The following is a 143095-nucleotide window of genomic DNA, read 5'->3' on the forward strand; positions in this document are numbered from 1 at the left end:
ATATATCTGAAATCTAAGTTACTTGTCACCTCTATTCTAGCATCTACACTTTTCACCCATTTCACTTTCATTGTACGGTAAAGTGCAAGGACATTCTGCTAAACTTATTTTGTGTTCCGCAAACAAAAGAAAGCCATAAACAATAATCTTGTTCTAATAAACAATAAATCGCTGTTCCTTTAAAAAAAAAAATTTGCCGTTCATGCACTAGCTAAGCATTATCTGTGAAATGAAACAAAAAAGAATATACTCTTTCAAGAACTTTTAAGTTTCATTCTTGAATTCAACTGTTTTACTGAGTTTAACCATCAGTCTCACTAAGCCTACTGCCCATTCCTGAGGAAACCCCCCCCCGCTTTTCAACAGTAGTTCTTAAACTCAGCATTTTACCCACCTGTTGAAATTCATTAGTGCCTTAATTGTTCCAATTAAGCTTCTGCCCTCTTGCCTAGGGTGCTGACACATCAAAGGAAGCTATTAAAAAAGACAACAAAAACCATTTCTGAGTTGTGAGCCTGTTGGCCAATGAAACAGTGTGTGTATTATTGCGTGCTGCAGTGTATGTGTATTTCAGGAGGGGAGATCTGGCAGCGTGTGAACATGGACATAATGAATGTGTGTGTGTGTGTGTGTGTGTGTGTGTGTGTGTCTCATAATAGGGGATATTACAGTAATGAGGTACCAGGATGTCTGGACTCTTATTGCTCCCCACCTGTGTCTCACTTCCCCCATGATCGAGGAGTGTGTGCGAATGTGTGGGAGTTGGTGTAATGTCTGTGAGGTTTGTGACCGGACAGCTCAGACTACCGGTCTTCCCTCTGGTGCGTTTAGTGATCGGTGATGTGACAGGCTGAACGTCAGGACCACACACTCACACACACACACACACACACACACACGCATACAGCAAAGCAATCACCACTGATTGGTAACCCGCTAACACACCCCCACACATAATCAGACACACACGCCCTTTGGATTAGGGACTTAAACAGACTCACCAACAACCACCCAAGAGACCCCCATCAGGGCATGCAGGCAGAGAGAGTCGGTGAGTGACTAACTTCACTCTTTCTTTTATTCTTTTCCCAGCTGTGTCTTCAAACGGCCCTTTGATGTGGGAAATTAAAAGAGCGAGTGTGTCAATATCTCCCTCCATCCCTCCATCGCTCCTGCACACTCATCCATTTCCCTTCCTTCCATCTCTTTCTCTCTCCTCCCTTTTTTCTTTACGGCTGACCCAACAAAACCAGAATGTGACCCTGCAACCACATTACCTCCACACACCCTGTGCGTGTGTGTGTGTGTGTGTATGTGTGTGTGTGTGAGAGAGTGTATGAGAAAGTGGGAAAATGAATGCTTGTGTGTGAACAAGGCTTTATGTATGCATAAGTGTGAGTGAGGATGCTGCAACCATCAAAACTGGGGGTGACGTTTCATTAAACACTGTCATTAAATGTAAGCTTCATGAAAAATTGTATACAAATTTTCTATATGAAACCAACATGAATATAAAATGTACATTTTTAATTCTAATGTAGCTTGAAATCTGTTTAAAAAGATTTTAATTTTCTTTATTGTGGACACTCTTATTTGTCATTTATTTGACCTATGACCCATCAGAAGTGCCAAGAAAATGGAGGACTTTGAATGGGATTAGGATGCAGACCGGATTTAAACCCCAGTGCCTGCACTGTGCCATAGCTCCAGTGTTCCCCCACTTTTTGTCAGATAATCATTCCCATACCTTAACATGTCCCCCCTCTCACACATTTCGAGTCGTTCCTACACCCCTGAGCGAGTTTTTCTTCACTTTCGTGAATATGGAAAGGTCAGCTATTAATGCCGCATGTGTATGTAAGGTTGGATTAACCCCTCAGCCATACTTTCTCTCTGTCTGGAAACTCCTCTCTGCTTCTGTTGCAACACTGTGCTATGCTTTATTGCATGTGACTCTGTGTTTCCAGTGCCGTGCACTGGTTTCTGTATATGCTAAATTAACCTTCCCCCTCTCCCTCTCTCTCTAACTTTGCTTGGCTCTCTTTTTCGCTCTTGAAGGGTTAGTGCTAATGTTCTGCAAATTCCCTAACTGTTACTATGCAACACTTACAGGCCTTACTATGCAACACCTTTCTCTTTTATTCCTTCTCTCACTCTTTCCTTTACCCTGGAGAGAAATAAGAGGGAGCGTCAGTGAACGAAAAGGGTGGAAATAACAGACTGCTGTCTCAGGAGCGAAGTTTGAATAGGTGTGTATGTGGTAAATATGCGCAATGCAGCGTCCCCCTATACATTACATTATGCAAATAATGCAGCCTATTTATTTATTCCTAATATAACGGGGCTGAGAGAAAGACAGAACGGGAGAGTTATCAAACTCAGATTGACTGATATAAAATGAAACAATGGGCTTTTTAAACTTTTGCAGTGATAAAGGGAGAGAGGGGAAGAGATCTGCAGATGAAAAGATAAAGAGATGGACGATTTGATTGCCATAGATCGCATAGCGGGATGGTGCAGAGGAAGAGAGATAGCAGGAGAGATAGGCAGACCTAGAGAATATGATATTGCCAGAGAAAAAAACAACAAAAAAACAACAGAAACTTCTTTTTTTTTCTTTCTTTCTTTAAAAAATTCGCAAAAGGAGACAGACAGTGCCGAGGGGCGGGAAGCGCGCTCTGAGGAGAAGGCGAATGTGTGTGTGTGTGTGTGAGAGAGAGTGTTTTTATGAATGAAGTGGTGACTCAGGATGTGTCATACCCCCGTCTTTATAAAGGAAGTTTTAAACAAGCCTAAACATTTCACTTCGCGAAAAATTAGACTTACCCTCGCATCCTTCTCTCTCTCTGTCTCTCCCTCCACACACCTCTCTGACCCTCGCCGTGTCTCTTTCCATCCTCACTCGCGTTTGTTAAAACTAAACAACTATTGGAACTGGACACAGTCAGGTTTTGGTGCTGTTTTCTTGTTCTCGTTAATCCTACACTTCTGTCATTCATTCATTTTCTTCCTCACCTCACGCTCTTCCTCTGTAAACTACTGTCGCGAGCCGTTCGCGCGGATACTGAGAGAGAGAGAGAGACGAACTTTGGAGCACGTGACAACATCTGGAGCTTCATTTATTTATTCATTTTATACGTTTGTTTGTTTGTTTGTTTGTTTGTTTGTTTGTTTGTCTGCGTATTTATTTGCAACATATCTGCTCTTTAAAACAAGGACCTGGACAAATATGAAATGTAAGTGTCAAATTGTTTATACATTCGCTCTGTTCCTTTTTTCCCCTTTTTTTTAATCACCGTCACTAATTTGCTATTTCCACTGTTGCGATTGACACTTGTTGCTTTCACTCATCTAATCGCCTTTTCTTATTAAAACCCCCTCTGTTTAACTAATTTATGCTGCATAAGATAAAACTATGTAACTAGTAGGCTAAGCATCCCTTCTGATTTATTGAACTGACAAGCCTTTAAAGTGATTTATAAATGCGGGACTTTTTAATGGAAACCTGTTCGGGATGTTATTGTTAATGTGTTAAGTTAGTTTGACAGGATAATGGCTTGAGGCGCTCGCGGTTAGTTCATTAGAGAAGCATTTATCATGTCGACAGTAATAATGGATCAAGTGTTACTCGCTCGGGGCGCACAGCAGCTTCAGCGGACCGCTTCTTCTTCTAAGTGTGATGCAACGTGCGATTCTCCCCAAAAGATGAGAGAAGTGTCCTCTGGGCTGAGATTATTGATATGCTTTATGGACGTGTGGAAACACGGTCCTATTATAAGAGTGGCACGGGCACCTGGGACGAACATTGGAGTATTGTTTATAGCTGTGCATCAATGATTTGCTCTCCTCCGCAGTGCTGGGTGACTCCTCCTCTTCGCTGCTCCTCTCGCTGCTGTTGGCTCAACTGCATCTGTTAGCATCTGCCTTCCCTGCCCACCCCAGGAGGATCCAAACTGACTTTGACAAGCTGACCAATCAGACCAGACACCTTCTGAAGCTGACTCAGGACCTACTGGTGAGTTGATCTGCTGTGACACCAGGAGAGGAAGCTCACACTGTACTCAGAGATGCTGATGATGATCAGATCTTGATCTCGAGCCTCTGAACAGCTGGGCTATAATAATGCTCCTTGCAAAAGATTTGTGGACAGGAATTGGCTTATCTCTGGCGCTTTCGCTCACACACAAACATGCGCACACACCCATCAATCGGCTTTTTATTCAGCTGGCTCATATTAGAGCTGAGATAGCAGATTGCGGTAGCTTTGAGTCCATGTGGGAGCAGATAAGGCTCATTACTGTAGCCTCTATCTGACTTAAAAAAAACAGATCCCTGGATTCAGGCCCAGCAGCAGGGCTGACATCCCAGACACCATCAAAGATCGCAATGTAACATTCGTAAACGTTCAACCTAATGAGCCTGAACATACGGGATGGGGAATAAACACGATCTGCATGGCTCAGAACGAGCCTTGTGCTTGTATCCAGCGCTCAGACCATCTGAGAGCGAAATGCTGTGGGCTTTAGTTGGGTTTTTGTGGTTTCTATGTGATGGAGATCTGTACTTTGAGGGTCTTGAACCCACATTGCCCCCCTCACCTCTCCGAGGCCTCCCTTTCCTACCTCGGAAACATAAACATATCCTTGTTCCCATGGTTACTTGGAAGTCCTGTTTACCAGCATGGGTGAAGCACGTGGCACAGAAAGGTGAAAAGTACAGTGCTGCCTTCTATGTAGTTCCACTGTAAATGAAAATGTTAACAGATGTACTGCTTAATGGCGTAGGATGAGGCTTGATTATTTGTTGGAATTCGATTCCAGATCATTGGGGTTTGTATTAAAAGGGGATAGTTCAACAAAAGAAAAGAAAATTCTGCCATCATTTATTCACCCTCAAACAAAAAAAAAACAAAAAAAAGTAGCCTATTAGAAATATATAAAAAAAAATGAATACAACAAAATTACTAAATTTTCTATAAAAATAAAAGCTCATTCGAAATGTTGATTAAAAACTATGATAGTAGCCTATATAAATTAAACTAAAATAAAATTGGAATGTTTAAACATTCTTCAAAATATCTTGTTGCTGTGTGTTAGACTGAAGAAAGAAAGTCATACTGTTTTGGAACGACATGAGAGAGAGTAAATGATGACAGAACTTTTATTTTCATTTCTACCCCTTTAAGATGTAGTATTTCTGCTGTTCTTTTGACCCTGCATGGTCTTTGGTTCCAGTTTTCATTGAGATTATGTATGTGTAACTCAAATGATTACTCATCTCGAACAGGACAGATTTTCCTTTCAGCACAGAGAATCACCTGATCTGAATCCATCACTTGTGGATCCAAAATCCCATGCCACCTCTTCCAGCTCTTTGCTTCAATTAGACACAATAATGGCTGGTTGTGAGTGTGTGTGCGTCTTGTATATAAGGGTGTTTTGCGTCTGCCGCCTTGTATATGTGCACCAGATGTTACAGCAGAGAACTCTATCAAAGACCCCACTCGTGACAAAAGGGCCCGACACACTTTGAAAAACATTTTGTTAGTTTTTCAATGACATGAAGCATTTATTTTGGTTTCTTTTCTTCTTGCATGGAGTTCCACTTTACAGGGGTCAAGGCTAGGAAAGAAAAATAGATTGGGAGTCGACGGAAAGTCCCCACAAGAAAGCTATAAAACTCTGTGTGTGCGTGTATGTACAGAATGTGTTACTGTTACTTGTGTGAGGTGGTGAGAGTGTGTATACATGCAATGTTTGTATGACCGTGTGTGCGTGCCGGTGAGAGTGTGCATGTTGTAAATACTTGTGGTCTGTGTAGGTGTGGGGCTGCTTGTTTAGCTTTCGGTCTCCACAGCAAAGTGTCCTGATAAAAATCACTCCGATTTATCACATTGCCATATTTGCATTCAGGAAGACGGGAGGAGGGAGGGCACAAGAATCAGTCGAGTGAGGTCATGATCCAAACGGAGAGAGTGGGGTGGGAGAAGGGGACATGCGACCGAGGAGATAAAGAGATCAGAGAGCGCTCTGGATGAGAGACGCACAACAAGTGCTCATGTGTGTGATGATAGTCCCACTAAGATGAACAGTGAGCTAAAGGATGGATGTGTCATCATTTGGCTGATACTACGAGCCTAGATAGAGAAAATAGAGGGACGCAGAGCTGAGGGAGCACAAAAACAACAACAAACCAAGGAAAAAACACATCATTCCAAACAGAGAGCTGGCTTGAGCACGCTATTATTTTCGTCACGTTGACCTCTGGTTGGTCTGCGATGTTGTTTTCCTCTTCTGACGGGGCTTGAAAGACACAAAGGGAGCATTACACCTGTCATTTTATCAGCACTCATTAGCGCTCACAAACAGCCCTTCGGATGACTTGTAAACAGTCTCTGCTTCGTTCACGTGGCGGCCACATTAGGAACCGCAGATACTGTAACGCATTGTCTAAACACGGACGAGAACAAGTTAGGGTCACTCGTTGCCCCTTATGATATCTTACAAACACCTGAGTTTGTTTCTGTCTCCCTCTAGTGCCACGTGATGACAGTGCAGCAAGGCACGGACCGGCCCATACGTCATGGCACCTTTTTTTAGTCCTGACCCTGGAGTTTCCCTGCTGCCCAGTGTTGTCTATTCCACTTTAAACTCCTTAGTCATTGCTTATGTTGTTATTCTTCCTCTAGAAAACATCCTGTGGCTTCAGGTCACGAACTTGAATTGTCTTGGTTCAGAAGTTAAAGCTCGGGGAACTCTGGGTGACCGCCGTTCCCTGTAATTCTGAGGTGGTTCTGCTAGTGGATGCCAGTCGTTTCATTTCTGGCACAACTGTTACTCTTTTGTTTTGATTGTTGAGTTCAAACTTAGGTGTGACTAGAGGAAAGTGCCATGACGTTTCCATTCAGAATGTGTGTGCAATATGCAGTTTTTAACTTTTTATTGATGCCCGTTCTGTCTTTTTTCCTTTCTTTTCAGAAAGACCCGGTGTTTGGTACAGAGATTGATCACCACAGGTTCAAGTCTCTTCCAGCGATCAGCAGCAGAGTCAGTGACCTCACCACTCTGGAGGTGTGTATGAGGACAAATAGGCCCTCGTGCTGCCCTTTATTTTCATTATTTACCTCTTTAACAGTACAGAGCAAGGAGGTCCCAATTGGTCAATTCATAATTGCGGGGCCTGGGACTCCCTAATGCATGGGTCGCACCAGTTGCACTGCCCTATGGATGGCGCTTTGTCTGTATGCTTGTACAGTGTAGTTCTTTGGTTAGTTTGCTATGACATTATCATGTTGTTTTGTTCTGAATTCTTTTACTAATGTTCTTTTTGGCTCTTTCTCTTTTTCTCTCTTGCAGTTCAAGCCTACTCTTTCTCAGCTCCATGCGGACTTGAAGTCCTTCGGGCGCCATTTTGAGTGGCTGAACAGAATAACTCGCAAGCAGAACCACAGCTCAGTACCAAAGTTGACGGAAATGATCTCCCAAATTAAGAGCCTCATAAACTCCTTACAATGTCAGGTACGTGCTCAGACGCACATCTCTCAGCAAACGATACAACTGTTACAAGCTTGGCTTATTTCTTGTTTATAAAACCTACAAAATGTAGTAAAAATATAAAGTATAATGCTCAATCAAAGGTTTGTATACTTTTATTCAAAAAGGATGCATTAAACTAATCAAAAGGGACAGTAAAAACATTTATAATGTTACAAAAGATTTTTGTTTTAAAATAAACGCTGTTCTTTTGAACATTCTATTGATCGTAGAATCCTGAAAAAAAGGATTTTTCCATGGTTTCCACAAAAATGTTAAGCAGCACAGCTGTTTTCAACATTGATAATAATGAGAAATGTTTCTTGAGCAGCAAATCAGCATAGAATGATTTCTGAAGGATCGTGTGACACTGAGGACTGAATGCTGAAAATTCAGCTTTGCCATCACAGCAATAATTTATATTTTAAAATATAATAAAACAGAAAACTGTCATTTTAATTTGTAAAAAAAAAAAATCATAATATTGCTGTTTACACTGTATTTTTGATCAAATAAATGCAGCCTTGGTGAGACTATAATTTATAGTAACATGGAAATATCACCAGTGCATTCATGGTTGTGACTTTTTATTATTTTTTACATTTCAGATGAACAAAGCAGAGGCTCCCCGGATCCCCGTTCCCTCTCCCTCACTTCCACCAAATCCTGCCTTTCACTGGGAGGTGGTTCAGTCCTCTCAGGAACTCCTGCTGCAGTTCCGGCTCTTCTGTGACTGGGCCTCACGAGTGTTGCTTACCCTTAAATCTAGATTACCAGCATGAGGAACCTCAACGCTAACATGCAAAAAAACAAACAAAAAAAAAAAAACTCAGCGGTGAACAGTCTCTTTACAATACAGCAAAAAAGGCCAGGACTCGATCATTATTACAGTCCAGGGATGGACTGGCCATAGGGTGCAAGGGGACTTTTCCCAGTGGGCTGGGTTGACTTGTGGGAAAATAATGAAAGGACGGAAGTTGAATATTTCAACTTATTCTCTCCTACCCATTCACAACCTACCCTTGTTCAGTCTCATTCAAACCTCCATTACTGTTCACTACCAAACCAAGTATAAGCATGAGAGCGAATCTGTGCCTAACACAATTCTGCATTTCCAGTCATGCACAATTGAATGAATATTGCATATGGAACCAGGAAGACAATAATTGATTAGGCCTAATTTTATTTCAGAATGTTTTCTATCAGCTGAAATGTAGTGCCATAGAAGTATGACCTCTCAAAAAATGAGGTCCAGTCCCAGTCCCAAAATAGGGGTAAATTGAGTCATAGAAAGGGGCACATTAAATCATCTGACACCATATTGGACAAAAGTTGAATCATGTGAGAAAGATTTAAATATCTCCCAATGCTTTGTGCGATGTTGTAGTGGGCGATTATCTGTGGTGGGTTGTAATGGGCCTTGTATGTCCCAGGCCCATTTATTTTTAGTCCCAGTCCATCCCTGTCGCAGTCTGAAGCCTGATCATTGAAGGAGTCCGATCTGAAAATAACAGTGCACTCCAGTCGACATCCTGTTTCTGGCGCTCCATTTAACCGTAAACCTTCCTTTGCCTTTTCTTTTTTATTCAATTCATTTTTCAGAACTATTCGTTATTTATGTATTTATTTATTTATTGACTAGTTATTTATTTGATGATATTATTTATTTGTTTTCTTGATACACGTCAACATTGTCAACATTCTTTCATTTGCAAGTCAAGAAGTGTACTCTTTCTTATTTTATCTTTCAGCTTCAACTGTACCACACAGATATACACATACACACACACACATGTACGACAACTTTTTATGTCTCTTATTAAACTGATTGTATTTTTATACAATTTAATTTTCTCTTCACTGTTACCTAGGTTACAATTCTCTGCCACTAGATGTAGCAATATTTTGGGAGTGTAACGTATATCAGTGCTGAAGGAGAGAGGACTAGCACTGACCGGAACTTTGCTTGTCTTTCTTTTATGTTGTTGTCTTTATTTTTTGCACAGCATATTGGGGTTTATATTGGGTTCTGTGATTCAGGAACATGTTTTGATAAACCTTATTTAAAGCAACATGAGAAAAAGACAACCTAAGCCTTAAAATACTATGTATTGTGATACTTTGGTACTGTAAAGCTGTACATACATGTTCCCGAATGTAAACTGGTATATACAATGCGTGTTTACGTATAACATTGTTTGTACGTATAAGTCCAGTGCTCTATCAATGTGTTGCAATATTAACATTATTTTTTCCCTTTCCTTCTCTCTTTTTAGGATTTTGATACAGTATTTACTATTTATTGATATTATTATTATGTTATTATTAATATAAAAATGGTCAATTATGTTCAAATTATTTATTTTCGCTATTCAGAAGCAAGACTTCTGTCATGTTTTGTACTTTTTTACTACTCACCGCCAATCATCTCTGTTTAGGTCGGTTTCTGTGTCTACATAGACTCAAAGTTGCTACATGTATGTGCACTAAATATGCAGAAATTGGCTGACTGTGTTCAATTGTGTGCCTTGTGAGAGAGACAATAAAGGAATTTACATGTAGCCTACATTTTTGAAATGTGGTTGTTGTCTATTGCCTAAAAAGGAAGGCTAAAATTATGAATGCTAAAATTAAAAAGGGGAATATACCTTTAAAACATAATAACGAATCATTACTTTTCAGTGGGCAAGCACATTTTCTTACTGTTGCAGGTTTAGCGGTATATTGAACATACTGAGCAAGCGATGACGTATGGGCTGAACTACATTTCCCACAAATCCTTGCGCAGAGCCAAACCTGTGCATAACATGAAATTCCTTTGTTTATAATCAAGAATTGAGACTTATTTAGGATGCGAGATTTGTAGAATAACCTAATGGATTTATTTCCTGTTAATTTTAAACAAAACTGCGGACGCTTTACGCACATCTTAATTAAAAGTTCGTCACAGTATGTTTTTGACCAATGAGACAAACCAACAGGGGACGAGAACTAACCAATAGCCGAAGACTTTACTGAGAGGCGGTCACAGACGGGCGACTGCTGGTTAGTTTGTGCTCTAGATTATTGTTAAGGTTGTGTGGACTAACACTGCGGACTTCGGCCTTATTTCATTACATCAAAAACGACCATTTCATAGAAATGGACCAGGGGAATAACACATGCATTGAATAATGTACCTATTCCGATAAATATTGCGACGCTTGAGGAACGAAGACAAGACTGAAATGGATTCGATAAGGCCGGATCGAGATATCACAAATAATTCAACAAACAGCCAATAAAACGATCCACTATTGATTTGTATAGAAACTAAGGGGTGAGTGCGCTTTGGCCAATTGAATCCTTTTATCTTCATTTTGTGTTTTGTTTTTTTCCCCCTTTTCCATGGGACAAGAAGGCAGGAACACACAGATAGATAGCGGGTGAGGGAGGGGGAGTGAAACAGGAGGAGGAGGATTTTTAAAGGAGAAGGTGGGTCAATTCTCAGATGGTCTGTTTACTGATGATGAGATACATTGATGATCAGAATTACTCCTGGAAAATAATTCTTATTAAAATAACACTGTTGTCTAAAGGCTTTCTAATTTATGGGGCAATCTAATTATTATTATTTTATTTTTTATTACAAATTATATGACTAGCATAATAGTTTCATAAATGTCATAGTTTCATATATTTTTAGAATATCTTCGTATTTGGTTAGTCTTAGTTTTTGCTTTAAGGACACCCCAGAGTTTTGTTGCATGATTTGAGAATGATCCAAAGATCATCTAGCACTCAATGGAAGAACCTTGACCTTCTGTACAAAGCATATGGTCAGTGCCACAGATCATGACCGATTTTAAAACTTTTTTTTACCAGGCTCAAACTGAATTTAAATCCCAGATTTTTTTGTGTATTCTCACATTTGGACTCTATTATATATTTTTATTTACAATATATCAGAGTTTCTCATCTGTTTTTGCTTCAGTCATAAAATGATTGGGTGAAAGTAAAACAAAATATAGAATTTTAAATTTAATGCGTATTAATATTACCACAAACTGTTTTAATGATTTGCTGCGATGTGTTCCGATGACCAATAGGGTTGTCTTAATAGTTTGAGTGTTTCCAAATTTCTCTTGAATTTCATTGACCATGGCAGACCATAATTAAAAGTCCAAAACACATTCTGCATAGCACAAACCATGTTTATCCTCATTTTAAGGGTAGTCTGGGTCATATTTACTTTTACCTTGAATAGTTGTATTCATAGTTTTTGTGGATGAGGAAATGGTATTCAAGCTGATGCTGACATCTGCCTAATTTGATTTGTTTCCACCGAGAGACAAAATACCGTAAACAAATCATATGAGGAACATATTTTAATATGAGGATCTGATATGCCTATTTATTTTGTTATCCATATAATACATCTTAAATCTATTCTATGTATTTAAATGTGTACAGCTCTATCAACAAAGGAGAAGACGACAGAAGACTTTCATCTTCAGAAAAGATTCCCTGGCTGAAATCTGAGAAAACTGGCCCAAACTCCATCAAACACAAGCCATGGCTGCCATAATTAGAGCAAAACTGCAAAACTGAGATCCCTTCACTACAGCCCAACTTTTTCTGATGGCCAACTCTGTTGCTACTCTGGTGGTCCAAACCGAACTCTTACCTTCTCAAACATCCTCCTCCCTCTCTCCCTTTCCTTCCCTCCTCCCCTCCACAGAGGATGGAGAAGAAGATGGAGAGAGGGGAGAAGAAGAGGTCAAAGAGTCAGTAACAGTCGGGCTCACAGGTGACATGGTGACATCATCATCACCCCCCGTTGCAACGGTGGCTCAAAACCCAGAGCATCCATTCCAGTGTTTGGACTGTGGGAAGAGTTTTAAGTGGTCATCCAGACTGGCACATCATCAGAGAAGCCATAACAACGAGAGGCCATATCGCTGTAACCTTTGCCCTAAGGCCTTCAAGGGCTCATCTGCCCTACTATACCACCAGAGGTGAGAGGTCAAATGATTCTAGATATGGGTTGACATGCCAGGTCACAAAACCCGATGTAGGATGTGATTCTGTGCAGACTACTTTATTTTGTTTTATTATTTCTGTTCACATCAATTTTTTCTTCATAAAGTTGGTTTGTATGTTATTTAAGGTCTCATTCTGGAGAGAAGCCCTATAAGTGTGATGACTGTGGTAAAGCATTCAAACGCTCCTCTCTTCTACAGGTGAGCCATTCCAATCTCAAACAGTGTCACCATATATATCTTTATGGTCCAGATAAATCAAACTGTGATACATTTTATCAGGGTTCTGATTATGAATAGAAAGAACAGCTTTTATTTGAAATGGAATTTTCTGTTACAATGTAAAAGTCTTTACTGTCACTTTTGACCAATAAAATGTGTCTTTGCCAAATAAAAAAGTATTAATTTCTCTCCAAAGAAATTATGACTGACCCCAAACTTTTGAACATTTAGTTTTTTATTTTATTTTAAAATGAAAATGATAATTGATTTCATGATTAAGTTTTATGTAGCATTCCTAGCCCTCTGATAGTTGGAGATTATTATGTACACCCTTACTGTAGTTTTAACCATTCATTCTGAGAATTTATGAATGTATTTGGTCTTAAAGGTGACTTTCTTCAAATGTAACAATTGTAGCAACTTGATTTATTTCTTATCCCAATGGTTATATATCCAGATTCACCGCAGTGTGCATACAGGTCTTCGCACTTTCCAGTGCTCCTACTGCCCTTTAACCTTCAAATGGAGCTCGCACTACCAGTATCACCTCCGCCAGCACACTGGTGAATGTCCGTACCCGTGTGACAGCTGCTCCAAAGCCTTCAAGAACTCCAGCAGCCTGCGTCGCCATAAGAATGTACACCTGGGCTTCAAGCCCTACGTCTGTGACGTCTGCACTAAGGCCTTCAGTCAGTCCACTAATCTGCGACAGCACATGCGCATACACACGGGAGAACGTCCTTATATCTGTGGGGATTGTGGACGCAGCTTCACGCATTCATCCAACTTGGCTTTGCATCGCATCTCTCACGAAGAAGGAAAGGCGAAGGGTGCTGGGAAGGCTGGAGGGGCCGGTCCAGAGTCAGCAACTCGAGAGATGGAGGTGGTGCTGACGGAGGATTTGAACACTGTTGGGATGAGCATTTCTGAAATGGTGGGCCTCGTGGGTGGACAGGAGGGAGGAGTCGGACAGGTGTTCCTGTCTCACTGTACGCCCTCGCCTGCTACCTCAGGCACAGCCAATCAGAACATTCTGCCACAGCTGACGCTCACACCCACTTCCTCCGCTGTCACGGGCACAGAGCATATCCACATGAGCAAGACCGACACGGGTGCCAGTGTTTTGCTGTTTAGCTGTGGCAGCTGTAATGAGACATTTTCAACACAGAGTCACCTTGAGGCACATCAGACTCTACACCTAGATAGCCTTGGTCCAGCAGGCGGTGGAGAGGTTGTTACAGAAAATAGCACGGAGGGAGGTGGGGTGTCACTGGTGGGGGCTACCCCATTGTTGGCAGACTTTGAAGAGGTTGTTGAAACCACCGCAGTTGCAGATAGCGGTCAGGGGGCAGAGTTACTTGGTCTGGATGCGGTTAGAAATGAGTCAGGGCAGGCACAGTATGATCTACTTCAGACCTTCACCGCGTCTGTGAATCAGATGTCCACTGAGACCAGTGTCTCAACTACACAAACTACAACAGAATGTGCCTACTGTGGGAAGAGTTTCAAGACCAGCAGTGGACTGACCAGACACATGGCTCAGGTAAGACCAAAGAAATTCTTGTCAAAGAAGAGCTTTTTAAGAAACAACCTCCATTTCTCATTATCTGTTTCTTTTCAAGGCCCATCCTCTCGCTCTGTCTGAGTCGCGTTCTCAGTTCAACTGCTCGGCATGTGACCGCTCCTTTCCTCTGCTCTCCTCTCTGCTCAACCACCAGCACTCCCACACTCCCGAGCAGAGGCTGCTTGCTGAGGCAGAGGCGGAAGTAGAGATTGTCTGTCCCTCTCTCTCACTGCCCCTGCCCCCTTTAAAAAGAGATGGTGAAGATGGAGAGAGAGAGATCCATGTCAGTCTAATTGCTGTCACCGAGGAGGGAGAGAGACGAGCTGTGAAGCCATCTGCCAAAGCATCAGGGAAGGGAAGCAGGAGAGGTGGCGGTAGCAAGACATCTGCCACAAATAACGGTAAGGGTGCTGCAGTGGATGTTAAACCATTTGTTTGGTTTATATTCAAAATCTGGCTTCTCTAACTGTGAGGTTTATTTATTCTCATTTATTATACATTTATGCTATTTGTTCTCAAGCTTTTGATCTATGAAGACCTTACATCTTTGTATTAAAAACACCCATTTGATACATGAGACATCATCTCACACAACGTGATATTTATCTCACGATGGTATTTCTGTTTATATTCCCTATAGAGAGGCCATATCGCTGCTCTGAATGTGGGAAGTCATTTAAAGGTTCATCAGGACTTAGGTACCACATGAGAGATCACACTGGGGAGAGACCGTATCGATGCACAGAGTGTGGCAAGAGCTTCAAAAGGTCCTCACTGCTCTCCATACACCAAAGGGTAAACACAGCTGCTTTTCAACTTGATGTTTTGATTTGTTTCTGCGCAAGAGCAATGTAAAAAAAAAAAAGTTCATACTTTGCATTATTAAATCAATGCTGTGATGTATTTGCTACATTAATTACATTTAAATATTTTTAAATAAATTGCATGGAACTCAAATGTAAATGTTTTGATGTACTGTGCATTTAGAATTAATTTATTATTTATCATAATAAATGTCATAAAAAGGGACTGGATCTGTCAAGTTTCAAAGGCACCGTGAAAGTATCCTAAAAGTTGTCTGTATTTGTGCAGTATAGTACAAGTCTTTTATAGTCACAATTTTGTGTGAGTAATAGAAATAAAATTAAATAAGAAATTAATATCAGAAATAAATGTGAATAGCAAAACAAACATACAAAACCATCCACATCCTTGACATACACACTAGTTCTCCTTGGCGTCAACCAGTTGTATCTTTTGCATTACAATCGTTTGATCTGGTTTTAAAAAAAAAGGTCTGAATGGTTAATTCATGGGCTGATCCGATTCACAAGTTCAACTTACTGACACAATGATTTGGTTGCAGCAGTTAGCAGCTCACTAAAGGAAAGCTTACTATTAACTTCAATTTCGTTTTGTATCTTTTAAGCTATATAACGAGTCATAAAACTTAATTTATTATACACTTATTATGCTTTTATGGTGCTTTTATGTGTTTTTAAGTTTAAAAGTTCCACTTAAATTTAAGTGCATGGCAATTGACCAGTAGATATTCACATAATTTAAATTTTTGGGGGAAGTATTTCTTGAATTTGGTTTATGTTTTCAAAATCAACTAGAAACCAAGATAAATATTAAAACATCTTGAAAATTGTTCCTAACCCATACAGGTCCACACAGGTGTGCGGGCTTTTCAGTGCCCCTACTGTCCACTGACCTTTAAATGGAGCTCACACTACCAGTACCATCTTCGCCAGCACACCGGTGAGAGGCCATATGTATGTCAGGAATGTGGAAAGTCTTTCAAGAACACCAGCTGTCTCCGTCGCCATAGTCAGCTCCATTCTGGCCTACGTCCACATGCTTGCTCTGTGTGCGGTAAGGCTTTCTCTCAGACCTCCAACCTCAAACAGCACGAACGGACACACTCTGGAGAAAGGCCCTTTCAGTGCTCCCAGTGCCACAAGAGCTTCACCCACTCATCTAATCTGCAGCTGCACCTACGCACACACTCCTCGCGCAAGGACTTCAAGTGCCAACACTGCGGAAAAGAGTTTGTCATGCTCTCCTACCTGCAGAGGCACTTGAGAACTCACAGTTCTGGGGGTGCAGTAGCGTATACAAAGGAAGCAGGAAAGGTGGCTAAAGGTATAGGGGCTTCAGAGACAGCAACGCTAAATGTAAACTTGAATGTACCTGGAGGGCTTACCTCATTGTTTCCTAGTGATGGCAATTCCACGTTGATTCTTTCACCCCCAAATCTTGACATACCTCCAAACACATCACAGAATTATTTTATGATCCAGACAACTTCAGGGCTGCAACTAATCCCACTCTCCAATCCCACTCCAACACAGCAAGCCCCTCCTCCACCACCCCCTCCTCCCCCACCACCTCCACAGACACAGAATTTTCTGCTACTTCAGTGCCAGTCTAACAATGGTAACCAGCCTAGTCTGATCCTGGTCCCCACAGCATCTGGTACAAACACTCTTCCCACCTCTTCAGAACCACAGACCCTCCCCTTGCTGCAGACCATTCAGGCAATGCCCCAAGTTTTGGCGGCACCCCAAACTCAAATTCAGCAATTTCAACCAGTTCAGACACAGCAGAGATTTATTTTGACCAATAATAATGCTCCCCTCATCACTGCCCAGCCTCAAAGCACATCGACGATGACTCGTCCCATTTTAGGAAGCCTCGGTCGTAGCAGGAAAGGTGGAAATAGACGTGGACGGAAGCCTAAAGCTGCTACCCCAAAATCCCCTCCTACTGTTCAGACCACACCAGTCAAGCAACCATTTATGTTTTCAGCTGCTACTTCCACATCTACTACAATATCCAGTGCCACTTCTGCTGCTTCTGTAAAGACAGAGTTCCCGCAGCTTAATTCTAACAATCCACTGGCTGTGTCGCCTGTCAGCAATAGCCAAGTACCTGAAAGTCCTTCTGTCCCTGCAGTTAGCATTATGTCGATGACGCAAAACTCTACACTAGCAAACAGTTCCGCTGTGTTGAGCGGTGATACTGAGAGTGTTCCAGTCGAGGAAAAAGCTGTCGAAGAAATTCCAAGGGAGCGCTTTGTTCTGTGCCTAAAGAAAGAAATGGAGAATGGAGATCAGGGGGATGGGATGGAGGTGAAGGTGGAGATGGAGGGAGGGAATGATGCAGGGCAGTCTTATGTCTTACAGATCGAAGGTGAGAGCCAGGGAGAAGAGGGAGGGAATAGTGGGGGAAGAGAGAAGTCATATGTACTCCGGTTTCAGACAGAGGGAGAATGCGAGGGAGATGCAGGAAAAGAGAAGACTGAAATGGTCTCTCTCAACTTACTCCAAGAGTGGGCTGGACAGAGTGAGGGGCATGGAACTGCAAATACTGAGGGAAATGTTGAAGTAGAGAAGTCATTTGTGCTTCATTTCCAAACAGAGTCTCCGGGTGAGGAGAACATTCAACCAGGCTCAGGCTACATCGGATGCCCAGGTGAGGATCTCAGCCTTTCTTGCCACCCGGGTCAAGCTTTGGTGCCTCTGGAAGGGCAGGATGTGGTGTTTGAGCTTGGTGATGAAACAAAAATTGATGGAAGCACAGGTCCAGGGGACAGTGTTCAAATGATTGCACTGATAGAAGGTGATGGCAACGGTTCTGGGGCAAGGGGCAGTTTTAAAAGTGCTGTTGGGGCGAACTCTGGGCAAATGGAGGGAATCTTCCAATTAGAAGGAGGAGAAGGTATTGTTATAATTGAAGTTAGCACCAGCAGTTTGAGAGAGGGTGGAATAGAGGCAGCAGATGTAGGACATAGGTTAGTGGAAGGAACTGAGGAAAAGCAAAATAATGATCCACAAGGGGTACAAGAGGAAGTAATGTCAGAAGAGTCAAAAGTTGCTGAGGCTGAGAGCATATCATCAGAGATGGGACTGATTGGAATTTAGGGCTGAGTATGGAGTAAATCTGATAGTTTAACTTGCTTTAACACAATTCACACCTCATGACACTGTTTCACATGCAAAACTACTAGTGGCACGTGTTACCAGATATACAAATGTTTTCATTTCAAGTAATGGTTCTGTCATTCTAAAGTGTTTCTTTTTGAACTGTGAATAATGGTTTTAAAGATTAGTAAGCTGATGACAGTGTTGTAGCTGTAGGACTGACACAGGACCTATGTTAAATCTTACATAAATCATTTGAGAATTGTTTGTTGCATACATAGACATCCTTAGAACACCACCGTGTCTTCTTCTTAAGCTGTTGTCCCCCCAAAACTGCACTTTGTGGGGATGAAGCACATAGCAGTTGTTCACCTGGCCCCTACGGAGAGCTGTTTCACAAACCACAATCATCAAATTCAGCCCAACCAAAAACAATGGTTTCTAAATGAAGAAAATCCCTGGTGTTCTTCTACATCCAGGGTGCACTGAAAAGAGAATTTATAAACTAATATGAAATATGATATGCTGTCATGTTGACAGGTACTGTACAAAGTGAACTTTTGTAAATATGTCTACTCTGTTTCTTAATATTGGTACTAGATGACAATTACCAATAAAAATAGGTATGAATGTCAGTATTTGTGTTTGCTGTTTTACTAATTTCTCAGAAGTATATTCAGATTACTACATATGTAGGTAAATTTTTGGTTAGATTTAATGAATGCATTTAATTTTCCATTTTGATATGGCTGAAAATTATTCTTTTACAGACAGAGGTGAGCTGCCAACTTTTACTTTTTTTTTCAATAAAAACTTATCAGGCACATGTGTGTAAAACCGTCATCATCATCCAGGTGGATTCTGCACATTGGTGGTGGTTGAGGAGACACCCCTTCCATGTAAAGCGTGCTGAACAAAGCTCAATATAAATGTGACGAATTATTGTTATCATCCTTATTAGTATTATAACGCCACAACTCAAATCCATACAGTGCGCATGCGCTTTTAGCGTCGAAAAGTTCAACCGCTACGTGTATGCATCCACACTACGCAGTTTGCGCAGGCTCGTATTCCCGGATGAGGATTGGTTCAAACTACATTCCATGCGGGAAGACAGACAACACTGAATCCTTAAATCCCTCAAACACTACAAGTAACATCGACTACAGAGGAGGGTATTGCTTTTCTTTTAAAGCAATCCCTGCGTCTCTGAATATTAGGTAAGTAGGTCACGCATGCTCTATATATGATAGCCATAGATTGAGCTATGAAGAAGGCGGCGTTTACCATATAAGGGTTTAATAGTGTCAGCGGGGTTGACGGAGCAAGCTAACGGTAACGTTACAGCATTCTACTTTAAACCTGTTAAATGCTTCATGAACCAGTTGCACAACCTGAAAGACAAACAAGCCATGCCATGAGTTTTTTGTTTTTTATTATTTTTTATTATTTTCGATAAATGTTGAAGATGTAATTACCCATGAGGAAGTCATAAACCACAAGTCTATCACTTTAAATTTGTCTTTATTTGCATTCCTACGAGATGTTCCTGTTTCTTGCAGCTGAGTTTTCTGAAATATAAAATGAAAATCTAGAGTGAATTCAGATTTCCCTATTTTGATGTTTAACATGAGGCATGACTGTTTTATTTATTTATTTTTTGATAATGTCTCTCAGGTAAGATGGTTAGATTGGATCTTGGTGAGGTAGTCCTGCGGAGGATGCAAGAGAAGGACATTGAAGCTGTTAAGGCTCTCATCAAGGTGCGATTCAACATTATATCCCTCATGGGCTGTTATTTTTTTCCTCACCCGTTCTCTGTTCATTCTTTTCATTTGTCCTTTCTCCCAGTTTATATTTTATCTTAGGCCACATGCACTTTACAGTGACAAGAATCTCTTCATTTTAGCAATATGAACTACACAGATATAAATGAATAGGAGATACTCCATTGAGGGGTTATTTATGTGTTATTTCTCTACACCAGTGTGAAGTACATTTAAACAAGCCAACATTGAATACGTTTGTTGGATATTTGCACACTATCAATGCTTTTGAATTCGTTAGTATTAGACGGTTGTGTTTTGGTTGTTGTTAATTAGAGAGCAATACATTTTCATTGTTTTATATATTGTGAAAAATGAAAGCCTCTTTTTGAGATACTATACCTGCTTATTCAGCTTTAATGAAATAATCACTGACTGAAAAACACAATAATAGATTTTGGAAGTGACTGAAACAGTGACTTGTTAACAGTCTTTGTTGTTTACAAGACTTGTTAAAGCAAGAACACAACATGTGTTCATGATATCTTTTTCAATATGGTTAAAAATAATGTTTTGTGTTTTGCTGATGCTATATGATGAAATGGATAAGTGGACAAATGATTCTGCAAAAAAATAGAGATTCTCACATCTTTTCTCCTCTCATTCTATCTGTGTTTGCAGGAAGGATGTGAGGGAATGGAAAACCGCCTGATTCTTCACCTTCTGACCCGTCCGCTTGCTCTCTTCATGCTGGCCACCCTGTCCTCCATCCTCCGCTGTGTGCTGCACTCTTTTATCTTGGCGTTGGTCATTCCCGTCTTCATCCTCATCATCTACCTCAAGCTCACCATCCCGCGATCGGTGGGCATCTTGGGCTCCAGCAGGCCGTATTGGGACTACGTGGGCAGCAGTTACCACGCAGACACCGAGCCAGATCTACCCAACCCTTACTTCAACCGAGCCAAACTGATCACCAACCAGGAGAAAACCAGACGCCGTAAAAAAGCCAAAGAGAAGAAGACAAACGAGAGAGAGCAGGTGGATGAGGATGAGCTGAAGGAGAGGGCAAAGGTTGCTGGAGAGGTGTGGGTTGCGGACTCTGACGCGGAGATAATGGGATGCGTGGCTAGAGACGGTTGGAGTCGGGACGGTGTTTGTAGGATCTGCAGGCTGGTGGTCCAGTCTTGGTACCGCAGAGAGGGACTGGGCAGATTGCTGGTGCAGGGCCTGGAGTCCAAAACAAAGCAGAGTGGCATCCGGCGGGTCTACGCCCACGTGCCATTTCCTTCCAGGGTGGGAGAAGCTTTCTTCAGGAGGCTGGGTTATCGTCTGCAGGGTGAGACTGCAGGGACTGAGGGAGAGGAGGAGGATGAGGATTATGAAGAGCCAGAGAAGGGTTGGCTGGGGTTCCCTTTAACTAAAGTGTTTGTTAAGGATCTATAAATGTCATTGAAACTAAAGACTTTACAGATAAATAAAGGAATATACTGGATTCAATACAAGTTAAGCTCAATCAACCAGTGGTATAATGTTAAATGCGACCACAAAAATAATTTTGACTTTGGAGGATTTAAAGGTAACAATGTGAAGCTAATAATTGTATAAAAGCAATTTAATTCCTCTGTTAAAATGTGTATAATATGAGCTGTGAAGTTGTTTAAATAGGCTAATCATTTTTACAGTCTTTTATGGTTTATGGAGTTATGTTGTCTTGTCGATGAAGTTGAATAGTCATTGGACCTTCAACCTGAAGTTGAAGTTGTATATAACTTTATACAGAAAAGGTTAGTAAGCAATTTTTTCCCACACTAAAATCATGTTAACATGAATGGTGTATATACTATACTATTGAAACAGTGAGTATTTTGCCATTAACCAAGTATTTTACAATTGGCCTACTCCATTATAAGTGCCTCACTGTAACCCAGATCTTTGCTGTCATGGACATGAAGTAGTGACATCTTTTCTTCTGTATTGTGTCGTACATCCAAGTGTTACAGATTATCGAAAAAGACTTGTTAATGTTGGGGACATGTTAGTTGTTAGTGAAAAGGATTTGTTGAATAGATTTTCATTTAATGGCAACTTTAAGGATATTTTGACTTGTCCCTTGTTGTGGTAATCAACATTGTGTGCTGTCAGTTGTCACAATTACTTGTCTTGAACATGGAATATTCCTTTGCAAATTATTAGATTTCAAATGTATAAATGGATTTGTTCATTTTCACATCGTCCCAGCGAATCACTGACACTAGTAACCTAGTGATGGCTGTTATTTTATATTAATCATTTAGATTATTGCTTAAGAGAATTGTAATGTTGAACATTACAGAATCATCACTGGGTTTCAAAGCCAGAGCCATGAAGGTGTCAGTCTGGCTGAAAGGACAATCAGTCATCTTGTTGTTTATAGCATGGATTGCTTTTAAGGGGATTTTTGTAGGCTTTTTTTTTTAAAGCCAACTGGACAAAGATAGTGATTTACATGTGCTTTCCTTATTTATTCTCCTTATTTATTATATTGTATAAGTGAATTTGAGTTTTGTGAAAACTTTTTGTTTGTTTCCCTTGACTGTTGATGAATAATCTTTATGAATAAAATTAAGCTCAGAGTGTAAAACCTTTCAATGTCTACCAGGCATGGTTATCTGTTTTTCTGCTTCACCGATCTTTCTATACCAAAATATCTGTGGTTTAGCTGCATTGAAAATGCTCTAATAAATTTCACCAGACGCAAACCTTGACACATTGTACAAACTCATTGCAAATTGACTAATCTCATATCCAGCCCGATTACTTTAAATTTACTGCAAAACACATTGCAAGTACAGTTAATTCCCGCATGCTACTCTAAATGCGTGTGGGTGGATACAGTTTAGTGATGCTGAGTGTATTTGAAACTAAGAGCTGTTCATGCTGTGTGGTTAGCTTAAAACACCAGCTATACCTTAACCACTCACACTACTACTCCACAGCAAGTAAGGCTGCCATTCACCACCGGATGTTTATACAGTTCACTGTGTGGTTGGCTTGATGCTCACCTGCAACAGAAAGCTGCACTGTCACGTTTAAGGCTTTAGCTGCTAATTTAAACCTGTTTGACTGTTGTTTTAAAACCACATCCCTGTGAAAAAGAAGTACACTTTAAAAAGAATACTTAATAGGGAAATAAAATAGTTTAAAAGAATATTCTTTAGTTTAAACTGAATGCAATGTTAACTGCAATTAAATGAAAATGATTAGTTTAAATTTATATTAAATGCAATTAACTGAACTTTAGAGGGCGTTTCTGACCCACTTAAGTATTTATATAGTTTCCTAATTCTATTCTGTTTGAAATATGTTTAAACTAAAATGTACTGTCGAATGTACTGACAAGCATTTGCAGTAAACTAAAATATGCTTTGATGTAATTTCTATTGAAACTTTTATCTCATGTATTTAAATATGTTTATAAGTATGTAATAATGATGAAGTTGCAATTTAGTACATTTAAAATATATTAATTTTAAATATAATATCGAATAACACTGTGTTCACGTGTTTGTATGTTAGTCAACATCAATTGTATTATTTAAAATACAAAAAATGAAAGCAATTTAAAATGTACTTTAAATTACAACTTTTAATTTGACATGATTAAAGTGCATTTTTAAAAAGTATAGGCTACTTAAGTGTGTTAAGAGACGCTGCATCCAAAATCGAATACTTTTCTACTATATAATATAAGAAAAACAGTATGCCAAAAGAGTAGTCCATATACATTTGTCGTGTCCTAAATGATGACTATATGACTATAAATTATGTACATATGCACTATGCACTCGACTCAACCGTCTAGTAGTGTACGAATTTTATAAGATAATTTTGTCACTCAATTTTCAATTTGAACACACACTATTTATAGTGCATAAGTACACAAATTGGGACGGAACATATATTCGAAAAACAGTAGGCAAAAAAAACCCAGATGACCTACTACTTCTGCCGAGATTTAACCATCCTGTGAGGCCACGAGAGGATTTATGAACTTAAAGCTGGTAGGTCACGTGACAGTAACAACATGGCGGATGTAGTATGTCCGAATTTCATTCATACTACACTAAAACATACTTATTCAGCGGCCGTGAAGTAAATTAAAACTCCAATGTAGTAGGCTACCTATACTCAGACAGTATGCGATTTCAGACGCAGCGATAGTAGTGAAAATGTTATGTACACTTAAGTGGAATGTTATTTAATTAAGATTATATTATCTTTAAGTACAGTTTTTAAAAAATATAACTACACTACAAGTGCACATTCAATACAATTAAGCATATTTACAAGATCGGACTTTTAACTATTAAAATAGATTATTGAACTAACTGAACAATGTAAAGTGATAAAACATGTTGAATATGTAGGCGGTTGAACTCATTTTTCTGGTTTTGAAATTACTTTACTGTACACAGTATTATGCGTGCTTAGCTTTTAATACAGTTTCAGGATGATTTGAATTGCTACCTGAAACCTTTTTCTTTTATCCAACCATCTTCAGTAGACTCACATTGAGAAATGAATCTTCTAGAAGTAGATCCATAACACTATTTTTTCTTCAGACAGAGCCGTGTCTGTCATGCACATGTACAAATCTAATGTAAAAACCTATTTTAGTACCAGCCACTAAGCTTTTATGGGCTGCAATTGTGTTAGTCAACTAATGAGCACAATTACTTCATCTTTCCTATATTGGTAGCTTTTGCAAGTCATAGTGGCTGGTTTGTTGTGGAGGAGCTTTTGTTATAATGTACAGAGCAGCTCAGGCAATTGAACACCTGCTACTATCCCCCTAACTGATGTGTAACTATTATTGTCGCCAGGAAACAGATGTGAGTTCATGACACTGGAAAGTAAGTGTGTTTGGAGTTGTGGTTGAGTTTGTCTGCACGATGGGCTTCACTCTCTCTCTCTCTCTCTGTGTGTGTGTGTGTGTGTGTGTGTGTGTGTGTGTGTAGGTGGGTGGGTTTCGGAAAATATGACTTGGCATTTCCGGCCAAGATTCGATTCATTTGTTGTGCCCCTTGACACAATGTGGTGGTCTTCATTACCCACCATCAGCAAGAGATGGAGCAAAGTGGGCTTTGGGTCACCTGTGAGAACCAAACGTTACAAATTCTATCATCATTTACTTCATGTAGTTCTTTCTTCTGCGGAACACATAAGAAGATTTTAATGCGTTATAGCTGTTTTTGTCCTTACAATGAAAGTCAAATGGGGTCCAAAACAACATCAGATCCATCTGACTTTCAAAGTATTGACAGAAAAGAACTGAGACTATCTTGTTTTGTGCTCCAGAGAACACATGCTTGTAACAACATGAGGATGAGTTAATGATGACAGAACTTTCATTCTTGGGCAAACTGGCCTTTTATAATAATTATTGTCAGTGTATATTATAAGATTTATATTTGTCTTTTCTTGATAATCCACATTAAAGCAAATTATTATCAGGTAAAAAAAAAAAAAAAAACAATCACGAGAATCAACTTTAACGGGAGCAGGACCTTCAGTATATTCTTTTCTCTGTTTTCCCAAGTTCTACACACATAGCGCATTGTGGTAAGACCTCAGAAAGACTTGTGGTCGGAAGGTAAATCATGGGAGCAGACAGATCTCTTCCAGATGTTCGAATTCAGACATACACTTACACACACTTGAGAGGGAGCTCATTGGAGAGCGGTGATTTCCCTGGCCGCAGAGTGCATGAGAGGGTGAAGTAGAGTGACTGGAGACAGACAAACACACGGGATGCCAACTTTAAAGTCACCAGGAAAGATTCAAAGACAGTTGCAGACGGAAACAAATGAATAAGCACGCAGTGGATGTGTTACTCTCCTTCCTTAACCAGGCAGATTCACCGGGTCCTCTCGCTATACCTGTGCGCTGGTGTGCTTGCTTGTGTGAAGGTTAAGTGGCTTTTTGGAAAAAACCAACTGGGAAGGTCTCTCCAGGGGTTGTGGTGATGACCTCCTGTAGTAAAACAAGCTTCCCCTGTGGGAAAAACTAAACAAGTGGAAAGGGTGCGGATGGAGAAAATCTGAGCAAGAGAGAGAAGGTATATGGGAGTGTTTGGGTTGTGTGGGAAAAATGAAGTGGAGGGTTCCCTGACTGGGTGCAAGTCAAGAGATCTGGAATTTTCCAACTGGCTTTGGTTATGCCGTTGGCAGCAATTTCTGACGCACATTCTGGAGCAAAAAGGTCTGAAAACACGTCAGACGTTCAAGAGACTAATATGCGGTTAAGGCCAGGTCAAGTGCTATTGTAGAAACTTGAGGAATAAAGAGTTTAAAAAATAGATAATAAATGCATGCATTCTTCCGCCATGCCAATTCACAATTTAACCTATGCAACGGCTCTTTGCTTTTCTGATTTACACTTTCTTTTGTCTGTGCAACTAAGACTGTAACTCTTTTACATATCTCTTTAAATATCACATACACTGATTATTGAGCCGTGCCACTGTTTAAATTCACCTCACCCACCCAAACAGGTTTGAAAACCATTTTCACCCAATCAGGGACCCTCTTTCTTACAGCTATATGAGTATGTCATACGTTTTCTATACCTCCCTCTTCCTCTACCCATTTTTAAACTCTCACTGATGTGACTAAATGAGTTAGCAAGTTTCGACTTTCGGAATGATCAGCAAGCTGGACAGGTAAGTGAAAACAAAACAAGTGATAGTGAGAGACAAGGGGGGATTTTTTTGTCTATATGCGCTATGCAGATAAAGCTATCTACCCATCTTTATAAGAACTTATTTATAAAGGAATAAATCAATGCATTGGTGCATTCAGTTCATGCACTTTAATGACGTGCAAGAGCATTGACCTGTTTTCAGACTTTCTCCAGTTTCAGAAGGTGTAAATTGAAACTGATAGTTATTAGTGTGAATATCTGTGAGTGATTGTGGGAATTATTAGATGCATGTCTATTTTTACATGCACATGGTTGAGAACCAAGTCTAAACTTAACCGACTGCTAATGACTGCAGGTGTCCCAGTCATGCTGAACTATGTGATCATTCCAAGATGCTGCAGATGGGACTTTCTGAATTATTCAATTTCTATAGGTGCAAAAGTGATAATATTTTATGATTATATTTGATGTGTGATTACATTTTAGATTTGTTACATTTGAAAGTAACTAAGAACTATTTTTAGCACAATATTACAGTTTAGAAGTTATCATTAATAATGCAAGACATTTATTTGAGAATTGGAATTATGTATGCAGATATATTTTCTGAAAATGTATCTTGAATTATATTTATTCTTTTTTTAAAGACAGAGATATTTTTACTGGAAATTAACCCTCTGGTGCTGTTCGGTAATTTTTGACCGAAAAATTATATATATAAAAGTTATTGGAATGGTACAAAACTTGGTAAAGGTTTTGGCATGTGTTGTGTGAACAAAAAAAAAACAAAAAAACAATGGACATGACTCGAAAAGGTGCAATGGTCCTGAAAAAAACATTCACTTGCATTGTTCCCGGCCAAAAATGACCACAGTGGAAATGAATGGGAGGTGAATTGTATCCATTGGAAACGTTTGGTACTGCGCATAAACAAATTCTTACTGAAAGCAAATTTTTTGAGATATCAACCTCAATTTTGTCATGTTTAAAAAGAGACCAAAATTTAAGTCTGCGCTCCAAAGCATTTAAGATTTATGACAGTTTAAGTTGGAAATTTCATTTAATATAACTACTATAAGTATAATTTACTACCATAAAAACATTATTTAATTAAAATATATAGTACAATCATTTAATTGAAATTGACACGCGAACAGAACCAGAGGGTTAAAAAAAAAAAGATTTTTGCAGTGTGTACTCCATTATCTATTTTTAATAACAAATGTGATGCAAATGAATAACAGAGTGTCATGTTTTACTGTAGTGTGCTCATGACCCAGAGGAAATTCATCTTCCATTATAAGAATGTGCGCTGGGCCCGAGGGAGACACGAGACGTACCTTTGTTTTGTAGTAAAGAGACGCACCGGCCCAGACTCCCTCTCCTTTGACTTCGGACACCTGCGCAATCGCACCGGCTGCCATGTAGAAGTGAGGGAAAGATGAACTGATAATGAGAAAAGATATTATCATAAAGGCATTATTATAGAGTTAATAACTTTCCTCTTACTCATTCTTTCTCCATCTGTAACCTTTATCTCCTGTTTCATCTCAAGCTGCTCTTTCTGCGTTACTTGGGTGCATTGTGTCCGGGCCTGTGTGGTTCAAGTGTGGACGGTGCGAGAATATGTTACTCAGTGACCTGGTTCTGCTCCTGGTCGCCCTGCTCTAAATGCGCTCAACAACTCACCCACTTCCTGTCGCAGACGCCCAACCTTCGTCTGAGAATCTTTGTGTCACGCCTTTACTTCTGTGATGAAGAGGACAGCCTGGAGAGGGAAGGACTGCGACACTTGAAGAGGGCGGGAGTGCAGATCTCTGTGATGACGTATAAAGGTAAATGGGGGAGGGAACAAAGGGGGGGGGGGCGTGGTTTATATTTGTGAAGCAATGTTGCAAATTACATGCCACACTCTTGTCCTTTATTAGATTCTGTTCTGTTTTTAGACTATTTCTACTGCTGGCAAACATTTGTTGCTCGGAGGGAGAGGAGATTTAAAGCCTGGGATGACCTTCAGCAAAACTCTGTCCGACTCGGTCGAAAACTCAATCAGATCCTGCAGGTTACAGATTTAATAATCTTAATACGACCTTGGCATTAAATTACAAGATTATAATGAATGCTAACTAAATTCAATCATATCACTCTGACTACCCAGACAGCAACATAGTGTCGGCCCTGATCCGGGCCACATCTGGTACATGTGGATTCCACGCGTTGCTGTCTGGGTAATATGAGATGACACTGATGTGGCCATTTATAGCAATATTTAGTCATTAAAAAAGTGCCCCACTTTACAATTATTCACTTTATTTAATGGTAGCTTTTGTGGTTGTGATCCATATTTATAGTAGGGCTGTCAAACGATTAATCGCGATTAATCGCATCCAAAATAAAAGTTTGTTTTTACATAATACATGTCTGTGTACGGAGTATAATTATTTTCTATATATAAATACACACACATGCATATATATATTTAAGAAAATGTGTTATTTATATATAATATAAATTATATATAATATAAATATATATACACAGTATATACATGCAAATATTTCTTAAATATATACATGCATGTGTGTGTATTTATATATAGAAAATAATTATACACCGTACACACACATGTATTATCTAAAAACAAACTTTTATTTTGGATGCGATTAATCGCGATTAATCGTTTGACAGCCCTAATTTATAGGTAAATATTTGATGAGGTCAGAGGTCATGGCATATTTGTCAGTGCTAAATGACTTGCTTTCTTTTTCACTGTAGCCCTGCGAGACTGAGGATCTGAGGGATGTTTTTACTCTACTCGGGCTATGATCACAAATATGACATTCACAAATCAATGAACACTGAGATATGAACCGACTGGGATGAAGAGAAATGGTGCTGTATTATCTGAGATTTGAATCCTTTGACTTGAATTTGACCTGATCTTGTACTGTATGTATAGCATTAATGTGGTTATTTTGCATGTCAAAATAAAAGCTGTTTTTTGGCATTACTATTTTATCTGTGATAATCCAGTATTATTTTTAGTATTAACTGTCTGTGGTTCATTCACTTCAAAATTCAAATCTGGGGTCAGTAAGATTTTTGCTGTTTGAAATAAATTAAACAATTATTCGGCAAGGAAGCGTTCATTTTATATAGTAAAGATATTTAGCTTATCTTATTTAGATATTTTATCTTTTGCTACAAAAAATTTATATTTTGAATAAATTTAGTTCTTTTGACCTTTTAATTCGTCAAAGAGTCCTGGAAAAACATATCATGATTTCCACAAAAATATTAAGAAGAAACATTGATAAGAATTGATAACTGATAAGTGGCCACGCGTTTTGGCCGTTCATTTACACAAAAATGGCATTTTGGGGGCCTGAAAATACAAGCTATTGAAAACGGGTTTCAAAGTGCAAGGTTTTGAAAATGATGCCTTTACCATCACCATGTAACCAACAAAAAGGTGAATTTGTGAAAACGGTGACGTCATACATGCGTATTACATGTTCTCGAAGTGTTTCTTTACAATGTTAGTACAGCCTTTTAAGTCATTTTCTCAGATCCGTGTGAACCGGGATCATTTTGCCAGCATTGTTGTCTTTTTTTAATATATTGTTGTCATGTAAACATACCCTAAGACACGGGAAAGCAGGATACAAGAGCTCAGAGTTGCAGTGTAACACTGAATATACAAGACTTTGCCATGAAAGAGTGAAAACATATGCAGAGATTAACCAGAAAATGAGTTAGTTCAGAAGAGGCCTTAGTTCAATTAGGACATTTATAGCTTTTATAAATGTGCCTTAGAAAAAAACATTACTGATGTACATCTTGAGACAAAACAATGGAACCAATGTATTTTAAGATATGTCAGTGCAAGTTGCTTTCAGTTAAAACAGCTCAAACATGCATTTTAGTCTGGGACTATATCTTAAGCCTTGTCTGTGAAACCAGGGTAAAAGTTTGCTGAATGTTTCATTGTCCCACCAACATTAAAATGAAATGTGCAAGTATATAACTATGAACATCAGTAATGATAATTTGAATGGCTTTGTAATGTAAGTATCATAACAATGTAGTTTTGTAACGGTTAAACTCAGTTTTGGTTTCATTTTCACTGTGATCTGTTTCTGTTTTGCCTGCCTAGTTTTCTTTTGTCCTCATTTATTCATTGTATGATTAATTAGATCACATATGTTTGCATTCAGTTTCTTATCTTGTGTATTTAAGCCTTTCAGTTATTTGTGATAATTTTCTGGTGTTGTTTGTGTTTAGAGCACAGTTACGCTGCTACTCTGTTTGGAATACTGCCTTTGTTTTAATTTGTTAAAGCAATTTTTTTATTTGCATGCTAACCTTCTTTGTGGGCCAAAACGTGATGCCTGTGTAAATTCATGAATATGGTAGTATTTATTTTTATACCATTTTTGTAACTTGGGTCACTGCTCCACCAATAGATACATGTATACACATATCTATGGCTCCACACACCAAGAGATCCTTGGCCAGGGGGCTGAAGATTGAAGACCCATCCTAACATCCTAATTTGACCAAATTGGGTAAACTCAGTAATAGTGAAATTCTTATATACAGCAGTTGTTTACACAGTGTATACATCATGTGTATTGTTGAGGCTGGTATGTAGGCTACTGTGTGGGCGACTAGTGCAACATTTTTATGCAGTTCTGCCCACACTTTCTCAAGTTTATCAACATTTCTTGATTCTGGACAGTGAGTGGACATATGTTGCTTTCTTGAAACATCCCTGCTTAAAAATCCAGCATAAACCAGCAGAAATTCACAATAGTCTAAAACACACACACACACACTTGCGCGCGCATGCACGCACGCACACACACACACACACAATGTGCACTGTAAAAAAAGTTGCCGCCTTAAATTAAGTAAAATCAACTTGTTTAAGTAATTTTAACTTAAATTACATTAAACTGACTTAACACATTTTTAGTTGAATCTTGTATAACTTATAAAAGTTGAAAATTGCTTAACTTATTTTGATGAGTTGAAGCAATGTAAAAATCATGTTGTCATAACTTATTGATCATATAATTTTTTTACAGCATAGACTGAATGAAGATCATACAGAATAAGAATTTTGGATCTTCGGGAAATAATTTATTCAATTTAATATGTTAACACTCTCAGTATTATACCAAGGTTTGAAAATAAGCAGCATTGTCAATTGCATCAGAAATACTGGAAATGTCTTAGCCGAATTATTGTGTTGTACAAAAGAGGTCTTTGAGTCAAAAAGAAAACACACTCTGGTTACAATATGCCTGATGGGAATTCTAGTAAATTTGAGAAGATGAAGGTAACCAAACATATCTCTCCTCAATATACATATATATATATATATATATATATACACTGTATGTATTGTATGTATTTTTTTATTATTATTATTATATTTTAATTTTTTTAGAAAACTAGTTTATATTTCAGGGACCTACAATAAATGTTCCCTCTGTATCCCTGTTTTCCTTGTGTCCAGTAGAGGGATCTGTTTCCCATCTATGTAGTTGTGGAAACCATGTGCTCTGAGTCTGGATCTAATGGCAGGTGAAAGAGTTCTTCAACCAGAATGAAAGACTGTCGTTTTGTCTTATGAATATAATGTACGAAACTACTCAACACTGCTGGTGTAGAAAGGTACAAATCGCATTTAACGGCATTTCCGTTGATTATGATTTCAAAACTGGGAAGAAGAGGAAGAACAAAGTAACAAAGATTTCCGTCTTCCATCTGTTTACATATCAGTAAACATATTGTTGACATATTGTCTAAAAAATGTGTTATTCATGACCACAGTGAGATCAGTAAACCATTTCAGGCACCAGGCACAGGCCATAAATCAAATCATTACATCATTTCTATTTATCTCCACTTATCAAAACAAAGAATTACTCAGAGAATACACTTGTATCACAGATGTTTTGTTTCCCGGACAGGTCTTGAGTTAATTCACAGCAAGTTGCGTTCTGCAGTCTTTTTATCATGTCTGTCGCCCCCTACTGTTTGATCTATCTACAACATTCCATGATACTACATGCAAATTGGCCACTTTGTTGTGTTAAAAGTCACCATGAAATTCAAATTGACCATTCTTATTTTTTAAAAGTCCCTGTTAACCGGAAATTGCAACTGACTTGTGACCTATTTCCAAGGCTGGACCCCAAATGACTGCGGTCACGCCATCTACGCTTAAAAATATATAGCACGAGTATTACGTCTACACAAGGTTGCGCGGTAGGCTAAAGGTGTAGGCGCTTGGTGTCGGTAGACATATTTAAAAAATAAATAAAAAAATAAATAAAATTCAATTGTTTTCTGCAAACTCCACCAGATTCTTGTTCTACATCTCCCCGAGTACCACTGTGGGGAATTTCATGTTGTTCTACTGTTGTTTCATTCTGTAATAATTGCCTGCCAAAGTCATGACCAATACTATTTACCTTGCTATACAGGCATATTTGATAAATTCATAAAAAAATATAATCAAATTGTTTTCTGCAAACTCCACCAGATTCTTGTTCTACATCTACATAGTATTGGTCCTGACTTTGGCAGGCAATTATTAAAGAATAACACAGTAAAGCAACATAAAAATCACTACAGTGGTACTTGGGGAGACGTACAACAAGAATCTGGTGGAGTTTGCAGAAAACAATTTGATTATATTTTTTTATGAATTCATGCTTTACTGTTTTATTCTTTAATAATTGCCTGCCAAAGTCATGACTAATACTGTTTACCTTGACATATAGACATCTATAAATTACAGAAATGTCTGTCTGTCTGTGTGTCTGTCTATCTGTCTGTTATTCGCATATCTCTCGAACCGTTAGTCCGATGGATTTCAAACTTGACAGGTGTCTCGCTACGGGCACGAGTAAGTGCAGTGCCAAGTTTGACATTATTTGGATTGGAAATGCAAAAGATATCGGTAAATATATCGGTAAAAGAAGCACTTAGAATGTTGTGGTTTAAAAATAAATATTCTGACATAAACACTCTGTCAGCTACACTGTTTACTTATGAATATTATATTTTACTCACGGCCATCATTTGTAGTAGTCTATTCATAAACTGTTTGCTCAAGCGTTCAAGCAACATGAAATTCGCCACAGTGGAACTCAAGGAGATGTAGAACAAGAATCTGGTGGAGTTTGCAGAAAACAATTTGATTTCATTTTTTTATGAATTTATAAAATGTGTATATGTCAAGGTAAACAGCTGTTTAACTAACTAACTATTAACTATTTGATGTGCATTTTACATCTGGAAGACGTATTTTTAAGAGTGTTTGCTCATCTGCAATACGTCTATAGGACGTTTCCTGTCAGATGTCAAATAGACGTTTAGAAGATGTCTTTAAGATGTAATGATTTAGAATGTATGTTAAACTGACATCTTCTAAACGTCTATTTGACATCTGACAGGAAACGTCCTATAGACGTATTGCAGATGAGCAAACACTCTTAAAAATACGTCTCCCAGATGTAAAATGCACATCAAATAGTCGGTGCTATCTATCTACTAGTATTGGTCATGACTTTGGCAGGCAATTATTAAAGAATAAAACAGTAAAGCAACATGAAAATCACAAGTGTACGAGTCCATAGGGTGTCCCATTTGGCATTTCAGCGCTCAGAAGTGTGCTCGCGAGTGTCGCCTTTGTCACCTCGATGCGGACTTCGGCGAAGCCCGCACTTTCGCACCCTCCGCACGAGTTATCATTGCGAACGCCCAATCAGATAAATGAGGGGAGGAGTTTCGTGCCTGTTTGCCTGTCCCAAAATACACTCTCGCGTGCCCTCATGGACTCGAGGCCAGCGCCCCTTAGGTCTGAACTTCCTGACATCACCAAGTGTGAACTCGAAGGAGGTCCACAAGGCCGGAGTGTGCCATTTGGGATCCAGCCCAAGTGAAACTGAATATTGAATAGAGGGCGGGGTTTTCCTTAAGCACACCTCCTCTCCATCCCTCGCTCATATCAGACTGATGGTTGGAGGGGAGTGGTAAGGAAATTCAACACAAGCCGTCAAACTGATATCATCAGAGAAGGAACACCATTCCAGAGCATTTCCGATTTTCATTAAAGATTACCATGTCAAACAAATTTTTTTTAATTAACTTGCACGGATTAATTGTTCACCACAAGACTAGTAATGTGTGCTAACAAGTAAATAGGGTAAATTTTGATTTCATGACGACTTTAAAAGATTAGTGATTTATCACTAGTTATCCATCCAGTTATTATTTTTTTTATTCATGATTTTATATGATTATGATATTTAATCTGTTCTGGTAGTTTTCTATAATAACAAGTTATCCTAAAACCCCATGCTAAACACAACAATTACATCCTGACATATAAAAACAGGAAAGTCCAGAACAAATTAGTCTGATCTTTGAGAGTAAAAAATTAATTTTGAAACATATAAATGAAACATATAAACATTTTTATTTGCTATTGTGGATGTTGTCTTTTACTTACAGTGGTTGGTGTGAACATATACAGTATACTAGAAGAATATAAAGCACATATAGTGGTTATACAGTGGGCTTCTTTAACATTCAGCACCAGAGAATTAAAACTATGAGACATTCAACCAAGCTTATTTCAGTTCCAAGCACAAACTTTAAAATGATAAAAAGGTGATGAAAAGTGATATTGAACAGTAATGATTGTGTCCGCTTCGTTTGTTTTAGGAACACAACATTAAAAAATTCAACATTCAGATTTGTATTTGTTGGAATCAGAACTCTCTTCTTTTTATCTCTGACTTTGTCATCCATCTGACTTTAGGCCTTGTTTGCCCAGTTTTTTGGGTAGCCACGGCGACAGTGTCTCCTAGTTGTCCTCTTTTGGCGTTTCGGCCACCCAGATTTCTCTCTACAGAGTTCAGCTGAAAGAGAGAGAGAGAGAGAGTACTTACCACCATAAGATTGAGTTTTTATTTTGGATCAAATAAATGCAGCCTTGGTGAGCATGGAAGTCTTCTTTTTATTGATTCTAAACTTTTGAATGGTAGTGTAAGATAATAAAGTCTCCCTGTAGTCAATCATTTTATCCCTTTAAACTCACCTTTGATCACCAAAATGACATATTTAAACGTTTTTTCCTTGAAACTTGAATGTAACTCTACACCCTTGCCTCATTTAGTATATGTGGTTCTATGAATATGAAAATTAGACCCGCCTCCACTCACTCACACCAGCTCAGAGATCTACTTGTTGACGATCACACGTTGACATGATTGGTTACAAGGTAGTTTGTGATGTCAGAAACACCAGAGATTTCAAATCGTGTTTTTGAGACTGCCTTTGGTTCATTGCAGTTTTAAGGAGAAAATACTCAGCAATGGTGTTGTCTTATGCAGTTGCACATGGTTTGTTTCAAAACACATTAAAAACACCACATAGACATATAAACAACATTAAAAGCTTGATTTTCACCACAGGGGCACTTTAAGAATATACAGATAGCCTACATTCTCTGAAAATAATCCAAATATTTTTAATATGAATAATATCTCAATATTATTTTTTAATATTCAACTATTCTTAATATCACACTGTAAAAAAATGTATGATCAATAAGTTGGCAACATATGTTTTTACACTGCTCACATTTTGTGGGGGGGTGGGGGGGGTGGGGGTGGATACACTATATCACAACAATATATATATAACAAGATGGTCCGTTCCAATTCACATTAGTGGGATGTTCTGTAGTTTGAAAGTGCCTCACCCATCAGGAGCTCGTCTTGCTGGCACACGGTCCTCACACAGATCTCTTTGTTGATCACATAGACTCTTGGAAGACTGGAGGAAACAGATGTCATTTATTTCACACGCACCATGTCAAATACAAATCTCGTTTTGCATGTTCAGCAGAGGAGAATTTCAGCAGGAAAGATAGCTCTGTGTTAGTCACCTGTAGAGACAGAGAGATTGAATACATCTCTTTATCGGTCGATGAACCGAGTACATCCTGGTGCAAGGGTATGTTTCCTCTCTGCAGTCTGTGGGACAGAAGCAAGACTGTTATTGTCTTGATACAAATGGCGTACTCGCATTTACTGCATATACAAACTCACCTGGTGGCAAAGCAGAAACATCAATTTCCTGTATTTCTGGCAAGAAAAGGAAAAACACAGCAAACTAAAAATGTGTACGGGAGACCAGGCCTAGTTATCACTCTTTTGACTCAGGGTAGGTTTGTGTGTGTGTAAAGACACATACTTTAATACTTTAAGTACTTTAAGTCTTGGCTACAAAAACACTAAAGAACATTTCTGCGTTATGACCAGGGAAAAAGATACAGTTCATTCAACAGGCAAATGGGTGAGTTGCCACAACAAGGACTTTTGAGGCTGTATGAGAAGAATACCTTTTTTTGAAATATGGTTTATACAAAATGTTTTTTGTTTATGTGTGTTTAGGGGGTGGGGGAGTGTTATTTGTATGGTTTTTTTTTTTTCTGCCTGGGGACTGCAGATGTAAATTAGCCTGCGTAAATTATGTAAATTAACTCTGGTACAATGCATCAAATGTGTTACATACATTTATGTTTGAAATTGCACATGGTCCCTAATAAAATAAATAAATAAATAAATAAATAAATAAATAAATAGAAATAGTTTATCTTTTGACAAGAGAGACATTTTCTACAAACAGCAGTTTTCATCCTTTTTTTTAATTTACTACAATTAAGAGTGGCATTACAAACAAATTTAATTAAATATTTATGTAATTATATAAATATTATAAACTAGGCTATATTTATAACAATAATGTTTAACTGAAATGATTTAATAAAATATATAAATAATCTTTCTGAATGTTCTTTAGGGTTTACACTTTTTATTACCAATGAATTTAAATGACTTTTATAGTCATTTGTGATTACAAGGTTTTTAATTTTTTACTTACAAATAGGAATTTCTACCAGATGAAATATTTTTAGAGGTTGACATAACTCAAAATAAATATATACATTCATTATGAATATTTTCTTGATTTTTTTTTCCTTGACTGATTTTCTTGATTTTTTTTACAACTCTTTACTTTTTAGACTATTTTTTAGACTGTTGGTAAATATTAACAATACATTTAAATTATTGTAAAACACTAATTATCCATGAAACAGCAAAACAAATATATAATTTAAATGATAATAGATGACATGACAACTTGCCCCTGACATTAATGAAAATACAGTATATATGTAATGAATAGGTGTTTTAAACCAATGTACCAAACTACTCCTGAAAAAGCAAACACACACACACACACACACACACACACACACACACACACACACACACACACACACACACACACACACACACACACACACACACACACAATCATTTTAACAAAACAGTTACAGTGTCATAGTGAATTACCAGCTTGTTGTGCCCGGACAGTAACAAGTACTGTGAGAGAAGAAGAAAAAAAAAGCAGAAAAGATTTGTTGGCTGGGCATTCAAAAGGAATCATTCATTCATATTAATTAAATTAATTGGCTTCTGTTTGGTTGTTTTGATGAACTTACCAAAGAGACAACAGCATAGCAGCACAGAGACTGGATAGCTGCCCATCTTTCAGGGTCTTTACGGGGTCTGATCACAGCTCAGGGCCTGGAGAAAGAGAGAATATTATAACAACCCCGAAATAGCTTTCAGAGTATTCAAAATTAAAGTGGATGGTATGGAAGACTGTTTCCCCTTCAGAGTAAAAAGTAAAATAAATAACGATTATAAGGTTATTGTTGAGATAAAGTAAGAGTTAATACATTACCGTCCAAATGTTTAGGGTCAGTAAAATTCTTTTTGAAAGAATTTTCTTTTGCCTACCAAGACTTATTGATAAAAATACGTTAAAAACAAGAATATTGTGAAATAGTATTAAATTTTAAAATAAGTGTTTTCTATTTTTAATATATTTTCAAATGTAATTTATTTCTGTGATGCAAAGCTGCATTTTCATCATCATTACTCCAGTCTTCAGTGTCACGTGATCCTTCAGAAATCATTCTAACATGATGATTTGCTGCTCAAGAAACATTTCCTTTTATTATCAGTGTAGTGTTACTTAATATTTTTGTGGACATTTGTTTTCCAGGATTTTTTGATGATTAGAAAGTCAAAAGAACAGCATTTATTATTTATATCCTATTTTTTTTTTTTTTTGGGGGGGGGGGGGGTATTTTGTTTTGAGAAACCTTTCAGCCCAGTCACTGTGTATCCGTGTTCCGGCAGAACAGATTTTCTCCTAAGTAGGCCCTGTTGTTAACACATTTAAGAGTCACCATGCACTTCCAAAATCTAACCATTTATAGGCATCCTCGAAAGACTTGGACAAAATCTATAAATTCTAAAAGAATTCTGTATGAGAAGGCAGACCAATCTAGATTTCCATTTGCCTCTGACTCATGCAGATTCTCATTTATTGATGTCACAGAACACGAGTTCTCTGTTCTCAATCGCTCATTAAAGATATCAGTTACAGCTGTTCCATCCGTCCAGCTTTGTCTGTTTCCTTGTCTCTCCCCAAGTCTTTTCCTCTAAGCCTGCATTTCTGTGTCCAAGACATGAGCTCACACTAAAGAATGTGCATTCCCACCCCTCCCTGTGGTCTCAACAAAATCACACACACACACATGCTTACATACACACACAGATGCATAAAATCACACAAACTCATACATAAACACATCTGCACTCCTATGCATTCCCTCAGACCATAGTTTCGCCTTAAGATTCAATTCCATATTCATAAACTGACAACTCAAATGTGCATGCATCAACACACAGTTTGCACTCACATTCTGCATTATTTTTCATTTGAAGTGTGTATTTCTTATACCGCTGTGTGTTTTTTTTTCAAGAGTAATGCAGATTTTTACATATTCATCTCATTAAGATTTTTTTCTACCCACATTCTGAATGCATATCTTCTGTTTTACTGTGTGCATGTTAAAAGCAATGACCAGATGATGTGTTATGACGATGGTAATGATGTAATATTATAAAAAGAATTTGTTTTTATAATACTTACAAATTTCCAATCCTCTGTTGCTCCTTGTGTTTTTCAGAATCCTTTGGCTTTTACTTTCCCCTCCCTTTCTCTTCCCTCCCCTCAACATCCCTCCGCCTGTCTCTCTCTCTCTCTATTGCTCATTCGCTCTTCCCATTTTAATTCAAATTTTGGAGTTATAGCCCTTATAGATAATAAGGTTTTATAAAAAAAAAAAAAAATTGGGGGCTTGACCTTATAATTTGGTCTTGGGCCCTGTTTGGCAGTCCTGCATGGGTGATTTATTTTGTGTTCTGAACCAGAATATATATATGTATGTATAAATTATATATATATGTGATAACAATATATAATTGTGAACTTGTGAAATGATATTCATTTTGTAATTCACTACGGTTCCTACATGGTGAACATAATTTGACCAGGGTTAGGTGCTTCTACATCAGTTTTATTCACCTATCATTTCCCTCTGATTTTGGGGATAAGTTAAGATAGGTTAAGTTTATGGGTAGGGTTAAGATTAGGGTTAGGACTAAATTTTCAGACTCAAATGTTGTTCCAGGATCAACTAAATACATTGACCCATGTCTTACTTGGCAAAATCACAGTGTCTGTGCAGACATATCTATCCACCAGCAGGCGTCACCACAGAGCGGTGATTGGCTGTTCTGAACATGTCTGACAGCCAATGATCACCATACATTTTCATTGTAAGAAAAAGAGATGATTTGACATTTTCATAATAACATTATGTTTTCCATAGGTAATAAAAATTACATTAAAGTCAACATGTAAGTATTATTCAGTCATATGAATAATTATAATAATTATTATTATTAATATTAATAATAACAATACTAATAATATGACTTACATTTTCACTGTTATTAAAATTATTATTATTTTAATGTTATTTTTGTTCTTAATCTGCATTTTTGTCTTGCTTTCCATTAAAAATAGCTAAACATCCTTTATGAGATACATTTTTTTTAAAGAAAATCTATGTAAGATACTACATCATGAATTACTATTTGACCCCACCAGCTATTTGTTCTTTGTTTTAGACACAAATCACAATAAAATAAGTTAGATTTATGCTAAATTTTAAAAATGTATATTTTCTGAAAATAATCTTAATCTTTTTAATATTATTTATGAAATATATATTTAATTGTTAATATTAATATCAGTCTAATCTTCTGATATATGGCCGAAGCACGCGCACAGAAAGCAGGCTGTCAGAAGGTGTGAGTATTAAACTAAATTCTCTTTCACGTCTTATTGCGCTTAAACTGTCAAATACACACAAGGTTGTGTCAAACAAAGTTCACATAAACACAGTTGGTTATGTCTGTGAACGTAAACAGCAAGAAATCACATGTGTATATTAGATCTGAGTATTAAAGTGAAAGCAGTGTAATATACAGCACCTACTGCTATATTCTGTTAATATGTAATATTATATTCTGTTAATATTCTTTCAACAAAAGAAAAACAGAAAATCACTCACTGCTCTTGACTGAATAACTTTAGTAGCTGTAATAAGAATACATTTCTTATATGAATGCTGCTGTTAAATGCTCTGGCGAGGAGATAAACAGGGCGGGTCTATGCTAATAGGGCAAAGTCCGTCAGCAGTCATGGGCGGGGCCTAAGAAATGTGACGTCAGATTGCAGAAACTGCTTATAATTTATGGGGATTAAAAAAAGAGGATTTTTACCATAGGTTGGTTGTGTAATGCGTACATACACTGCTGGCACATTTATGTTCAAATGTGTAAAAGTGAATTTTGCTCATTAGGTCCACTTTAAAGTCATTTCCTAATGTAGTTTCACTAATGTTAGACAGTGTAGTGCTCATTTTGTAAGGTTAATCTTCAAGTTTCAGATTTAGCCAGATTCATTGGGTTAATCTTTATAGACAACATATTAGACCATATGTTACCCTGGATCACAAAACCAGTCATAAGTCGCACGGGTATATTTGTGGCAATATACAACACATTGTATGGGTCAAAATTATCGATTTTTCTTTTATGCCAAAAATCATTAGGTTATTAAGTAAAGATCGTGTTCTATGAAGATATTTTGTAAATTTCCTACCGTAAATATATCAAATATTTATTTTTGTGAGTGAATGTAGCCCAATCGCGAACATAAATGGACAACTTTAAAGGTGATTTTCTCAATGTTTCGATTTTTTTGCACCCTCAGCTTCCAGATTTTCAATTATCCTAACAAACCGTACATCAATGGAAAGCTTATTTATTCAGCTTTCAGATGATGTATAAATCAGAAAATTGACCCATGTGACTAGTTTTGTGGTCCAGGGTCACATATTAGACATTCTGATGTAGGGCTGGCATGTAAATGAAAGGATAATTACCATTGCTGAAAATAAACCCTGCAAATACTGACTCTAACCCACAACCTATATCAGTTTTGAATGGGGGAAACCCACAGTGCCACTGGGATGGTTGGTTCAGTATTGACCTTTAGCTTAACTGGTGGCTTCTTTAGACCCAGCCAGACAGTCATCATACAGTTGACACAACATGTCTGCACGATTTCCCAATATCCATACTGTGCTGTGGGGCCAGTAGTCTTAGGACGACAAACTGAGCACCAGAGGAGCTGATGACATTTTGACAGATGGAGGCCTAGTAGGCAGGAGAGAGCCAGAGGTGAGCTAGTCCAAACCCGTGTCCTGCGACCTCACAACCTGATTGTGGAATTCATGTGCTTCATCATGCCATGTGGGGTGGGCCGAGGGAGACATGGTGGGACCTCCTTGAGTCGACAAAAATAAGTTAAGCGTGCCAGATAGTAAACACCATATAATATATAGACCTGTTTATGGGAAGAATGTTTCTTCCCACCCCTCCCAAATGCACTGAAGGGTAGCCTCCTCACTTTCAGGTGTTCTTGTAAGTACAAATGGCTCTGTCTAACAGTATGAAATACTGAACACTGAAATCTTTGCATGACAGCTTATAATAGAAAGTTTATAGTAGCAAGTTAGAAGTTATAAACGAGACGTTAAACTGTGATATTGCAGTTGTGAGTATAAAACAAGTCTTTACAAAGCCAGGCATTGAATGACCCTAAATTGCAATTTCAGGTAGCAAATCATGGGCAATGTTCAATGTTCATTATAGCATTGAAACATGCAACTACATATACTTGGACTGTCAGTTATGGGTGCTTTAATACAATTTTTTTTGTATGTTTTCAAATAAAATATACACATTTTGAGTATTAAAATTTAAATATAAAATTTGTGTATATGAAACGTTTCGGTAACACTTTTTATGAAGTCCATGCTTATAATGAATAATAGCCCCATTAATACTTATTTATAAGTAAGTATTATTAATCTATAAATATATTTAGAAAGACTCATTAAGACCTATACTGCATTATAAGAACAGTTATAGTTACATTTATATTATTTTTATAATTACTTACAAGTCATGCATTTGCTTTTTCAATGCGTATACTCATAATCCATTAAACATGGATTTATGAAAGATCAAATATTAAATAGTTCCAGAGACACTTGTTTGCTGTACCAATTAGTTATTAATTATGTCTTTAATTGTTAATGTTTGCATTAGAGATCATCAATGGTCATTCTGATTTGTTAAAATTTATGGTATTGCTTATAGCAGTTTAAAATCTTTAAAAAATATTGTTGCAGTGTTTTGCTAGTATGTAACAGTAAAAAGATACATTTTTCCAACTGTTGGTATTAATGATTTATTGTTCATTAGTTACATTTGTACATTGTGATTTCTTAACATTTGCTTTAGGAAAATTGCTTCCTATGTTTTCACTTTACTTAAAGCTATCAATGATGCTATCAATTATCACTCACTATACGTATTTATAAGAACTCAACACGGCTAATAATAACAATACATTCACTTATTTGACAAAAATAAATCTGAATTACTAAAAAGTCATTGTAACTATAATATAATAACACCATAAAAATGTTGGTTGCATCTTTATAAATACATTATAAAGCATATTATGCATTTTGAGTAAGTCATTGAATCATTTACCCAACCGATTCATTCAAAATCACTGATTCATTCAGGAAGGAAATACCATTACGGTGTTGGTCATATGTGCTCAACTTTTCGTTCTGTTTTGGCTTGGCTTCGTTTGGATCTGTTTTCGTTGGTTGAGCAAAAATGAACAAAGCGAAATTGTGTCAATTTGTAAGTTGTTTAAAATTAACTCTTTGTTTATTGAACTGTTGTAGACTATAAAATAAATGTAAAAATAGCAATCTCTTGTTTGTTCGTGTGCTTGAATGTAAAATGTTCCAGCTCTAATTCTGGTCCCTGGATGCTTCCAGATTTGTAAATCTGCTGATATTGCTAAAAGAAATCGGTCTTTGCGAACGATCGGTTTTCATATGTTGACTGCTATTGATCAAGATTAGCCAGTCTGTACATTGATATGTTTGAGCGATGTAATCATTATCCCTGTATTCTGCTGAGGTTTGTAGCGTGTTCTGCTGAACACATTGCTGCCCTTGGCTCTGTTCTTGCAGTCCAGCTCTTCTCCTGTCATTCTCATGATCAATTGCGTTCTATCTGCGTCTCCCACAACTCATCAGTTGTCGTGTCCTTCCATCCAGCTGTCCCCTGCAGAGTCTATCCCTGTCCACAGGAATTTACTGGCCATCAAATCTCTGTTTATGACATTGTGCCCATTTGTCTTAAGTCTGCGATTCAGTTTTACTAGCTGCAAAATGAATGAGACTATAATAAAAATATGAATAATAATTAATTATGTGTGCACATGCGGATATCAAAGTGAGACCCATGTGTTGTTTGACAGCTACTGTTTGTTGGTAGCTCAGGTGCAGGTATATATATTTTAAAAAAGACATTAACACTCATATTGGTTGCTGCCGACTAATGCCTTCAGAGAGGAAATAAAAATTAAAAAATAAAATAAAAACGGACAAATAAAAATTTAATTTGCTAAAACACATTTTTTCCACACACACAATACCACTATATACCCCAAAGCCCTGTCTGTTTTATTGGCTCCTCTGACAAAAAACATCGACAAATGCAACACTGTTGATGTTGTGCATCTCTGATTTGTGTTGCTTAATTTCCAGGAAGCTGATGACGAGAAGCGACACTGATAACATTGGTTATCAATGAAACACAGAACGCCAAATGCTTTCAAACTCATTGTCTACCATAAGAGCACCTCAAAGCTGGGGGAGAAAGAGATAAGGCAGAGGTGACTCTCATTGGACTGCATTAATGCATCATTGAGACGTGAAGTTCAGCCCGTTGGCTTTGACCTGTAAGTGAAATCAATGGCCTGTACCGAACTAGAGAAGGACAGAACACAGTGTTTCGTCAGAGAGATGAGGAGGTGGTGTGAGGGAAAGTCAAGATGGCAAAGAACATGAACATGGAGAGAGATAAAGGGTGCAAAGAGGGGACACGGAAAGGTGCTGATGTGTCCGACAGTCTAAATAGATGGACCTGAGGCTATTTATAAAACCGTGTGTTCACATAGGTCTCATAGTGAAGGCCAGAGCTGATAGAGCAGACCTGTATAGGATTCATTGAGGGGGTCAGAGGAAGAATGAATGTATGAATAATCAAAACACTAGATATGTATAAACACATGCATGAAATGTAGTTTGCAGACAGAGCTGGGTAATAACTGATTATATGTAGGCTAATCTGGATTACGTAATCAGATTCCAAAAATGTAATTATTGTATAAATTATATTTTATTATATATATTTATTAATGCAAACCTCCTGCAGTTCCTTCAGTTTGGGAAACCCTGACGTAAAGTAAGCAGTTAATTTTGTTGATGGGAACACATTTTCTTTCTCTTTGTACTTTTACATGTCAATTTGGTACAATATGTCCAAATCAATGTGATAAATGAGTTAGGACAAAAGTAATTTAAAAACTAGACCGATTACAATACCTAAAATGTGTAATGTTATAGATTACGTTACCAATTACAATTTTTATTTGTATTCAGTACCGGACTATGATTTGTAGGTAATTTCCCCAGCACTGGTTGCAGATAGGACACTGTGGACAGCTGGAAAGTTGGAGTCGCCCGCACATATCTGAACTGATCCACTGAATCCCAGAACAACACTAACCTGACACCCGCTCCATTGTACCTGTGTTTGTTTAACATTTCACACTGCTCTCGTCCTATTTAGAGTGGAATGGAGCTGTATTTCAACCAGCCTGCCAGTATATCTGCTGTCTTCGGACCATCTGAAGTGTTATAATGCATGAGGTCAGTAGAGTTCATCAACAAATGCTGATGTACGCACATGACGATGTCAACTTATAAGGGCAGCTCGAGAAGTGCATATTGTATAACAGACTGAAGAGAGTAAATGAGTCACCAAAACAAACAAGTTTATTCAAACATGTACAAACAAGTACAGTATGGCTATGTATGTACATCAAAACAACTGGTTTGAGGTAGAGAGAAAGAGGAGAGAGAGTGTTTATATATTCCACCCACATGTGATGAGCATTATTCTGATGAGCAACTCCTCATCTATACAGTATTTACCCCTCTACACGTTGAGAGTTTACTTGTACGTTGCACCTGAGAAGAACTCTGTTATTGCGGTATTGCTGGTTTCAGTATTATTATCAGCTCAATTGGATAAACATTGAATTATTGTGGCCAAAGTATTTAGAGACTAAGTCATACTTGACAGAAAATATTGTCTACTTAGGCACTTACGTGTACAGATAGTAATAATAAGTTGTTGCTATAACTTGTTGTCCCAAAATACTTTTTTTGTTGTTGTTGGTAAATCCTACTGTAGTTATGTATTATTAATATTATATCAAATAAATGCTGATATTCTATTGAACTTTCTATTAATCAAAGAATCACAATGGATCGTGGTTTCCACAAAAATAATAAGCAGCACAACTATTTTCAACATTGTTAATAATAAATGTTTCCTTAGCACTGGAATCAGCATATTAGAATGATTTCTGAAGGATCATAAGACACTGAAGACTGGAGTCATGATGCTGAAAACTCAGCTTTGTCAACACAGGAAAAAATTACATTTTAAAATATATGAAAATAGAAAACAGTTATTTTAAATTGTAATAATATTCCACAATATTGCTGTTACTGCTATTGCATGCAGGCTTAATTGGTGAAAATAAGAGACTTTACATTACAAAATCAGCCTCAAACCTTTGAACTGAATGTGTGTTTGTGTGTGTGTATACATCAACTTGGCTGGATAATTTTTTCATATTACTAATAATTTAACATTAATAATTAATACTACTTATTAATTATTAATATTAAGTGTCCAAGGGCCACTGTACAAATACAAATCTTTAAAAAGTTCATGCATCTCACACAGTATACATCCAAAACTAGTCTATTTGTAAAAAACTAATCTTCCAAAATATATATAAAAACTCTTGCATATAAAGTACATCTGTTTATAATATTGCTGTCGTACATGAACTTTATCTCTCCCTCCTTATCAATATCTCTTTTCCCCCTTCCACCCCTCCTCTCTCGTGGATCTTCTTGGCCTCCAAGTGCGCCTCCTGCTCTTTCCTCAATTCCTCTTTCTCTGTCTTCAGTAACCAAGGTCCTCCAAGGTAAGACAGGATCTCTTCAGGCCCGGGGCGAAGCCAGGGCAGCGGGTTCAGCAGCTTTCTCAGAAGAATGAGGACGAATGAGCTTAAAGAGTCAAACTGACGGGCAACTTCTAATTCAGCCTCATTCTCCTCTCTCAAAGTGTTTTGCTTTTCACAATGCTCTCCCTCCCTCAGTTCATTCTGTCCTCTGGCCCTCTCCTCTCTCTGTTTGGTTCGGTTGAACCAGTCTCTGTACTTGCAGTAGGAAGGGTCGTCAGAAGTGGTCTCCTCCCAGGGGAAGCAGCTTGTCAGCAGGCAGTATATGAGGATGCCTAAAGACCAAGTATCCAAACTGGGCTCTACTGTCATCCAGGTGTCCTCTGCTTCCTCCTTTGCCTTACCGACTGTCTTAGCGCACTCCATCTCGGGCACACAGAAAGGAGAGTTGTACCACACAGCACGGACCTTGGTCCCCTTTGCCCGCGCCAGGCCAAAGTCGCCCAGTTTGACCCAGCGACAAACACGGTCACACAGGAAGATGTTCTCTGGCTTAATGTCCCTGTGCACAAAGCCAAGCGAATGCAAGTGAGACACAGCACCACTCAACTGAGACATCACACTCTGAGCGCGCTCCTCACTCACCACCTACAGAAAAAGAGAGACAAGTTGTTTTTTATAGGGATGGGATTTTATGGCAAGAATAATAATTAGAAATAACACATTTCTGCCAATAACAATTAACAATTTCTGGCATGTAATTTTCCTTTTTCATTAATATTGTTATTACTATTTTTATGTGTTCATTTATTATTATTGTTATTGTTTTGTCATTGAATATATTTATTGCCATTTCTGGCACATTATTTTCCTTTTTACAATAATAACAATAATATTTATTTATTTATCCATTCATCCATTACGGCCATCTTGTTGTCCTTTTATTGTTTACCATCCAATATTGTTATTTGTAAATGCTCATTCATTCATTCATTCATTCATGGCACCTAAAAAAAATATTAATTTCCTTTTAAAATATTATTATTGATATTTGTATACATGTATGTATTTATTTATTTAACCATTAAGGCCACCATCTTTTTCAATAATATTGCTATTTGTATATGCTCATTTATTTATTTATTCATTCATTAATTCATTATTTATTTGTTTGTTTATTTATTCATTCATTAATTCATTCAAGCATAGCCTTATTTTCGTTTATTTATCATTATTATTATTATTTTTTTTTTTCAGTGCATTTGTTGTGTGTATTTATGCTTTGGCTATAATGTTTGTGCAACAGTCCTATTCCCATGAGTTATGAGATGACGGAAAGTCTGCGTTCTAATATTCCCCTCAGCGGTACAGTAAGTACTGTCATTAAATCGCATTAATGTATCAAGGCTGATGATAGGAGCAGTTGTTTTGGCAGGAGAGTGAGAACACAGGAGCCATATCAGGGAGGGAACATGTACGTGCCTGAATAATCGAAGACACATTGTTCCCTGAAGAGGCGTCACTACAAAAAATGTTCTAATCATCACGATGCATCATCATAATTTCGACAGCTCTAGATCAGGACTGTCATCAGAGGACCAGGATCTATGTCCCAGGCCCTTTAATGAGGAGAAGCCACTATAAAGTTGTCTAATGGTCATCTAAATCTCGTCTGAACAACCTGAGGGTGTGTAAAGGATGACAGAATTTCAAATTCTGCTGCATTTACTGACCTCTGACACAATGACATCATACAGGTCGCCATAAAGACCAGCCTCCTGGGCAAAGACATAGTGGGAAGGCGTGGAGTAGAAGATGCCTATAGCCCGCGTCAAGGACGGGTGTGTGCAATAAGAGACGGACAGATTGTATTCACGCAGGAAAGCTTGGAGAGTGGTAGAGCGACGGGGGAAGAACTTCAGAGCCATTGGGGTTCCTGGAAGTTCAAAGATTGCTAAAGTGAGAAGTGCTTCGCCTTCACCAAATGCACCGTCTTATAGTTTAGAGCTCAGCCTGAACAAAACAGGAGACCACAAAACAACTGACCTCTCTTCTGATGCACCGCCAGCATCACCTTGCCATACGACCCCTCTCCCAGCTTTTTGATCAGCTTGAAGTGCTCTGATGTCACCAGTGATGTCATGGACTGAGCCGTGAGGTAGCACAGCTCATCCAGCTCTCTTGGCGCAGTCTGACAAGAAAACAACAGCAAAACTAACATTAAAGTTGCTGTGCAATTTTTTTTTTATGAAATTTGCAGTGTTTATTGTAAATTTTGTATTTTTAATACATAATCTTTAATAAATAAAACTCCCCCTCCCTCTTGCAATGGCATCACTTCTCTGATGATGTGTTTACTGGCGTGAGGGCGGGACAACATGTCACTCACATGACATCACAGAAATAGCTAAACACAACAATCCAACCATCCAATCAATTTCTGATGAACAAAATCAAGTCCCGTCATACATTTTTTTCTTGTTCGAGAAGCCGCTTCACTTGGATATACGTCACAATACGTCGCAACTTCCATTTCATGCCGACTTTAATCATACAATGATGATTTTCAATCAGTATGCTGTGTGAAGCATCTACTTTTGTTTTATGTGATGCCAGCTTGATCTTTGTAAAAATTGAAATTATGAAAAGCTTTTGACGATATTCAAACTCTGGCTGGTACCGATAAGCTGATGATTATTTTCATGTTATGGCTGATAACCGATAAATGCTTTAAAAGTATAAAATCTGAAACTGTTTTGTCTAAATAATAAATAAAACCGAATATACATTATAAAAATAGCTATTAATTTGAACATTTTCTAAATATAACTTTTATCAGTTATAAATTTTGAGTGTTTTAATTAATTTAATATTTTTATTTGCATGAATTAATGTAATTTTTTTTAGCTATTCCTAACCAACCCAGAACAGACTGCCTTAGAAATTGTATTAATGTTTTTTCTATAAATATTATTAATGTTTTTAAAGAACTTGTTAGTGAGTGTTAGATGATGACAAAAAAATGATCTAAATGGAAAAACAGAGTAAATGAACAAGCACAATTAAATATCCAATATCGATCGATACTTATATCTTATACTAACAGATATATACAGATAGGACTGATACTTTTTGTCATAATGATAAGCTGACTATACATTATCCCCCTTATTCTCGCTATTTACCACATAGTGGGCATGAAATTAAAGAAAAGAGACTAAAATTGCTATTTAGGAAATCGCTTGCTTGAGACAACGACCAATTACACAAAAATGTCTGACTTCAGAATTGCGCAATTGAGATTCATGTATTCCAGAGAGCCATAGTTATATGACAGATAGTTATATGACAGTTTAACTGCATCTGTCAGTACTTTCACCAGCCATCACTTTTATGTCAGAGGATGGTCAAACAATACCATAAGCCCATTAACACCTCGGCAGCCCTGAAATAGCTAGGGCGCATGTTACTAATGCATTTTTACATAACACAAAGCAAGCAGATCATATTTACATTATATATTTATCAGGGACATTTGTTGATTAAAGTTCCTAGAAGTGTGCGTCACACCAGTCCTATGTGCGTCAGTGTTATTTTTTTTTTTGCTTTTTCAGTCTATGAAACCTTTACTAACACCACTCAGCTGAGGAGCAGGACCATGTAATTGTATGGTATTCTGTTATGACTTTATAAGTCTGTGATGTGGTCCTAGTGAAGCGATTGTATATGACCGTGTTGCTAGGCATTGAGAACAGAGCCACCAGAGCAGCCTTTATCTTACTGATAGACGTCTCTGGCAGTATGGCCTTTGATAAGGTGCCAGGAGTGGACGTGCATATGCTCCAGCTTGTTTAATTTTCCATGCAACCTTCATGTCTGTAATGTACAGTAAGACTAACAATGTTGGTTTTAAAATCTAATTTCAGGTCCAATTCTCACTATTGCTTATTAGCATGCATATTACGAGGATATTGGCTGTTTATTATAAAGCACATATTATTCTGCATGACCATTCTACATCCCTTAATACCTAAACTTAACAACTACCTTACTAACTATTAATAAGCAATTAGGAGTTTATTGAGGGAAAAGTCGTAGTTAATAATTAGTTAAAAGTGAGAATTAGACTCTAAACTAAAGTGTGACACAAATTTCTTGCAATTAAGAGTGTTCTCTGAGCTTTGCCTTAAGGGATTATGATCTTTTTAATGAGGTTACCCATTCAACCCCTTGTAAATCATTTTTGAAACATTATTTTATTGCACTTCAGTCCATTTAAAGTTGTATAGCAATAATATCTGGCACTGATGGACAATTATGAATCCTTTTTACTGTCAAACTCAATCATTCTTTCTCATTTAACTGTAGTGACAACCATTTTCACAGTGTGCTATATTGCAATATTTATAATACCACAACACTTTATTTTACAGTATTTACTTTACTTTACTTTACTATCTATCTATCTATCTATCTATCTATCTATCTATCTATCTATCTATCTATCTATCTATCTATCTATCTATCTATCTATCTATCTATCTATCTATCTATCTATCTATCTATCTATCTATCTATCTATCTATCTATCTATCTATCTATCTATCTATCTATCTATCTATCTATCTATCTATCTATCTATCTATCTATCTCTTCATTGAGTGCCACTATGGCAAAATATGTGCAGTATGTGCTGAGCACGGCTGGAGCGCTTTATATTACCCACAGGTGTATAGCACAGCTTTAATGGATTTAGCAGGATAAAATCTGAAATGTTATTTAGTCATGATTTAGTCCTGCAAAGCCGCAATTCACACTCATCAATATATGTGTGTGTGCTATTGTTATATATTGTTATTTAGTTAAGTATTCATTTCTAATACTTGTTAGTATATTAATATGAAATGGAACATTTTCCATAAGATCAGTATTTGACTCACAGTCATTGTCCAACGCTGCAGTGTCTTTCAGGAAGTCTCTCTCACTGTTTCTTTCCCATCTGGACAGGACTGAGCTCTGAGTCAAACTGTCCGTTGCTCGTTATCAACATACAACGGAGATCGACAAGCAGTTAATCAGATGTTGCGGTGCAAGCATGAGTGTCAGTTGCTACTGAGTATTTTTATATCTGTGCTCTCTCTCTCTCTTGATCCTTAATGAGTCTGCCGACCCTCCTGCTTACCACCTTCCTCTGCTCTCTCTCCCTTGCTCTCCCTTTTCCCTCCAAAATTCCTCTGCTTGTTTCCATCCCAGATAGCCATGTACTACAGCAGTGAGGTATGCTGCCCCTTCCCAGAGTCTAACTCTTTCTCTCGCTCTCTCTTGTTACTCCTGTACGTCAGTAGTGTCCCAATATGTCCCACCTGTCAGTCAGTCTGTTTGTAACACTCTATTCAGTTCCTGCTGTTCCCTGAGGTCTCTCTTGATCTCCCTTCTTCCTACTAACACCATCACTTAGTAAATTCCTCCTACTGTGCAGCTCCAGTCTGCAGCTCTGCTGGATTAAGTAAGACTGAAGAAGATAACAAGAGGTTAACAGTTTTGAGATCTAATTACTCCTAAGGCTCTCGACTAAGAAATCAACATTGTGAAATTCTCACAATTCATTGTGAAACTATTCCAAAGTAGTGATGTGTGATCGATTTACTTGATTTTTGAGAGGATGCAGTAAGATTAGTGCCACAGACTTTTATTTAGGATATTAGGATAAGGATAAGTATTAGGATAAGATTTTAGGATAAAGCGAATTGTAATAAATCTAGGAGCAATAAAAACATGTAACCTGCAATTTCAAATATGGATGAGCTATATTTGATTGGAATCACAGTACAAGACCAGGGGTCAGTAGACCCTCAGGGGTCCTTGAAGAAGATGTGTTGAAGTCCTTGAAGAAGATGACACATGTCAAGTCAAGTCGCCTTTATTTATATACCAGCTGGAATCGGTTTATGCTAGCCTGCAGAGCAACCACCCAGTAAAGCATTACAATAATCTAGCCTTGAGGTCAGGAATGCATGTATTAACTTTTCTGCATTTGACATTAAGAGCATATGTCATAATTTAGCCAACAAGGGTTTTTGGTCCAATAATTAAAACCATACAGCTCAATATAGAGCTGAGTATCATCAGCATAACAGTGAAAAACGAACACCATGTTTCATCTCCCAAAGCATAGGGTGAAAAGCAACGGTCCTAGTACTGAGCCTTGTGCTACTCCATACTGAACATTTGATTGATATGATACCACTACCAGCTACAAATTAACCATGGAAATGCGATTCCACTAATGGATCAAGGGGTCAAGTTGTACCGTTCAAAAGTTTGGGGTGATGAGAAAGGTAGTGGAAAAAGGCTCTTTACACTAAGAAAAAATAGATTCGATTATTAAAATGTTCTTTGAACTAAGAAAAAAAAAAGTTTTTTAAGAACTTTTTACTGAAAGGTTCTTTAGGAGAATCAAAAATGGTTCTTTTATGGCGTTCTATTGCCCTTTTTGGAACCTTTATTTTTAAGAGTGTAGGCTACATGTGTAATGAATGTACATGGTGTCTGACTGTTGTAAAACATGGAAACAATTAAGTAACATGAGCGCCATTGTATTGGCTTACGAGGTGCATGTGGTTTACACTGACTATTATGCTTCCTCCAGTGAAATAGAATTTGAGGTTGCTAACTCCATTAATAAGAGACTTTTAGTATTGCTTTATGCAACAGTTCCATAAACAAGCAATTCATTCCATTCTTATGTTTCAGGCAAAAATGCTTTCCTGTAGTAGAGCTTTGGCGCTTGCAACGCCAAGGTCATGCCATGGGTTTGATTCCCAGGGAAAGCAAGAACTGATAAGAATGTAAATGTGCACCTTGAAATGCAATGTAAGTCGCAAAAAATGTAAATGGGCCAGGCAGTTCATGTATTTGTAAACACACATTGTTCCAAAAAAAGGCAAATTGGAATGTATAAAACCCATAAATGTAATGCATACAGTAAAATATTTATGTGCTACTGATTATCAGGAGTTTAAAAACACCGCTGAGTAAGAAAAGAATGAAAAGAGAACAGTTGTGTATATAGACATTACATTAAAATTGTCCTCTCCTTTTGTTTTATTTTGTTTGTTTATTGGTTGGCATTCTTCAATGGTATTTAACCTGCACATTCTGCCATCTGTTTGAGTGACAAAACTAACAGCTGAAAGCTTGCAGAACTTAATACATCCATCCTTTCAATGACAAACCTCTGCTTAGCGCTGCCAATTCACATTCTCGCTTTCTGTATCTCATTCTCAGTTTACCCTGATCCTCAACTCTCTCTCTCTCTCTCTCTCTCTCTCTCTCTCTCTCTCTCTCTCTCTCTCTCTCTCTCTCTCTCTCTCTCTCGACTCTTTATACATTTAAATCTCAGAAAGATTTCCCTTGATATCTCAAGTGCAACATGGCTACTGTGTATTACTAAAGCAAACAACCCCTGTTATCACAACAGTGGCCGTTTCTGTTTCTCCAGCTGCCCTGTACATGCATGAAGCTGTTGCTAATACAGTCTGCTGTTGACTTCAAAGAGACTTCATCAATCCCTCTGGTCTCATCTCCATTCATAATCAGCACTACGCTTCTGTCACTCCCCTGCAGTTCAGGAATGTCACATGGTATGTCTGAGACATCATAGAATTAGTTTAACATGTAACCCAATCGCCAAGATCCGCAAATAGGTAATGTGTAACTGTCACCAGCTGGAGTGCCCTTAAGAGCCACCAGAGGGCACTCCACATCAGACTATTGTCATTCCCTCACAGACTCCATTCCCCATAATCCTTTACCCAGACTAATCAACCATGATTACATTCACCTGTGTCTCATCAGCTTGTTTACCCCATATAAGCCTGGTTTTCTCATTCATTATCTGTGAAGTCTTGTTTAGTGTTACACTGCAATTCCTAGCATTCGTCCTGGTTTTGGATTTCTTGCCTGTTCTGTGGATTTCTTGCCTGTTCTGTGGATTACTCTTTTGCCCGTGTTCCCTTCCTTGTTGTGTTTGTTTGTATGGACTGCCTGCCTGCCTGTGTTTGACCTTGCCTGTACTTTGGATTACGTCTTTGGATTACCCTGTTCAATCAATACTGCATTTGGATCCTCAACCTTTTTGTCTCGGAGCAGTTCGTGACATAATGAATCATTTGGGTGTCTATTGCAATTACCTGCTGTATAGAATTTTGAGTGATTTATACAATGAATTCAAATATATTTCATATGCATTCTCTAAATCTTTTACAAAAGTGTGAAAGTTCTTTACCTTTGGTGACCTTGAGTTCTTCTGCCTTCAATCATCAACTTGCCACTTTTATCTTAAAGGGATACTTCACCTCTGGGAAGATGAATGTGTATTTAAAATAGGTCATTTAAGTAGAAGAAATGTGGAGAAATTTTTGAATTTGGAGCTTTCTAGACTGAGAAAAGCCAGAAAATGTATTTTTGGCTTATGTGGATGAAAGACAACAACTCCCAGAATGCACTTGCTTCGCTGCCTTAGGAGGCCACGCCTACCGGTTAGAGAGCACAGTTGAAAACAACAAGGCTAGCCTAAGTAAGTGATGAGTTTGCCAGGGATTTAGAGACCCAAAATGTCCGGGATTCGGCTTTTGCGTTCTACAGTCGCCATTCATCATAGTCAGGTCCCAAAATAGATAAATAGCCCTGGATAAGATGCAGTAGGCATTTTTGAGGAAAAGTACTTCAAGTGTTGTTTCTATGTGATTTTTAGGTGCTGAATCCATTTCTGCCGTATAACAAGTTGTAAACATCAGTGTTTTGGCATAAACAATAAAAACAAAATGGCTGCCAAAAAAAAAAGTTTTAATGCATTTATTGCACATTAGAACTAAAACTATGCATTCTCAGAATATTTAAACATGTAAACAATGAAAAAACAACATTAACATGAAAGGGATAGTTTTTAATGGCTGCTGGAATTATGCCAAGGAACACTGGGAAGCATATATCAGTGGAAATATGCAATTATGCCCAGCCCGAAGGGGGGGACTTGGAATACACATGACCCCAGGGGGCTGCATATTGAGAATCACTGGGGTGTCCAGCTGCAGGTGGAATATTTCAAACCCAGGGGTGGCAAGGTAGCTTGCCGAGGGAAAGACACATGCTCAGAGAGGCTTACAGTGGACTACACACGTGGGGGTCGCCCAGAGGCCGTGTTAGGTGTCGCCCAGCCTGCAGATCTACATATGTTTGTTAGCGAGGCGCCATGCGCTAGAGCCCAAGAGGATGCCACACTCCGGGTGGAGCAGGCCGTCACATCAAGGGGGCATGGTCGACCTTGCTGCTGGTAAGCCAAAGCAATGGCGTCCACTATCCAGTGAGACAACCTTTGCTTGGAGAGAGCCTTTCCCTTCAGCTTCCCACCATGACAGACAAAGAGCTGGTCTGAAGTCCTGAAACAATGCATCCTGTCTACGTAAGTATGGAGGGTGCGTACTGGACAGAGCAGTGCCAAGGCTGGGTCTGCGTCCTCCAAGGGCAGCGCTTGCAGGTTCACCACCTGGTCTCGAAAGGGTGTGGTGGGAACCTTGGGCACATATCCAGGCCGGGGTCTCAGGATCACGTAAGAGTTAGCCGGTCCAAATTCCAGGCACGCTTCGTCACCCGAAAATGCCTGCAGGTCCCCTACCCTCTTGATGGAGGCCAATGCAACCAGGAGCACTGTCTTCATTGACAGGAACTTAAGCTCCACTGATTGCAAAGGCTCAAAGGGAGCACTCTGCAGAGCAGTTAAAACCACAGAGAGGTCCCAAGAGGGAACGAGAGGAGGGCGAGGAGGATTCAGTCTCCTCGCTCCTCTCAGGAAACTGATGTTCAGGTCGTGCTTTCCAATGCACTTACCATCAACTGCATCATGATGTGTGGCAATGGCGGCACCATACACTTTCAGGGTGGAGGGAGACAACTTTCGCTCCAACCCTTCTTGCAAGAAGGAAAGCACGACACTGATTGGGCCTTTCGTGGGTTCTTTAAGTTTAGAAGAACACCAGTTGACAAAGAGGTTCCACTTCAACGCATAGGCATGTCTCGTGGACGATGCTCTAGTCTAGCGGAAGTGATGGTAGCCACCACCGCTGGTGGTAGGGTACTCAAACCTGCCTCGTCCCGTCCAGGAACCACACATGGAGGTTTCAAAGATCGGGACGAGGGTGCCATAGGGTGCCCCGTCCCTGAGAAAGCAGGTTCTTTCTCAGAGGAATTGGCCAGGGAGGTGCTGTCGCGAAGAGTACTGGTTCTTGGAACCAGGTGCGGTTGAGCCAATACGGGGCAACCTAAATTACCTGCTCCTCGTCCTCCCTGATCTTGCGCAAAGTCTACGTAAGAAGGCTCACTGGGGGCAAAACGCATACTTGCAGAGGCCCCGCGGCCAGCTGTGCGACAGTGCATCCGTGCCGAGCGTGCCCTTGGTCAGAGAATAAAACAGGTCGCAGTGGCAAGAGTCGTGGGAGGCAAACAGATCTACCTGTGCGTCCCCGAACTGATCCCAAATCAGATGAACCGACTGGGGATGGAGTCCCCATTCTCCAGCGAGAGGCCGAAACTGAGACATATCAGCTGCACGGTTCAGGTCTCCCGGGATATAAATGGCTCGAAGCGACCTCAGATGCTTCTGACTCAATATGAGGAGGTGGCAGGCGAGTTGCGACATACGGCGGGAGCGCAGACCACCTTGTCGGTTGATGTACGCTACTGTGGCGGTATTGTCTGATCGGACTAATACGTGCTGACCCCTGAGCAACGCACAGAAGCGGTGCAGGGTGAGACGTACAGCCAGCAACTCGAGGCTATTGACATGCCAAAGGCGCTGGGGTCTTGTCCAGGAGCCTGCGGCAGCATGTCCATTGCACATGGCGTCCTAGCCCATTATGGAGGCATCTGTTGATACAACAACATGCCAGGAAACTCATTCTATGGGCACTCCAGCCCATAGAAAACTGAGGTTCGTCCACGGGGTGAAGGCCATATGCCCCAGGAGCCTCTGAAATTGTTTCAGTGGAACCGCACTCTTGCCCTCGAACTGACGAAGGCAAATTAGCAGTGACTGCGCGCGCACGCTCATAAGCTGCACGCACATGGCGACCGAGTCGATTTCCATACTGAGAAAAGAGATCCTCTGCACGGAGCAGAGTTTGCTCTTCTCCCAGTTGACCCGAAGGCCCAGACAAGCTAGGTGTCGCAGCACTAGGTCCCTGTGTTCACAAACCTTGTCTCGAGAGTGAGCTAGGATCAGCCAGTCGTCGAGAGAAACAAGGGCTACCTCGACAACCTTCGTGAAGACGCGAAGAGACAGGGCTAGCCCGAAAGGGAGAACCGCGCACTGGTATGCCTGCCCCTCGAATTATATATATATATATATACTGGTATGCCTCATTTGCATATGTAAACATGACATTTCAGAAAACTTGTAATACAAAAAATGTCTGTCTCTATGTAAGTGAAAAACTGGAAAGGTTTTATGGTGATATCTATAACTTAAAATTTTTACCCTATCCACCTGTAGTGTTTTGGCTGTGAATAATGCACCTATTGTTTCAATGACAATTACAAGAAAATGGGACCCTTATTTCAATGTTATACGGTGGATCCTTATTCAGGAGACATTGAACTTTCTAAAAATGTGGTATAACAACTTTTCCTCAAAAATGCCTACAGGGTTACACAATCTTGAAGATTCGGACCTGACTATCATGTTTACTGTGGCGAGCAGGACGAGGCTGACGGCCGCGGGAGAACGGCGCGAGGCCGGTGGCTTCATTACTGAGACGCGCCGGGTCTCGCATCTCTCACGGAGGAGCGGAAATTTTCTTAGCAATGTTAAAACGCACATCAACCGATCACTTGTTTAGCGTTCATGTAAACACTACAGTCAGATTCACCGATCGGAATTAATTCAGTTAGATTGAAACGAGAGGTGTGCATGTAAACAGAGCCGGCCCGTCCATTAGGCGACAAAGGCAGTCGCCTAGGGCCCCGTCTTGCCAAAGGGGGCCCCTGAACCTCACGAATACTATATATCATAATTCGATGATTATTTATAATACTGAGAATTCGAGTGCGCGCATCTTAATTTTTAACAATTTGAACCGAACGCATTGCATGGACCTGACTAAACATGATACAGTTCACAAAGACGGTGAGTATCTAATATATTACCCAGACCTACAACATACATAAAAAGGATAGCTCTGTATAGTTCAAACATGACAAATTTCCGAAAAAGATAATAAATACATAACAATAGAATGAATAAAATACGAAAACATAAGAAATATACACAGTAGCGTGTCACACGCTAATTTGCATAATACCGCCCGCGATATAGTGGGAGACCTCGAGTACCGTAATTATCACAGTATTCACGCATACGGATTCCACCACACTTCTCTCCAAAATGCTCACGTTTTAGAAACAAGAGACAATTTTATATATATACATATAATTTATGTACAATTCATACATTTTATTTCATTTATGAGTGCTACACTTAATACACATTTACAAACTTAAATATTGAAATTGTCGTATCATGTGCTTTCTCTTCCTTCATAAAATTGTTATGAGTTTTTTACTCCAGTGGAGCCAATTTTCATGATCTTGCCTAGGGCCCCACAACCCCACGGGCCGGCACTGCATGTAAACAATGAATGGCGACCGCAGAACGCAAAAGCCGAATCCCGGACATTTTTAACAGTCTCGCCCGCCGGACAAGTCCGGGAAAAGGAAGATGGTAACCCCTACTTACTCAGCTTTCTCCTATTATTCAGCTTTCTCCACAGAACAAGAGCATGCTAGCTTAGCTTCCAAAGAAAGACGGCTGATACTGTGTACATTCTGTGAGTGATGGTGCGTTCAAGTCCTCCAGGGAAGTTCGTACGTACGAGGTGGGAAGTCGTGCTTAAAACGGCATGTGCGTTCAAGTCACTTTTGTCGGAGCAAAATGGCGGAGTACTTTCTCTTAATTAATTACACAAAAATACAGTAAGGTTCTTAAACTCTTGTTCTAGAAAATGAAGAACAAAGAAATGTACAACAGGTGTACTTTGTATTTTTATGTTTTTAATTGAAGCCACTGCCAACACATCGTTACATGTTGCATTGTTATATTATAATACTATCATATTCTGTGTTGGCGATTAGCTAACTGAGCTGTTAATAGAAAAGCATGACAATATCACAGCTAAATACCTTTACATATTGTGTATTCCGCCATGCTAATCACTGACACGCCCCCAACTCGTAAAGATCGGAGCTTAGAGAAAATCCCGAGCTCCCCACTGGTATTTACGACATTGTGGTGGCGTTCAAGTGCGTTCAACTCGTAAATACGATCTATACGAGATGACTTGAACGCACCATGAGATCCCACCCTGTATGGGCAGGTTGAAAACATGCGGAACAACGCCATCTACTGGCTGTAGTCTTTAGCCTATGGACAGAAAATCCTCCGATGACGCAAAATGACGATTTTTGCGTCATCGGAGGATTTTTTCCAGACAAAAGTTGTGTTCGACATCGGCTGCGGCTGGATGTAACCGATCGGCGAGAGTAGCCGCGTGCAGGCGGGGAGGAGCTGCAAACGGAGACATGAAGTCGGACAATTTCTGGTTCCCGTAGTGACCGCTCACGTGGTGTTTGCATACTTTACCACAGCTGAAGTTAAATAAATACAATATTTGCCAAATAATGTTTCAGAGACATTTTCATTCAATACTTTATGTATGTCCTTCTTCACACAACGTCTGTTTGAACAAGAATAAAGTTCAACATAAGCTACTATCAATGAAGTGGAGTCTACGTTTTTTAGTTTTATTTTGATAAATGACACAATATAACATCGCAACTACATGAAAAGAGTGTTTACTGTTTTAAAAAAACTGATTTTTGCGCTTTAGAGGAAGTAAAGGTGTTTGAATAAACGCAACACATGTGATCGTTGTCATGCAATGGATTGGCCAATCGTGGAACAGCTGTGTCATCAGCCCTCGTGCAGCCGCTCTTGAGAAGCTGCGCTGGCTGAGTTCTCCGGCTACTCTCGAATCGCTCTCGCGGTACTTTGATGGTATACGTCACAGTCACGTGGCGTCGGCGCTGGATCAAGTCCAAGCGGCAACATTCTGATCTGAAAAATGAAGCCTACCCGGAAGTGCGAAAAACTGCAATACATCGAAAATCCGCTAGGGGCAGGTCCCAAAAGGGAGCAAATGTCCATAGCCCCCATGTTAAAATGTCCGTTTTCACAGCATAAATTCATGTTTTTACAAGTTGGTCCCATGGACTTTTATTGTATTTTTCGATAGGTTCCGAGTGCCTGACAACTGTGAGGGGGTGAATTTTTTTCTAACTCGTTAGTTTAGATCGTATTTAGTTATAAAATATATGACAATAAGGGCGTGGTTAACTTTGATTGACAGCTTGATTGACAGCTGACAAGGCAGCGCCACGGCCCACGGAGAATGACAACATAGAAGCGCCATTTTTTAATACAGTTGACATAATACTACTGTTTCTGTATCATGAAATGTAGTTTTAAGAGTTTTTCAGGCGAGAATGTAGTTGTTTAAAGCTCAAATCTGTGGTTTATTTAAAGATTTATGAAAATTTTATCCAGTTGATCCAGCGATGACCGGGCGCTCGGCGCGATGTACCCCGCCTGGAAGAGTCTTTCATCGGCTTGACGTTCTGAGGTTTGCCGCCAATGCCGCGGACTCTGGCGTCTCTGTAGTGGTTAAACATGAGATATAATTCATCTTGTGTATATCTAATGGGCGATTTTTGGTCTCGTGAATCTATATTTTTTCCCTGGGCAATCGTTTTGGCTGAGGGGAAGTTTCATAACTTTATAAGCTATTTAACTTTACCGATGTATGGTTAGACTCGCGCTGACTTTGTATGTTTGACTGAATTGTTTGCTTTATTTGTATAGCTTCTTATACCTTTTACTTATACTTTTATAATGGCTAACATTGATAAAACTGAAATTTAACAAAAAGAGACTGGGTTGAGTTTTTGTCATTTTAAATTTTAATACAACGAAGATGATCTGTAATGTTGTTTACTGCAAAATCTGTTGTTTAGTACAAATGCACATATTGCCTGGACCATAAAATGTTTAATATTTTTATATTATATTTAAAATAAAAAGAGGCAGGTTTGTGTTTTATATATATATATATATATATTTTTTTTTTTCATAAATAGGCAAACGTTATGTGCAATTGAATGTAATCAATATGCGTTGCCTGAACCACATTTGTGTGGCTATAATGTTTAAGATTTCTTTAAATGAAAACGAAAAGAGTTAGTATGGTGTTTTATAACATATTTCGTTGCCTGAAATATACACAAAGGTGACCGGAGTAGCATGCGAGCTGAGTGAAGGTGGGCGGGGTGACGCGCGCTGCGTTAGAAGGTGGGCGGGGTTAGGATTTCCCAAGATTTTCCAAGATGGCGCCGCCCATACCCCCCATAAACGGCTTCAAACCCGTTCTTCAGAAAGTCTATGGGTGACGTCACAGACGCTTTGTCCATATTTTTTACAGTCTATGATCAAGTCGGACAAAATTTCTAACCGGCATGCACTGCTTCAAGTCAACCGCCGATCGGTCTGCACAGAGCTGCATGAAGTCGAACAAGCCTATAAAATACATAAATCTCTCCTCTCAGGGGGATATGAGGGGGGAAAGCATGGTAATTCGAAAATACTACAGGTTTTCTACTAATACAAAGCTTAATGCTAAATCCTGAAGTAACCCTTTAAAGAAACATGGCAGCATGCCATATGAGACAAGCTCAAAGTAAATCTTTTGCATGTTACTTTAATGAAGGGTACAAACTGTAAAAGTGAAAATTAAAGCAATTAAAAAAAAAATATTATTGGAATCCTGAGTTTAAAAACAGCAGTATGTTATTTTTATGTTCTTATATTCTAAGTATTAGAAATTGCTCTATTTTTACAGCGAAAGGAATTTAAATGCAATACTACACATTAGTGCTGGGCGGTTTGACCAAAAATCAACATCACGGTTTTTTTCTAAATTATACCGGTTTCACGGTTTTTACCGGTTTTTTTTTTTGTGTTTTTTTTTTTCTCAAGCATGATGGGTGTTTACCACATTTTCTACTGAGTGAGAGAGGAAATAGTGCAGTAGATTTACTTATAATGCCCTATTTTATTGTCATGAGTGAATATTATAGAAAAAATCCACACTAATATTAATAATACAGGTTTGCAAGGCTGTTTACAAAGAGGTGCCAGCAGGACGCGCTTTAGGAGCGGCAGAAACAGTGGTTTCCCCGGTAACGGCTGTACACAAAGCAGCAACGCTCATAAACACTGCTTTATCAGGAAAGATAAAGAAAGATTCAATCGTAATAACAAAGAAACTTTTCTAAAGACCGTCAGTTCACTTCAGATACGTTAATACAGTATAAAAACACGCGCGCCGCAAGAAAAAAGAATCTCACCCCCACACGTCTCGTGCCCACTCTAGTCAATGCTTGTGTTTCAGATCGAAGCTTCCCAGAAGCGGCTCTCCGCGCCGCTTCGCTAAATATAGGCGCCTGGTCTATTTTGACGCACCACGTGGAGGACGGAATAAAACCTTGTCGCAGCTGTAATGCGCCGCAGACGTGTGTTGTAAATGAGGAGTGAGACTGTGTCGCGCAGCGCCGCGTTCCGATTAAAGCGACATACACCGGTTTTGCGGTATATTAAAAATTCATATCGTAACAAAAATAAACACCGGTATTCGGTATGAACCGGTAAACCGCCCAGCACTACTACACATCATCATTTTAAGAAAAAGTCCCTAAAATATCCTTTTTTTTTCCTTTAAGTAAGAATAATTCTTGCTTTAGGTCAGCGTCGGCGCTGTGGTGGGGCATTCGAGGGCCGTGCCCCCCCTAGCGGTTATTGATGCCCCTCCTACCCATACCTGTCAACCCTACTGTTTTTCCCGGGATTCTCCCGTATTATACCTTACTATCCCGCTATCATCCCGTTTAAATATTTCCCTGAATTTCTCCCGTATTTTTAATCTTTCTATAAAAATATTTTTAAAAAATCCCACTGGGCGCAAACCAGTTAAGCAGAAATCCCGCCCTGCAGCTTATTTCATTGGTTAAGGTTACAATGACGGGTAGTTTTAGGGATCAGTGTTTGGTGTATTCAAACAGCAGTTTGTTTGACAGGCGATCTGACCAATCATAGTAGATTAACATGAGGATTTGAACTTGAAAAACGGAGGGTAGGCAACAAACGTCGTTCCATGGTCAAAACAACATTCCTTTTTATATTCATTCATGTTTATTTGACGCTATAAATATAAATTAACTAGAAGGTAGAGATGGTTGTTTCACGAGCAGCTTTAACTGAGGCTCTACTGCGATCTGTCCGACACATTCAAGAGCCACAAAACGGTTTACTTTTCTTTAAAAAATTACCAAATTTGAAAGTTGAAGTGTTTGAAATTACCAAATGAGACTTTGTTTCATATCAAAAGCTGGTCTGTCTTGTCTGCCAGCGAGTTGTTAACGTTAGTGTCCTCTGAAGTAGTTTTGGGGAATAAAAAAATTTGCACGAAGAAGAACAGCAGAGATGGTATTGGAGACTATGTATGTAATGTAGTATGTATGTAATACAGAGATTATGTATTTATTTATGTTAATATCTGCGCAATTAATGTGTAGTAATATCTGCATTTGTGTATCCTTGGCTGCCTGTAAGAAGATATGTAAGGGATCATGTAGAGCGAGGCGGTTGTATTACATGGCTACCAACAAAATAAATCAATAATTTGACACAAAATATTGATTTAAAAAGGAGTTTATTTATTTAAAAACTATTGTATTGCTTCCGCTAAAGAAAATAATCCGTTCCGTCTCTACGGTTAAGTCCTGCGTCCATAGCAACGCTCTGTTTTTCATGGCAATGGTGTGTTAACGTTATACTTAGCAGCGGCTGTTATCAAGAAATAACAGACCGCGTTATATATTAGAATTCAACCAAGCCATGTAATTGTAATAATAATAATAATAATTATAATAAACGTGTTTAGTTTTATATAGCATTTGTGCTGTGTTGGACTATGATGTCGCCACTGCGTCATAATATTTGTCAAACGTCAGTGCCCCCCCGCCGATGACCCAATGCCCCTCCAGTAGATCTGCCCTGGCGCCGACTCTGCTTTAGGTGCACTTTGTTAATACATTTCATAGTGTCATTTTTACATTTCTAAGCAATGTTCTGCAATAAAGAGCAATCTAATCAATCAGGAGACTTGAAAATGTTTGTATGAATATTTTATACATCCACAAGACAAGAATAATGTAGAACAGTCTGGTTCTCAACCAGGGGGCGGCGGAGGCCCATAGGTCACCTTTGCAAAATTCTAAGAGGGCCGCAGGATGATTTAAAATTATTTATATTAAATAATCAAACTTAAATAAAATACTAAAAAAATAAGGATGTTACCTGAATATATCTTTTTACATTTTTTTATATACAGTTCATGAAACTTGGCATTACAAAAATAATTGGTTTATTTATTTAAAGTCGGCATGAAAAGGGAGTTGCGATAGTCTTGATTTTGTTAATCAGAAATGTATTGGTTCTTTGGATGGTTGTGGTTTGATATTGCTGTGTCATGTGAGTGACAGATGTTCCGCCCTCACGCCAGTTGTTGCAAGTGGGAGGGGGAGTTATTTTAATTAAAGATTACGAGGGCTCATTCATTTTAAGAAAATTATAATGTGCACAGAAATATTATAAAAATAAATACTGCAATATTCCCTAAAAAAAATAAGAATTGTCAATTTTGGTGACTTTTAAATAGGCTATTTTCACTTTTCTGTCATTACAAACGTTTGAAAACAAGTAGTGCAGTGGGGGGTTCTTCAAGTCCAAAAGGTTGAGAACCACTGGTAGTGCAAGTAGGATATTAAGGAGCGCATTTTCATTGAGGACACCGCCGTTATGTGGACACTGCGTGCTATAACATCACTTTAAAGTTAGGAAATATCAGAGGGATAACGTTACTTATCATCTCTTCACAACTCGAGGCTTGTAAAGGTTAACACAACACCCGGATGCCACAAATGTCAATAGCACAGCAGCCGTTCCTGTCTAGATTGTAGACAGAAGAACTCTTGAGTGAGCAAACGTCACCATAACAGGACTGTTTGCATGCATATAATATTCATATTCCAGATTTTCACATTTCACAGAGGGTATTTTGATTCATACGGTTCGCTGCTATTCGAGGAAACCACCTAGAAATCGTTGTTAGGGTAATATTTACCACGGCTTATGAATATGCAAACCAGGGAGCGCGCAAGGGGGCGCGGTCCGTCCGGCTGCGGGGAAACGGAAGCGGAAGTGCCGCCATCTCCTCTGACCAGCCGAGCAACAGCAGGGTCAGTGCATACGGTTTTTGAGAAAGTACCTCTGTTATATCATTAGAATCGGTTGTGTGACACGTTATATATTTAAATGACGAACGCGACTCGAGAGGTGATAGTTGTGAAAGAAAACCACTGTCGCTTCAATCTGTCACGCACTCACGCGCGTCTCTTTATGAGTTGAGTTAGCATAGCGCAGCGTTCACGCCTCTAAATGAGTGTTTTTAATTCAGCGCCGTGACAGAGACAACAGCGCTTTCATTTACTCCAGTCTTCACCGGTAATAACCCGCTTTCTGCTATTCGGCTGGATGTCTGGTCGTGTTTGAGAGGGGGAACTGAAGCTCAACGGTAAGTAGCCCCAGCTAGCTGATCTCTATTTGACTTGGGAATGATCTCTTTCTATCAGTTTGAGACACTGTGGACCGCACAAGGCTTTGGTGTTGAAGTTACTTTCGGAGGGTTGTCTAAAGGCTTGGAATAAAAAGCGGTTTGTTTCTGTGGCTGGGTCGGGATCTAGAGAGATTTGATAGCCCCTTCTGTCATCTGCTCAGACAAAGATAAACTACTCGACACTTTAACAGATCTGATACTTCACCAACTGTCAGATTTCACACACATTTCCAAGCAACAGTTGTCATAGATAAGTTCATTGAATGTTGTGTATCTCCTCACAGCTTGCTTTGGAAAACCACCTGTTGACCCCCGAATTTACTGTTTTGAATGGAGGTTGAAGTCAAGGTCTGTGGTCTAATTGACTACAGTTCATTCAGACTTAGTACTTTGTTCCTGGCAACCTCAAGGCGGCTGTTATTATCAGGTCAAAGCCTTATGCAACAGTGCTGCATATTAATACACCCTCGTGAACTATACTACTTATCGCCTGTTCTTTCTGGATTGACCGAGACATTTTAGAAATACATTTTTAGTATATTTGCATAAATATGATTTCACTTTAATGAAAGTGGTGCTAATAAGTTTATTGATATAATCAACTTATGTTAGTAACTCCTTTATATCTGTGTTGTACAATGTGTTTAATTTAATATTAACCCTGTAAAGCCTGACAAAAATGATAGTCAGAAACGTTAATTTATTTTAATTTTTTTAGTGGAACAGTGTATTGTACCTTTAGACAAAATATGAAATAATTTAAAAGCTCACGTTCGAGGAGGAAAAATACATTTTATTTAGAGGCCCAAACTGAGCAAATAAATGTAATTTGCTGCAGATGTTGTTATTTGTATGGGCAAAAAATAAGATGAAATGCTGATTGCTTGATGTGAATCAATGAGATTTTTCTAATGGTATAGCAGACTATTTGCATAAAATGCATATATCATATCTCTATAAAACAATGCAATACAATGATGACTGAGAGGTTACAAATAAAAGCCTGTTTTGTTATATTTGATACATTTTAACATGAAGCAATTAACATTCTAATAATCGATGTAACAATAATCAAGTAAACCTAAGTTGCGTCAGTCCAGTAAATGTTCATCTTTAAATATTTGTAACAATATAAGTTATTCTTACATTTACTTTATACAAATCAGTAAATATTTCACACTAAAAAGACATGTAAAATGACCTGAAGGTGGACTTTTTAACAATTACACTAAAAGCCTTTTACTTGCTAAAAAGTATTAACTATCAATCAGATGTCCATGTATTAAATATGGTACAGTAGAGTAGACTATATTATAGACCTTATGCACAAGCGAAACAAGCGCGCAGCCATCTTTAGAATATTGTCTTTGAACTTCCGTTTTTGCAGTAGCTCTGTATATTTCTGTGGCATCACTGTCAAAGAGTAATTAGTCGGTCAAGTGGATTTACTTATTGGAGAGTTAATGAGAGTTTTCATGAGCATTGTAATGTTTGAAGCGGATGTCATAAGAAAAGTCAGTAGACCAGGAAGATTTTAAAACGAGCGGTTCATTCATAAATCCGTAAGATCTTACCTTTATGCTGTGGAAATACAAACAAGCGCAGCACTGAAAAGAGGCGGGGCTACGTAATGTAGTAAAATGTGTCTGAAATGTGATGTTGATTAAAGTGATTAACTGAATGTTTTATACGTCACAGCAGGTGTGACGCTTCAGCTTTGCTGTAGTTTCTCTTGCCCTACACCTAGCTTATGTTACAATGTGTTGTGCCTTTAGGCACTGTCCGCTATTAATGCATTTTCTCTATTGTGTGAGAGTGGAATTGAATGTCTGTTGTGTTTTTAAGCCTCCACAGTGCTGCACCAGCTTTCATCCCTGTGTGTTGTACCTCCTGTCTAAATCTCTGTTCTTCTCGTAGTTGTTTCACCCCACATCTGTGGTTCCTGGCCCTCATGTGGCCGCCGTGCGGAGGTTTGGAACAGTGGACAGGCTAAACACTGAGAGACCCCGACCTGAGCACGCACACAGAGAGAGACCGAGAGGGGGGGAGAGAGACTGACACTCCCAGGTATAGTACACTTCACAGACACTTCCTGGAGCCAGAGTCTCACGTCATCAGATGCTCTTGTGTTTACAGGGCTTTTTAGGTTGGGGAATTCCTCGGGCTGGACTTTCATGGTTACAGTGGGTGTACGGTACTGGTGACGCTCTGTTAGATTGGATCTAATGTTTTTTTTTTTGTCTGAATAGCTGCCAAAGCATTTCTTTTGTGTTTTCTACAAAACGTCTCACTGGTAACGCCATGTCATTCTTAGATATTAAAGTTTTGTTTGGAACTCAGAGTCGATACACTCCCATTTGAAAAATGTGTAGCCTCTGTTTGCTTTTGTACCTGTCCATATTAGTGTTTTATTGACATTGTTTTACAATGTCCCAGATTTTGCAGAACCTGATAGCCAGCCTGTTGCCATGTCGACATCATCGCTGCGGCGACAAGTGAAGAACATTGTTCACAATTACTCAGAGGCAGAGATAAAGGTTAGACTTTTACCTTATAACCTTGCTTTTGTTTTATTTCTTTCTTCTATTCACATTCTTCTTCTTGGCCTTGAAACAATCTTATTCATCGATAGTCTTTTAGTTCTTGATAAATAGTTTGCGCTTGCCCTTAATTTTTTCGATTGAATAAAACTGTATGCTATGCAGTCATACAAAGGAGCAGAAATTCATTCAGTCTTATTTTCAGTTTCGGGTGAAACTAACCAAAAATGCTTACAACACAATATCTTAAATGAATCTCAAGAAGTGCATGACTCATTATCATGTTTTGTGTGCGGTCAACCCATTGTTCAGCGAAATTTTGTGGATGATATCCAGTCATTTAAATAGGAAACCATTCTACAGTCCCTATGCAGATTCCGCTCATGTTCAAGTTAGTCACGCAAATTCACCGCTTTGACCACACTGTTAACCCGAATAAGTTTGCAAAATGTAAAAAAATTGAGGTAGGCATTTAAATTCAAAGTTTAAGGAAGCAGAACTGGTAGTTTATTATTTTGTAAACATTTTAATTGCTATTAACTTGAAATAATTGTGTAAGCTAATTCATATATTTTACTTTAAATTATCATGTAATTTCAATTTACACAGTTTTAGTAGTGGAAACTTGGCTAGCTTTAACTAGCTAATTCAGTAAATGCTAACTTGTTAATTGGTAGCACAATGCTTTGATAGCATAGCATAGCATAGCAATTGCTAAGAGTATGGCAATATAGAACATTTAACATATACCTGTTCTCAAACCAAGTTCATGCTCCACTCATCACCATGATGGTAACCCCCCCAAAAAACCCTTCTTAAAATTTTAATGCTAAATCTTCTAAATTAGCATAACAAAACATTAAACGCTGTTAAATCTCCCACTTCAGGGCCAGTCCAAGCCTTTTTGAGGCTCTAAGCAGTATTTTCTTTGGGTGCCCCTCTGTACCGCCAATATGTTTGACTATTGTCAATGCTTGATTTTTGCACACTATAAATCACACCCTTATCAATTTTATTAGTTGTAGCTGTGTTGCTTACATCAATGTCTGCCTGGCATGTTTTTACAGTATCTTCTTATATAAAAAGTAAATGCACTATATTCAATTAAATCCTTAAATATCGACATAAAATAAATAATCAGATGAACCTGTAACAGGATAACAATAATACATTTATAAACATTAAAGGGATAGTTCACCCAAAAATGAAAATTCTGTCATCATTTACCCTCAAGCTGTTTTAAATCTGAATGAGTTTCTTTCTTCTGTTGAACATAAAAGTTATTTTGAAGAATGTTGGTAACCAAACAGTTGCTGGTCCCCATTGACTTCCATAGTATTTTTTTTCCTACTATGGAAGTCAATGGGGAACAGCAACTGTCTGGTCACATTCTTCAAAATATCATCTTTTGTGTTCAGCAGAAGAAATAAATGAATTCAGGGTTGGAACAACATGAGAGTGATTAAGACAGAATTTAAATTTTTGTGTGAACTGTCCCTTTAAGGACGGGGGCAGCATGTTTACTATCAGCCGTTTAGTTCGCTTACGCCTTGGGCCTGCGCCACTTAACACTTAACTTTAATCTTGCACAAAACATTATATAACACTTAATTTCAGCATTTACTCTCCCTTTCGAGTGTTTTGGCAAAGCATGCTGGGAAATAGAAATCCCAGCTCAGTTTCAGTAAAATTTTATGTTTGTCTAAATTAAAAGAAACAAGTTCATAAAATTTAAAACAACGAAACCATTCAGATTACTTAAAATGTGTTAGTTTTGTTAACTCGAGAAAAGTTAATTTTATTACTTAACTAATTTGTTTAATTTAAGTTTACGCTATTCAAACCAATTAATTATTTTGAGCATTAGGGTGTACAGTGCAAAAGAAACCTGCTCGTTTTGGTTTCTATGCAATATGTGCTACATTCAATGCCACAATTTTGACAATGGACCTTTTTTGCTTGAATTTTTTTACAGAAAAGTTAACGTTAATGTGACCGGAATAGCATTAACTGTAATCTTTCTTGTAGAGCTATGATGGTATATGCGGTGTGATGGCAATTAATAGCGTGTTGAGCACTCGGATGTGTTGTTGTTTGTATTGTATTTCATTTAAAAAAAAAATAAAAAAAATCAAACATTAATGCATTAAAAAATTACAAGTAAATGTAATTTATTTATTGCCTACTTTTTAATTTGACAACACTGGCTGAAAAAAAATGCGGTCATGTGACAACAATGTAGCATACTACTGTTTGAAATGTAATAGTTGCATGTAGTATACTGTTTCATTTTGCATTGCACTGTATTCAGAAGCAGAGCAAAGTTCATTGAACTTTATTTTGTACTTTCTGCAGGTTAGGGAAGCAACCTCTAATGACCCATGGGGTCCCTCTAGCTCTCTGATGTCAGAGATTGCTGATCTGACATACAATGTAGTGGCCTTCTCAGAGATTATGAGCATGGTCTGGAAGAGACTCAACGACCATGGGAAGAACTGGAGACATGTATATAAAGTAAGTTTGGTGGTTTTACTCTTGCTAGTGACAGATGTATTATATGGGGTTATAAACAACATAATCTGATTGTATTTTTTACATTTGCTCTTTCTAAGGCTATGACTCTGATGGAGTATCTGATCAAGACAGGATCAGAGCGAGTGGCACAGCAATGCAGGGAAAACATCTACGCCGTTCAGACACTCAAAGACTTCCAGTACATAGACAGAGATGGCAAGGACCAGGTACACAGAAACTGAAAGTTATATTTATAAATACACATGCAGCTGAGACGTGTTTTCTCTTTCAATAAGGAAATAAAAGAGGAGCTCTTAGTGTTAGTTTTGAAGTGTCCTTCAACATGTTAGTCGTTCTCAAATATGATTTACACACTACAACAATCTCTCGTTCAAGGTCTCCATGTGCAGTCAACTCAAACACCATGACTTTCAACCAAGGTCTTTCTCCCACTCACACTTAAACCACAAAAACATCAGCCCAGTCTTCAGCTCACTAGGTTTTATTTTAGTCCCCTTGGTATATTCCCAACATGTTTGTCACGAGCACTACCTCGAACTCAACAACTTCCAGTTCTGGTTGTTTAATTATTTATTCAGATGCTGAACAAAAGAGTCATTAAACCTGTTGCAATTGCACACATGCTTTGCACAAAACAAAACATTCCTGAATGTTACGTCACATGTTGCGTGTGTGTTTCAGGGTGTGAATGTACGGGAAAAGGCCAAGCAGCTGGTGACTCTGCTAAAAGACGAGGAGAGGCTAAGAGAGGAGAGAATCCATGCACTCAAGACCAAAGAGAAGATGGCACAGACCAGCAGTGGTAAGAAGTAGAAGTGCTTTGCAGTAGGAGGGGCTCATGAAGGGGTCAGAGCGGACACTCAAAGATGTCTGTCAGCCCCCTTATAAAAGCACTCTGCACTTCACAGCGTTGGCCAAGTGTGGAGGTTGGCAAGCGTTTTGCTCTGGAAGCACTTTTAGGGACCGATACTCCACCATCTATTGATGCATCATAATGGCTGTCATTTGACTCCTCCCTTAGCATCTTCGGCCCCTTCTGCTCCTGCTTTAGGGGGAGGAGTGCACTCAGGAGCAGACGCTGAGCAGGCGTGGCCCCAGAGCTCCGGAGAGGAGGACCTGCAGCTCCAGCTGGCACTGGCCATGAGCAAGGAGGAGGCAGAGCAGGTAAAGTCTCTCAGCCAATCAGCGGCAGGTTTTCAGGCTGCAGGTAAAATGCACTATTGAAATGGCTCAGAGACTGAGGAAGATGAATAGTTGTTCTACTAGAAACAGAAAGAGCTTTGTAAGCATACAATGTGAAATTGGATTTTAGCGGAAAAACATGTAAGGGTATACAGTCAGCTAATCATTACTGCAGAAGAAACCCTGACATGGTGATTAAGGCCCTAATGCAAAGCAGAGGGATGTATCATCCTGAAGGGGTTCCTTTTGCAGTAATGTCCGGCTTGCTGTACATTATCCTGCTTATTACATGGCTTGAGCTTTTGTATACAAGGAAAGAAGAGACCATGCTGTGATAAGGTTGCACAGGAAATTATTTCTCTAAGACAGTGGTCAATTATAAAGTTTTGCAGTCATTATACAAACATGTTTGAAAGAAAAATGCCAAGATTGAACAATTAAAATCAAGTATTTCAGAGAGTCGTGTAATTTGCTTTAATGGGCTGTGTGACTTTTGAAACAGATTTTTGATTTTAACTTTAGAACATATTGAAGAGTTACAAGTTGTTCTTACATAATAATTTGTACTGTCAAAATTAGCGTGTTAATGCATGCAATACATTTGTTTCAGATTAACACGTTCAAATATTTAACGCAGCATCTGTTTTTTTTCCATCATTCTTTAGCTGGCGTTACATTATATGATCACGCTATTATTCATTCAAGTGCTTTTAAACCATTCAAGTGTGAAAAGAAATCTCCTGTCTGTGTGACACACACATGACTCATGCGCACAGAAAGCTGCTTTAGACATCGCGCAGGCCGCATTGAGTTCTCTTTCGTGCTTGAACAGACAAAACACAAAATTATGCAAAAATGCGCGCTTTGTCGAGTATCCTCGTAAGCACAGTCTTTAATGAGTTAAATAAAGGTCTTAAATGACTGTAAAGAGTTGTGAGGGCATGTTGTGTCAGATGTGCGTCAGGATTTAAAGTGACAGCAGCCTAATTAACCCGCTGCTGTCTGACATTTATGTTAATCAAATAACAAAAGACAAAGAGAAAGTCACTCACTGCTCTAGACTAAATAACGTTTATAACTTTAATAAGGATTAACCTATATTTAATTTATAGTTCATGCAGTGAAGACTGTGAAGTGTTTAATAACTTAATTTCTGTATATTTCCTACCTGTTAGATTAAATATTTAAAATATACTGTCTTTGTTGTTTCTGCATTAATTTGGAAATTTAATGTGAAACTTTTTTTCTCCAAGTTTTTAAAAAAAACTTTAATGTTAGGTGCGATTAATTACAGGAAATGAGCGATTAATTAGTTTGAATCGATTGACAGCACTAATAATATAATAACTGTGGCTTCCCAATCAGCGCTCAACAGTTAGTGTTTTTTTCTGCTTGCCGTGTCGGACCAGTAGTTCAGATATCTACTTGGCCTTTCCCAGCACCGGTAGCGAACATCCAGACGTGGTACATGCTGCTGGTAGCGGCGTTTAGATGAATATGTATATATGCACTGAATGCTTTCCTATCAATAACAGAATGAGAACACAACAAAAATGAGTGGTGAGAAAACAACATTTAAGAAATCATTTGATCATAGCGACGTAGATATGTTTCCACCAGCTCTGCAATTCGTCACTTCATGTTTTTTTATTTAGCACTTCATACAATAGATTGCTTTAATGCAAGCAGCTGTACAGTATTAAACATGAAAAACAGTGTCAGTGTCTCTAAAATTACAACTTCAGTTTCTACTCCACCTACTATAAAGCAGCTCTCCAGTGTGTTCATGTGGGTACATGTGTCTGACCTTGACTGACTGAACAAAAGATTTTTGTAGATTTTTGTTTTGATAACAGAGCACCTAATTATCATGTAATCGCCACGAACCAATGGTAGATCGAAAGTGTTTACTAGCCGTATAAAAGAAACAAACTTTGTTTTGGCCTGATTTTGTTCTAAATTACGTCACACCAGTTTGTTCTTAGATTTAGCTTGAAGTATATTGGGAACTGGCACCCAAAAAAACAAATAATCATGGATTTTTATTAAAATATATATTTTTATAAGTTAACTGATTTAAAATTTTGTATTTTTTATATTTACATTCATAATTTTAAAACTTTAAATGTATAATGTATATGTATATATTTAAAAATGTCAATATTATCTATTGCTATAATTATTATACATATATTTTTTTTTACAATTAATGATAGCTATTATAATTATATAATAATACAATAAGTATTTAAAAAAATTAAGTTTGCAAAGTATAAAAAAGTATGTAAAAAAAAAAAAAAAAAGAAGAAAGATAGGGCAAGTGAATGCCATTCTGTCATCTGGCTCAACACTTTCACACTGGCCCCAAGCCATCCTTACTGTTGAGCCCTGCTAATAATAACCATGTTTAAAGCTCCCTAAATCTACATTCTTTCCTAACTGCCATCTTAAAATAGAAAAATGGGCTGTTTCTCTTATAAAGTACAATAACACGCATTCAACATTAGAGGCCCGTCCTCTGCACAGTTTTTACACATTTCCCCTCTCACTCCTTCACTCACACCTGTCCTCACCCTGCCCCCCTCCTTCAGACTAGCAAAGACCCTCTGGAAGATGCAGAGATCCGCTACGCACTCACAGTCAGCCAGGAGACTCACCAAAAGGTCAGGGAGCAAAAATTCACAGTGGATGAACCTTTCCTTTGCTATCTTCTTCCCTCTCAAATCAAAGATCAGTCTAAAATCATATATACATCAGTATGATCATGGAACAGTCGAAATATCTAAGAAATACCTAATAAGTGCTTGTAAAAGGTTAGTAATGTCTGTTTTGTTTTTTTGTTGAACTTGCCTCTTGTTAGTCATAGCTGTTGTTTGAAACCTTCTGAAATCTTCACTTTTGCATGATGAAATCAACAAGTCATTTCAAAAGTACCTATAATTCTCAGTAATTGTTCTTTCTTTGCAATTCCACCAGAGCTTATCAATGCAATATCAGAGTAGATGAACTGCCCACTACTTCCAAATGCTGTTCATTTGTGTCTAACTCAAGCCTTTTAAACACACCTCTGGAGCTGGTGAGACATGGGAGTCAGGTTGCCACAGTTCACTAGACTCCATTTCCCATCAGCCCACAGAACTTGGTTCACTATGATGATGTGACGGTGGTGTGTGATTGGCAGGAGGAGCGTCTGCGCAGGGGAGACGACCTGAGGCTGCAGATGGCCATCGAGGAGAGTAAGAGGGAGAAAGCCAAGCCCGAGGAGGTGTGTGATTGTGTATGATTGTGTCAGAAAGAGTTCATGCTTGATGAGCTGTTCCTCTAGGGCGAGAGCTTGAGGTGTACACATGGTAGTGTGTTGTGTTACCGAGGGTTGTGTGTTTGTGTACCTGCCTCTCACTCTCCAAGAGTTACCTGCTCTGTCTGTGTCTCTCACCCTGCGTACGCTCTTTAGCGCAACAGTGTGTGTGAGCCCGTTTCACTTCCTCTAGAGTTTCCTCCTCCTTACCATTTTGCCACACTAGCTATTATTAAACTACTTGGAAGTGTAAGTGTATGTCCTCTCTAAAACAAGCTTCACGCTTTTGCTTTGTCGCATACTCCCTTCTGATGAGGACATCTTACTGACCTGTCTCTCTCTCAGTCGTCTCTGATGGAGTTGAGTGTCGTAGATCCTTGGGGGGCCCCTGCATCGGGCTCCGCGGGACCCTCTCCTCCTCCCACTTTGGCTCCTGCATCCACTGCTGCGCCTTGGGGTCCGGCCGATCCGTGGGGGGTCGCCTCCCCCGCCTCTCCCCCGAGTGCCGATCCCTGGGGAAGAGCACCAGCAACAGTAGTCCCAGACCCATGGGGTGACTCGTCCTCTAGAGTCAACTCTGACCCCTGGGCATCCACAGGTGAGAGTGTAGAGGATGTGTCCTCCCAGTGTCCTCTCTGTCTTTTCCCTGGCTTTTCCTCTATTTGTGGTGTCCACTGATCCTTGAACTCTCCTTGCATCCCCTCCAGCTGTGACCCCTCCAAGTGCCGACCCTTGGGCTCACTCAGTGGCTCCGGCTCCTACTCCGCTCTCAGGGTCAACCGATCCCTGGGCAGCGGAAGGAGCCGCCCCTGCCACTGACGGTCTGACCTCTGACCCCTGGAGTGGCTCGTTTAAACAAACTAATGGCACAGGTATACTTGTACATGTAAATGCATAGATGCTTATTATCACAGGGATGTCAAATTCTGGTCCTGGATGGCCAGCATCTTGCAGAGTTTAACTCCAACTTGTACCAGCACACTTGCCTGGAATTTTCTAATAATCCTAAAGACTTTCATCACGTCATTGTCAGTTGTGTTTATTTGGGGTTGGAGCTAAACTCTGCAGAACAGTGGACTTCTAGGAGCAGGTTTGGACACCCCTGATTTGTCCGAAGACTTGCCAAAGAAAAGTTGCATTAGACACACCAACAGTGTGTTTGCTGGTAATTCACACACAACACTTCCATTAGACACCACCAGTTCAGAAGATGAAAAGGTCTTTTACTTGCTACTGGTTAATTGGCCCTTTGTTAAGCTCCGCCCCTTCGTTACTTTTGCTCGTTTAGACAAGCTTTACAGAAAGTTTCTTAAGATGAACTGGAGATTTACAGAAATATAGTGGATATTATTCTTATGTGGGCTGGAATTAATTGTGATGTTGAAAAGTGTTGCATCTGATGTTGTGTCTTTATTTTTTCTTTTCAATTATTTATTTTTACGTTTAATTATGCAGTAAGAATCGGAGAGCAAACACGACGACAGCTGATAACATTAGTGTAAAGTCGCCATTTCACAATCTCCCGACAAACAACAGACCGAAAGTCATTCATTTCCAATGGAGAGTACGGTAGGAGCTGAGTGGAATTTAGTTCATATGCAAAATTTTCAGATCTGATTTGAGCTTTGCGTTAAAATATTTGAACTTTTGCGGCTAGAATGTATCCTGATTTTAATTATTTGCATTAATTAGCTCTAGAAAACTGCTTTTCTTGTAAACACGTTGGCACTCTTTTGTTTTGTGTGGATATATTCATGTTGGAGATACTGGAAAGGCAGGTTAAGTGAACATAACTGTTACTAACATTTACTGTGAGAACTGTTTAATTACTGTCGTCACTACTGTGACTTACTGCACATTTCAAAGTTACATTTAATAATGGTGACTGTACTGTTTAAATAATTTTCAACTCAAGAGCGTACACAGCACAGCAACTTAGATTGATCCGCTCTTAAAGGGAAACTGACCTTCAAGAGATGGTGCTTTTAAAGTGTTAACTCTTTGCCAATATTTATTGCGAAACAAATATTTGTCTAATAATATGGTGGATGGCAACATTTGCTTTGGTTGATTTTGGTCAGTAACATTTTTAAGGCGGGGCTTGGCAAAGGAGCTGGACTGCAAACCAGTTATTTTTTGTTAGTCTGTCGCAATATCATATTGTTTAACCATTTACCTGTTAGTCTTTTGTCTAATTCTTTTCCACACACAGCAGATCTAGAGAGAAGAGGATCCTCGTTGACAGGAGGTGATGTAGGAGGTGGAGGCAGCACAGGCTCTCCGGTGCCCTTTGACCTTTCATCGCTCGGTTCCTCCTTGCCTGTTCGAAAAACGCCAGAGTCATTCTTGGGCCCCAATGCAGCGCTCGTGGATTTAGACTCACTAATATCATCAAAACCCAAACCAAAACAACCTCCACCGCCAAGCATCTCCTCAACATCTCACAACCCCTTCCTACAGACACAGGGTGTGTATTTAAAATAGGCCACATTTAGACAGAAATGATGTGTTTGTTTATCCCTAACTTTCTTTTTCTCCTTTTCCTTAAGGTCCCTCCTCAACAGGTATGGGAGCTACCCCGGGCAGTACCATTTCCAGTAGAGGGGTGTCTCCGACCCCATCTTCCACTTCTAATCCTTTTGGCGTGACCCCAATGGCATCCATCTCCCCTCAACCTTCTTCACTTGGTTTGAGCCAGCTCCGTACAAGCCCTGTTCCCCCAAACCCAATGCTGGGTCACATGGCTCCACCAGCAGTGGGAATGGTTCAGCCGGGGATGGCCATGCCAGGAATGGGGGTCCCTATGGCGGCCCCTGGTATGGGCATGGGAATAGTACAGTCCAGCTCAATGGGCATGCCTTTTGGTGGAATATCCCCCATGGGTCCCGCAGGAAACCCCTTGCTGATGGGCTCAGGAGGCCCTGCACAGCCTTCACTGATTTTGGGTGGGCCGCCTGGGGTGGGCGGAGTAATGGGAACAGGAGGATCCATGGGAGGCGGAACCACAGGCACAAGCACCAATCCTTTCCTTCTTTGAGAGATTTCACCAATCCCACGTTGCCCTATCCACTCAACAACCAATCCAAACCTGCCCTACCAACACAAACAGTTTGTGTTTGACAAAAAAGAAATGTGTGTACACTCTATATTTAATGAAAAAGTAAAAACAAAAATGTGTTATTTTCTTTCACAAAACAGCATTTCAAATTCAAATATTTTTTTTTTCATTTTATTTTACACAGTATTTGGAGTATTTATTTCCCTTTTTGTTCTAATTTTCTTTTCTTTGACAGACATGGATGATTGGCGGGTTCATTCAATGAATGCAGGTTGTTAATATTGTTATATTATTAGGATGATTGTTATTGCTCAGTAACAGGAAGATGAAGATATGGGAGGAGGAAAACAAGCCACTAATGAACTCAATCATACACCCCTTTCTCCCTCTTTCTTTGAGGTGAACCTCTGATGAAAGAGTAACATGAAGGATGACTGACGGGCTTGAGAAGAATTCAGCTGTCCGTTTTATTCACAACTCTACTAAAAATCATCAATGATGTAGATGTATTACTTTTAATTTAATTTAATGTGTAATCTTGTGTAATTTATTTTAATCGAATGTGTTTCACTCCTGGGAACGATTAAACCAAGGAAAATCGCACTGGAAATTGCCATTGAAACAGATGCCTGCTTGGTTTCCTTTGACCTGCGAAATTTCAGTGCACGTCACGTGGTTCTTATACACAGGAACAGGGGCTGTATGTGTGCTTGCGTGTGTGTGAGTGTGAGAGCGTGTATGATGTGTCCAGTGTTTTCACCCGGCCCACTGCTGTGCTTCTGATGGGGTTTTATCAGCATAGTTTCACTTTCAGCATAATGGTTCTTTTCAGCCATTTATTTTTACAGTCATAAGAATCAAAGCATTAATTCAACACCTGTTCACGTGAGACAGCGCCTGTCTTTGCATTTCACCTCAGCACCTCTTTACTTTGACATTTACACAGGGAATGGGAATTGTTAACGCTTATGAAAATGAAAAAGAATTATCTGAATGATTTATGTGAAATCATAATGTAAAATTGGGGACTGAATGACATGATCCATGCTGTTATTCTTTATTTACTTTGAATGAATTATTTTATATATATGAAAATTTTAGAGATGTTTCTCTAATATTGGCTATGGTCAAAAATTGTGCGGTGTTGACTGTGAACATTCACATTGAAAAATAAAATGAAGAAAAAAAATCTAAGAAATTTAAGAAATAAAAAAAAAATCCACATAACAAAATTGTCCAAGCTTTTTTTGTTGCATTGTTTGATTTTAAATGGAAATTAAAATGACAGTGAGTTAAAACATTTCCTTTTATTTTTTTTAACTCCATAATGGGAAATGCTATGAGACAAAACGTAAAATCAAGCAATAAATGTCGATCAATTTCAGTCAATATACACATTGTCATAATATATACCTCAGTGTATTGTTAAACAGTTTATTCTCCCTCAAATTGTTAGTGTACATGCAATTTGTTGGAAAAGTGCAATTTAAAATCTTTGGTCAAAAAGTTCTTTCAATAACTACTTAACTGACTTGACTGTAGATTAGATCAACATTCAGCAAAAACTGAGCCATTGTCAATAGGCCAAGGCTATGGAAGTGCTAACGTTATTTACATTGTAATACACTGACGTAAAACTTAAAAGGCAGTCAGGCGTGTGTAGCGTGGGCTAAGAGAAAAGGTATGTTACATTAATGAAAACATTGTCAGGATTGATCCACCCTAACCTTCAAGGTCTGGGTCAGTTCAGGAACAAACATGATGAATATATTGCATTGTAAGTATTGGTTAACCTCACACATCAAACATGCAGCTGACTGGCAGCACCATTGTGCCGTATAAATTGTAAGGTAGAAGTGAACTGAGAGGAAACAAACACCTGAATGATGGTCATCGTTAAGATGGTGCTGCTTTTGTTCCATATATACATGAAACTAGATTAATGAGTTGGCCTCACCTCCTTGACACACACTGATGACTTTTCTCAAAAATTGTCTCATGTTTTCTTTTACTGTGTATTTATGTGTGTATATATGCCAACAGAATTATTCAATCAATGAATCCCAATCGAAATCATCCTGGATTTCTTCACTGTTGCTATGAAGATTCTTCAAAGGTGGATGACCTGTTGGGGTCAGTGGTTGAGTTTGAAGTGCTGCATAAAGACAGAAAAACATCATATATGGATGCCTGAGCAATAAGACCAACATAGCAACACTAATTTCCTCTCTGAATGAATAAGGACACTTAAAGGGTTAGTTCACCCAAAAATGAAAATTATGTCATTAATGACTCACCCTCATGTCGTTCCAAGCCCGTAAGACCTCCGTTCATCTTCGGAACACAGTTTAAGATATTTTAGATTTAGTCCGAGAGCTTTCTGTTCCTCCATTGAAAGTCAATGGACGGCATACTGTCCATGTCCAGAAAGGTAGACATCATCAAAGTAGTCCATGTGACATCAGTGGCTCAATCTTAAGTTTATAAAGCGACGAGAATACTTTTTGTGCGCAAAAAGTAAACAAAAATAACGACTTTATTCCACTATTCATTTCCTTCTCTCTGGGCCTCGAGCTATTTCACGTAGTGTTTTTGCGCAGCGCGTCTATGTTGTACGTCACACGTAGGCTCACTATTGGCCGACACTGGTCATGTGTGATGCGTGTGACGTACAACACAGACGCGCTACGCAAAAACACTACGTGAACTCACTCGAGGCACAGAGAGAAGGAAATGAATAGTGGAATAAAGTCGTTATTTTTGTTTACTTTTTGCGCACAAAAAGTATTCTCATCGCTTGATAAACTTAAGATTGAGCCACTGATGTCACATGGACTACTTTGATGATGTCTCTACTGCCTTTCTGGACATGGACAGTATGCCGTCCATTGACTTTCAATGGAGGAACAGAAAGCTCTCGGACTAAATCTAAAATATCTTAAACTGTGTTCCGAAGATGAACGGAGGTCTTACGGGGTTGGAACGACAAGAGGGTGAGTCATTAATGACATAATTTTCATTTTTGGGTGAACTAACCCTTTAAAGGGACAGTTCACCCAAAAATGAAAACTGTCATTATTTACTCACCCTTATGTCCTTCCACACCTGTTCCACACCTGTAAGAGTTTCTTTATTCTGCAGAACGCAATAGAATATACTTTGAAAAATGCCTGTTTTCTTTGTCCATACAATGAAAGGCAACGGGGTCCAAACCAACATTTGGACCTCACTGACTTATTGTGTGGACAAAAACAGTTAAAACATTCTTCATAATATGTTATGTTCCACAGAAGAAAGAATGTCTTGGAAAGGTTTGGAATGACATGAGGGTAGGGTGACCTACCGAAATTGGCAGCTTTGTCCCTCGTCCTGCAAGACGTAAGCAGTGTCTCACATTTCAATTATGTCTGTATTATTTTTTTCTTCCCTGAAATTACAGCATCACAATAAGAAATATGGTAATAAAAATGCGACTGCGGATTTTCCCACTGATGACACCAGCCAGGACTTCATCTAGACAAATACTGGATAAGAACATCCTGATTAAACCTGCCAGATCCTACAAAAAATACAAGTTGAAGATGCACTGAATCCGGTAAAATGCATTTACATAGTCTAATAAATGAAAATAAACTAGTCACTACTTAAGGAAATTTCTTTTAGTATAAACTAGATTTTTACCTGGCCTGTTACTCAAGTTCATTAAATAGGACCTGTAGAGTAAATTACATTGTCTCACTTGAACCTGGGTAAATTGAGTACCAGTTGCAGAGCCGGTCACAATTAACAAAGCTTATCAGCGATAATTTTTTTTTTTTTTAATTATTCATCCAATTTAATGGCAAACAGGCTTTCCAACTCATATAAATCAATATTTATTTACATAGTATAATAATAGTACATTTATCTCTCTCACGTATCCCGCAAAATTACATCTACGTCCTGCAACAGAGCTATAACGAGGTGGTCACCCGACATGAGGGTGAGTAAATGATGACAGAATTGAATTTTTTGGGTGAACTATCCCTTTCAGTTTAGATGCACTGGTCCTGTAAGGATTTAAGGGATCTCTCAACGTACCGTTAGGAGTCAGAGGTTGGCTCATGGTGGGCTGCAGCCCTGGCGGTCTTTGTGCTGTCTGGTTGTGGGTGTGAGGGGTCAGGGTTCTCCTGGGATTTTGGAGAGGAGGTTCACCAGTGCCAGGTGGGAGCTGGGAATATATGAGTGGAGATGGTTGAGTTAAACTAGCCAGTGTGGGAGCGTTAGTGGGCGGAATATTGAGAGGAGGTGGGGCCATTTGTGCAAAAGGGGAGGAGCCACCAGAAGACGAGCCAATGAGACCCTTCTGAGTGAAGAAACGGTTGAGCGAATCACAGAGCGAGGTGAAGAGAGCTGAATCCAATGCCCAGTCACAGAGCTCAGCCTGGCGCATGCTTTCCACCAGGTCTGAATGAAAACAACACAGATTGAGACATTTAATGAATTTCCCTTTCACTAATGTGCAGCAGTTTTTTAGTATTGTCCATTATTTTAAAAATCACTGTAAAGAGAGAAAGTAATGTCTAGCCAAAGAAATGCATCACTTTGTTAGCTGCATTTAGTGTAGCTATTTTTTCCAAAGGGAAGCTTGATTGTTTTTTCTACTTTCGATAATGAGAACCTTGTAACTTGCAACAGCTACAGTTTTAAAATAGTTTCCAACAGTGAAAAATAGCGCTTCTGGATAAACAAATTCCAAGATGGTCCCTTTGAAATTAAACTGTAAATCCAGAGCAGAAAATGAAAGCATGTTGTGCATTATACATCTCATTGTAGTCTATAGTTGAGTACTGACCAGGGTGACAGGTGAGGTCAATGTTAGCCCAGTCCAGACTACTAGCAATTCTGAAACTCTCTCTCAAAGAGTCAGCGTTACTGAACCAGTCTGCAGGAACAACTGAGAGAGAGAGAGAGAGAGAGAGAGAGAGAGAGAGAGAGAGAGAGAGAGAGAGAGAGAGAGAGAGAGAGAGAGAGAGAGAGAGAGAGAGAGAGAGAGAGAGAGAGAGAGAGAGAGAGAGAGAGAGAGAGAGAGAGAGAGAGAGAGAGAGAGAGAGAGAGAGAGAGAGAGAGAGAGAAGATCGGTCATCAGGACACTCATATATATATTCCGATCAACACGTCACTACTGAGCAGTTATACTCACCATTACTGTGTAGCAGCTTGTCAGGCTCAGTGTTGGAGTTGGGATGAATGTTAGCATTCTGGTTTGGGTTTAGGTTTGGGATAAAACTAGAGTTAGTATTGGCTGTATTTGGGATGAAGTTGCCATTGGTATTGAGGTTTGGGTTGAAGGTAGATGTTGGGTTGGTATACTGGTTAATATTGATGTTTGGGCAGGGGCAAGGGGAGAAAGGAGGCAGTGTTGGGGTGTGGAGTGGTGTACTGTCATGGGTAAATCCAAGTAAATTGGAAACATCCGCTTTGAGAGAGAAGGAGAGAGAGAGATTAAACACACCTAATCTTAAAACGTATTAATTCTGAATCTTTAAAAGTAAATAATAAGTTAAAGGAAAAGAGTGGCATAATTGATTTACTTACATTGTGAGGTGACTCTGTCTCTCACGGAGCGACAGAGGGACTGAAAGGAATTGTACAGATCCGGTAGGTTCAAATCAGCAAAGGAGAATCGGAGAGGGGGATCGGCATGAGGGTTCGAAGGAAGAGATGTAGGTATGGGGGCACTTGGACGTTGCTGTGGAAACGATGACTGCAGAGATAAATTTGAGAGTAATTTGGATAAATAATATGTCATATACCACTTAAAGGAATATTTCAGCCAAAAATAAAAATTACTCATCCTCATGAGTTATTTTTTTTTCCATGAAGCTCAAAAGGAGAATCTTTAAAGATCTTAAAGTAGCTCTTTTCTACAACAATGTGGTTTAAGTTCCAACAAGGACAAAAAGCACCATAAAAGTTTCAGTGTCGTTCAGTGTTGGGGCTAATGCATTACAAGTAATGCGAGTTAGGTAATCAGATTACTTTTCCAAGTAACTAGTAACACATTACTTTTAAATTTACAACAAAACATCTCAGTTACTTTTTCAAATAGGTAATGCAGGTTACTTTGTTTTCCCATTAATTGATTGACACCTCTCCTGCCCCCATGTTGAGAGAAATCGTGAGTACGTGCAGTGGCGTTGTGTGTGCTGAATCAAAATGGTGGTTATTGTAGTTCTAGGCTAAATGTGAGCATGCGTTTACTCATCTCTCTTACACAAAAAAGATTCAGTATTCCTTAAAATAAATTACAATAGTGAAATGCAAACTCAGAATATTAAGCAAACCTGCAATAATTAAATGTTAAATTACACAAATATACTTTATGTATTTAATCTCACTTTATTAAGCAATGTCTTTGGTTCTGACCTTCTCTGATTTAATTCAACCATACAAATAAGAAAAAATTCCTATAGATAAACATCACCTTTGTGTTTAATTTTTTTTATTGCTAAAGAAAGAGTGTAACTCTGGTGACATATACCAGAATTCTCTAAACATTTAGTCCACTTAAACCCACCCCTCCACAATCAACTACAAATTCACATTCATTTTTGAACGCAAAGCCCAAATCTTCAAACCCAATCAACAACCAATGGATAGAACCAAGTCCCCACCCTACACTTTGTCTTTTTCACTAATTTGTTAAACTCGGATGTACGAAACAGAAGAAAATATATATCGCTACTTCCATTTCATCTCCACTTTAAGCTATCATAAGACTTCAGAAGACTTGTAATATAGCACACAAGTCATATGGACTACTTTTTGATGCTTTTAGTCCTTGCTGAAGCTTGACAGAAATGGTCATGCCAGTGTCATTGTAAAAATAGCTAATGTAAAGATTTTCAAAATATTTCCTTTGTGTTCCATGAAAAAAATAATACTAATAATTTAGGTTTGGAATGACAACAGGATGAGAAAATATTCTGAACTATACTTTTAAGGTGATGCATGCACCCAAATTCATTATAAATTATAGTCATTATGAAGTCCACCAGCTCTATTTTGTTTACTTTACACTCTCATTTCCTCTTTCTTAGACCTCAAGCTATGTTCTAAGAGGAGTTTCCTTAATAACCCTTAATAGAAATAGAAAAGCAGAAGAAATGACTTTGAACCTTGCAAGGAGGGGGGGAGAACATGCTTTTGGTGTCTGGCTGAAGTGGGAGGGGCTCCGGTTGATTGACAGGCACTTTGGCCTCTGAGGATGGAGCCTGAAACAGGGATGTTGATGAGTGAAATACTGATCTCACAGATGTGACGAGATCACTTCATTTGATGTACTCTTACCTCCTCCTCTTTAGGATAAGGACGTTTCACTCCTCTGGGTTGAGTTGAGTCAGGTGGTACATCCATCGTCCAGTATGACCCCTAAAACAGGTGATTATTTTAACTTCAGTATTAATATTTGAGAGTCTTAAAATTGTTAAAAAAGTTTTTAGCATGGCAATAACCTCAGATATTAATGAACAAAATAATAAAATATTTGACTACATCACCTTCCCAGGGTCGCTCTGTGGTCGAGGAACTTTCCGGAAACATTTGTTGAGAGACAAATTGTGCCGAATTGAGTTCTAGGAGAAAAAACAGATATTTGTCTATATGTATCTGTATTTTACATTCAGCTGAACAAAATGCATACTTGGTGTGCATCAGAGACTATATCAGATATATATCAGTCTTTATATGAGTAATTTCCTAAAGTCTGTTTTAAACATGCCCAGATTCCTCAGATAATCAGCACCGTTTCCAGTTAAAGAGCATCATATTTTATTTAGCTTTAATACTTGTGAAGATTGCAACACCTTTCGTTCATGACTACACATCACTACACACCTACAAACTGTCATTACCCATTTACGACAAATCTGTGATGAATCATACACGTTTTATGTACGCAATAATGAAATGCAATCTGTTTGACTCCTCAGTAAAAAGCAGAAGTTGTATTTTAACAGTAGGATAGTTTTAAAGTTATTTGAATTTTATAAATAATTTTAGTGCTTAATCTTAAACGTATTTCAGTTTATTGCCAAGGCAACATTTGTAATTTTCATTTAGTTTTTTTTTTTTCAAATAATATTTATATTCTATTCTATATCAGCTTCATTGCAATTGACAAAAATGTTTTAGTTTTAGTTTATGATAGCAACCCTGCATCAAGACCCCCCCCCCCACACACACACACACAAAAAAAACAACAACACAGAACTGTATGATGAAAAATTATGAAATGTTAAAAAAAAATGAAATTTGAAAGATGAAAGTCTACAAAGAACTTCTTTTAGTTTAACCAGTCAATGAGATATAATTGTAATAACACATTTTCCTGACAGCTTGAATACATCATAATCATTATTTAAAAAGTTAACAAATATTTTTATGGTAAAAAGTACTTTATGTACATTACTAATTCATAAATATTATGTTGTTTTTTTAGGTGTCGCACCACATGACATTTTACAACCTAAACTAGCCTAGCCTGGTCAAAAAAACTCAAATTATCAGATTGTTTTTAATTCTAAGAAATAATAATAAAATGTTATGCCAAAATACTTATTTTCAAGAGTTTCATTCTTTCAATGAGGCTATTTTCTTTTCAGTCTTCATATCAGGACAATTTTATCACCCTGACATGTTTATCTTTATGCCACTGACCCAAAAATAGCTTTCCGCTACATTTATGTTTCTCAAGTTTCTGTCCAGACTTGTTTATCAAATCAATAATGGTGTAAAGCCAAGTCCCTGCTCGAGCACAACTGCATTGCATCGAGCACTATTTAGCACAAGGAAGTGGTCATGTAGTGGTCTGGACTTTACCTTCCATCCTCTTCCTGCTTTGCTGTAATAAGGAAATGTATTACTGATCCATGTGTAAATATCATTCAAACTCAGCTTCATTTCAGGAGTAGAACTCATTGCCATGGCTATCAGAGTGGCGTAGCTGTGGGGGGGCTTCACTTTGGAATTAGATCCAGGGGACAGTGTAGGTATGGGAGGGATGTCCTTCTCTCTTCCTCGTTCTTTTTTCCGTTCCACTCTTTCTTTCCCTGATCGCAAGGTGCTGATTCCCAGCTGAGGAAGCCAGTCAATGCTGGTTAAACTAGAGTCCAGTTCAGAAGCCATGCTTAAGGGGATGTCTGAGAAAACAAAACATTATGTAATACTGTGTGTTATCTCATGCATTCCAGCTAAGCTGTGTAACTAAGTCAATCATGCCGTATGCAGTTGCAAGGCAATGTGATTTAAAAGTATGCTGTAAAAGAAATCTAAATCTTATTAAAAACTTAAGTATATGGTTTGAAAAACAGATACTCGTATCATTAGTTACTGCACACTTGATTAATCAAAGGAAATGTTAGATACACTTATAGATCTATTTATTTCTAATATAGCATTCTAAGAGAAATGTTTGTATACGTATAATAGTTGAGTGAAGACATACCTCAATCCTGTCAAAAGGCCACCGACTTCACCCTGTAAATTTTTAATGCCGTCATCTGTTGCACAGAGGCAGATGAAGGATCTCAACATACATTTATTTGTCCTTCTTCTCTCTTCTGTGTTTATCGCTGCCTTCATTAGCTGCCTGAAGAGTCTAAGTTAACACGTTTTGTTTGAAATTTGAGTTTGGGAGAAGAAAAAAAAAAACTGTCGGAAAAAGTTCTTCCCTTTCTTTCTTTCCCCTCCCTTTCAGCCTGTGTTGAACGTCACACACTCCACCCTCCATTTTGACATTTGAGAACTGTGTTTCTCCTCCTCTTTTTCGTTCTCTCCTCCTACTTTCATGCACTTTCAGAGTTTTACTGGTGAGTAAGTTCCTGTTTCACTGCTGAAATAGGAGAGGAGTCGAGCTACTGGCGGGAACACACTGTAATAATTTCCATTGAGATTTTCTTGGTCCTATGACAGTGATCTTTGGATCCTGGTGGATTTCACACTTGACACACATTTCATAATGCAATGAGACAAAAAAACAAACACAGGTATTAGACACATATTAACACCATATGCATAATCAATAGGCGTACACACAATACTTTATTCTTATTTTATAGTAATGCATGTACAGAATATAATCATTTGGAAACACTTTACAATAAGGTTTTATACATTCATGTCACTTTACATGCATATTTATAAATTAAAATGAACCTAGACCAGTCAATGCGGTAACACTTTATATTAAGGTTCCATTTGCTATTTGTTATCATGAACTAGCAATGAACAGTTGTATTTTTATTAACTAATGCTGACTATTAAGATTAATAAATACTGTAATGAATGTATTGCTCATTGTTAGCTAATACATTAACAAACATTAGACAGTGAGATGTTGTTGTAAAAATGCTCATTGTTAGTTTACGATACCTAATGTATGAACAAATTTTAACATGCAGAACCTTATTTTAGTGTTGACATTAACAGAATTTTTGAATTTTCTGAAAGCTATTTGAAATGTTAAATATTTGAGTTTCTATGAAAGTAGATATTATTTTAATATGCAAATGCTCAAAGATCACATGAGTCCAACAGGTTCAGAGAGCAGTTTGTGCTGATTTTTAGTACTTTATGTAATTATGTCTGCAGGGTGTGGTGTGCGACTGGCCCTATAGAGAGCTGAAGAAGGACAGCAGGCCTGTATCAGGGGAGGGGTGAGCCAAGAGCTTCTGGATCTGTGTGCGAAAAATGAAGGAGGACAGGTCAGAACATGAACGCAAACCTAATCACCACAAAATCCCATCCACCTCATCATGCTCTCATTCAGACACAAACAAACCTAAAATTACAAGCAGAATCATATTATTTCATTAAGGTCTTTTATAAAAAGGGACAGTTCCTCAAAAACTCCAACTTCTGAAAAATGAAAGCGTAATAGGAATTAGGTCTGTCAAGCTTAAATGTAAAAAATGTTTTTAATGTAGCCAATGCAAATTTTGTGCTGTATTCCTTTTAATACCAGCTGTTTATGCTGTGTACATGTGCATTAGGATTTCTCCTACATTGCATATTATATATATATATTTTTTTTTATTTTTTTTATTTATTAGTTTTGCCTTTAGAACTGCCTTAATTCTTCATGGCATAGCTTCAGCAAGGTGCTGAAAACAGAGATTTTGGTCCATATTGACATGATAGCATCACAGTTACGGCATATTTGTCGGCTGTACATCCATGATGTAAATCTCCTGTTTCACTACATCCCAAAGGTGCTCTACTGGATTGAGATCTGGTGGCTGTGGAGGCCATTTAAGCTCATTGTCATGTTCAAGAAACCAGTTTGAGATGATATGAGCTTTGTGACATGGCGCATAATCCTACTGGTAGCAGCCATCAGAAGCAATATTAACCAACTGCAGAACCGCAGAACCATACATCATAGCAGTGTGAGGATGACAGCGCCAGCCTAACAGTCTGATGCCGGAAGTGGGCGGGGTAAAAGCATCTAAGGGGTGGAGATGGGTAGGTTTAGGGGTCAGGGGGTGGAGATGGGTAGGTTTAGGTATGGTATATATAAGGTGGATATGTATGGTATGCGGTTCCGGCATCAGACTGTTAGGCTGGCGCTGTCGTCCTCACACTGCTATGACATATGGTTCTGCGGTTCTGCAGTGAGACCTATCTCATCAGAAGATGGATATACTGTGGATCCATGCTCTCATGTTGTTTACACCAAACTCTGACGCTACCATCTGAATATCGCAGCAGAAATCGAGACTCATCAGACCAGGCAACTTTTTTACAATCATCTGTTGTCCAATTTTGGTGAGCTTGAGTGAATTGTAGCCTCAGTTTCCTGTTTTTAGCTGACAGGAGTGTCACCGGTGTGTCTTCTGCTGCTGTAGTCCATCTGCTTCAAGGTTTGACGTGGTGTTGTGCGTTCAGAGATGCTCTTCTGCAGACCCCGGTTGTAACGGGTGGTTATTTAAGTTACTGTTGCCTTTCTATCAGCTTGAACCAGTCTGGCCATTCTCCTCTGACCTCTGGCATTAACATGGCATTTTCACCCACAGAATTGCCGCTCGATGGATATTTTCTCTTTTTTGGACCATTCTCTGTAAACCCTAAAGATGGTTATGTGTGAAAATCCCAGTAGATCAACAGTTTCTGAAATTCTCACGCCAGCCGGTCTGGCATCCCTTTCAAAGTTACTTAAATGACCTTTCTTACCCATTCTAATGCTCAGTTTGAACTCCAGCAGACCATAGCTGTGTTTGAAATCGCCCCCTATACCCTCGTTCAATATTCCCTACATTAAGTTACTCCACTAATATGTGGGTGTGTGAATTCGGACACTAAGTGCGCCGGAATGATAGCCGCTTTTGCATAGTTTGTACTTTCTGTTTAAGGGTATAGGGGGCAATTTCAGACACAGCCCATTTCTACATGCCTAAATGCATTGATTTGCTGCTATGTGATTGGCTGATTAGATATATCCATTAACTAGCAGTTGAACAGGTGAACCTAATAAAGTGGCTGTGGTGATATATATATATTATATACACACACACACACACACACACACACACACACACAAACATTTAAAATTTCTTGAATTACAAATAAGAAAAGCTATATATAAACTAAATGATAATATGCACAAGAAAAAAATCTGATGGATTTAGAATAGATGCTGACAGACAGGTCGGCAGGTACCTCTTTAAAGTTGGGGTGTTTGGCATCCTGCACTAGTTGTAATAATACTCCCTCTGTAGTGGTGAGAAACGCCCCACTCTGCTTCAGTCGTGACAGCGCAAAAAGACGATCTGTATGACTGAAAAACAAAAGGCAGATATGTTTTCAAAACCCTGACAATCACTTAAAGAATTGACTTATAGAACACAACAGATTTTACACAACCACCTCATCTTTAAACAAACACTGCGAAATTCCTCCAGTTTCTATAGACCTTTAGAAAAAAAGCTTATAGATGCCATCCATCATTTGACTTGTGGGTGTGAGTAAAGATAAGGTATGTAGGTGTCTCACAGTTTTTCATGTTTTATCACATAATGCTTTCCATAAGATACATAAATATAAAATATCACAACAGTTTTAAATTTGTATATTTTAAACAAAATTATTATTATACCTTCGAGAGGAGACAGCATCTGCCACAATATGGACCTCCATGCCTCGCTCCAGAAGATCATAGGTTGTACACTACAGTAAAACAAAAACCTTAAAGATCATGATCAGGAGACAATAAATGTGTCAGTGAAAGTAAAAGTGCCATGGAACCAGTTTAAAAATCCATTTGACGTTACCGCAATGCACGCTTGAGCCTCGATGCCACATAGTATGACTTGCTGGGGGTCTCCCAGGCTCTTGAGTGAGCTCTCGACACTGTCCGTCAGCATGGAGAAGCTGGTCTTTGTATGAGGCTTCAGGCCCTCAGCCCCCAGCTCAGGAACAGTGGGGCCCAGACCTTTAGGGTACTGCTCGGTTAAAATCTGAGGGATGTTCAAGATTCGACATGCCTGGAAGTGAAACAAAATGTATCATGTCAATTTCCCAACCTACAATGGAACTGCCATATTACTAAGATTTAAAAGGATATTCCTCTAGTATTCTTCACTCAACGATCATGTTTCTGATCCTCGGCAGTCAAAACAGACCAAACACAATAAGCCTAATGTTTTTTTGATGAATGAATGTGCAATATTCTGTTTCAATAATATTTATTCTTTTAATATCTAATATTCACCTCTAAATTATGCACCATTTATTTCTATATAAATTACTTACTAGTATTATTTATTATATATTTAGACATTAGATTTGATCAAACACTGCTTCATTATGGCTGATTTGTAGATTGTCCCATTCGTTTCCAATAGCGGTAAGTAAGTTTTGACCACAAAGATCACAAGTGTGACTATTTTTTAAGAGACGATTTAGCCTTTTCTAATCATGTCAACAATTTATTTTGGTCAAATAGCAAGTGCCACAACATTCTCCATGTTTCGTACCATTGCAATGAAGTAAAAAATTTAAAATGTAACATATTTCAGTCTAAAATGATAGAAGACCACCAGAGGGATGCAGTGGTGACAGCACATTTAATAGACGATGATTATAGATTGTGTTATATGAAGACCACCAGAGGGATATAGATAATGCATAGAAAATCAGGTAGCTGACAAGATGCAGTGGTGACAGCACATTTAATATATGATAATTATAGATTGTGTGTTATATGAATACTGCAGTTCTCATTAACTGAAGTTGCTGATTGTACCTGTAGCAATCTTGCTGCATTGCTCACAATGTTTGTGAACTGGAAAATATTGGGTCTGAACTTCTCCTGAATGTCACACAGTAGCAGCACTGAGCCTTTGGTGGACAGCCTGCCAATTCTTGCCACTGAGGAGATAACCAGGTAATTATGTCACATGTGAACTTTGAGTCTTTGTGCCGGGGCCCTCTAGGGGTCTGGGCTTCCAGGGGGCCCCAATAATTCTTAAAATCAGTCATAATAGCATAATCTTAATTGAAATGCTAAATCATTAAAAATTAAAGATGCATATCTGTAAAACTGACATTTTTTGAGTTTTTGTTTCAGACAAAGGGGGACCTTGAAGTCAGAAATGTTGTATTTCATTTTATTTGACAGTTATGAGAGTCTAACACCTAAACTTTAATGAAAATAAAAGCCAGCATGTCTAAAACGATGTTGTGAGCCACTTTTATTGTAATAAATGTGAAAGTACGTAAGCTGAGCTCCTAATGTCCTGCATGCAAATAACTCCTTGAATTCTTCTCATACATTATTAACACATATTTCAACCACAACTGCGTTGATAGAGTTCAGTTTCATTCAACGAGCAGTACTTACTGTTTTGCAGTGTAATACGAGGGAGTCTCAGACCTCAAAGATCAAGATCAGGTCACCGTTACCTGTGTGTTATATAAGTGTCCCCCTGCTCGTATTGGTCAAACTCTTGTTGGAACTCTGGTGAAGTTTATATGGTAATGACTAAGGCGAGTTCAACACTAACAGATTCATAAATGACAGCAACGCACAAAATGCAGACACAGCAACTCGATACAGCACAAAGGTATATCCTGATATCTACGTGTGCCCTTAGAAGATATATTTCCTTGATTAGTATTAACAGTTACAACAATGCAGCACGATTCGCTCACTCGCTGTTACACAAACCTCCACATAAGAGGCCACTGGTGGCGTTTCACTCGTTATTTTGAGCCAATCTTTCAAATGAACGATTCAGAAGGAATCGTTCTCTTCAACTAGCTCCATTTAAAGAATGATTATAGCAAGAGCCAATAGAATTCGAGTAAGGTCTGTAAAAGAGAATTTCGTTGGTTGGACCTACTCAACGAATCCGCCCCCTTCACTGAAAGAATCTATTTTGTGTTTTGAGACTCGAGCCGCAGCAGTACTGAACGATTCATCTCGTTTGTGAACGAACTGAATGAATAATGTTTCGGTAAAGTAAATGATTCACTGGCTCACCTATAACCCCAACACACAAAAATACCCTTTGGCGTAACGGTGTGTAACCATAGACTGTAAAAAGTGTGTAACCGACAGAAAGGAGCACTGAATTTGAAAGAAACAATGTAATGATGGATAGATTCAAAAGATTCGAGTCAATGGGATGAATCAAAATCCCAACCACTGTTCAGTGTTCACTGCCACCCAGATCCATTAGAGGGCGTTGTAAGATTCAAATCAATTCAGTGTAGTTTTTTCTTTTATTTATTTTTTGTACTGAACATATGAATTTACATGTAATGATTTTAAATGCATGCATGCAATACTAAAAATCAGTAACAGTAATAGATACCCGTTATAATATAATATTTTAACGGCTTGATATGTAAAATTGACCCGGAAGTATTTGGGAGTGGCCACTGACCTTAGTGGGCGCACTCTCACGGCCTTGGCGTTTCACAGTTTTTGTGGAAAATATAGGGTTTATTTAACCTATCTCGATGTTTTTGAGGAATACATGAGCTCTTCCACGAGCAAAGCCCTCGTTTATTCCAGCACATCATCTGGTGCATGTGTGTGTTTACTCTAGGTCTCTTTGAAAGCACGTTTTCCTCATGCTAGTCTTTGTATGTTCTGAGCGCTTCTGGAAGACTCCAGCTCGACTCCTGCTGCTCTTATTAAACTCCGCTTTGCTTTCCCAGGGTCGCATTTTTCCCTTGGAAAAACTGTCGTTTCTTAACGCTTCACGCTTGGTGTGAACTTTATTTATTTATTTGCGAGAAATTCGCAGCCACCGAATTGCTAGCTGCAAGCTAGCCCGCCTCACCCTCAGTCGGCGTGTTGGAGCTGCTGGAAAATGTCAGATTTTGACGAGTTTGAGAGACAGCTAACCGAAAATAAGCAAGGTGAGAAATAAAGGTATAATTGTAATGAAAGTGAGGGATTGGACAAGTGTTCAGTTGATGTGGTAGTGGTCAGTGAGTGGATCTGTTTCCTGCAGCCTGAAGGGTGGTCTGCATCATATCGCACAGGAGAAAACCAGACAAATGTAACGTTAGTGCTGCTGTCTTATGTGTTTTGCAAACCTAATTTATAGGATGTGTGTTTGGTGGATGGTTTCACAGAGATATATGAGCTTTATGTTGATGTATGCATGCAGAAATATTAGCGGGTTAATGCTGATCAGTGTTAAAACATCACCAAAAATGTGATAATTAAAATGGCATCTATGCCTTATGTTATCTAGTTATATTTAAAGGCATAGTTCACCCAAAAATTAAAATTCATAATTTATTCATCAATATATTCTTTTATGTTCCACAGAAGAAAGTCATACATTAGAATAACATGACGGTGAGTAAACAATACAGATTTTAAAATTTTTGGTGAACTGTCCCTTTAAGAATTGAAATATCACAGTGACCATTTTAAATAACTGAAACCTTTCCCCACATATAGACAACATGCCATTTCAAAAGTATATGCCCTCATTAATGTACAAAATATCATTTTGTACACCAAATATTACTTTAACAAATACAATTTCTGACTCTGGTGCTTAGATGAGCTGCAAGCAGATATCAGTTTGAATAAACATACATGTTGAATTGAAGAAAATGCTCATTGTATTCATGTTTTGTACATTGCTGTGCAACTCAAATGTGCAGCGGACCGAGACAAGGAGAACAAGCACCACCGGCGCAGTGGCTCGAGAAGTCGTAGCAGAGACCGGGACAGGAAGAGAAGGAGCCGGGACCGTGACAGAGAAAGGAGAGGCAGCCGAGAACGTCATGGAGATAGCAAGGACCGCAGACACAGACGCAGGTACGTGGGGAAAAAATGTAATTCTTAGGGGCATTCACGAAAAGCTTAACAATAGCCTGTACATTTCAAATAGCGTCATTATTGGTTTATCTTTCTCCCTGTGCAGTCGCTCCCCACACCGTGAGAAGAAAAAGATTAAAGTGAAAAAATATTGGGATGTTCCTCCTCCTGGATTTGAACACATCACACCCATGCAGTACAAAGCCATGCAGGGTAAGAGTCTGTTTTTCATTCTTTCCTTCTCCAAGCCTGTTTACTCCTGCTGTGATTCATCTTAATGCAGTTTTTTCTGGTTATGTGCTGCCTTAAAATTGTCTGATCGAACGACTTGTAATTAAAGCTTATAACTCTACTGTTCAAAAGTTTGGGATCAGTTTTCAACATTTCAGCATTATTTGAAAGAAATGACTACTTGCTCAGCAAAGACGTATTAAATTGATCAAATGGGACAGTAACGACATTTTATAATGTTACATAAAATCAGTTCAAAGAAATGCTGTTCTTTTGATTTCTCTATTCATCAAAGAATCCTGAAAAAATAAAAAATAAATCACAGTTTCCACAAAAATATTAGCCTAAGCAGCACAACTGTTTATAATAATGTTAATAATGAAAAATGTTTAAGCACCAAACCAGCATATTGCAATCATTTCTCAAGAATCAGGTAACACTGATGACTGATTGAGTAACTGATGAGTAATTCAGCTTTGCCATCACAGGAATACGTATGTCTAACACTTGTAAACCTCGTTCTTTGACTTCAGCTGCTGGTCAGATCCCGGCCACTGCTCTGCTGCCCACAATGACCCCTGAGGGTCTGGCTGTGACCCCAACACCTGTTCCTGTCGTGGGCAGTCAGATGACTCGACAGGCCCGGCGGCTCTATGTGGGCAACATCCCATTTGGCATCACAGAGGTGAGGTTCATTATTATCTGAAATCCATTAGTATTTTGGTGTAGTGGAACGTGTGATGATCTTTCCATCAACGTTATAGTGAATCCAACTGTATTTTTTAAATCATTGTACAACAAATTCTTTTGTTTTATGTTTTTCTTTGTTCTTGCTCCAGTATGATAATAGCAGTGCTCTCTAATTTTTTTATATAAATATAGGAGTCTATGATGGACTTCTTCAATGCTCAGATGCGTTTGGGTGGCCTGACTCAGGCCCCAGGAAACCCAGTTCTTGCTGTCCAGATCAACCAGGACAAGAATTTTGCCTTTCTGGAGGTCAGTCTTCATTCTGAGCAGTAGATCCTCTTTTTTCCCAACATTTTGGGAGTGTAATATGAATGTTATTTTTATCTTTGCTTAAACAGTTCCGCTCGGTGGATGAGACTACACAGGCCATGGCATTTGATGGCATCATTTTCCAGGGACAGAGTTTGAAGATTCGCCGACCACACGACTACCAGCCTCTGCCCGGCATGAGTGAGAATCCCAGTGTCTATGTCCCAGGCACGTCACTCTTTTGCTCCCCCAATTCTTGTACGCTCAATGTTTTGCTCTCTTCAGTCATAATTTCATTGAAACTATAGTGATTGATTTAATATGGATCATTTTTGGTCACACTCTGGTTCTCTCTCCCTAGGTGTCGTTTCCACGGTGGTGCCTGATTCGGCCCATAAACTCTTTATTGGCGGTCTGCCAAATTACCTCAACGATGACCAGGTTCGTGTTAAAATAGCATTATGTGGCAGCAAGTTCCGGTCACTGAGGGCTGCTGAGCTAACTATTGATTGGGAAGAACTGATTTCCCAGTATGTTTTATTTGTCATTATTCTGAGTGTAATTAAAGTAGAATTGTTTTGTCCAAAGTTTTTGCATAACTTGGCATGGCTTGTTGTTTTTAGTGGCTGTGCAGTCCTTAACCCCTGATGACAACACCAGCTACAACAATGTGATTATGATAGCTTTTGATATTAGCATATTAATTATGATATTGGCAGATATGCTAATCTTTTGACTGTGCTAAAGTGAAGAAGCGGTTAATACTTAACTAAAGGAAATATAAAAACTTTCCATGCTCCTCAGAACAGATGCATCCATGAAATTGAAGCTTTTAAGTTCACATGTTTGCATGGTTGCCATGTCTGCGTAACAAATCTAGCTCAGTTGCCAATCATAAATAGCCCAAATATCAAAATTTAAAATGTCACTCACACACTGTCCCAAAAATACAGTATAGTTTTCATAAAGGAGCTCGCAGGAGCACAAAGTGACTCCTCACAAAACGTAACATCTAGCACACTTTTATAACTGGTAGAATATAAAATATTTCAGGCAAATATAATTTATGCAATATGTCAAACCTTTATGCCGTGGTAAAAAATCAACACATGGCAACCATTTAAAAGTAACCTAATTTCGCAAGAAACCGCTTGTCATTGTAAAAAATGTATTTATTTAAAAAAATCTATATTTTAATTTATGATAGTTTATGATAAAAGTCTCTTATGCTCACCAAGGCTGTATTTATTTGACCAAAAATACAGTAACAACAGTAATATTGTGAAGTATTACAATTTGTAGTAGTATTTCTTTTGTTTGAAATGCGTGTTTTGTAACTTATGTAACTTATTCCAGTGATGGCAAAGTTGAATTTTCAGCAGCCATTACTCCAGTTCTGTGAATATTCACGCATGTATAATATTTATATCAAAGCAATTTTAAGTTAATGATTTTTCTCTGTTCCACAGGTGAAAGAATTGCTGACATCGTTTGGTCCTCTGAAGGCCTTTAATTTGGTCAAAGACAGCGCTACAGGCCTCTCTAAGGGCTATGCTTTCTGTGAATATGTTGACGTCAATATCAGCGACCAGGTGATAAAAACACAAGCATTAAAATTACATAATCAGTCTGTCAACTCCCAGCAAATAACATAAGCTTATACAACACTATCTGCACAACACTATCACCCAACACTTACTTTTTTCCTCTGCATGTAATGGGCTTTATCACATTACATATATGTACATATATTACATATACTGTTTAATATGGGCTCTATCTGTAGATCCATTAGAATGAAATAATTTGGCCAGGATTTATCCATGGGTCAGAAAACAGAAATGAGCTAGAGGCGTGTCAGAGCTGTTAATTGACATCCATGTTAACCTCTCCAAGGCACACTGTTCACTGTCACAGGCCATCGCGGGGCTAAACGGGATGCAGCTGGGGGACAAGAAACTCCTGGTTCAGAGAGCAAGCGTCGGCTCCAAGAACACCACACTGGTGAGGGACGGTGTGAATGCGTTCAAGTTTCGAGTACCTTTGTGTGTGGTTGATGTGCTGAATCTCCTATTATTTCTCACTCCCGTCCCCTCTTTCTTTTATCTGAAGACTGGTATAAACCAGACTCCAGTTACCCTTCAAGTTCCAGGTCTCATGAACAGCTCGGTGACTCAGATGGGTGGCATTCCCACAGAAGTATTGTGTCTGATGAACATGGTGGCTCCAGAGGAGCTGCTGGATGATGACGAGTATGAGGAGATCGTGGAAGACGTCAGAGACGAGTGCTCTAAATACGGTCAGGTCAAGAGCATCGAGATTCCACGCCCTGTAGACGGCCTGGAAGTTCCTGGCACTGGAAAGGTTTGATGAATACATGTACATTTCAATGTAAAATATAAAAGTAACTTGTTAAAACTGTTGTCTATGGGTTTTTTTCCTCTCTCTATTTCCCTTAGATCTTTGTGGAGTTTATGTCAGTGTTTGACTCTCAGAAGGCAATGCAAGGCTTAACAGGAAGAAAATTCGCCAACAGAGTGGTGGTGACTAAATACTGCGACCCTGATGCCTATCACCGCCGCGACTTCTGGTAGAGACTGGACTGAATCAAGAGCGAGAGAGACGCAGATGGGTGTGATATCAGTCTCTCGGAAACCCCTTATTTTGTAGGTTTATGAGGTCTGAGAGGGTGTGAGCTTTCTTTTTAAATCTGGCAGACTAAAAACATGACTTGTGATTGGTCAGAATGTAGCGAACCAATTATTTGTCATGTTTTTTTATGTTGTTGATGGCAACATTGAAGTATGTGCAAAGCTATAAGATGGGAAAATAGACCGTACTATGTCATTGTCTACAGAAAAGGATACAATTAGACATGCCACTAAACTTCCAGCTTAATTTTGGCGAATAGTGATTTTACGTGTCAGTTTTTTCCCCCTCAATTTTAAATACCTGCTCTATCATCTGTACAGCTCACACTTTGAGCCAGACTGGTCAGATAGGAGTGAGAGGAGGATTTAAAGGAGCAAGTGAGGGAAGAGAAATGATGACAACAACAGAAATGAATGTTACACTCAAACAAGAAGGTGAGAGGGGGTATTTGAGGAGAGAAGTCTTTGTTATTTTGATATGGTTTTTTATTTAGGCTGTGAAATGAGGTTTCCTGTGTAAAAGTGCAGAGTTTAAAAAGCCAGATGAGTTTCTGGATTGTCTTTTGACACCACACATGTATGAGGTAAAGCTGTTACAGGCATCTTATCTTATAGAGGGTGAATATTACCCATTAAGTCTATACTGTCTTCTATCTTGCCCCTCCTCTCTTTTCCTGCTATTTCTCCTTCCTTTTATAATAGTTGTACTGTTTCTTGTGAACCCTATTTTCCTGGCCCCATCTAAACAAATTTATACACAGTGAAAAAGAAACTTGTCTCTTTTCCTTTTTTTCTTTTCTTTTTATACATTCTGATTCTGTATCTAACTGTCCACTGCTGTTTTTTTTAAACTGTAATAAGCTGAGTTGATTTAATACAATGCATTTATGTATGAGGACCAGAGAAACAATCTGGTGAAATAAACCAAATGCGTTTGAATTGAATCGCAACACACTGCATCTGTATTCTGCCAGCAGATAGTGCTAACAGGCACTGCTCACTTCTAACTAGTTTATCGCCGATTCGGTATCTGAGTATTATGAGCAATGGGTTAGTCTGTAGTCAGTCTGTTTTTAGACTCGGGGCGGGGCCATTATTTGGGGCTGGCGGGTGGGGAATTGGAATAGAGTGTTGTTGTTTTGTTTTTTTCTCAAATAAAAAAAGAAAACAGGAAAAAATATCAATGAAATATGTTGATTACCAATATTCATGTGCATCTATGGGTTGACTGAAAACTATGAAATACAGAGAATTAGATTATGAGGAGTTAAATGTGCTTCACAAATCCAGGAGTAAAAAAAGTCCTCTGCACAGACTGAGGGGGAAGCTATTTATTGGGTGGTTAATATTAATCGATTATAATAAACTGCTTTTAGCTGCTTGACCAAGGGTATGTGAATATAATAAAAAAAAATGTAGAAAACGAATAACATAACTGGTTAAAACACATTGTCTCGTAGTCTCAGTTGTCACTGGCACAATTACGGACCACCTGATGCATGTTGTGAAAAAAATTGTACAACATGAAAAATTTTCCTGATGAAGGTCGTGAGACCGAAACGTTGCTAATAAAATTTTGATATACATTTGCAAGTATTGATAGTGTGCTGGAGTTTTTTTTTTTTTTTTTTGTGAAAAAAAATTCAGAAAATATATTTTCAAACCTTTTGACCGTTACTTTTCAGGGAGCCAGGAAAAATTTGTTCACAAGCTCGACAGAAAAATGATCTGGTTCAGTCGGCCCGGTACTTCTGTTTATTACTTATGTGCCCTCCCACTAAAAAAGAACCATTTTAATGTATTTACTTGTTTTAATGTTTTTTCGGTAACACTTTATTTTACAGTGTCCTTGTTACATGTACTTACTATAGTAATAACAGTGAATTATGCATAATTACATGCAACTAACCCTCAACTTAATCCTACCCTAACCCTACAGTAAGTACATGTAGTTGCTTAATATTACTTAGTACTGCAATATATATTTACACTGTAACAGTGACACCTTAAAATTAACTTTTTACGCTTTTAACAAAAAAATGCACCTGGAAATGAATCACCTACAATGTCAATAAATTAAACACTTCTGCTGGAAAATGGTGGCATATGGTGTGAAACGTACTGACAAATTTTTAGTTTTTGCAAATTTGTTAACACCATTTATATTAGCCAGCTAGATAACATTATCATGGAAACAAATCAGCAGTTTGCAACAATGTTGAATTTGATGTTAATGGCATCAAATAAATAAGATACTCAAGTGTAGTTTTATACTCTGTTGTTAAAGTTCAGTGAAATAGTGCTCATTACTTTGGAGAGATCACAAAGACTACATATACTTTCTATTGATTTATTCAGGGCTGTATCTAAAACCATTAATGGAATGGCTATGGCGTTATGTGAATAAACTACTACTAATGGATGGATAGAAACAAGTTGTGTTGAATTATTAGTGACCATCTTTTTGGCTTCATTATTTTTGCCCCAATATTATGTCTTACAGCCAGCTCTCTAACCATCTTTATTTTCACCCTATTTTTTTCTCACACATTTGCTTTGATTTAATTCCATCTATAACTTTTGAAGCTGCCCTATCAGCTGCTCTCTATTGCCTCATAAACAGTCCTCTCTCTCTTTTCTGTCTTTGCGACTGTAACTCCCACGCTCTTAATGTCATTAACAGGTGCTTGTCCAAAATAGACCCCTTGCCCATACGCGCACACGCAAACATCAGTGGATCATCTGACATACACTCCACTTTATTTCCCGCACACTTGCAAAACTCTGACCTACACTGAAAAATTCAAAATCTATTCATACGTAGAAAAATACTCTTGCTTGGACCATCAATTCATGCTTAAGCTGTCATGCATTCAAAATATCTTCAACTTGATTGCATGAGCCCCAGTCCCACTTTTCTCCACCCTCCACTTTCTCTTTTTTTCTCTCTTGCGCTCTTTGCGTCCCTCCTTCTCCTACTCTCTCAGTTGAGTTTCATGTATCTAGTCATCAGATCTGCACTCACACAGAACAGGTCAGGATTTGATTGCTCTCACTGTTGCTAAAGCTTGATGGCTTTTCAATGCACTTACTGCACACATGTATACTGTCATAGTTTAATAAAATCTGTGACACAAACCTTAAATTTAGTAGTTTTGTGTTGTGCAGCTGATTAAATTATGTATTTTATTATGCTCTCAGGAAGAGTGATTGCACATTTGATAACTTTGCGAACTTATTTTTATTTATTTATTTTTCTCTAAAACTCTGAATCTAAAATGTATGGATGTATTGATATAAGTATAAATGTATTATTACTGAACTGCTACAAGTGTAAATGATTTTGTATATTAACCTGAATTTTAAAAAATTATGTATAAATTAGTATTTTATTGCATCACATAATCACATCACTGTTAAATATGTGACTAGTTATGTTTGCATATGTCTAACTGTCTGATACACTATAAACGTTTAGGCAGTTCCAGTGGTCTGGATGTAATTTATTGTCATAAGAGATGTTTATACATGGATTCTGGAGTCCAAATCATAGATATAGTGTTTGAGTTTTGGGGTTGAAGCCCTGTAACTTTTAAATGACGATTGGTTTCTTTCATTCTTGCTTACAAAATTGTCTCTTGACTGAGATGTGAGCCCCTTAGGTATGGGTCTGGACTTTTTCCTTTTGAGACAACAACATATGGCAAAGTATAGTATACATATTACAGAAGCGTAACTGTTTTGAAGAAAGTTTTGACAGAGTCGGGGTAATTTAAAGAGCTGCGATGGAGATGATCTTGGTGGGTTAATTATAGCCCGTTACATTTCCAGTTCATGTTTAGTGTTTTGACAGTCTGCTATATCTCAAATGACTGTAACTTACTGTAAAATGGCCCCAAGCACTTACTTAACAACTAGTTTAATATCTGTGTGTGTAGTCACACTGCACATTTCTCAGTCTGGATTTTTAGCTTGTTTTATCAGTGAAATAACAGGCCTGTTTTCTGATATAAATTGACTTAAAGCTAAATATATGGATCTAAGTTGATTTTTCTCACCTCGTTTTTATGTGTTATGCGTTTTGTATTAAATGTAAGATTTCAGTATGTTTTTGAAAGAATTATTTTATACTCAGCAAAGCTAAAACTTTTTTTAACAAAACAGCAAAAAGTGTAATTTTGTAAAATATTACAATTTAAAATAACTTTTCTATTTTGATGTGCAGTCTTCAGTGTCACATGATCCTTCAGAAATCATTCTAATATGCTGTTTTGGTGCTCAAGAAACATTTCTTATTATGAGTGTTGAAAATTGTTGTGCTGCTTAATATATTTGTGGCTGTAGTGTTTTTTTCTGGAATAGAAAGTTAGCATAATTGATGTGAAAAAGATATTTTACATTTTGTAACAACATTGTAAAGTGATCAGCTGACTTAACTTCAAAAAGTGAGGAAACCCGTTGCTTTAAAATTAAGTAAATAAACTTCATGAGTAACAGAAAAAATTAAGTTATGTGGAATTGTCAAGTTCACATAACTTAATTTTTTCAATTATGCATGAAGTTTGTTTACTTCATTTTAAGGCAATGGGTTTCCTCGCTTTAAGTGAAGTCAGCTGATCACTTATTACAGAGAATGTAAAAATCTTTAGAGTTACTTTGTGTAAAACTATCATTGCCTAAGAAAAAAAAAAACCTCACTGACCCTAAACTTTTGAACGGTAGTGTTTACAAAAAAAAAAAAAAAAAAAAAAAAACGATTTGCCTATGGACTAAGAAAAATAAAGTTAGTTCAATATATATTCTCTGAAAACAAGTATTAAATATAAAGTGATTTTGCACAAGTAAAGTGACCATGTTTTAACTTATTTTAAATGATCATTATTACTTTTGAGTCATTTATTTTTGCTGTGATGCTAAAATGCAAATTTTTGTTAAAGACTATATATTTAAATAAGATAAAATAAGCTAATTCATAAGTATATGCCGTGGCGTGTTTGTGAGTGCTATAATTTATGGGACACATGCTTATTTCTTGCCTTGTTGTGGTCTTATTGCTCCTGTGTGGATGATTGGCTTCAGTGAGCCCCGTCCTGTAGTACTCCCTCCCTGTACGGGGACCGTGATAACGACTTCAGACCCTCTGTTGGTTTGCCTGTCACACATGAATTAACACCTACTGCTCCTCCTGGCTCTTATTTTCACCTTCATTCTCAATCAACCTTGTGTTTCATCCCTCAGTCTGTTCCTCTTCCCGCTCTCACATCTTTTTTTAGAATAGCAGAACGCCGCACACCTTGAAACTCTCTGTCCACAGATCTGATAGTTCTCTGTACACATAATGCTTGGGTATTTATGAGGCCTTAAAATTGCACAGATCAAACAGGCTGGGCTAAAGTGAGCTGGGTTATGCGGCTATGTGTTGTTATCTTAGAGTCGCATCTGGCATAGCTAATTCTTAGACAATGTGACCTAATCGTGACCCATATTAACGCTCTCTGAAAGCAAGCTGCCTGTTTGTTTATTGAACAGAGGACAAAGGTATAATGTTGTTTTCCAGGTATTAGGGATGTTCGCTGTGCCACTATTCATTTTAACAGCAAAGAAAAAAAGTTCAGTATGAAAAGTGCATTGTTGAATGTATACTGCAAAATGTCTTGTTTTCCAATAAAAATATAAGTGGGGTAAAAAAAAAAAAAGAAAAGCTGTTAGATATTTTTAGAACAAGTCTTAATATGCTTTTAAATAATAATTTTATAAATATTTTAATAATAATTTAATAGATAATTTCTTAAGTTATTAATCCATTAATCCATTAGTCCATTAAATAATATTAACAGATACAACTTTTTATTTTAACAATGTATTAGTAAATATTGAAATGAACATGAACTATGGGTTCATGTTTACTAATGTAGTTAACTAATATTAACAAATGAAACCTTATTGTAAAGTGTTACCATTATTCTTGTTAATAATGCTGTTGTTGTAAATTCATGATACATAATGCATTTTCTAATGCTAACAAATTCAACCTTGTAGAGTTAGAATGAAATCAGTAAAGCATTAAAATTAGGTTAGAATAACAAGTATTAATTAGAAGTAGTAAGCATCTATAGTATATTGAAGTATCATTGGCAAATTATTTAGACTGTAGATCTCTTTATCCTTCAGTCTTTCTGCTACTTTTCATGTACTGTCTTTTGAAGACTTTTGTGTTTTGTTTTGTTTTTGCAGGTTCATCAAAAAGAGGAATGCATCTTCTTTTCACGGTTCTATAAGGCCTCAATCCAATGTCTCTCATCAAGTCGTTCTTTTCATCTACCCATTATTCCTGTCTAGTTTGTTATCAGACCTTCTCGTGTTTGTAGGCGTCAGTTAATTCCCACTCTACGTTCTTCAGAAATGACCCCCTGTCACTTGAATTTCTGGCACGCCGGTTTCTTTTTAAATCACAGAACATTGTAATTCTCTATCATTTCCTGTTCTTTTTTGAGCTCTCTATTAATATACTTCTCTGCGTTCTCATTATCTATCGGTCCAGCAAACTCCAGACTAATCTCTCTAGTTTCCTGTTTTTTTTGTTTTTTTTTTGCTTTAGTCATTTTTGGTTTTCCCCTTTCTTGACTTTGCCTCTGGGTGTTTTCCTCTCTCATTGCCATGTGGTCCAACTTTTTCATTGCACACGAAGAGGATGGGAGAGGAGGAGCAGGGTTGGGTGGAGCTGGCGGTAAGATGGGGCGTGCAGGTCAACGGCCGAGGCCCCCTCGAATGAGTGACAGCCAGGAGGGCAAGATCAAGCTGGCATTTTTTATCGCCCTCATAGGCGTGACTCTGGCGGTACTTGGCATGGGCACAGAGTTCTGGGTGGAGTTATCTGAGCCAAAACACTTCAGGAACAACCAGACGTGTGAGATGGCACATTATGGCCTTTGGAAATCATGCGTTCGCACACTATGGGTGACAGATATTGACCCGGAGAGAGAGAGCTGTGGACCTGTGGAATTGCCTGGAGGTGAGAGCACTCGTTCTCTCTATCTAACATACTCACTCAATCACTCAATAGCTGCGTTTACATGGACACTAATAATCCGATTGTAATCGAACTAGTAGCACAGTCTTCGGAATAGAAAAGGCAAATGTAACCATGTCATTTAGAATGAATTGGCCAAATCCAATAAAAATTTATTTTAGATTGTAAGGGGTGGTGTGAACACTTAATCAGATTGAAACCCGAAACTGGAAAGTACTGCGCATATGCAATGACATAGAAATGCCGTAATGATGTATGACGCGTGGAACAAGCTGTTGTTGTCGTGTCATTGTAAAATTCTGAAAAAAGTGGAACAGGACAACATCCCACCTAGTTTCAGCCTCAGAAGTCACAAAGTCCTCATCTTATTGGTTAAATTCTACAGGATTTCCGGGAGGATGGGTGTGTCACGTTCTTTAACGGTCCACCTGGAAACAAAGCCATCATGATGCCAAAACTTATGGTATAAGAAAGCCATTGAAAGCCACAACCGTGACAATCATCAACTAAATGCTGGATTTTCATAAGTATGTGAAGTTCGCAGGACCATTGTTGCAGAAAACTTGCACAATGTTTTTGAATGATTCATTCATTAGATGCCCTCTGATTGGTTGCTTTACATGTCAGTCAGGCGTCCTCTTGGGTGGCAGTGATGGAGTCCAGATCTTCTGCCATCAGTCTGAAGGTTTGGCAACGCGAGACTACGTCCACCAGTACTTTGCTTCGGAATCTCATCCACAGATACTGTGATTTGGGCGCTAGAAGGGGCGTTTTTACTGCTTGATAAATATAAAGGGCACAGCACAATGGTTCATGTGCTCGTCGACTTGAAATAGATAAATATTTAGTCTGCTCTTTAAAATCAAGGAAAGAAGCAATATAGTAGAATAGTTAGTATGCGCAAACAGCGGGAAACTATATTCGTGCAGTGTGCGCATGTCAAAAAATCGAATCTGATTTGAAGCTTGTGATATATAAACCCGCACATCAACCCCTTTGCTTTATTTTGTTTTCATGTAAACACTATGTTCCGATTCATTCCGATTGAAAAAAAAGCTGTCCATGTAAACGTAGCTGTCTATATTCAGAACAGCATACTATCATACTTTTCAAACGGCAGTATATGGTAGGGTAGGATATAGTATGAAGATTTTCTGTATGATGACCTGCTGCATACTGCATCCCACAATGCAATGTGCTTGAATATTAACATATATGCTGTGAATTTTAACATCTGTTTCTTAAATCGACTCACTATTTAAATATTTTATATATATTCTTATATAGAATATTAAAAAAATTAGCATTTAAAATGCGAAACGATTTTTTTTGTTTCCAAGATATTATAATTGCGCACATCTATTTCATTAGTCACCATAAAATCAAAATGGAAAATTCTGATTTTTAATGGAATATTGCAGTGTTTATTATAAATGATTTATTCATGCACATCATAATTATTATTTTTTAATTCATGTGCCCTTGTAATCAATAATTAAAATAACTTCCCCTCCCACTCGCAACAACATATCTCCTCTGATGACCTACTTACTGTCGTGAGGGCGGGACGACCTGTCACTCACATGACATCACAGCAATAGCAAACCACAACGATCCAATCAATTCCAGGTCAAAATCAAGTTCCACCCTACATTTTCACTTGTTCGAGAAGCTGTTTTACTCAGATATACGTCACAATAGGGAAGAAAAGATAATGGCAACTTCCGTTGCATGTATCATTAAACATGCAGCATAATGAGATTGTAGACAATTACGTAGCATAATGCTGTTTAAAACATTTCTTGTTGCATAATGTGTTCTGTTTTACATACTATTTTTAAAAAGTTGTATGCAGATTAGAGTGTAGAATTCAGTAGGCAGTGTGATAGAATTCCATTCTCAACATAGCCACCATACGCATTGCTCCTGGGAAACTGGAGGCTGACATCATGAGATAAAAATACTAATTAATAAGGAAGTATGAAGAAATTATTAGACTTACTAAATGCATAAACAAAATATGGTGTGTTTTTACACACTTAGAGTTTTAGAGTTTTAATAATATAATGTATTGTTCTTGTATCATGTATTGTTGAAAATGTGAACACATTATACAGCATACTTATATGTATGTATCTGGGTTAGCTGGAGGAACAGATCATGCATAATTATTTTTAAAGACACAAAGCAGCATTCAGCTCACGTGTAGCAAAACAGTGATATTATTAATGACGGTTGACTTTCTAAGATGCCGTAAGAGAGGCTTAGTTTATCTAGTTCTGGTTGGTGATATTCATCTTAACTCTCATATAACAACACGCATAAACAGAGAGCCAGAGAGTTTCATTTGCCTCAGTTTGTACGACTCAGAGAACTGTGATGATGTCTCTTGTAACAGTGCCATTGGTCCGACTGCCAGATCTGTTAAGGAACAGTTCCACTCTCTACTTGAACCTGTCATAACAGATCATAACATGACACCCCTTTAGCTGAGAATGCAGAACTGCACTTTTTTTGGCCTATTTTTCCTGGCAAAGTTAGAAAGATTTGGCAAATTCAGAGAAAAGGGCAACTAGTTTGGTTTCTGCTTTGAACATTTAAATAAGAGATAACAAAAAATTCTCAGTAGTTGTAACGTTATATAGAGATGACCTGCTTTCATTCTCGGTTATGACTTCCATGATGCATTTTTAAGAAATCTGTTCAATATTACATTACCAGCTCTATGCTAATCATATCTTGTGCAGCTCTCAGCAGTGACCTTACTTGACTGTGTGTGTGTGTGTGTGTGTGTGTGTGTGTGTGTGTGCGCGCGCCTCTATTTAAATTAGCCTGTCAAATTAATTTTTATACACACACACACACACACACACACACACACACACATATATATATATATATATAATCTTTAAATTATATTTTATTTATCTAAGTATAAAGCAAAATGATTAAAAAACACAAATTTAATCATGCCCTGACCTGTACGTAAATAAGTGTGGCCATAAAAATGAATCTTCATAACATTTTGAGAAAATTGAAGATCAACTTTTTTTGACAGTGTCTTAAAATATGCAAGAAATAACAGCAAGACAAAAACATCAGTCTGACTCATGTGTACTTAAAAAATAGCATAGGCGGAGAATGCGAAAATGTGTTCTGTGTGAACTGACCCTGAATCAACCTCGAACAAATTGACAAAAAATAGATTGCCGTGGACTGTAGGTCAGTAATAGGTTTATGCTCACTGATGTGAAAATTAAAAAAAAAACAATATATTGACTTCTAAAGACACTTTATTTATGTCTAGTTAAAGCGTATTCGTGTGTGTGTGTGTATATATATATATATATATATATATATATATATATATATATGTATATATGTGGATGGATATATGTATATATGTGGATTGGATATTTATTATATCATCTAATTAATTGGATTTTTAAAAATCTATCCAGGGCTGTAATTTGAATAAATAAAAATTTGGAGTGAGCTCAAATTTTTCCAATGAGGGTAAGTTCTGGAAAAAATATGTGTATGTGAGATGGGTCACAGTTATAGCAGAAAGGTCAGTCATATTGCACAAGGAAAAACTGCAGTCTGACTGCTGCCTGGTTGCAAGTCTAAATATAGAAGACATGAGAGAAAAATCTGGAAATACAAGTAGACAACAGACAAGCTGCAGAGGACGAGAGAGAGTGAATGTGGATTTTATTTTGTATACATTAACCTGAGTCTGTTCTCTCTTCCTTGTTCTGCCCTTCATCTTCTCTTTCCATCTGCCTCACTCTCATTCCCTCCCTCTCCATCTGCCTCGCTCTCTCTGTCTCTTGTTCTTTCAGCCATATGTGAGAGGGCTGCTCTGTGTCCTCGACACATTAATACACAATGACCCTCACAGGGCTTACAGCAGAGAGCTCAAGTGCCTTTTTCTGTTTCTCTGGCTGATTTTTATTCTTCACCTCCTCTGCCTCATTCTTCTTCCTCACTGTCTCATTTTTCGCCCTCAGAATCGAACTGCACATTCTTCAAATTCTACACTTCTGGAGAGAATGCTGTCATATTTAAGAAAACGACACAAAAAAGTAAGTTCTTACTGTATCCTCTGCCCTCTTTTCTCTCTGCCTTCTACAGTATGTGTCATTTCCCTTTTTGCCCTCTCATCTATTCATTCTCTCCCCTTCCACGCTGTTTCTCTCATTGAAAATCAGTCATGTGTTTCTGTCTCCTCCCCCTGCTCCATGTCTCTCCAGCTCTCCACCTCCCATACTGTGTACATGCAGACGAATTTATCATTCTTGAGCTCCTTTCTTGTTCAATTCTTATTTCAGTTTACATAATTACTGAATGCCCCAACAAAATGCACTGTATACCCAAACGTATCTGGGCACAGGTTTGGCTAGGCCAATTAAAGGTATAGTTCACCAAAAATTAAACTTCTGTCATGATTTATTCACCACCATGTTGTTCCAAACCTGTATAACCTTTTTTCTATGGAACACAAAAGGACACATTTTGAAGAATTTGTGTGAGAAATTTAAGTTATTTTTCACTCTAAATCTCTTCCAGCAGTGAACTGTTAGTTTACTGTTAAACTTCTGATCTGATGCTGATCAGTTTGATTCATGACTAACTCATTCAGACCAGTTTTGTGACCTGGCCAAACTGATTCATTATAAAAGATCTGACTCAAAAGAGCAATCTGTCCATGATTTAGAAATTGCTGCTACTCTTCAAGCATGCCAGTGACCTACAGTCAAGATTTCCAGTGAATAATGGCTTCAATTTTGGTCTATTGTTCACTTGAAGCTTTTGTATGACTTCAGATGGCTTGGAATATAGCACAAGTTTTATGATAGTGTTCTGTTATTTTAACTGGTAGAGCATGATGCTAGCAATATAAAGTAATGATTTACTGAATCCAGCCTGCTTGAAGCTCAGATTGAACCTCATTGAACACATTTGGGATGAACTGGAATGCCGAACATGTACCAGATCCCATTGGCCAAAATCAGTCCCTGACCTCACTAATGCTCTTCTGTCTGAATGGGAGCAAATCCCTTCAGCCATGTTCCAGCATCCCAGTGAAAAGCCTTCCCAGAAGAGTGCAAGCTGTTAGGGAGGGCCATTAAGGCCAAGGGTTTTGAAATGAAATGCCCCAGGGTTTGGTTGTCCACATACTTTTGCCTATATTATAAAATGATGGAGACTTTTATTATCAAGTATAACTTCAGTAACAAGTATAACTCACTGCGTGCTTTGTTTCTCTCTTAGGTTTGCATATAACAGGTGCAATATTGGCTTTGTTCAGTTTGTTTCTGATGGTCATGGGCTCTCTGTGCATCACCATGTCTCTCAGTAAGAGTGTGCCCTTCTTCCTCAAGCCTGCAACCATCTGCTTCGTTTCCTCAGGTGCTTTTCAAACACCTCATAACTGCATCCAATGACTTTAAAACACACCAGCACCATTCATCTGCAGTAAAACTGAAGTAGCTAGTTATGGAGGAGGCTACATTTTATTAAGGTGTCCTGTTCTAGACTAGACTAGGATTGACAATGGTCAAGTGCACTATGCCCCATTGCTGAGATTCTGAGCTCAGACCTCAACCATAACAATTTTCGAACATGCCGTCCACACTGCTGAGAGCATCATTTAGATGAATATGTAAATATGTGCTCCATGTGTTCTTCTCAATGACAAAATAAACACACAACAAAAATAACAGCGGTGAGAAAACAGCAGTTAAGAAAGCATCTGATCATAGCGATGTGGATATGTTTGCACCAGCTCCGCAATTCGGCACTCCAGTCATGTCACGTTTATTTATATAGTACTTCATACAATAGATTGCTTTAAAGCGAGCAGCTTTGCAGTATAAAACATTTTTTAAAAAGTTCCGCTTTCAATTAGAATTGCTTCAGTTTAACTTCAATTTCTACTATAAAGCAGCTCTTCAGCGGACTAAAGAGAAGAAATGAACCAGAGAAGATTTCTACCCATTACGTAATCAGCATGAATCAAAGATAGTTTGAAGGTGTTTTCCAGAAGCTTCACTTTTGAAAGCTGTTATCTGATTTTATTGACATAATCTCACACCAGTTCGTTCTTTAATTTCACTTGAAGTATATGGGAACTTTCATAGTCCCATGTGTATCGGACGCCAGCTAGTATTCACTGTGCGAGTTAAACCTTACTTCCCTGATCTCAAGAAACGCTCTAGCGACTTAAGCTAGGGGCTGCAGTCTTTAGCCTCCTTGTTAAAGCACCTGACTCTCACGCCGGAGACCAGGGTTTGAAGCCCGCACAGAGCGGGGCGAGTAGGACCTGGGTGAGGGGTTACACATGCAGCTCCAAACTGAAACTAAAATAGATAATAAATAAAAAATGGCAACAATAGGTTATTATAATAGAATTAGAAAGAATTCTAATAGAAAGGTAATTATATTGAAAACACCCTAATTTATATAACTTGTTATAGTCTATATATTAAATTGTCCCTTCATCACAGCACACAAGCTGTTACAAGCTAAAGTCAGAAGCGCTTTTGGCTAATTTATCAACTACAAATACAATTTTGCTCCTAAATGTTTCATGTTATATTGAAAAAGGTGAACTGTTCCTTTAATGAAATGATCTTCATCTCTCCACTTTCCCCAGGTTTCCTGGTCCTGTTGTCCATCGTTGTTTTCCACCAGTCTGTGCTGGCTTTATTGGCAAGCGATCACAGTATTCCTCTCCATCACGAGCTGTCCTGGTCAGTGGCGTGTGTTGGCTCGGCTGGGGCCATTCTCATTTTTGGAGGGCTTATGTTCCTGTTGCTTTCCTTCCCCAACAACCCCCTGGAGAAATGTTTTCGTCAGCAGAGCAGTAGTGATACCTAGCTGTCAGAAGGACTGCCAGTGAGTTAAGTAGCAGAAGACCTTTTATACTCTTATGCTGCTTGTGGAGATTAACTGATGTTATAAAGGACTCTCAAAAGCTAATGTTCATAATGTTTTGCAATAATCTGCATTAGAATTGCTTATGAATACGATTATAGACCTTAATACACACACAATGAATTTGAACTGATATTTCTATGATGGCTCTGTACATAAATCAGTGACCAACATATCTGTTTACGGTCTTTTAAAGGCTTCATTTACACAACATACTGTGCTATTATGCATTGTTCAGTTATCTGCATTGCTAATTTGTATAAGAAACCTGATTTATTTACTTGCTATGTAAAACTGACTTCTGACTGATGATTTCTGCAGGTTGTAAGTGTAAAACTGTTTCTTTAAAAGGAGAACTTGGTAACTTTTTTAACTTAATAAAACTGTCTAGAAACCATTTGGATGGTTAAACAACCTGTTCTGGTGATATTGGTGACTTTCCCCGCTCCCCCCAGCGTTCCCAGGCGGAAAACCAACCTTGCAACTTGGGGACTACCGTCCCGGCAAAATAGAAATTGGAAGTCTCGTGAGAAACGAGAACGAGAACGAGCGCGAAACACGAATCGCTTTACGGCAATTCAACATAAACACACACGCATGTATGATGTATTACCAGATTACCCACCTCGGTAGACATAGCTCCACGCGATACAGTTGGCTTGCTCCGATCAAAACAAACGCACATGAGCAGCGGTAGAGAGGGGGAGGAGGCCGCCGCAAGTAAGTTTTTTACGACCGTGTTGTGACATATACGCCCCCCCACAGCTGTAGGGGGAGCTCGTGGGGAAAACATGCGACAACAAAAGGGAAAATCAGCGAAGAAGTGACTAAAGTTCGCTAGAGTTGCCGAGTTCTCCTTTAAAAAAAATGCCATTCTATCTATGCTTCAGGCCTATTCACACAGAACAATATCTATAAAGATAAATATAAGAAAATTAGTATCCACACCAATGCGTAACATTCTGCTTATTATATGCGTGCTGCAGCTGCAGTTTTTTAAATGCTTGAGCTTTTTGAAGCCGAGTGTATTCTGATTGGCTGTCGATATTTTTTTATCATTTATCAGCTGTAAACAAAAAATATTCCAACAATATCCTTCCTGTGTCGTTATCCATGTAGCTGTGGTGTGTACTTCCCTATTCTCATAGAATTAGGGCCCATTGACCAAGAACGATAACTATATTAGCGTCCACACCAACGCATGATAACATTCTGTTTATTATAAACAGCGTGCTGCAGTTTTTCGACTGTAGCTTTTAAGTAAGTCTTCAAAGAGCTCAAGCAATTGAAAAATCTAATCAATTGATCAAATCAATTTGTCAAAAATCTGTCTCTCTTTAGTTAGCAACACCCAACTTCCTACAGCCCAATCAATTCCCGAAGGAAGAAATCAAATTCCGCTCTACATTTTTCTTATTCAAGAAGCTGTTTCACTAGAAAAGATTATCACAACTTCCGTTTCATGCCAGCTTTATAGTTGGGTGGATTCTGATTGCCTGTCAATGTTTTTAACGTTTATCATCTCTGAAAGTAATCCCAACTATATCGTTCCTGTGTCGTTATCGTTATAGCTACGGGACTTCTCTATTTTCATAGAATTAGAACATTTATTAAACTTTATAGTTATATTTTTTTTGTGAATGGGCCTTTAGAATGATTATTAATACAATTTTTTTAGTTAAAATCGTTATAGTTATCGTCATTGGTGTGAATGGACGTTAATGGGGACTGATGCTTAACAGGGATTTCCTGGCTGAAAATACCAGCTTTCTAAGTTGGTGTATGCTAGTTAGTTGTGGCTTGTAAACCATCATAGCCATACTGTTTACTAGCAAAACTTGGCAGGTAAGCTTCGTTGACCAGAATTATCTTTATGGTGAAGCTGGTGACCAACAAAGTCTTGCTAGTTAAGCTAGTTAAAAAGCCTAATGGGGACATCAGCACAATATATGCTGGTGACTAGCTACAGAGATCCCTAAAAGTAACACTTTTGGACACATTTAAAAATGTGAAAGTAGTTTTGAACATCTATTGATTTATAAACCTAGCAACTTTTTGTGCCATCTTTCTTTACAGGGTTAATTCACCAAAAAATACAAATTCTGCCATTATTTACTCACCCTCATGTTGTTCCTAACCCATAAGACTTTCGTTCATCTTCTGGACACAAATGTAGATCTTTTTGATGAAATCTGAGAGCTTTCTGTCCGTCCATAGACAGCTACGCAACTACCACTTTGAGGCTTCAAAAAGTCCGTAAAAACCGTTTAGTCCAAATTTTCTGAAGAGACTCGATCACTTTATATGATGAACAGATTAAATTTAGACTTTTATTCACATATAAACATTGATCAGCGAACATAAACAGAAGCTCAACCGAACCTGCTTGTCGTGCGAGAACAAACCTCATTGGTTCTTGCGGAAGCTCAAACTTGCTGCGAAACACATGAGAATGAACCTCATTGGTTCTCGCACGCTTGAGCTTCTGTTTATCATAACTGATGTGTGCGTTGATGAATATTTATATGTGAATTAAAGCCTAAATTAAATCTGCTCATCACATAAAGCGATCGTGTTCTAAAAGATCCGCTCAGTTCATATGGATTAGTTTTACGATCTCTTTTTTGAAGAGGGACTTTTTGAAGCGTCAAAGTGGTAGTTGCGTCGCTGTCAATGGAGGGACAGAAAGCTCTTCAATTTTATCAACAAGGTATTCATTTGTGTTCTGAAGATGACCGAAAGCCTTACAGGTTTGGAACAACATGAGGGCGAGTAATTAATGACAGATTTTCATTTTTGGGTGAACAATCCCTTTAAAATAATTGCTGCTTGGTTTGATATTTTGCTATATAATGTAGTATTTATGCATTTAAATGTCCAAATATTTTTTGGGATCACTTTATACTGGTCTTTTCTGCTGGGTTTTCAATGAACAAAGTAATCAGCAGATTAGATATCATAGCTTTCAATGCATAGATTTAATTTACATTATATAAATGTAAAATGATGCTTAATACTCTATGAAACCGATGTGTGTGTGTATAAAAATGATGAATGAAATGTATTGATGTGGATGATACCGTTGAGCCACACTTATGTAAATAATGTATTTATATTGTACTCCAGCCGAAATGAGAGCACCTTGTCCTTATACTGAAGATACTGTCCTTCACTGAATTTTCTTCATCTCCTTCTTTCTTATATCTGTTCTTCACTTGGTTGTCTGTGCCACTCTCTATTCATCACGCTCTTACTCGTTCGCTAGTTTTGCTTGAGGATTAAATCTCTTTCACCTAAGACAGTCTCCTGCACTCCTTCCCTCGCTTGTTTCTTAATCTCACTCCTTCTCTTTTGCCTCTCGCTCGGTCTAAAATTAGTCCATTGCTCATCTAAGCACATCATGTTGAAGTGGATGAGAAATATTATCCTGGTATGTCAACTATGCCCACCCTCGACGTTCTCTCGATGTTGATCGCTCTTGGGTGTCTCCGAGGGTTTGGGTGGAGCTGCTGTTTCCCTGCGTCTGCCGTCCCGTTCCTCCCCTCCCACCCGAGTGTTTGTGAATACAGTGTCAGAACATTTGGGAAGTGAGGAAAGGTCTGAGCCTCAGTAATCTGCATGTCTCTCATCCAGTCTAACTAAAGCCTCCATCCTGTGCAAAACAATCTAGATATCCGCAAACCGCAGAAATGACAGGTGGCGAGCGTGTTCCTGGAGCAACCGTCTCGACATGTCCTACCGCATGCTTTTAATTTGGGGAATCTGTATTGGGTCTGTAGCATAAGAGCACGTGGCCTGATCAGCTGGGGGAGTATGGGTGGGTGCAGTAGTTGAGAAATTGGAGCCTGTAGGTTGACACTGAAGCCAGAGGTCTGCTAGTATATATAGCCCTTTAATAGTGCCTGTCAGACTAACAGGCTGTTCTTACACTTTTTATGTGTCCAAGTAAATGGGGGGAATAAAACAGGATCTGCTCTCAATGTGAAACTAATTGTTGGTCGGAACAGAAATGAGTGCGTGTTTGTGGGTGGGTACAATAAAACACTCAATAGCCAGTCTTCTAATAGTAAAAGAACTGGGGTGGTATGTGATGGTTTGCCCATCTGGAATTTAGAAAAAAAATAGATCAATAATCATCTTCCAAATTCACACACAAAAAAAGTAATACAATCCAAAAAGTATTCTGCAAAATATCTAGATTACCACTTAAAGGCCTGTTAAAAGGAGGCTAGTAACAGAGGGTAATGGCGTATTATTTTCATGTTTGTTTTTTAGTCGTTTTTTTCTTTTCTTTTTTAGAACAGTGGTTCTCAACCTTTTTGACTCCATAGGCCCTCCATTGTTTACAATATTCAAAGGCCCCATGACTTTCCCATTTGTTTGTGATTTACTGGATAAAGATTAAGGATATGGATTTTTACTCTCAATTTCTACACAATAAAAAATGGTGAGCATGGCATAACTAGAAAAATGTATATTCATTATCTCATATATACAGGTTTTCAAATACCATGAACATCCTCATTCTTTAAAAAAAAAATTAAAAGATAAAAAAAAGCAATTGTTTAGGAGGTTCATTAAAATTTTTGCCTATTTTAAATAATTTTGGTTGAGAATCACTGTATTATAAGATTATGAAAGCTCATTTTGTCCTCAGAGTAAAAAAAAGAACATTTCTTACCGACGTAATCTCTTAATTGCAACTTTGTCTCACAATCGCGACATAATGATTTTAATATAATTGCGACTTTGAACAAACAAGTTTTTATCTCACATTTGCAAACTCAAGTCTCATAAATGTGACTTGTATTTTAAACTATTTCAATTATCTAGTTACATTTTTTACTCTGAGGTTAAGATGTCCTTCCATAGAAAACCATTTTAATAAAGTTAATAAACTTCTAAGGATCAAGATTTTAAAAGACACAAATGACATCACTCGAAGATTGTCTGTTGTTTCTTTTATATATAAAATCCGTGCAATACAGTGTTAGAGTTTATCACACATTAAGATAAACCATATTTTTTCTAGATATATCTATTCTCCACTACGTAATATTTATAACTAAGCACATAAATGCTGTCTGTGTGTAGTTTTTCACATTTTTTTATGAATTAAAAAAGACCCCCGATTACAGGAGATTGTGATTTGACGCCCATTTGCACTCAATTATGTAATGTCCTGTGTTGACCTCTTGTTGGCTGGGATCATGGATAAAGGTTAAAGGTTAGCAGAATGTCCACATATATAATCTCTCATTTAGAGAAGCAGACGGGTCAAAGGGAGTCAGGTGCAGCACAGTGAACGTTTGTTTTTGTTTTTTGTTAGGGTTTTTTTTTTTTTTTTTTTTTTTTTTTTTTTGGAGAGGAGCTTTGCCTTTGGGATATTGTCATGATCACATGACACAATGGAGGGAAAACACAAATGACACAGGGCATGCCCCAACATAGAGTGTAGCCCAATCAGAGCTCAAGGAAGACAAGTGTCCTCGTACATATTCAAAAAAGCCCCGCCCACCCATTCTGCCCTCTCCGATACATATCTGTACTCTGGATTTTAAAGTCTTTTTTTTTTTTTTTTTTTTTTTTTCTTCAAATGTGTAATATACATTTGCATTTCAAAATGTAGTTTTTTCAGCCTCCCTCCAACTGCAGACCTGTCGATTTACAATTCAAATGGTCCTTTATTGTCCCCGCCCATTTGAAAAGCACAGTTTTGGATAGAAGTCATTTTCTGAATGTCATCACCATTTTCTCTATACAAATATATCATCTGTCCCTCTTCGACTAAGTGAGGGAATGTTTTAATGCCCCAAAACAAAGATTTTCAATTCAACAAGTGCTACTTCTACTGCTAACAGTGATTTTAACAAAAATAATATGATGGTAGGTTTATATAAAAATCGTTTTCATTTGAACTCTTCAGTCCATCAATTATGGTGCTGATCTGTTTACTGAGCTGGAAGACAGATATACAGATATTACACACTAAATTGCATGTTATCAAAGGGTAGAAAATAAAACTTTCATTAAAATAAATAAAATGCTTCTCACAAAGTTAGTTGTAATAATAATAATCTCATTCTCACAATACACTCATGTTTCTGCAGTGCTCAGTATCACGTTTTTGAATCACAGTCAAAATCTCGTCTTTCTAGTTTAAAAACTAGAATCATTTATCAATGTTAAGAGCTAGCAGTTCAAACGGACTCATAATAACAACAACACTTCATCGTCTTGGAAATTCTACGTCTTTAAAACCAAGCAAAATAATAAACATCACAGTATCCCATGATTATAGTTTCATTAAGAATAAACAACATGTTATAAAACAGTACTGAAAAACAAAAACATGAATGTTGTTGTTATTATGAGATGTTTGTCATTCTTTTACTCTTTATTTTTTCATAAAGTGAAACATTTTTCAATACCGAGAGAGTTATCCTCTTTTTTTTTTTAGTTGTTTTCCCAGTCTTTCCATCTACGTTATCTCTCGCTTTTGCACATTATCAACTACTCCAACCCTCGATCTGTCTAGACTGGTGTAGTTTTCCTATTAAGCGTGTTGGAGTTACTCTCTCTGTCACCTTTCCCTAGCCTATCCAGCGTCCCCATCCCTCGTTCCCTCTCTACCGTAGAGGAGGAGAAAGGTGGAGGCTGGGAGGACGGGACGGAGTTGCCGAGCGGAGCATTGGAGTTGGAAGAATTCTGGACCGATGACGGATTGTGGGATTTGAGCGAGGGCAGCGTCCCACTCATCATCATGCCTCCTCCGCCCCCTCCGCTCTCTTTAGGGAAGCAGTTGTGCAGCTGGTATAGTGTGGCGCGGTCCACCGTGCCGTACATCGGAGGGGCGCCCAGCCCTCCTAAACCACCCAGTTTGGGGTCTCGGGAGAGGGTGTAAAGGGAAATATCGCCCCCTGGCAGAGCGGAGCGGGAGTGGGGGTTGGGTAGAGTGGACACCGAGATGGGCCCCTGGGAGAGTAAAGCTGACGGGGCCATTCCGAAGTTCTTACCCCCCGGAGGACCACCCACGGGGGACGGGTCTCGAGAGCGCGAAGGGTCGGTGGACCGAGAGCTGGAACGCGATCTGCGGCGGAAGCGGTAGCTCGGGAGTCGTAGCATGGCGTGAGTGGTGCTCTTAAAGATATCGGTGCGAGAGCGACAGCGGAGCTCCTTGTTCTTCTCGATGTAGATGTTTACCGCCAACACACCCACCATCTCAGCCAGGATGAAGGACAGCCCACCAAAGTAGAAGGACCAGCCGTAGGAGTACTGCCATTTCTTATCCTCGTCCTTCTTTGGGGAAATGTCACCCAGAGCGGCAGAAATGTACACTATCACACCGATGATGTTACTCAGGCCTAAAGATCAAGGGTCAGAAACATGCCAACTGATCAAAATGTGTTGTTGCTTCAGGTGATTAGCAGCTTTTGTTTGCAGAATAACAACGATTCAGAAGCATTTGCAGTCTAATAGATTTCATCAGATACATTTTACAGTAATATTGTGGATAATTCTGTACAGGCACAAGCAATTAAACACATTTTATAATGAATTCCGTGTTGTTTCCTATTGTCAGTATAAACTGGATACACATTGGGGTCCAAATGTCATAATGTCAATTTTTTGGACAATAAAAATATATTATCAGTAAACAGATTTTTACTGAAAAGTTTACTAGACAATTAACATGTATTATACTATATTATAATTTGAACCATTTTTATTTATGCATGACATAGACTTAAAGGAGAACTCCGGTCAATTTTAACACTGAGCTCATTTTTTTGTACGTTTGGAGTGCTGTCAGAACAAAGAACAACGACAAAAATCGGTGTTGCCTACGCCGAGTTATTCTATTTTTAAAATTTGCACCCTGTTGACTTCAATGGGGCAAGTACTAAACCTGCTTTTAGCCTCTTAACATCCTTGATGTGTCATTACAAGTGCACAGAAAATGTGAGTGATTCCTTCTGAGTGAACACGAGTGAATCTGACTGCAGTATATGTGAAAGATATGTATAAAAATGATGTTATTTAAGCCAGCGCAAATACCTGTTTACATCCTGTTTTTCGGTTGAAGTCCAAAGTAGTCGATTGCCGAGTTCACACGCATAGGTTTACCTACTTAAGTTACCTATGATCACGCGAGTGAACTCGGCAATCGACTACTTTGGACTTCAACCGAAAAACAGGATGTAAATACAGGTATGAGCGCTGGCTTAAATAACATCATTTTTATACATATCTTTCACATATACTGCAGTCAGATTCACTCGTGTTCACTCTGAAGGAATCACTCACATTTTCTGTGCACTTGTAATGACACATCAAGGATGTTAAGAGGCTAAAAGCAGGTTTAGTACTTGCCCCATTGAAGTCAACAGGGTGCAAATTTTAAAAATAGAATAACTCGGTGTAGGCAACACCGATTTTTGTTGTTGTTCTCTGTATTGACAGCACTCCAAATGTACAAAAAAATGAGCTCAATGTTAAAATTGACCGGAGTTCTCCTTTAAGAGCAATTTAAGTCTGTTTGGATGAAAGTGTCTGTTGTAATATATGTATCTTATAATTATATGTGCATCTTGAATGCAATGTAAGCTAAACATTTTATTATATTAAATGATATATATACTCTTTAAAGCATTATGAGATAGACATTATATTAAATTATGTATTATATAAATGTAATATATAATTGAATATAATGTCTAGCTTACAATTAGGTGTAATCTGACATTTACTCCAGCACCAATACATGTACACACACACACACACACACACACACTGCACACACTTTACCTGCTGCTACAAACAGAATGCCAGCCCCCAGCACGATATTCCTTTTGCTCTTGTAGAAGCGACTGGCTGCGATACAGACCCCTCCCATTAGCAGCAGGATGGCACTAAGAATGGGAAAGATGTTGGAGGCCCGGACCACTCCTGCAGGGAAGGAGAGAATAGCAGAGGAGAGAGACAGATGGGAGGGTGAGAGACGGAGAGCATCATAAGCGTGAGACGTGATGAGTGCAGGCCAGTCGGTTCTGTTCAGGTCTTTAGCCCTGTGTGTTTGTATTTCCACACATTTGTAGATAGAAATAAAGCTAAAATGAGGCACCTGGTTAATTAAATGATGCCGTTGTGCTCTCTGTGAAAAAGCCCCAGAGGAAAAAATGTTCCCCTGGCAGTTGGGCATCCCATCTGGGACCAGTTAAGCTGGGACAGAGCAAGGAAATGCCATCTAAATACCAACCAAAATGCCAACCTGTGTGTGTGTGTGTATATATGTGCGTGCATTTATGCGCGTGACATGCACACGTGCACACGGGGAGCTGTAGCACAGAAATGTCTTGGAGCATTTCAGGGGATATGAAGCATAGGATTGAATCTGCAGAATTATTGTGAATCTGCAATATGTCACTTTGAAAAAGCTCTTCTTACAGTATCAAAGAAGCATAGGTGCGCCATCATTTTCTTTACCATATGTAAAATCATAATCATTTGTTACAATACAAAGGGGGAAGGGGGGTAAATAATGACCATTTTTTTTATTTTGGGGTGAACTGTTCCCTTAACACTGCTGTTGCTGCATTCCATTCATGCTGCAGAACTGCTTTGTCATGATAAACTCTGTTGTTGTAATAAAGGGCAGCCTCTTACGCAGGACGTATTCTGCTCCATCATGATCAAAGTCAGCATCCTCTGGGAAGTGGTTGATCTGGGAGCACACGCCACGCTTCACCCCTACAAGCAAAAACACGGGAACGTCAGAGGTAAGACATCCTGACAACAACCCTGAGCATATGTTAATCCTGAACTGAGAAAGAACCACATCACATACCTCCGTAAAAACCCCTCACACACAAACATCTTACTGACCACAAACTTTTGAACAGTGGTGTGTATTTAACACAAGAAGCGTCTCATGGAATATCAAGTGTGATCATGGTCAAATGCAGGAATGTCAATTTTCTATTATTCTTTCATAATAAAACAGGCATTGATGTGAGCTCAGACAGACGGACAGATAGATATTGTAGATAGATAGAAAGAAAGAAAGACAGAATACCTTTTAATGGTCTAATTCGCAATCCAATCTCTTTAAATTAGATAAGGAACTAATTTTTGCATTGTAGCTGCTGATACAGATCTAATTCTCTTAATTCATTATGTTCATTTGTTAAGAAGGGGAACAGAGGAACACACACACACACACACACACATGCACCCTAGAAATCTAGCCCTGGAGTCAATCGGGGAGTGAATAGCTACCCGCTCCAGTGCTGGGGGCCTACGGCAGACAGACAGACTGACGCACTATGAGGACGTCGTGACTGGTGTTGATTGATGGAGTGGGAATGTGATGGATTGATGAGACACGAAGGGAGAAACAGGTGGACAGGTGTATGGGGGATTCTTTTCACAGCTGTTTTTGTCTTTTTATATTCCTCCTCTTATGGACATTAATCTGTAGAAAAGAGACGAGGGCACAAAAGGGAAAGGTGTCAGCGTAGGAGAATCTGGCATCACCATTTTGTTTCTTTGTTAAAGATACTGCAGCTTTCAGTAATGGCCTTTGTTTCTGCCATCAAGTGCACGTCACCAGACCTGCCAAGCTTGGGGAAATTATTTGAGTACCACGATAGTGTAAACCTCAGTTCGCTTTGCACAAGGTTATTTCCCCACTCACCACCATATTATTAATTTATTCATAATATAAATTCTAATTTTTATTTTTTTTTAAACACAACAATTATGTCATGAGGGTAAACCCTATGGCCCGGTTTCACAGACAAGGCTTAGATTAAGCCAGGATTAAGCCTTAGTTCAATTAAGACATTTAAGTAGCTTTTATAAATGAGTCTTAGAAAAAAAAAAACATTACTGATGTACATCTTGAGACAAAACAATGGCACTGACATATTATAAGATATGTCAGTGCAAGTTGCTTTCAGTTAAAACAGCTCAAATATGCATTTTAGTCTACTAGGCTTAAGTCTACTTAGACTAGCCTTGTCTGTATAAATACAGGCACATATTTTTAAAGTTAAAAAAAATCACTGCGATTCTAACTGTTGTCAATCAATGTGACTATACAATATTAATTATTATAATTTTTTTTTTTTAATTAAACTAATAGGCTACTGTAGAAATAATATTATTGTACTGTAAAATAATAAAAGAGAAACATTACAGAACAACGGTAAAATTACGATACAATTTTTTATGGCTCTCTTAGTTTCCTTTCTTTCCAACTAATTCTTTAAGCTGCTGCTTCTTGCTTGACTTGGGAACTGCACATGCACAATTGAAAGGCATTACTAGTTTTTTGTGTAGTCGTTACAAATCACACCAGTGTACTTTGAGGTCAAAATGTGTATCTGCTAACGCAAAAGGCATACAGGTTGGCAGGTCTGCATCACCCACAATGGAAGAGCCACATATTTAAAAAAGACAGCAGTGTGACGAGCCACTGAGCGACTTTTCCACGCTGACTGCTTTATTGGCTTTTTTTATGGTCGCTGAGAGTTGAGAAATGGTCAACTTTGAATAAAACGCAGAGCTCATCAGTGTCCCTTTTTACACAGCCGTCCAATCGCAGTGGGGGAGGAGTGGTGAAAATACCACACCTACTTGTACTATGACTGAACAAGAATGGACAAGTTATTATTGCTTGTCTCTGTTATTCGTGTCTGTAGATGGCATCCCCGAACTACCATAGTACTAATATGAAAAATAATGAGAAATATAATAAGAAATATTTTGTTTGCTCAGCTGGCTAAAAATGCTTTGTTGGACACATGGCCTAAAGGCCAACTAGGGTGTTAAAGGCATACTCCACCAAAAATGAAAATTCTCTCCTCATGCTGTTCCAGAAGTATACTTTCTTCAGATGAACACAAATTAATATTTTTTGAAAAAAATAATCTCTGTGAGTCCAATAATGCAAGTGTACATGTACGGGACCTCTAAAATTTACTAAAAAAAAAAAAAAAAAATGAAAAACTGCAATCCATACAACCCCAGTTGATGAATCAATGTCGGCTGAAGCAAAACGATAGGTGTGTGTAAGGAAAACACTAATATTTTACACCTTTTACACCATAAAGTATGACTTTCAGCCAGCTGTCAAATGTGTTCGTGAGTTGACAAAAACATCAGCATGTTGTGAGACCTGTGTGAGAAGTGAAGGTCCTCTGTGCTTGAGCTTCAGAACATTCATGTCAAGCATGAACCTGTGTTTGACAGGCAGACAGAAGCAATGGTTTGTAGTGTAAACATTGTAAATATTCAAATTTTCTCACACATGCACCTATCGTTTACGCCTCAGAAACATATGGATTTTTTTTCGTGAAGTGTCAACTTTGAGGGTTCCATCCACTTGCATTATATGGACTCACAGATATTATCATTATTATTATTATTTTAATGTTTGTTTGTGTTTTTCTGAAGAAAGAAAGCCATATATATATATCTAGGATGGCGTGAGGGTGAGTAAATGATGAGAGAATTTTTGGGAAAGTATCCCTTTAAGACTAGCACCAAGCCAGTATGGAGGTTCAAGCTAGTCCATATTGGTCCAATAGGTAGTTCACCTGCTTACCATGACCTTGCTGTCTCTCTTGTAGAGCCAGCGATCTAAGCTATGTATCTAAGCACATGAAAGCAACTCATTAGCTTTGAGAGTAGCATTGGCCTCTCCTATATCGACTGCTACAGCAGTAGGGGAGCCTAGATGAAGGGCAGGACGAGGCCCAGCATGTGTGTGCATGTCTAGAATTGAGTCGGGGTGATGTGACAATCAGCGCACCTATCATCACGAAGCCAGTAGTAATTGCTGTTTGGACTGATTTAGCTGCAACATTTATTATGCAGATCCAAAAAAATCCGCTTTCCACTTGACCTGCTCTAAATTGTGTTTCTACTGAGCATCTATCTTGGCTCTAATCCCTCGGGAAAGCAAGGATGTCTTGACCTCTAAACTATGCCAAGAGTGCTGTAATACTGCAGTGACCAAAGGGGCAAAGAAAGAAGGGAAAGCGAGGCTTTAATGAGATAGAGAGAGAAACAAAGAGAGACGGCCGAAAAAAGCAGGCCGCGTCGCTATGATGATTGGGAATCCAGGCTTATCTTTAATTGAATGCTTTGTTATCAGAGAGCTTAGCCATAAGGCTAAATTAGAAGAGCACAATGGCTGGCTGCAGGCGGAGCGGAGAGCGTATTACACGGGGATGAGTGAGAACATGAGGTGCTAGAACGACCCCTAAGACTACGACTGCTGTCCCTCTGTGTTGACCTCCCAATGCAATCTGCTCGGCCTTTTAATTAGGCCTTTACAGGCCTTTTTGGGCTGCGCTCCTAAATTCAAAACTCTTCAGCAGCAAACAGCTGGATGTGTGTAGGTTTTATGTGTTTTAATTACCCAGACAGCAACATAGTGTCACACCTGGTACATGTGGATTCCACGCATACCAGATGTGGGCCGGATCTGGGACGACACTATGTTGCTGTCTGGGTATCCTTAAATGCCATTTAAATGAAGAACTGAACTACTTTTGAAATGTTTTCATCGTTTATACAGGCCTGTTAGCTATTTTCAGAACAATTTGAAGGCACTTGTGATTGTAAAAATAGATTAATTATATGCATTGTGAGATCCTATTAATTTGATGAATAACTAAAGTAAATAATAAAAATCTTATGTTTAGTATATTTTTGGAATTAAAAACATTGCCATGCCTGTAAAATGTTCCAAGACAGGGGAAATGACTATCCTCTTGCGAGGGACCCTCTTCCTAAAATATAAATATTGAAAATAGTGTGATATTATAAAGATAACATTTTATATTGTCACCGCAATTATTATAGATACGTATACACTACCGTTCAAAAGTTTGGGGTATGAATTTTTTGTTCAATTAATGCTTTTATTCAGCAAAGACACTAAGGCCTGGTTTCACAGATGTGGCTTACGTAGATCAAGCCAGGATTAGGCCTTAGTTAAATTAGGACATTTAAGTAGCTTTTTTAAACATGCCTTAGAAAAAAAAAACATTACTGGATTATCTTGAGACAAAACTATGGAAGTGGCAAGTTGCTTTCAGTTAAAACAGCTCAAACATGCATTTTAATCTGGGACTATCTTAAGCCTTGTTTGTGAAACTGGGCATAAACTGATCAAAATTGACAGTAAATACATTTATAATGTAACAAAAGATTTCTATTACAAATTAATGCTGTTCTTTTGAACTTTCTTGTCATCTAATAATCCTGAATGTATCAGTTTCCACAAAAAATAGTAAGCAGCACAACTGATTTCAACATAAATGATAAGAAGAAATGCAGCAAATCAGCATATTAGAATGATTAGAAGGATCATGTGACACTGAAGACTGGAGGAATGATGCTGAAAATTCAGATTTGCATCACAGGAATAGATTACGTTTTAAAATCTTTTCAAATAGAAAAAGGCTATTTTAAATTACAATATTTCAAATATTACTGTTTTTACTGTATTTTTGATCAAATAATAGCAACTTGGTGAGACTATTTTCAAAAACTATTTCACAAATCTTACAGATCACAAACTTTTAAACAATTGTGTATACATACGAGTTTTTTATATAGACACAAAATATAGGCACAATTTGAAATATCAAATTCTGCATACGTTTTAAAAAAGCATATATCATTAAAATATGATATTTAATAATTAATATTTAATCGCTATATTAAGTTAACACTAACTATGACAGAAAATATTCATTTTCCCCATGGATACCAGTTTGAAAACCACTGATATAAGTCGCATATTTTTTAATGTAGGTTACATATATATTTTTCATTTCCCATCAGATGTACTTTTGTTTGTTTATCAAACTGTGGCCTAGTATTTTTTTTAGTATAAACACTGTATCATCATAGGACTACCCTAGTGGAGGCAAATATTAATAAATCATAACCCTCCTATTCTCCAAATAAGTGCACAGAAACACAGATGCCACCCCTACAATGTAACCAAGAGCCAAGATAGTGGCTGACCCTCCAGACAACAGATCCTCCACAGGCCAGAGTGCGTCAAGGCCCCGGGGTCCTTCTTGTCTTTATTATGGGGATCATCTTGTGAGTTGTTGGCGGTGCTGTTGCAGATGAGCGCCCGCGAGTACAGCCAATAATCTGTGCCGATAGCCACCGTCATCAGGCCAAAGGATGCGAAAGCACCCACGATGGTGAGAAGGATCTGAATGCCCTTCTCACACACCATGCCTACAGGAGAGAGGAAGAGATGCAAAGAGAGAGAGAGACGGAAACATCACTGATTGCCCATCTATCTCTCCTTCAATTTGTTTTCTTTTATAGTATAGATATAAAGAGATGAGAAATGACTGACCTCCTTCTCTTTTTAGACTTGATTCGAATCATGCAACCTCAGCCTCAAGGCCATTCAATGCTTCAACCTGATTGGTCGAAATAGCTTACCTGATGGCGAGTTTCTGTCCTTCGACTCAATTTTGAAATCTTTCTTTTCCTCGTCAGATGAGAATGTGCTGTCCCCTCAATCCGGGCAGCATCCATCGACTGTCCTCGCACACTCCTTTTGTTCTTCCTGCACTCGTTTACTCCCCCGCTTCTCTTCTGACAGGTCGACCACAATGGAGAAGCTTGTGTTGGTCTCTGTGATCCCTTCGTATGTATGCAGTCTTACTTTGCGTCAGTTCTGGTCATTGCTGATATATAAAACAAAACCTAGAGATACAAAAGGAAGAAAGGAGAGAGATTGGATTCTGCCGCAATTTCTTTGCCGCAAAAAAAAGAAGAAACTGTTTGGTGGAACTTTGGCAAGGAATGATTCTAAAGAACTTGCGGAGAAAGGAGCAAAGGCAGGTCTACACTGTTACCATAGTAACGCTGAATTGCAAAAGCTTGAGCATGGAGAGATGGGAGGGGGGCAGTGCTTTCATCCCTTGGGACGAGATAAGGGAATAACTGACAAACATGCAATTCAGCAACATTACATGAATTGGATCATTGCAATGAATCTGTAGAGACTCCCTGACCAAGCAAGAGGGAGAAGCATTACCTCACAGTGCTGGATGCTTTATGTTAACCACACCTATTTGAGACACAAACGCATGCGAATACGCACACACACACAAACACACACGCACACGCACGCACGCACACACACACTCGCACACACACACACACACACACACGCACACACTGAAAACCTATAAAACCACAGGACAATCGTGCAGTACGCATAATTTAGCAAACATAATTTAGCAGACATAATGCAGGGCTGCCTTGGCTGTTAATAATTTATAATGCAATATGGCACAGCCATCAAAATGGGTTAAATCCTGTTCACATGGTGAGCCTCTGCAGTACAGATTTGTAGCGCTCATAGAAAAATCCCTTCCGAGTCAAACATGGATGGACAATCTGAGCCGATTTCTAATGTGTCAGTGGCACATAAAACAAAATTAACATAAAGATGCGGTTTTGTATGTTGTAGCCCAAACTATTCTAGCTAGAGACGTTTATCAAGTGTACTCTGTTAGATAAGATGTCAGAGGCTGTAATAAAATAGCACAAAAATCTGTACAAATACACAATGCAAACCATTATATGACACATACAGTATACTGATATTCAAGATGCTGTTAAAGAGAATTATTAGCATAATAGTCCTCGTGGAAAAAAGTACACTTTAGCATACTATTAAATAGAGTACTTATAATGGAAATAATATAGTTTAAAATAATATACCCTCCTGAGACCCGAGAGCTTGCCTGGTGTGCATTTTATAATTGTTCCTGCTATTTGGCATAAGTTGGACCTAATAAGTATAATAACTAAAATTTGTTTTTGTACTGGAAGTAGTTTTTGCAGAAAATGATGTCCTCATGCGAGGACAGTGGGTCTATGTTTTACCATATGATGTCCTCATGCGAGGACAGTGGGTCAATAATTTACCATTTTACTAGCAATTATGTGAAGTGTCAGTACAAATGAAGTGATAAACACTTGACAAAATCTGATTTTTATAATAGTACTGGTAAAGGCCAGCAGGGAGCAGTAGAAGGCCACTTATTGGCTCACTTTCATTTTGAAATTCTTGATTTTTACCAGTTTTCTGCACTAAAGCAAACCAGTTTTTCCATGTTAACTCAATAATTCATGCTTACACACACACACACACACACACACACACACACACACACACATACACACACAGACAAATGTTGTTTTTTCAATGCTGTTGCGATCCGTCTAAAAATTCCCAAGTTTAGCTAACCACATGGTAGAATAAATAACGTAATATAGTCCCAATGTCCTCAAACGAGTACTTCACATTTACTGATGTCCTGGAGTGCTACTATTACTAAAATATGTCAAATTTTAATCCCCATATGATGATGGAGACAGTATTGTACATAAATACATTTGTTTCATTCATATAATTTGAATAGATTTTTTACCTGGGTCATTTTTCTTTCGGGAAGTGTTTTGCTGATATTTTGCTGATTTTCCAGCCATTTTCTTCTCACTGACATTGGTGTAATGTTGTTATATCACCACAAGATGGTGTGGGCAGTGTCCCTAAATGTGGCCAACATGTCTAAGATTTACAAATTTGACTATCATTGTGTCAAGAGGCAAAAATGTAATGTCCTCATATGAGGACACAGGGTCTCAGGAGGATACTTAAGTGTAAACTAAATGTAATGTTTTTGGACACTTAATTGCATGTAATTGCAAATAATGAAAATGTATAAAATAGTTTAAATTTATATTAAATAAAATTAGCTGAACTTTAGAGAGCTTTTTTGACCCATTTTAAGTAGGACGTAAGTTCATCTTTATATGTCATTTCATAATTACTCTTATTGTCTTTGAAATATGGTTTAAGTGTGCAGAATGTACTGACAAGCATTTTTGCTAAACTAATGTATACTTTAATGTAATTTGTATTGAAACTTGTATGTTTTCTGTTTATTCTATATATCTTTTATATATAATATATTAGAATTGATATTTTGTAATTACATATTTGTAATTAAGAATTTGCAATTTGGTACATTTAAAATATATTAACTTTAAATATAATATTGAATGACTGAAAATGACAATCGAGTACTTTACGTGCTTTTAGTATGTTAGTCAACACATCAAAATAACGTACTGCTTTAAAACACGACAAACAAGCATTACACCATAATGATTTAAAATGTACTATAAAGTAAAAAAAAATAATTGACTTTATCACAAAGTGTACTTGTAATTGGAGTACATTTTCATGACATGATGACCAATCTGGAACACGCAGGAATAATAATCATAGAAAAACAACCAGGTAAAACATTGACGTCTCACACCAAACAAAAAACTAAGGCTACGTTTACACATGGCCGGCTATTTTCATAAACGGACATTTCACCCTCTCCGTTTTCAAAAATAACATTGTGCACACCTGTCAGTTTTCAGAAAAGTGTTCGTTTACACAAACCTGTGTATATATGCTGTCAAGAGTATGCCAAACCTGTAGGTGGCAGTGTAACGAGAAGCTCAAGCCCACGTTAGCCAATCAGAATCCCGAAAATAGCAACAACAGCAACGAAACACTTCCTCTTTCTCTTTTGAACAAGGTCGCACTTTTGACGCAGGTGCAAGTTCTGTCGCATACTGTGACGTCGGCTGCCTAAAACTCAGTTTTTCTCAGTTTACATGCAAACAACGTGCAAACGAAGTTTTCCAAAATCTCCACTCTGGAGTTTTTAGAAAGAATCGTTTTCAGAGGCGAATTCTCCGTTTGCGTGTAAACGAAGAGCACAAACGAAGGGAAATGTCTCCGTTTTTCAAAATAACCATGTACGTGTAAACGGTGCCTAAGAGAACTGAAGGCTTAAATACTCAAGGGAGGCTAATCAACAGAAACTGAAACAGGTGCGTAACAATCAGTAACCAAGGAAACTAACTAGTGAATACATACAGGCAGAAAGGGCAAACCAAACTAAGGGTATACGTTTACACGACAACAATGTACTAAAAACTTATTTTTGTATATAGAAGACAACATTCCCCGTTCACATGGATCTGCGAAATCAATAAAAAAATGCTGTAATATGCTCCCAGGCCAGTAGTTGGTGATGTGACTGAACACGTAATACACATGCGCATGACGTCACACTTTTTTGTAGTTTCACGGAGACAATAACAGTATTGTTTTCCAAAACTTGCACTTGCATTCATTTTCAAAAGTTCAAGTTTCAGGCCCCCAAAACGCCATTGTCGTATAAATGAACAGCCAAAACGCATAAAAAGTTTTTAGTTGAAAATGGTGTCATTTAAACGGACCCTCAAACACAAACAAACTGAACATAAACCTGCCAATTACCTTCAAGTGCAGTTTAAAAAAAAATAAAAATACATTTAAGATTTAAAATACACTACAACTGTTAATTTAATTCAGTTAAGCACAATTCTTTTCACTACAGGGAAATGTTAGTCTAATATCTTAGAAAGGCTTTTTTGTTTTGACTTTGTTATACAGTATGGCCACAGGTAAGGGTAAAGTTATTAATCAAAAAATACCAATAAAAATGTCTAGAGCAGACGGAGAAGCTTAAAATATCTAATCTAATCTCCTCTCACACTGTGAATACAGTTTATTTTGATCAATACAAGAATCTGGTAATAAAGCTATGAATAACGGAGACAGGAACAGTCTGTTTTCTCACTCTCAGTTGAGTCTCAGCAGGGAATAAACCATCATGTGACATTAACCTGTGTAAACTGGGTCTAAGTCTTCATCACTACAGCTCAAAGTCACATTCACAAATCACAAACGCCTCTTTTCTAGCGGTTTAATCACTGATTAATGGTGCATTATCACATTGCCAGCGGTGAAGAAGCTTTAAAACTTCATAAATGTAGGTTGCCAAGCTACTAATAAACAAAAATAGCCAACTGCATTGAGGCAACTTTTTTATTATCACAAACAGAAACCAACAAATACTAATGCTAAATACTAATAACTAATATTTGTTAATTTCATAAAAAAAAGAGACTTCTGGGAACACTTTTTGCATTACAATAATATCTAGGCTGCATTCATTTGATCAAAATACAGTGAAAAATAGTATTATTGTGAAACATTACTACAATTTAAAAGAACTGTTTTCTATATTAAAATATAGAATTTTTAGCATCATTACTCCAGTCTTCAGTGTCTCATGATCCTTCCACAGTTGTGCTGCTTAATAATAATTTTGTGGAATTTATTCTTTGATGAATAAGTTCAAAAGAACACCATTTATTTGGAACATAAATAAATATTTTCTAACATTAAAGGGTTAATTCGCCCAAAAAAGCAAGAACTGACATCATTTACTCACCCTCGTGTCGTTCCAAACTCGTAAGACTTTCGTTCATTTTTGGAACACAAATGAAGATATTTTTATTGAAATCTGAGAGATTTCTGTCCCTCTATTTACAGCTACGCAACTACCACTTTGACGCTTCGTAAAACTTTTTAAAGCGTCAAACTGGTAGTTGTGTTGCTGTCAAAAGAGGGACAGTAAAATATATTCATTTGTGTTTCTAAGATGAGTGAAAGTATTATGGGTTTGGAGCGACAAGAGGATGTGTAAATCATGACAGAATTTTCTTTTTTGTGTGAAATAACTTAACTTTAAACTTAAATATCTTTACTGTCAATTTTGATCAATTTAATGCATCATTGCTTAATGCAATCATTAATTCTTCTTTAAAAACAAATCGTACAGACCCTAAACTTTTGAACAGTAGTGAACAATACAGCAGAAGTTCTCAACTGGTGGATCAAAACCCCAAAATGGGGTCTGTTCTCATTGCGTTGTAGACGGCAGGGAAAAACAATGCTAATGCAAAAAAACAAAAACAAACATAGAATGCACCTATACAATAACAGTGTAGAATGCAGCAAAAATTAAATAAATAAGGCACTCAATCAAACTCTTCTCTACATGATTTCATATACAATGCTAAGGTAAAATGCGTTTCATGCAAAGAATAATTGGCTGCGCATAGCATGAAACCATCAAATTTCAAGCTATATCAACACAAAACAAATAAATAAACAATAATGTTGCATATTCTAATCTAGTCTATGCAGTTCATCATAATATAATTAAAAAGTTTCGCATTAAGGATATTTTGGATAAATCTGGGTCCGGAAAAAAACGAAATCAACTGAGAACCACTGCATTATAGCATTCACAACGTCATAGATGCATAACAAAATAGAATTATTTCCTCAAAAGAAGACTTATATTCCTCCCACAAAAACACTGCCCAAAACACCAAAAGTGTTACAGATTAATAATAGGCCTAGGCCACCATTTTTTTGTAGCTCACAAAAGGCCCAAAAGGCCAGTGCGATGTCCTGAGGCGTTTAACTCCACCTCTGCAAGAAACATTAACTGGGGCTGTATGAAATACACTCTTCTTCTTATATGTGTCAAAGTAATAAGCCTGAGAGTCACTCAGAAGACAGTCGGCAGCTTTCAGTGTCTGTTTCAGTCTGATGCCTCTGCTATGTTTAAACTGAAGTAGGCAAAAAAGAGCATCAAAGTGAGAACCACACACAACACCTCTTTACGAAGCAGATTGTCTCTGTGTTTCCAAAGTCTGCCACTTACTATCGCAGTAAATACAAACATTTGGCTTGGCAGACCACACACACAAAAAAAGATTTACATCTATTTTTAATCACACAAGGACAAGGAAAAAAAATAGCAGAGATCCTGTTCTCATGAGACGGTCACATAATCAGCGGTGCTTCCATTCATAACTTCCCAGTTATTGCAGTCATGCGAGATTTGATTTGCAAGGCTTGGGGGGAGGGGAAAAGAAGTGACACAAAATAACTCATTTCCACCATCATTACTTCCTCACCATACATTCGACATGTCAATGTGTATGTCAAGTAACCGATCAAAATTACAGACAATTAATACACCATTCAGACAAATCATGTCATGACTGTGAAAGGCGAAGCTGTAATTATGGGAAACGCGTCCAATTATTATGACTCGTGAATCAAAATAATTAGCACATAAGTCCCTGCTGCAATCATGACAAAGAGCGTCAATTATGACCTCTTTTGCGTCGCTCGGAAGAGAGGGAGAGCGAGCGTGAGACAGAAGCAGACAGAGAGAGAATGGACAGAGCAGAAGCAATATAATCATGGAGAGTGCGAATGACATCAAACAAAAGCAAGCGCACTGAAGTTTGAAACACCTTTGTGCAAGGAAACACTTGAATGATTCACTTTGAAAAGTGAATAGCATTATACATTAAATGAATGCAATGAAACACTACCTTCACCTTTCTGTTTGGATGAATGTAGCGCTACTGCAGCATCATCGTCACGCTGACGGCGTGAGACCGCACTGAGCTGAGAGATGACATCGTTAATGATAACACCTGATCCTCTCATTTCCACACACCCTTTATAACACCCCTCACATTCACACTACACTTCTTGACTGTGGTCATACCACACACACTCTCTTTCTGCCAGCCTCCCCTCCACTGTGCTCAAACTGTGGCCATTGTGTACGTCCAACTCACACTCTGAGTGCTATCCACGCAAATGAATGATGTGTGTAGCCTTATCACGCTCTTTCGATTGAATTTTGCAACATCGTAATAGCACTAGCAAGGTCATGACTCATGAGTTTGATTCAGTGCATGAACTGATCAAATGTACAAAAGTTTGGCGTCAGTAAGAGTTGTAATGTTTTGTAAAAAAAAATATATATATTTTTTTTAACCAAGGCTGACTTTATTTGACCAAAAATACAGTAAAAACTGTACATTTTAAAAGAACTGTTGTTTATTTAAATATATTTTAAAATGTAATTTATTCCTGCAATTTTCAGCATCATTACTCCAGTCTTCACACATGATCCTTCAGAAATCATTCTAATATGCTGATTTGCTGCACAATAAACATTTTTTACTATTATCAATGTTGAAAACAGTTGTACTGCTTAATATTTTTGGGGAAAACTTCAAAAGCACAACATTTATTTAAAATAGAAATCTTTTGTAACATTATACATGTTTTTACTGTCACTATTGATACATTTAAAGGGATAGTTCACCCAAAAAATACAATTCTGTCATCATTTATTCACCCTCATGTTGTTTTAAACCTGTATGAGTTTCTTTATTCTGTTGAACACAATAGAAGATATTTTGAAGAATGTCAGTAACCAGACAGTTGATGGCACCCTTTGACTTCCATGGTATTTTTTTCCTACTATGGAAGTCAATGGGGTCCATCAACTGTCTGGTTACCGACATTCTTCAAAATATCTTCTTTTGTTTCTTACCACAAACTTTTGAACAGTTGAGTATTTTACCTTAAATGCAATGCATGTCGCTGATATTAAAAGTGTCTGCCAAATGTGAAAGATTATTTGATTCTGCATTCTGACATTTTAATTGTGTTTACTTAAGAATGGATATATAGCTATTTTATTTTTTCATTAGTAAAGGTAATTAAGTTTAGGCTAGTCTCGCATGCCCTTAACTAAATAGCATTAGGTCTAGTTCCCACTGCAGCTTATTCTGGCTGACCTGTCTACTGCCGCCTGCCTCCTTTTAACTATCTATGACAAACGACAGACCAGAAGTCAGTCATTTCCAGTGGACAATATTACAGGAACTTTTGCAGTAAGACCTTATGCAAACTCGACCAGATGTGATGTAAAGCCTATTCTAATCAAAACTAAGAGCGCAAGATGAGAATTACAAAAATCTTAGCTTTAAACATTATTTCTGTATTAGTAGATATAAATAATTATGTCTGAAATAATAATTTATTACATAATTATTTGCATTGATCAGCCCTACCTACTTTGCTTTTCTTTCAGATGTGTTGCCAATCATTTGTTTTGTATGTATATTTATTTTTATAGATAAAGAGAGCATTAAAAAAATGTGCAAGTTCCAAGCGAATGCAGCTGCAACAATTGTATGGAAATTTCGAGGATAGCGGAAAGTCTGCTTTAGACTGGAACAGACCTGTTACATGTCTGGTCGACATGTAGAGTAACCAACCACAGTTTGCATTGTTTTAAGTGCTGTTTAAGAGCATGTTTACATGAAATAGAATATACCACCACAACACACTGGAGCAAAAATATTATGTGGCTGTCTCAACAAACAGAAATCACTGAGGAAAAAGCAGGAAATGTGTAGACTGATTCCACAATCATATATTTTGTCCCTCCAAATGCAGAAAGTACATTAATACAGACATAACTAAGAAAATAAAGCGAAATCTGAAGTTTTGCTTGTGGATATCTTGCCATTAAGTGACTTAAATCTTTGAATATATTTTAAGTTTTAATAGCATCTGGGGCTGAGAAATGGGAAATTTGATTATTTTCCTTGAACTGGTTATTTCGGACAGTTCATTTCAATGAACCTGTTCCAAAAAACCCAATGCACTAGTTTGTTTATGTAATCGCACGATAACGTCACAAATACATAATTCTATCATTAAAGCACCCAATAATTATGTGCAACATGGATATTTTACATGTCTAAAGCATAAAAAGTAAATAAACTAGTCTTACTCAACTCACCTTTTTACATTAACCATTAGAAACCTATAAAACCTCATTCATTTCGACCCATTTCGTCAACTTTGTGCATGCTCGTATCAGCAGCTCATTGGTCATTTCCAGCTCTAGTCGTCTCTGATGTCAGTTAAAAGAGACACGATCGATTTATATGATGAACAGATTGAATTTAGGCTTTTATTCACATATAAACATTCATCAACTCACACATCAGTTATGATAAACGGAAGCTCAAGCATGTTCACTTGACCTGTGAGAACCAGTGAGATTCATTCTCATGTGTTACGCAGCACGTTTGAGCTTCCACAAGAACCAATGAGGTTCATTACCATGTGTTACATAGCATGTTTGAGCTTCTGCGTTTGAGTTTGTTCTCACGCGTCAATCAAGTTCGGCCGAGCTTCTGTTTATGTTCACTGATCAATGTTAATATGTGAATAAAAGACTAAATTAAGTCTGTTCATCATGATAAAGCGATCGTGTCTCTTCAGAAAATGGAATAAAGCACCCGATTCATATGTATTAGTTTAACGATCTCTTTATTAACGCTTTGAAGCATCAAAGTGGTAGTTGCGTAGATGTCAATGGAGGGACAGACAGCTCTCAGATTTCATCAACAAGATTTCCATTTGTATTTCTAAGATTAAAGAAAGTCTTAAGGATTTGGAACAACTTGAGGGTGAGTAAATAATGGCAGAATCATTTTTGGGTGAATTAACCCTTTAACCTGCAATTGAAATCAAAATTATTACATTAATCGGTAATTGGAATTATAACCCCTATTGCAAATCAGGTTTATTGGCAAAATTAACAGACTTTCAGCTGTTTGCAATGAACAACAAAATAGCTTAAACCAACAAATTGGGTCCCCCAAATTCAACTGAAAATTCAACTTTTAATGACTTCTGCAGTCTCAAAATTATTCAACCCCTTCATGTCAAGCATCTTTACTTCTTAGTAGAACACTCTTTTGCTGTTACGACCTGCTGCAAACGAGATGTATAACCAGACACCAGCTTCTGGCAGCGTTTCTGAGGAATCTTAGCCTATTCCTCATAAGCTATGGCCTCCAGTTCAGTAATATTCTTGGGTTTGCGTGCTGCAACCTTCTTCAAATCCCACCAAAGATTTTCTATGAGGTTCAAGTCAGGTGACCGTGAAGGCCATTGTAGAATCTTCCAGGACTTTTTCTGCAACCAAGCCTTGGTGGAATTTGAGGTATGCTTGGGATAATTTCCCTGTTGGAGGGTCCAAATGACAGCCAAGCTTCAGTTTCATCACTGATGGCATGAAGTTTTCTCCTAGGACTTCCTGATACTTTAATGAATCCATCTTGCCTTCCACACGCTGCAGGTTTCCAGTGCCAGAGGATACAAAGCAGCCCCAGAGCATGCAGCACCGAGCCACCACCATGCTTAACTGTAGTTGTTCTTTTCATGTTAACTGAGTGTTCTTTTCAACATATGCTTCATTCTTCTTCCTCCAGACATACCACTGATCCATAGGACCAAACAGTTCCAGTTTTGTTTCATCACTCCTCAGAACAGAATCCTAAACCTTCTGTGGCTTATTTCTATGATTTTTGGGTCAGTAGGTGTGTACGTCTCTGAGTTCCTGTATGCGTTTAGTACACGCCTTACTGGGCAAGCTGAAACCTCAGTGCCTGTTGCCACAAAAGGCTTTTGCAGTCACTCAAGGTTTTTTCTGACCCTGCCTTCTCAGAAATCTGGTTGCAGCCGTTGATAGCTTCCTTTTTCTGCCCCGTCCAGGTAGTGTAACCACTGTTCCTTTAACTTTGAGCCAGCGAACTATGCTTCCAACGGTGTCTCTAGGAACATTTAGTTCCTTCGCTATCTTTTCACGAGTTCACACGTACATGAAATCAGATATAGTAATTTATGCATATTTGGCATGCTGTCTGGGGGGAGGGCTCCCAGCTTGGAATTTGGCCCAAACCCAGAGTACTCACCCCTTTTGACTGGGATAGAAAGCCAGCCAAGAGTGAGGTAATGGGGTGGTGGAGGGATGCTGTGAAACTGTCATGGGACAGAGGTGAGGGAAGGCTATATTTATACCGGCTTCCTCTTGTGCTGATTGGTTGATTACCTGAACAAGATCCTCCCGAACTTTGTAACATAAAACTTCATTTTGTATCCCGTTCTTTGTTTGTGAAGGGCGATGGTATCTTCTCTTAACTTTTAGGACCATTCTTTTGACTTAGCCATATTTCTAACATGCAGCCAAACGTGACACTCAACAAACCTAGCCAGTTCAGATATTTCATGTGTTCTAGCTCAAGCAAACCTGGTGCAAATAATGAAGCCCTTGATTAAGACCACACCTGTTTTGCAGATTTGTGCTGTTGTGAGGGATTCTATTCGGGGGGTTGAATAATATTTTGCCAATAAACCTTACTTACAACTTACAACTTTATCTCTTGGGCATTGGTGATTCATCAGCGCTTCTCTCACATTGTGTCTTTGATAATTCATATGTAATGAATGTCACACACGTGAACTGTGCACGCACACATAAAGACATTGAAAGATTCAGACATGACATGAAATGAGGTGTTAATTTCAGATCATGTTTCCTCTCAAAGACTAAACTCTTTGCTAAATCTTTAACTAATTAGTTATTTAGCTGACACATTTATTCAAAGTGACTTACAGTATAGTTTTTGTTAAATAGATCGTCTCCCCCAAGCAACTTTAGTTAAAGTGGCTTGCTCAAGAGCCACAATAGTGATGGATAGTTAATGGATCGCCTGTTTCTCTTACCAGCCAAGCTCGAGCTGACATGACCAATATTATGAATGTGTAACTCTGTGAAAAGACAAGAGCCGTGATGGGCCAGCAGGCAGTATATTTATACACATGCAATTTGCATAATATCTATATCCATAGACATGTAAGGCTTTCAGGAAGAGGTCACCTTAAAAATTCAAATTCAACAGTCAGAACACAGCACAAAGCACAAGATCACTTATAGTTTAATAATACATCCATTTAAGCCCCACAAGAACAGTAAACAGCCAATTCGTGCACTGATCTACTGTTATTTAAATTAATCACAGTATCAAACTTGAAAAAATGATTCAGTTGATCCAATAGATTCATTCAAAAATACATCTACACTATTCCAAAACTGGCTCCACAAACCAGCAAAATGTGACCACATATACTATTGTTCAAAAGTTTAGAGCCATAGCAATTAATCTTCTGCGACGATGCATTAAAATTGATCAAAAGTGACGGTAACACTTTTCAATGTTTCAAAAGATTGCTACAAAAGATTTCAAATATATGCTGTTCTTTTGAACTTTTTATTTATCAAAAGAATCATAGTTTCCACAAAAATATTAAGCAGCAACATA

The 143095-nt window shown here is 38.2% G+C and overlaps 12 protein-coding genes across 24 annotated transcripts in view; 7 read left to right on the top strand and 5 right to left on the bottom strand.

The window, feature by feature from the left end:
• The first annotated feature begins 2680 nt into the window (after nt 1-2680).
• il11a (interleukin 11a) lies at nt 2681-8335 on the top strand. The gene is made up of 5 exons (XM_081387837.1): nt 2681-3236; nt 3855-4015; nt 6978-7070; nt 7356-7517; nt 8141-8335. Exons 1-5 carry the CDS (start codon nt 2750-2752, stop codon nt 8312-8314), a joined length of 1077 nt encoding a protein of 358 aa, XP_081243963.1. The 5' UTR covers nt 2681-2749; the 3' UTR covers nt 8315-8335.
• A 2156-nt stretch (nt 8336-10491) lies between these two features.
• On the top strand, nt 10492-18905 carry znf628 (zinc finger protein 628). 4 transcript variants are annotated; one of them, XM_081389389.1, is made up of 8 exons: nt 10556-10577; nt 10930-11006; nt 11985-12529; nt 12682-12754; nt 13233-14318; nt 14398-14740; nt 14980-15134; nt 16010-18899. In XM_081389389.1, the coding sequence occupies exons 3-8, from the start codon at nt 12153-12155 to the stop codon at nt 18266-18268; spliced, it is 4293 nt and encodes a 1430-aa protein (XP_081245515.1). In that variant the 5' UTR covers nt 10556-10577; nt 10930-11006; nt 11985-12152; the 3' UTR covers nt 18269-18899. The 4 variants fall into 4 exon arrangements, with proteins under 4 accessions (XP_081245517.1, XP_081245514.1, XP_081245515.1 ...); XM_081389390.1 differs by having other exon boundaries at nt 10933-11006; XM_081389391.1 differs by lacking the exon at nt 10930-11006 and having other exon boundaries at nt 10492-10577; nt 16010-18905.
• A 430-nt stretch (nt 18906-19335) lies between these two features.
• Nucleotides 19336-22776, top strand: nat14 (N-acetyltransferase 14 (GCN5-related, putative)). 2 transcript variants are annotated; one of them, XM_081388169.1, is made up of 3 exons: nt 19336-19488; nt 19946-20031; nt 20716-22776. In XM_081388169.1, the coding sequence occupies exons 2-3, from the start codon at nt 19951-19953 to the stop codon at nt 21475-21477; spliced, it is 843 nt and encodes a 280-aa protein (XP_081244295.1). In that variant the 5' UTR covers nt 19336-19488; nt 19946-19950; the 3' UTR covers nt 21478-22776. The 2 variants fall into 2 exon arrangements, with proteins under 2 accessions (XP_081244295.1, XP_081244296.1); XM_081388170.1 differs by lacking the exon at nt 19336-19488 and adding an exon at nt 19520-19603 and having other exon boundaries at nt 20716-22666.
• Nucleotides 22777-26714: 3938 nt separating this feature from the next.
• Nucleotides 26715-29541, top strand: aicda (activation-induced cytidine deaminase; the record flags this gene model as incomplete). The annotated part of the gene is made up of 5 exons (XM_081387988.1): nt 26715-26734; nt 27980-28145; nt 28271-28550; nt 28662-28777; nt 29491-29541. The coding sequence occupies 5 exons, from the start codon at nt 26715-26717 to the stop codon at nt 29539-29541; spliced, it is 633 nt and encodes a 210-aa protein (XP_081244114.1).
• Nucleotides 29542-35189: 5648 nt separating this feature from the next.
• On the bottom strand, nt 35190-39892 carry mfap5 (microfibril associated protein 5). Its single transcript, XM_081389035.1, has 7 exons — nt 39817-39892; nt 38312-38396; nt 38163-38192; nt 36852-36887; nt 36689-36776; nt 36503-36576; nt 35190-35657 (listed from the first exon to the last, which is right to left on the bottom strand). Exons 2-7 carry the CDS (start codon nt 38355-38357, stop codon nt 35554-35556), a joined length of 378 nt encoding a protein of 125 aa, XP_081245161.1. The 5' UTR covers nt 38358-38396; nt 39817-39892; the 3' UTR covers nt 35190-35553.
• Nucleotides 39893-46210: 6318 nt separating this feature from the next.
• On the bottom strand, nt 46211-52628 carry sbk3 (SH3 domain binding kinase family, member 3). The gene is made up of 4 exons (XM_081389893.1): nt 52377-52628; nt 49483-49627; nt 49170-49372; nt 46211-48084 (listed from the first exon to the last, which is right to left on the bottom strand). Exons 1-4 carry the CDS (start codon nt 52380-52382, stop codon nt 47323-47325), a joined length of 1116 nt encoding a protein of 371 aa, XP_081246019.1. The 5' UTR covers nt 52383-52628; the 3' UTR covers nt 46211-47322.
• Nucleotides 52629-66819: 14191 nt separating this feature from the next.
• epn1a (epsin 1a) lies at nt 66820-81092 on the top strand. 8 transcript variants are annotated; one of them, XR_014031843.1, is made up of 14 exons: nt 66840-67232; nt 69192-69341; nt 69711-69811; nt 72170-72328; nt 72427-72555; nt 73031-73151; nt 73371-73513; nt 76123-76194; nt 76713-76796; nt 77175-77427; nt 77537-77701; nt 79042-79296; nt 79379-79961; nt 80123-81092. XR_014031843.1 is itself a non-coding variant. In XM_081389524.1 (13 exons), the coding sequence occupies exons 3-13, from the start codon at nt 69743-69745 to the stop codon at nt 79864-79866; spliced, it is 1938 nt and encodes a 645-aa protein (XP_081245650.1). In that variant the 5' UTR covers nt 66840-67232; nt 69192-69341; nt 69711-69742; the 3' UTR covers nt 79867-81053. The 8 variants fall into 8 exon arrangements, 6 of the variants coding, with proteins under 6 accessions (XP_081245653.1, XP_081245650.1, XP_081245652.1 ...); XR_014031842.1 differs by lacking the exon at nt 76123-76194 and having other exon boundaries at nt 66820-67232; nt 80123-81053; XM_081389524.1 differs by having other exon boundaries at nt 79379-81053.
• A 44-nt stretch (nt 81093-81136) lies between these two features.
• foxj2 (forkhead box J2) lies at nt 81137-89676 on the bottom strand. Its single transcript, XM_081389530.1, has 10 exons — nt 89375-89676; nt 88750-89069; nt 87429-87503; nt 87220-87300; nt 87048-87143; nt 85465-85633; nt 85070-85345; nt 84722-84823; nt 83968-84333; nt 81137-82042 (listed from the first exon to the last, which is right to left on the bottom strand). Exons 2-10 carry the CDS (start codon nt 89053-89055, stop codon nt 81933-81935), a joined length of 1581 nt encoding a protein of 526 aa, XP_081245656.1. The 5' UTR covers nt 89056-89069; nt 89375-89676; the 3' UTR covers nt 81137-81932.
• Nucleotides 89677-89951: 275 nt separating this feature from the next.
• isoc2 (isochorismatase domain containing 2) lies at nt 89952-95168 on the bottom strand. Its single transcript, XM_081389531.1, has 6 exons — nt 94769-95168; nt 94172-94296; nt 93198-93410; nt 93023-93093; nt 92587-92704; nt 89952-90605 (listed from the first exon to the last, which is right to left on the bottom strand). Coding segments are annotated over exons 1-6 (594 nt in total). The 5' UTR covers nt 94770-95168; the 3' UTR covers nt 89952-90539.
• A 622-nt stretch (nt 95169-95790) lies between these two features.
• On the top strand, nt 95791-103526 carry u2af2a (U2 small nuclear RNA auxiliary factor 2a). Of its 2 annotated transcripts, none has more exons than XM_081389653.1 (11): nt 95791-96297; nt 97060-97216; nt 97323-97429; nt 97981-98132; nt 98330-98446; nt 98536-98704; nt 98808-98887; nt 99916-100038; nt 100343-100450; nt 100559-100810; nt 100906-103526. In XM_081389653.1, the coding sequence occupies exons 1-11, from the start codon at nt 96249-96251 to the stop codon at nt 101038-101040; spliced, it is 1449 nt and encodes a 482-aa protein (XP_081245779.1). In that variant the 5' UTR covers nt 95791-96248; the 3' UTR covers nt 101041-103526. The 2 variants fall into 2 exon arrangements, with proteins under 2 accessions (XP_081245779.1, XP_081245780.1); XM_081389654.1 differs by having other exon boundaries at nt 95801-96297; nt 98536-98674.
• A 4075-nt stretch (nt 103527-107601) lies between these two features.
• On the top strand, nt 107602-118246 carry cacng6b (calcium channel, voltage-dependent, gamma subunit 6b). Its single transcript, XM_081389656.1, has 4 exons — nt 107602-108109; nt 112141-112215; nt 113405-113542; nt 114789-118246. Exons 1-4 carry the CDS (start codon nt 107755-107757, stop codon nt 115010-115012), a joined length of 792 nt encoding a protein of 263 aa, XP_081245782.1. The 5' UTR covers nt 107602-107754; the 3' UTR covers nt 115013-118246.
• Nucleotides 118247-120431: 2185 nt separating this feature from the next.
• cacng8b (calcium channel, voltage-dependent, gamma subunit 8b) overlaps nt 120432-143095 on the bottom strand; it is a 27249-nt gene continuing 4585 nt past the window's right edge. Inside the window, exons 2-6 of the mRNA XM_081389655.1 lie at nt 130556-130822; nt 130118-130342; nt 124736-124819; nt 123878-124018; nt 120432-122433 (exon numbers count right to left, since the gene is read on the bottom strand). Coding sequence (XP_081245781.1) covers nt 121604-122433; nt 123878-124018; nt 124736-124819; nt 130118-130340 — 1278 coding nt within the window. The 5' untranslated portion in view covers nt 130341-130342; nt 130556-130822 and the 3' untranslated portion in view covers nt 120432-121603. The remainder of the gene's footprint in view (nt 122434-123877; nt 124019-124735; nt 124820-130117; nt 130343-130555; nt 130823-143095) is intronic.

This window comes from Scardinius erythrophthalmus, assembly GCF_964197995.2.
Source record: "Scardinius erythrophthalmus genome assembly, chromosome: 16".
Classification (NCBI taxonomy): domain Eukaryota; kingdom Metazoa; phylum Chordata; class Actinopteri; order Cypriniformes; family Leuciscidae; genus Scardinius; species Scardinius erythrophthalmus.

Bases quoted from the DNA above. Each gene is read 5' to 3' on its own strand.
- u2af2a (XM_081389653.1), top strand. From the start codon at position 96,249: ATGTCAGATTTTGACGAGTTTGAGAGACAGCTAACCGAAAATAAGCAA. The intron at 98,447-98,535 runs GTCAGTCTTCAT...TTGCTTAAACAG, and splicing joins AGAATTTTGCCTTTCTGGAG to TTCCGCTCGGTGGATGAGAC. The intron at 100,039-100,342 runs GTGATAAAAACA...AACCTCTCCAAG, and splicing joins ACGTCAATATCAGCGACCAG to GCACACTGTTCACTGTCACA.
- il11a (XM_081387837.1), top strand. From the start codon at position 2,750: ATGTGTCATACCCCCGTCTTTATAAAGGAAGTTTTAAACAAGCCTAAA. The intron at 4,016-6,977 runs GTGAGTTGATCT...CTTTCTTTTCAG, and splicing joins AGCTGACTCAGGACCTACTG to AAAGACCCGGTGTTTGGTAC. The intron at 7,071-7,355 runs GTGTGTATGAGG...TCTCTCTTGCAG, and splicing joins GTGACCTCACCACTCTGGAG to TTCAAGCCTACTCTTTCTCA.
- mfap5 (XM_081389035.1), bottom strand. From the start codon at position 38,357: ATGGGCAGCTATCCAGTCTCTGTGCTGCTATGCTGTTGTCTCTTTG. The intron at 36,888-38,162 runs GTAATTCACTAT...TTTTCTTGCCAG, and splicing joins TGTCCGGGCACAACAAGCTG to AAATACAGGAAATTGATGTT. The intron at 36,577-36,688 runs GTGACTAACACA...TGTTTCCTCCAG, and splicing joins CAATCTCTCTGTCTCTACAG to TCTTCCAAGAGTCTATGTGA.
- isoc2 (XM_081389531.1), bottom strand. The intron at 93,094-93,197 runs GTAACGTCAAAT...GTTTTACTGTAG, and splicing joins AGGCTCAAGCGTGCATTGCG to TGTACAACCTATGATCTTCT. The intron at 90,606-92,586 runs GTACCTGCCGAC...TTTCGCACACAG, and splicing joins AACACCCCAACTTTAAAGAG to ATCCAGAAGCTCTTGGCTCA.
- nat14 (XM_081388169.1), top strand. From the start codon at position 19,951: ATGGTTAGATTGGATCTTGGTGAGGTAGTCCTGCGGAGGATGCAAGAG. The intron at 20,032-20,715 runs GTGCGATTCAAC...CTGTGTTTGCAG, and splicing joins CTGTTAAGGCTCTCATCAAG to GAAGGATGTGAGGGAATGGA.
- cacng6b (XM_081389656.1), top strand. From the start codon at position 107,755: ATGTGGTCCAACTTTTTCATTGCACACGAAGAGGATGGGAGAGGAGGA. The intron at 108,110-112,140 runs GTGAGAGCACTC...TTTCGCCCTCAG, and splicing joins ACCTGTGGAATTGCCTGGAG to AATCGAACTGCACATTCTTC. The intron at 113,543-114,788 runs GTGCTTTTCAAA...CACTTTCCCCAG, and splicing joins CATCTGCTTCGTTTCCTCAG to GTTTCCTGGTCCTGTTGTCC.
- znf628 (XM_081389391.1), top strand. From the start codon at position 12,153: ATGGCCAACTCTGTTGCTACTCTGGTGGTCCAAACCGAACTCTTACCT. The intron at 14,741-14,979 runs GTAAGGGTGCTG...TATTCCCTATAG, and splicing joins GACATCTGCCACAAATAACG to AGAGGCCATATCGCTGCTCT. The intron at 15,135-16,009 runs GTAAACACAGCT...TAACCCATACAG, and splicing joins TGCTCTCCATACACCAAAGG to GTCCACACAGGTGTGCGGGC.
- foxj2 (XM_081389530.1), bottom strand. From the start codon at position 89,055: ATGGCTTCTGAACTGGACTCTAGTTTAACCAGCATTGACTGGCTTCCT. The intron at 85,346-85,464 runs GTAAGTAAATCA...TCTCTCTCAAAG, and splicing joins AGACAGAGTCACCTCACAAT to CGGATGTTTCCAATTTACTT. The intron at 84,334-84,721 runs GTCAGTACTCAA...GTTTTCATTCAG, and splicing joins TGACCTCACCTGTCACCCTG to ACCTGGTGGAAAGCATGCGC.
- sbk3 (XM_081389893.1), bottom strand. The intron at 49,373-49,482 runs GTCAGTTGTTTT...TTGAACTTCCAG, and splicing joins GGCGGTGCATCAGAAGAGAG to GAACCCCAATGGCTCTGAAG. The intron at 48,085-49,169 runs GTCAGTAAATGC...CTTTTTCTGTAG, and splicing joins ATGATGTCATTGTGTCAGAG to GTGGTGAGTGAGGAGCGCGC.
- epn1a (XM_081389524.1), top strand. From the start codon at position 69,743: ATGTCGACATCATCGCTGCGGCGACAAGTGAAGAACATTGTTCACAAT. The intron at 76,195-76,712 runs GTCAGGGAGCAA...TGTGATTGGCAG, and splicing joins GCCAGGAGACTCACCAAAAG to GAGGAGCGTCTGCGCAGGGG. The intron at 77,428-77,536 runs GTGAGAGTGTAG...CATCCCCTCCAG, and splicing joins TGACCCCTGGGCATCCACAG to CTGTGACCCCTCCAAGTGCC.